General features: G+C 41.2%; 6 protein-coding genes and 1 pseudogene across 6 annotated transcripts; all 7 read left to right on the forward strand.

Moving 5' to 3' along the window:
- The first annotated feature begins 4,125 nt into the window (after positions 1-4,125).
- On the forward strand, positions 4,126-6,716 carry LOC130489357 (olfactory receptor 14A16-like). The gene is made up of 2 exons (XM_056863054.1): positions 4,126-5,024; positions 6,677-6,716. Exons 1-2 carry the CDS (start codon positions 4,126-4,128, stop codon positions 6,714-6,716), a joined length of 939 nt encoding a protein of 312 aa, XP_056719032.1.
- A 3,741-nt stretch (positions 6,717-10,457) lies between these two features.
- LOC130490629 (olfactory receptor 14A16-like) lies at positions 10,458-11,432 on the forward strand. The gene has a single exon (XM_056864443.1). The coding sequence runs from the start codon at positions 10,473-10,475 to the stop codon at positions 11,430-11,432; it is 960 nt and encodes a 319-aa protein (XP_056720421.1). The 5' UTR covers positions 10,458-10,472.
- A 2,946-nt stretch (positions 11,433-14,378) lies between these two features.
- Positions 14,379-27,344, forward strand: LOC130490630 (vomeronasal type-2 receptor 26-like). Its single transcript, XM_056864444.1, has 6 exons — positions 14,379-14,530; positions 15,593-15,884; positions 18,901-19,773; positions 21,419-21,646; positions 23,645-23,771; positions 26,443-27,344. The coding sequence occupies exons 1-6, from the start codon at positions 14,379-14,381 to the stop codon at positions 27,342-27,344; spliced, it is 2,574 nt and encodes an 857-aa protein (XP_056720422.1).
- A 1,878-nt stretch (positions 27,345-29,222) lies between these two features.
- LOC130490631 (olfactory receptor 14A16-like) lies at positions 29,223-30,197 on the forward strand (annotated as a pseudogene).
- A 7,724-nt stretch (positions 30,198-37,921) lies between these two features.
- Positions 37,922-61,250, forward strand: LOC130490633 (vomeronasal type-2 receptor 26-like). The gene is made up of 7 exons (XM_056864446.1): positions 37,922-38,073; positions 39,144-39,435; positions 41,808-42,680; positions 44,316-44,543; positions 46,541-46,667; positions 49,346-50,000; positions 61,004-61,250. The coding sequence occupies exons 1-7, from the start codon at positions 37,922-37,924 to the stop codon at positions 61,248-61,250; spliced, it is 2,574 nt and encodes an 857-aa protein (XP_056720424.1).
- A 7,454-nt stretch (positions 61,251-68,704) lies between these two features.
- LOC130490634 (vomeronasal type-2 receptor 26-like) lies at positions 68,705-79,261 on the forward strand. The gene is made up of 7 exons (XM_056864447.1): positions 68,705-68,835; positions 69,386-69,442; positions 69,842-70,133; positions 70,665-71,537; positions 73,033-73,260; positions 76,997-77,123; positions 78,360-79,261. The coding sequence occupies exons 1-7, from the start codon at positions 68,705-68,707 to the stop codon at positions 79,259-79,261; spliced, it is 2,610 nt and encodes an 869-aa protein (XP_056720425.1).
- Positions 79,262-84,071: 4,810 nt separating this feature from the next.
- Positions 84,072-94,111, forward strand: LOC130490635 (vomeronasal type-2 receptor 26-like). Its single transcript, XM_056864449.1, has 6 exons — positions 84,072-84,214; positions 86,478-86,769; positions 87,976-88,788; positions 89,984-90,211; positions 91,141-91,267; positions 93,201-94,111. The coding sequence occupies exons 1-6, from the start codon at positions 84,072-84,074 to the stop codon at positions 94,109-94,111; spliced, it is 2,514 nt and encodes an 837-aa protein (XP_056720427.1).
- Positions 94,112-125,545: the final 31,434 nt, after the last annotated feature.

Genomic DNA, 125,545 nt, shown 5'->3' on the forward strand with positions numbered 1-125,545 from the left:
CCAACTCCACTTGGATGGAAGAAGAAGAGTTGGTTTTTATATCCCAGTTTTCTCTACTTTTAAGGAGTGTCAAACCAGCTTACAATCTCCAATAGACTTGCTCAAAAATGCAATATCTGCAAAGTACAAAGCGCAATAAAACAAGGTATGCCTGTACTTATGTACATATATTAACAATGCTTCCTCTGTGTGTGTGTGTACCAATGCTTTTGGGTTCCTTTGTTTCTCTTTACTGAAGACCTACAACATTACATAATAAGATTTTTAACTCTTTTTAATATTTTGCACACTGCCTCTCGGATATCCTTGTTCCTGAGGCTATAAATGATTGGATTCAGGGCTGGAGGTAAAACAGCATATAAAACTGCAGAGAGCAGGTCAACAGAGGGAGAGGAAAGTGCTTTGGGCCTCATATATGAAAACACACCTGTAAAAATAAATAAGGAAAAGACTGTCAAGTGGGGGGTGCAGGTAGAGAAGGCTTTGGCTCTGCCCTGGACTGATGGAATCTTCAGCACTGCTGAGAAGATATAGCCATAGGAAACAAAGATGAACACAAAGCAGAAGGAATCCACAATGAGTCCAAGAACGAGGATCAGAACTCGATTAGCTTCTGTATCTGTGCAAGAGATCTTTTATAGCTGAGGGATATCACAGAAAAACTGCTCGATAATATTGGACCCACAGAAGCTTAACCGAAATGTAATACCAGTTTCTATTATTGCATGTATCACACTGCTGATCCAGGAAGCGGCTGCCAGGTGAGAGCAGACATCCCAGTTCATGATTAACATATACTTTTTCTTTTAACCAAGGGGTCCCACACAGCCTCTAATGATTTTAGGGAACCAGGTTTGTTACAAGATGTTATTAGGGATGCAACTGTAAAGGCTTTAGGTTTACTGTTGTGAGGTAAGTTTTGTGGTGAGCAAGAAGAACAGGGAGATCACTAGGCAGGAGTTGTATGTAAATAACAAAGAATATTTATTTATTTACAGGTTGTTTTAAAGAACAGATCAGCAGTGCAGGCCACCAGATAGTCAAATGAGAAACTTGGCCAAGGCACATAAATTTAAGCTGGTTATGGCTTCAGAGTGTGGATTAAATTCTCTTTCATGCTTTCAGGTACAAATAGGCTTTAATTGACTATCCACTATGTTGGATGCTTTCAAACACGCCAGATTCCACTAGGGGTGTTCAGTTGGATATGCTGGGGGAAAAAAACATTTGACTGGAGGGGTGGGGAAGCTAAATCAGAAAAAGCCAAAAAAATTCAGCTTTTTTCGGTTTTTCAGGATTTTTCGTAGGTTTCTATTGAGACAAAATACCTACATTGAAGCCTATGGGGAATCTTTGTGGGGTTTGGGAGGGCTGTTTTTTTAAGGTAGAGGCATCAAAATTGCAGCATAGCTGCTGGTAAAACTTCTTAGATTTGGCTCAAGGAGTCCAATTTTATTTGTCCCTATTTTTTCTCCATTTGGCAACCCTATATGGAGGAGGGGTGTGCTAAATACTTTAAAGTTTAAAGGGCAGCCCCTTTAAAGTTTAAAGGGCAGCCCGCCCCCCTTCAGCGGAGCCCGCTGGAGAGGCGCGGCTGTCATTTAAACTCATCTGTGCCTCCCGGCCGGGAGGGGCAGATGAGTTTAAAGGGGACCCCCCCCCCTTCAGCGGAGCCCGCTGAAGGGGGGCGGGCTGCCCTTTAAACTCATCTGAGCCTCCCAGCTGGGAGGCGCAGATGAGTTTAAATGACAGCCCGTCCTCTCCAGCGGAGCCCGCTGAAGGGGGGGCGGGCTGCCCTTTAAACTCATCTGAGCCTCCCAGCTGGGAGGCGCAGATGAGTTTAAATGACAGCCCGCGCCTCTCCAGCGGAGCCCGCTGAAGGGGGGCGGGCTGCCCTTTAAACTGATCTGCGCCTCCCAGCTGGGAGGCTCAGATCAGTTTAAAGGGCCCCCGCGCGCCTTCAGGGAATCCCTGAAGGCGCGCTTCGGCCGAATTTTCCCCCGAACTCCGGATCCCCCCGAATTACCAGGGATCCGAAGCGGGGGAGTTCGGACTTTGGCACGTACCGAACCCACAAGGGTCAAATTCGGCCGAATCCGAACTGTACCGAATTTTTTTTTTTGACAGCCCTAATTCTCAATTCTCTTTATAGAATTGCACAGTGGTTAGAAAGTGAATGTGCATATCTTTGACTTCAGATAGCATTGTGTTGATGAGTGATATGAGTTGAAAGAAAGTTCTATCTCACCTTTGAATACAAATCACATATTGATGCTGGAGTGATTGTGTGGGCCTCTAGTAAGAGCTATAGGTGTACTGAATAAGCATTGGCAGAAGAAGAAGCGTCGGTTTTTAATATGCCGACTTTCTCTACTACTTAAGGGAGAATTAAACCGGCTTACAATTATCTTCCCTTCTCCTCTCCACAACAAACACCCTATGAGCTAGGTGGGGCTGAAAGAACTCTAAGAGAGCTGTGACTAGCCCAAGGTCACCCAGCTGGCTTCATGTGTAGGAGTGGAGAAACCAACCCAGTTCACCAGATTAGTGTCCACCGCTCATGTGGAGGAGTGGGGAATCGAACCCAGTTCCCCAGATTAGAGTCCACCACTCCAAACCACTGCTCTTAACCACTACACCACACTGGCTCTGTGATTTTAAATTCCACCTATGAACATGGACTGTAACACCTTTAGTATTTTGACATACTGCTCCCTTGGTCCTCATTATAAAAGGAACTTTTCTGTCACCATAGGTTTCTGGTAAATAAGTCTCTAGAGAATTAGTCTCCAAACAGCAATGTAGAAAAGGAAGAGGTTCTCCAAACCAGACCACAAAACCAGACTACCAGGTAATTCACTGTAATGCAATTAGAAATATATTTATTTTTGATGATATCCTGAGCAGATAAAATGTCTGTGTGAAATGCAAAGAATACATGTATCAATCACCATGAAAAAGCAGAACTGGACAGTCATTTATACCACAAGTTGGAAGAAAAATAAAGCAAGGTTGGAAAAAAATAACATATTTTCTTGCAAGTTACAGGATTCTTTGTTATTTGTCTGAGCACTATTTTCTATTCTATTCTACTTTGCATTCTGTTTCTCTACATTTTTATTCCTTTTTGTATTCCTGGATTACTATTATATAATAATAATAATAATAACAACAACAACAACAACATTGAGTAATTACGTAATGATATCCTTATGTACTGATATTATGTAATTAAATTATAATTTATGCAATGGCACTATGATGGCTAAGATATAATTTTCCAAAATATATATATAAATATACCAAATATACCAAATATATTAATTTGTGACTGTGGATAGACATAAAGTAGATATAACTGTACATGCTATTTTTAATGTAGCACTAATGCAGTACTACTTCATACCAAGGGTTTTTGTTAGAATTAATGACATGCTTAGAAATCAGTCAATTTCTTTAGAAGTTCTGAGCAGTGCAATTTTACAGTTCTTATATAGTTTTGACTAGGTTTTAGCATTTTTTGCTGCACCAGGCACTATATTAAATGGCGATCATTGGGAGCCGGCGTGGTGTAGTGGTTAAGAGTGGTGGTTTGGAGTGGTGGAGTCTGATCTGGAGAACCGGGTTTGATTCCCCACTCTTCCACACGAGCGGTGGAGGCTAATCTGGTGAACTGGATTTGTTTCCCCACTCCTACACATGAAGCCAGCTGGGTGACCTTGGGCAAGTCACATTCTCCCAGCTTCACCTACCTCACAGGGTGTCTGTTGTGGGGAGGGGAAGGGAAGGTGATTGTAAGCTGGTTTCAGTCTCCCTTAAGTGGTAGAGAAAGTTGGCATATAGAAACCAACTCTTCTTCTTAATAGTTCAGGAGACTGTATTTATGGTTTTAGATATTTTATGGATATTTTTGGTTTTAATGTTGTTACCTGCCCTGAACCCAGCCTTGGCTGGGGAGGGCAAGTTGGAAATTTTAAAAATCAATAAATAAAGATTAATCTCTGTCTTTTGATGGCAGACTATTGGTGGATCTAAGAATTCACCTGGTAGACCTGTGTCCCATGATTCATCCCATGTTTTCCTTCTTCCAACAGTGGTGGTTATCTACGATGCATTTAAACCAAAATGTCCAACCTAACTGCTGTCAAAGAATTCCTTCTCCTTGAGTTTTCTGAAATTCGAGAGTTTCAGATTTCCCATGGCATCATTTTTCTTGTCTTTTATTTAGCAGCCCTGGTGGGGAACCTTCTCATCATCAAGCTCATTGCTTTTGAATGCTACCTCCACAAGCCCATGTATTTCTTTCTGTTGAATTTAGCCCTTGCAGACATTGGCTCAGTGTCTGTTACAATTCCAAAGTCCATGGCCAATTCTTTCTTCAACACCAGACTGATTTCCTATTCTGAATGTGTCAGTCAAGTGTTTTTCCTCATCTTCTTCATGGCAACAGACCTTGCTTTCCTCACCGTTATGGCATATGACCGCTATGTTGCTATTTGCAATCCATTACATTATGAAACTCTCATGAACAAAGACTCCTGCATCCAAATGGCAGCTATCTCTTGGACTGCTGCCCTTCTGTATGCCACTTTACACACCTTTGGCACTTTTTCAACATCCTTCTGTTCCAAAGTCATTAATCAATTTTTCTGTGAAATCCCACAATTGCTCAAAATCTCTTGCTCTGACCAGTACCAGATTGAAGTTGGTGTCCTTGGCTTCAGTGGGTGCTTGGCCTTTGGGAGCTTCATCTTTATCATCTCCTCTTACATGCAGATCTTCAGAGCCGTGCGGAGAATCCCCTCTGCACAAGGGAGGAAAAAGACATTCTCCACTTGTATACCCCACTTCCTTGTCGTCTTCCTGTTCATTTTAACAACAGCTTTTGCTTACCTCAAGCCAATCTCAAACTCAGCCACAGATCTGGACCTGGCTGCTGCTGCCATCTATTCTGTAGTTCCTCCACTGATGAATCCAATCATCTACAGCATGCGGAACAAAGAAATCAAAATGGCAATGAGGAAACACTTTTGCTTCCTAAAATCTGTCTTTTGTCACATGTGAGAAGTTGGCTATGGTTGACATCTTTGTTAAATAAAATGTGCATGGGTCTTTGTGTTAACTAAATATTCTATACTGAAAGAAAGCTGGAATCTGAGATCTGCATCAGTTAACAGATGGGTATAATTTCATTTAAGTTGCATACTTTATTTTTAAGTTTGGTTTATTGCTCATTAGGAGCCCTGTGGCACAGAGTGGTAAGCTGCAGTACTGCAGTCAAAAGCTATGCTCACGACCTGAGTTCGATCCCGACGGAAGTCGGTTTCAGGTAGCCGATGCAAGGTTGACTCAGCCTTCCATCCTTCTGAGGTTGGTCAAATGAGTACCCAGGTTGCTGGGGGTAAAGGGAAGATGACTGTGGAAGGTACTGGCAACCATCCCGCAAACAAAGTCTGCCTTGGAAACGTCGGGATGTGATGTCAATCCATGGGTCAGGAATGACCCGGTGCTTGCACAGGGGACCTTTACCTTTTTATTGCTCATTAACAAAGCCATAAGAAAATAAACAAATGCGCATAATCTTATAAAATACCTAAAATTAATAAATACGTAAAATACATATAATACTTTATTTTGCTAACCATGGGGATGGGCAAAAGCTACAGAGGTTACTGAAGTCCTTTGAACACTAAGTGGGGGGACCATGGTGACCAGGATGGCATAGCTCAGAAGCCTCCTCAGAGGCTTCCCGGCCACCACAGGGGGGGGGGAGCTTTTTTTCCAATATAAAAATCAGACAAAGTCTTCCCCCCCCATAAGGGATAGTGGGCCTGTGCCACCCACCAAAAAATGTGGTGCAAGACTGCTGGCATTCCCGGGAGGCATTCCCAGGGTGAAAGGGATTTGGAAGCTGCCTAAAGACAGCTCTATCCCTCTGAATGCCCCAGGAACGCCTCCTGGGAGGCCAGTGTGGGGACTTGCACTGGAAGAATGCTGGCAGGGGGGCATGCTGGTGTCCGAGGGCTGCGCTGCTGCTGCGGTCCAGGAGTGCCAGCATAAATGTCCCCATACTGGCGTCTGTGCCAGTTTTCAGCAAGTGGAACAGATGCCAGTGTAGGGGTCACGCCACCTTGTAAGGCGATTTGGGCCTCAACCTCAGGAATGGGCTGTAATTCAGAAACTTCTTGGGCTCCTGCTGTGTTATCTTTTAATAACTAAAAACTTTCAGGCAGGGCACATGGCCTAAAATTCATGTCAGGTTTTATAAACAATTACCAGAATTACTAAAAAATTAGTAGTTTCCTGAGAAAAGAGAAGGAGGCAGAGAAGTTGATTGCTTTATTTCAGAATGGTGAAAAGTATACTTCCTGCAGCAGTAACATCCCACCCTATCTTATTGTATCAAGGTTCTTTTTCACCAGAATTTGATAGTGCTTTTTTGTGAAATTAGGGGAAATGTCTGACCTGAACCGTGTATCCTCCCTCAGGTTTGACTGTGTGTTTTTTAATGCTTGATTTGACAGAACAAAGAAACCTACATTAATTTTTCACACTGGAATAGATTAAAGAGCAGCGTTGTTTAGGGGGGAAAACTGTATCTTCCAGTAACATGGGGTAGAGGGAATTCTATCCATGTCGTTTCAAAATGGCTTCCAATGGATTTATTATAGTCATCTGAATTACATGTATCTTGTAACTCTTTGTCTTGGCTGTAAGTAATAAAAGTAATTTTACAGTGACCTAATTATTTTAAACTTCATATTCTAAGTTAAAATAGCACAAAGATTCAGGGTTGTCCCTAGAGAAACAATTACATCTAATTTTTAAAATGAGTTCATAAATGTCTGGTAAAACTGTCAGGTAATTATACTTCATTATAATTCACAGTGGGTAGCCGTGTTAGTCTGCGTGCAGTAGTAGAAAAGAGCAAGAGTCCAGTAGCACCTTAAAGACTAACACACATATTTTCTGGCAGGGTATGAGCTGAAGAAGTGAGCTGTGGCTCACGAAAGCTCCTACCCTGCCAGAAAATATGTGTGTTAGTCTTTAAGGTGCTACTGGACTCTTGCTCTTTTCTAACACTTCATTATAGTAATTGGGAAATACTAAAATGCTCTACATGCCTTATTTCCTCCTTGATTTCTCCACACCCCTCCACAAGGGGGTGGTTACAGTTGACATTTGAAAATTAGACTCCCTAGGGCATGAGAAGATCACTTTAGGTCACTGGTATTAGGACATCTAATTGGAGTTCTGAAAACGGTATGACCATAGAATAATAGAGCTGGAAGAGACCTCCAGAGTCCTCTAGTCCAACTCCCTGCACAATGCAGGAAATTCACAACTACCCCCCCTTAAACGAGTCTCAATGAAAGGATATTTTCTGTTGAGTTTTTTTATTGCCCTGAGAAATTAATTAAAGCAGCCTGTAGCTAGCACTGTTTTGTCTTTGTTTCACTGTTCCAAAATGAAAATGCACTCCTGGAAAAAAAGTATGACTTCAAAGAATGCACCTTTATGATTAAACAAAAAATCAGGCCTTCAACTCCCATTAAAGCAGAGGAATAAGACGTGATTTGGCCTTCAGTCAATTATGGCCATAACAGCAACCCAGTCCAGCCACTCTTCTACAATAAACCACATAAATTCAATATATACAGGACTGCTAAGGCCAACTCTTTCTTTTGACATGCCTGGAATCTTGGCCTAGTTTCAGATCCAAGTTTAAAAGTGTTGGTACTGCCCACCTTACATGCTAGATATTATACTTGTTTGTATTCCAAGCGGGATCTGGCCCAGTTTTGTAGGGCCTGCAAGACAGAGATGTTCCACCAGGCACATGGTTGAGGACTTTTGGCTTCTCTATTAAGTCCAATGGTCACCGGGCAGACCCCCCCTTCTATATGCTCTCCTCGGTTCCTCTCCCCATTTACTTGCAGAGGGTCTGTTAATCTCAGGAGTCAGCTCTGATGGGACCATCGGGAGCCATCTTATTATTTGTATTTTATGGATTTTAATTTATTCTAATCCATAAAGATGGACCCCCTGTCCCAAATTTCAGAGCTCATGCAAGGAGTCCCTTGCAGCTACCCTGAAAATTTGGTAACTCTACCTTGAAAATGCTTCCCCAGAGCTCCTCAAAAAAAATAAAAAAATCCATAGGGAAAAACCTGGGGAAAGCCAAAGCCAAAAAAAGCCGAATACATATTCGGCTTTTTTTGGCGATCGACTATCTGGCTTAGGTTTAATATTTGGCCAAAATTAAACCCCAAAGTAGCCAAAAAGGCATTTTTCATTTTTATTTTTGGTTTGGCAAACCCGATATGCACAGTCCAATGGATTCAGGTGTTGTTTCTAAATGCTTGGTCAGCAAAATGTGGAGGGGAATGGAACCAATAATTGGGGTGTGTGAGTTTCCTCAGTCAATGCCCAAACAGAAATACAATTAAAAGAGAAACATAAAAGGAAAACCAAATTTTGGACACTGCAGGTTTATTCTTTTACCAAATGTAGATTCACCTAGCAACATGCCTGTACCTAGATTATTGTCACAGCTTGGGTTTTGCTCCAAAGAGCAATTCAGTGTTCGTGTATGGGTAAGAATTGATCATGAAATTCTCCTGTTACATAAGAACATAAAAGTGTACATGGTGAGCAAAAATGGCAGCCTTTTGGGGGACATATTATGGCTTTTATAAGGTTCTGAGGAACCTGCAGTTCTTTGAGTTTGGTCCAGTTATAGGTTAAATGGAAAAAGTCATGTCTGTATGCTTTATTTCTTGTCAGAATCAACAGGAAGTGCTAATCACAAAAACTGAAATCTATTCTCATTATTGATGAGCAGCTAGCCACAGAAAATGAAAACAAGGACTTGGCTGCAATTCAGATAACATTGTGAAAAAAGATCTACACCAAAAGAAATGTTTTTGAGATAATGTCTTAGATAAGGATCCCAGGTGTACTGAACCCAGCTACGGAAGAGTGATTGGACACAGAGGCATAAGGTATGCCCAGAATGAACAGGTCCAAATTATCCATCTTGTAAAAGAAAGAGGTGTCGATCAACAACTTGCTCCTGATTGTATGTAAGAAAGCACTGGATCCATAGGGAGGTGAGCAGAAGGTTATTTGGATGTGAATAGTCACTCTCCAAGCACTTAAAGGTAGCCCTTTGTCTCTCCTCCCACTCTGCAGTCATTCCTTCCTTAGGCTTCCCTTCTAAAGCTACCACAGCAGCTTCTCTCCTTGTGCTCTATTGTATGGAGGAGAAGGAGGCAGATCGACACATGCACCATTGTGCTTGATATGAGAATTACAGCACCAGCACCCTTTTCCATCCACCTAACCTCTTCCTCTTACATATGTGCAGAAGATTCATCTTCTTATGCAGATTTACAAACTTCTCTCAGGAACGTGGCTTGGTGAGTGCGTCTGCAATCATTTCTTCCATAGGACAGTACTGTAACTCAACAAGCTCTCCTACTTCCATGTCTCCCAATATGTGGTGCTTCACATCTATGTGTTTAGTTCTTGAGTTGATCTTCTCCATCTGTCCAAGTTTTTGCATCCTTGGTTGTTTTCAAAGAATTGTAAGGGTTTGAGTTCATCTGCCCCAAAGTCTTGAATTAGTTGCTGTATCTGCTTAAATTGTATGCACACTTCCCCCTCTTGTTTTAGACCATCTTGGGGTTTGTCCATCTGCTCACCCAGCTGCAGCCGGATATTCATTTTTTGGCACCATTGGGCATCTTTGCCCTTATTTATTAGATTGTATTGGGATATTTTAACTATAGTTTTAATGTTTTTATTCTGTTTTTATCGTATGTGGTGTTCTTGAGAGCTGCCCTGAGCCTGGCCTTTGACTGGGGTGGGCAGGGTAGATAGATAGATAGATAGATAGATAGATAGATAGATAGATAGATAGATAGATAGATAGATAGATAGATAGATAGATATTCAGCTTCAGTTGATGACACAGCTATAGAGTCTTGCTTCCTACTTCTTCAGCTGATGGCTCCTCTGCCATAGAAGAATACTTTAGTTTCAGAACTGCAGTCCCATTCAGGTATTTCACAAGTCTTTTGACTGCATTCCAGTCCCTTTTGCTCATCGATTCTATCTTTCTGCATAACATGCCCATAGCTGCTATGGTGTCAGGATGTGTTACTGTGCTTATGTACAATTGTTTTCCAATTGCTTCTCTGTATTGCTTGTTGTCTGGCAGGAGTTCCCTCTTTCCTTGATGTTTTAGATAGTTTCGATAGTTAGATAGCAGTACAACATACATATCAAGAAAACTCAAGTATATGCTGTACATGGATGGTACGTATGTTCACTGTCACTTGCGAACAGGTAAAACCCTCAGCTCTGTGCTCTGCTCTGCTCAATTAAATGTTTCTTCTTCAGTCAGAATTTCAATATTTATCCTTCTGTTTACTTCCAGAACTGGCATCCATTTTAATAGTTTAAAAATGGCTAATGAAACATCCATCTCAGAATTCCTGCTCCTTGAATTCTCAACAATACGGGAACAGCAGATCCTGCACTTCTTTTTATTCCTGGCATTGTACCTCGCAATAGTCACAGGGAATCTTCTCATAATCTCTGCAGTGGCTTTTGACCCCCACCTGCACACCCCCATGTATTTCTTTCTCATGAACTTGGCCATACAGGACCTTGGCTCCGTTTCAGCCATTATCCCCAAATCCATGGTCAATTCCCTCACGGATACCAGAGACATTTCTTATTCTGGATGTGTAGTTCAAGTTTTCTTTTTTGTGTTCTTTGTAGGAGCTGATTTTTTTCTCCTCACCCTCATGGCATATGACCGGTACATTGCCATTTGCAATCCCTTACAGTACGAAGTGGTGATGAACAAGCAAGCCTGTACCCAAATGGTTGCCAGTGTATGGATCACTGGCTTTCTTTATAGTGTACTGCACACTGGGGGCACCTTTGCTGCAACTTTCTGCTCCAATATTGTCAATCAGTTCTATTGTGAAATCCCACAGTTGCTTAAGATCTCCTGCTCTGACTCATATCTAACTGAAGTTGGAGCTCTTGCAGTCAGCGCAGTTGTGGAGTTTGGTTGCTTTGTCTTCATAATTGTAACGTATGTGCTGATTTTTTCTACAGTGCTGAGAATGCCCTCCGTCCAGGGAAGGCAAAAGGCCTTCTCCACTTGCCTCCCACATCTCATAGTTTTCTCCACATTTGTAGTCACGGGGTGGTTCGCTTACCTGAGGCCCCCCTCTCAAACACCATCTGACCTGGATTTGGCATTAACTGTGATCTATACGTTTGTTCCGCCCATGATGAATCCCATTATTTACAGCATGAGGAACAAGGATATCAAGGTTGCCCTGTCAAAACTGTTTGTTCCGTTGTGCTCAACTGAGAAAACCTTGTCTAGCTTTTGTGCCTATGTCTGAATGTTGTGTGCCTGTTAAATTACTCTCTTCTATATGGGAAAAAATATTTCAGTTGGGCCTACAGCTGTGGTAGACGTGAAATCTGGTTCCCTTACACTAGACATCAGTAAACATCCAACTATCAGGACATTTTAGACCATTTAGCCCCTATGCCTTCTTTCTGCCTAACTGCATCCTCATAAATGTTTCCCAGAGAAGTCAGTGGTAACTTTTGAATTTTGTAGGGAATGGGAAAGGCTGTAGTATATGACAACTTATATATTTTTAAAAGTGAGTATTTGTTTTGTTTTGTTGTTTTGTTTGAAGCCAGTGTGATGTAGTGATTCAAATCCCCACTTTCACAAAGCTTACTGGGTGATCTTGGGTCAGTCACTCTTGCTTATGTCCAAACTAGACTGTACATGTGACCTTGGGGATGCCTGCCATTTTGAAGCAATCAGTTTGCCACTAGGAACCCCTTTAAACTACACTACAGTAGGGCAAGTCTGTCGGCATCACCATGGTATGAGGTAAGGTTGCCAACACTGGTTTGGAATTCCTGGAGATTTGGGGGGGGGACCAGGGAGGGTAGAGCTTGAGGAAAGGAGAGAGCTCAGCAGCGATGTGATAGCATACATCTCCCACTCTGAAGCTACCATTTTCTCCAGGGGAACTGCTCTCTGTAATCTTGAGATCAGTTGGAATTCCAGGAGAACTCCAGCCTTTACCTAGAGGTTGGCAAACCTAGCATGGGAAGGATCGGCCCTGTGCTATTTTTCCAACATGAAACCATGCTGGGGGGGCATACATGTAACATGGGAATGCCTATATCATTTGGTTGGCCCAAAGCTAAACCTGCAACAAAGGGTTGATATGAACTTTAACTGTGGGAGGGAAGAATGATTTTATCCACCCTGAGCTCCTTGGACAAAGGGCAGAACAAAAATGTACTAAAATAAATAAATAAAATAAGCCACCTTATAGCCTCTCATAAACAGAGTTTGGCAAGGAACCTAAGGGGGGTAATATATAGCAACTTACTCTAATTTTCAGCTTCAGCCCATCTCACCTAAATGGGATGTTAGTTTGCTTGCTAGGAGGCAATCTCTAGAAGGATGCTGATGTCCTCCCCCCCCCCCTAGGCTGACAATGGCCCCAAATCATCCAGAGAGCTCCATGACAGTGTGGGTATTTGAACTAGGGAAGCCAACCTCCAGGTACTAGCTGGAGATCTCCTACTATTACAACTGATCTCCAGCCAACAGAGGACAGTTCACCTGGAGAAAATGGCCACTTTGGCAACTGGATTCTATGTCTTTGAAGTCCCTCCCCTCCCCAATCCCCACTCTCCTCAGGCTCTGCCCCAAAAATATCCAAGTATTTCCCAACTCGGAGCTGGCAACCCTAATTGAACCCAGATCTCATAGGTCCTAGTTTAACACTCTTACCATTATGCTTGCTGTACCCAGGCTAGCCTGATCTTGTCAGATCCCAGAAGCTAAGCAGGGTTGGCCCTGGTTAGTACTTGGATGGGAGACCACCAAGGAATCCCAGGGTGGCTATGCAGGGGAATAATTCACAGTGGGTAGCTGTGTTAGTCTGTCTGCAGTAGTAGAAAAGGGCAAGAGTCCAGTAGCACCTTAAAGACTAACAAAAATATTTTCTGGTAGGGTATGAGCTTTCGTGAGCCACAGCTCACTTCTTCAGATACATCTGTATCTGAAGATGTGAGCTGTGGCTCACTAAAGCTCATACCCTACCAGAAAATATTTTTGTTAGTCTTTAAGGTGCTACTGGACTCTTGCCCTTTTCTACTTATGCAGGGGAAGGCACTGGAAAACCACCTCTGTCAGTCTCTTGCCTTGAAAACCCTACTGGGGCTGCCATAGGTCAGCTGCGACTTGATGGCACTTTACACACACACACACACACATACTATATTGCCTCCTGGCTGGGCATTACTTTTCAAATCCCCTTTCAGTGTGCCCCACCTTCCACGATCTCCTCTCAGCTCCATGCCCAGTGGCCCCTTCCTATGCTGCAGTTATAGGCAGCCTCTTAGACATTCATTCATTGTATGTGGGGTGAGAATGTAATGTAGGGGTGAGAGTGTAATGTTATGTAATCTTTGAGGAGCTTACGGGTGACTGATGTGCGCTGGGGACAAACTCTGCTAAATATCCACAGTCACACAACTTCCTGACCTACCTGGCCGACAATTTCCTTTTTCAAATGGTAAAGGAAGCTATGAGGGACTTGTCCATACTGAGGGTTGCCAGCTCCAGGTTGGGAAATAATTTAATTGCCATAGCCCTAAGCAGAGTTGTAGAATAGTTGGGCCATTGGTCTAGTCCAGTGGGGCACTTCTCCTGTTAATTTTATGATGCTGATCATTTCCTTTGTGTTCTTATTTTTTTTTCATTTCTGAGATCTTTCACCAGAAACAGAGACCAACATGTTGTTTTCATTCCTTCTGCTCCACACGCTGCCACAGTATTCACAGTCCACTGGGGAATTAATTGTGAACCCTGTCATTACATCATCCCCATGATAATTTGTTCCTCTTGTCAATTTGATGATAGATGGATTTCAGAGGACGTTAGAAGTGTGCAATTAATAAACAAATTTCAAAAATGATGTATGGATAAAAGACCTCAGAACCATTCAGCTGTGACCTGAAGGTCCGTGCATAGGCAGGGGTTGTGATGGAATAGCTTTTGGTGGCTTTCCTCTTTCGATTTTACAGACAATAATTCATGCTAGTTTATTGGAAGAGTCAAGGTTTTCCGAAATTGCAGAGTATTATCTGAGACAGTTGTTAACTATGGTGGTCATAACAGCTAAAGATGAGCTAGATAGATCAGCAAGTGATTCTGGGTCATGACTGTAAGATTTTCCTTCCAGATGGCAATCTTATCTTTACTGATGTTGGTGCTGATTCCAACTGAATGCAAGGCTCAGACGAACATGTGTAGCATGAGTCATCCATTCCATATTCCATATGAATATTATCAGGAGGGCGATCTCATCGTTGGTGGAATGACTTCTCAGCTTTTCGTTTATTTTGAGGCCTTATCTTTTGCTGAACATCCCAAGACAAAGCTGACTGGGGAACCTTTGTAAGGAATCATTATAAGCAGTGCAAATGGATCATACCCCACTTTATCTTTATATTGATTGAACCCATAATTCTTTATTTTCACACAGTTTTCTTTTCTTTTTAAAAATTTTTTAATTTATTTATTTCACACAATTTTCTGTTTTCTTACTTCATACATTTTCTTGTTTTGGGGGGTGTCAATTAATCGGTATTATCTGTATATGCAATGCATAAATAGCACCAGTGTTATGTATAAATGCCATTTTTTGCCATCAAGTCATATTTGACTTATGGTGCTCCCTGGAAGGGTTTTCAAAGCAAGAGAAATTCAGAAGTGGATTACCATTTCCTGCCTCTGTGTCACAACCCATCCAAATACTTGCCAGGTTCCACTCTGCTTAGCTTCTGAGATCTGACAAGATCAGGCTAGCCTAGACTATTTGTATAATGAATGAATCTGACAAAGGATAGCAAAAGCTGGAATTACAAAACAATTGAGGGGGGAGAATCAACAACTATAAAAAGAAGAGAAAGGGAATTTTTTCTGCTTCTTAAAATGCATGCGGACAACTTCATGTTTCAATGTTAAACATTTTAGCTGTCATATCATACTATTTAATACCTTGTGATTGACCTTAATTTGTTCTTATGTTAGTTATGTTTTTTGCTAGTATTCCACATTGCACCATGGATTTTCCTCCTTCCTTTCCAGTTCATCTTTCTCCTCTCAAGTAGTTTTTTTACCCCAAATTCAAAGTAAAATTAAGAGGTTTTTTTGTTTTTGTTTTTTATTTTCCTTTAAGCCATTTCAGTTTCTCTCACTTTAGTCAATCACTGGTATCCTTTTATTTGCTGATATTTATATGCTTTGATGTAACAGGTAGATGGATAAGAGCTGTCTAGTCCAGGAGTCTCTCCCTTATATCATCCTCTTACATCACTGGCCTATTGATAATATGGTGGTCATGAATCTGATCTCACCTTTTTAATGCAAACTTGTGTTGTGAATCTGATGCTGTTATCTTTTCAGTGCAAACTTAGAAGGTGTTTAAGAGATTTTGAGGTGTAACTCTTGTTTTAGTGCAACGCTGAAAAACTATCAGCATGTCCTTGCCTTGGCATTTGCTGTGAAGGAGGTCAATGACAACTCCAAGATCTTACCCAATATCAGCCTCGGGTTCCACATCTATGACAGCTACTCCAATGCCAAGTTGACCTATCAGAACATCTTGAATTTCCTCTGCCCCTCGAAAAAGATGATCCCCAACTACAGTAGTAACAACAAGAGGAATTTGATGGCTGTCATTGGGGGACTTGATTCCGAAACCTCTCTCCACATCGCCAACATTATCAACATATACAAAATTCCACAGGTAGGATGTATAGTGTGTGTAAAGATTTCACAGTCTTGACACTTATACTTTCCCCTTACATTTACCATTTAGCCTCTAGAGACATTTTCAAAGGAAATACTCAAAACAAAAGTATGTAGCAATACCATTAAATATTACTTTATTAATAATCAGTACCAGAAACCTAAACACAGGCAACATTTCTGAGATGCTTCAGTCTTGTGATAAACCCAGTATGGTGTAGTTTAGGGTTGGACTCGGAGTGTATTCACCAGTACAAATATCTGCTCATCCACATAGCCCAAAGGGTTAAGTCAGTTGCTTTATTTCAGCATAATCTACATCTCAGAATTCTCACTCTTGGTCTCTCTCTGTCTCTGTCTGCCTGCTTCATAGTGTCCTTCACATACTCTATCAGAGTAGGTTATTTTAAGATACCTCCCTTGCAAGAATCTAGATGGTAAGGCCCGAATTCTTGGTGAGTACAAAATAGAGAAAGGGAGATCCATGCCCCCTACCCTGTACTCTTTGGAGGACAAGATGGATAAAAATGGTTAAGTAGGTGTACAAAACGTATTCTCTACATTTGTTTCTTGTTTCAAGAGTGTTTGGATTACTCAACAGGAATGAAACAATGCAGCCTTTATTGCATATTCAGTTTTTCACTCATTTGCTAAAGCAACCCCTGAACAACAATAAAAATCACTGTAATAAAGTGTAATGTGTCACACAAAAATGTCCAAAGTGATGCTATGGAAAAGAGCCTTCTTTAATAACACAAGCAAGCTGATCAAGTGAGTCTCACCAGTCAATGAGTTCCACCTGTCTCCCCGTTGTTTAGCTATAATTATTATTTATTCATTTCATTTATCCCACTGTCACAACAGTGGTGACCCAAATCATTCTCCTCTCCAACATTTTATCATCACAACCACCCTGTGCGGTAGGTAAGGTTGAGAATGTTTGACTGGCCCAGGAGTCACCCCATGAGCTTTCACAACACAATGGGGATTCAAACCTGGGTCTTCCTGATCCTAATCTGAAATTCTTAACAACTATACTGGCTTTTGTGAAGCTTGTGGAGAATCTACTGATTCCCTTCTGAATTAATTTCTTTGTAAAATTACTGGTGCTCCTAACTGTATTACTGGGGTATCACTGCATGCTAAACTGGGCCTTAGCTCCCTTGAAGGTCGGATTTGGGCTGCGAACTTTAGATTCTGGGTTAAGATTTATTTCTCCATGGAGTTGAAAGGATATTTACATCTTCTTCAAGCTGATTCTTACCAAACCCTGTGGAGTAAACAAGGCAAATGTCGTATCCAGTCTTTAGATACCTCTCTTTCTGACCTAAAAAAGCATGGGTCATCGGCAGCTCTTTCTTCCATCTTGAGCTGCTTGCAAAAACTGGATTCTGGAAGTACTACAATAAGAGCATGTAGAGCAGGAGTGGGGAACCTTTTTTCCGCCAAGGGCCACTTGGATATTTATAACATCATTCGCAGGCCATACAAAATTATCAACTTAAAAATTAGCCGACCAAGCCCCAAGAAGGCAGCTGCCCTAGATGACACCCCCCCCAGGCAAAGGCAAGCAGGCAGGCATCCAACCAGTGGCGCACTCACCCACCTGGTGACACAGGCTGGTCTGTTGCACCAGCTGGGCGTAGCTGTCCAGCCGCACGCTGGAGTTGTTCCTGCTCTGCATGGTTGGGGCCGGATTCTACAGCCGGCTCCTGCTACCTCCGCCTGCAGGGGTGAAAAGAAGACACATTGGCTAAGAACTCCCCCCCCCCCACGAGCAGCTCCATTACTAACGACTCTTCTGCAAGGGGGGAAAAAAGGTTCTTTTTCTCTGCAAAACAAACTCACATCTGCCATGAATAGAGGCTATTCCTGACCGTGGGAGGGGGCGGATCACCAGTCTTAGATCCTTCTGAGCGAGAGATCTGCCAGGACCCACAAAGGTCCAGACCAAATGATTTTGCGGGCCTTAAACGGCCCCCGGGCCTTATGTTCCCCGACCCTGATGTAGAGTGTGCTCACCTCTATACCAAGGTATTTGCCACAATCCCTCCCAATGTATTTTGATTTTATGATAATCCCGCAATACAGACAATTATTTATGTTGGCTAGACTGAATGCCATCCCATCAGGGGAGTTGATAGGTGGTTTAAATAGGGTACCATTCTGAGAGAGTATATCAATGTGGTTCTGGCCAAATAGATACTCTTCAGCATTCCTTGTTTAGCTGTGACTTGTTCAGCGAGGCTAGAGACAGACGGATAATGACTTTTATTCAGGAATCTGTCTCTAAACTGGATAATCTGAGGGTTCTTTTAGCTGGGGCAGAATTCAATATTACATTGGCAGTCGCCAAATTTCTTTTCCAGTCAATTAAGATTTTTAAAGATACTAATTTCCTTATGGACAATTTAAATAGTTCCTTTTTCTTCCTTTTTATTTGGATTTCAGTGTGACATTGGTCAGGGCCAAATTGGCCATGTGAACAATATCATTAATGCATAATAAACTGCTTTTGTGGATGAGAGGGGGAAGCTGCGGTAGAACAATAGCCAGGCCTGGGTGAGTCATGCACATCATTTGATAGCAAGTTGACCAATGGCTGCTGCCAGACTAATAAATACTTCTCACAAAAACCAAAATAACCCTGGGAAAGGTACCTTCCCACCCCACTGACAGAAATCAATGTTTGAATGTTGTTGTAGATGCTTTACAACAGCCACCAAGAGCATCATTCAAAAAATTACAGGTGCTTCTTTTATCACTGAAGGCAGTCATCCCCCAAGTTATTTTTTTTAATTAAGCTTTCAGATTTTTCTGCAAACCTGGGGCTTTTTTCAGTTTTGTAGAGAGATCTGTCTGGTCTGTGCACAGACCCAATCTTCAGATTTAAGTAACCACAGAATTTGACATGCTGATAAATTATAAATGTAATCTATAAATTATAGATTCACATGCACATATACCTAAATATTTCATGGTCAGTTGTAACAGCTTGTTTGATTTTTGCTTAGGTTACCTACAGTTTCTATGGCCCATTGACAGATGAAACAAACCAGATTCCTTCCATCTACAAGATGGTCCCCAATGAAACCAACCAATTCAAGGGGATTCTCCAACTACTTCTTCATTTCCAGTGGACATGGGTTGGGATTGTTGCACTGAGTAGTAATAAAGGAGAAATGTTTGTGCAGATCTTGACATCCTTGCTGTCCCAGAATGGTATCTGTCCTGCCTTCATCCATTGGCTACCAACCTTGACTTCTCCTGAAGACATGAATGACATTTTCTACATGAAAAGGCCCAAAGAGTATTTGGCCCTTTTTCTAACCAAGATGGAAGTCAATATATTTACCATAAAGGCAGATACATATGCAATGTTTGTTTTGAAATGGTTTCTATATTTGGCACAAATGGAAGTTATGCCAGAAATAATCATGAGCAAGGTATGGATTTTGACAGCAGAGTGGGATTTCTCCTTTCAAACATTGGACAGGCTTTTGGATATTAAAGTTTTCCATGGTGCTTTGTCCTTTAATGTGAAGACCAATGAAATAGTCGGGTTCCAAAATTTCATTCACTTTGTAAGTTCCAATTGGCCAGAAGAAGATGACTTTATCAGGGTCTTCTGGGGGTCAGCATTTAACTGTCTGTTGTCAGATTCCAAACTGGATGGAGACATGGGCAGATGCACTGGGCAGGAGAAGCTTGAGAACCTTCTGGCTCCCTTTTTTGAGATGACCATGACTGCCCAGAGCTACAGCATCTACAACTCTGTCCTTGCTGTAGCACAAGCTTTGCATACCATGTACTCAGTGAAGCAAAAAGACATGTTAACATTAGTGGAAGTAGAGATAAAGGAGTCCTTCAGCCTACAACCTTGGCAGGTAATATTTTACATGTATAGCAATGTAGCAGTGATATGTAGCTGGTTAATAAAGAAACAAATCTAACCCTACTTATGCTCATGTTGACACATTTAACCTCTGACCCTTGGTAGCAATTGGAAAAGTTCAACCCCATTTGATATTGTCCATTTTGGCTTTGACCCAGGCAGTGGGAAGGACTTAAAGTGCAACTGATATGTGATTCGCAGGAACATCATCCAACAAGTGGAATTAATCTGTTTTTCTACCACACAGGATCAACCACTGTGGTGTTTTTGGTCACAGTGTTCCCAATTTCTCAGCAACTTGTTGCACAAGATTTGTGGTTCAGGGACGGATTTATGATTTTATATAAGTGTGGCTCTTGCTTGTGTGAGTCACTTCATTATCTAGGTTCATGCCTTTTAGGCAGGATGAATTTTTCTTTGTGGCCACTGGCAATCAGGGATGCAATGTGGGAAAGAGACAGTGGAAGAAGCTCTGATTGTATTTTTGGTTTTATCTATAAGAACCAGCAACATGCCTGTCATTCAAGACAGAGTGGCAAACTTTTTGCTTGCAAGTTTTTGGCATCTTGGCAGGACAGTAAATACTTCGCGGGGGGGGGGAGATAAAGAGGCTGTAGCTATACTTGTCACCCCTCGAGTCTTTATTCTCCCTAGGAGCTCAAATGACTAAACTGACACTAATGACTTTAGTCATATCATGAGAAGGCAAGACTGACTGGAAAAGACAATAATGCTGGGGAAAACCTTGAAGGGGGTAGGAAAAGAGGAAAACCCAAAATGAGATGGATTGACTCCATCAAAGAAACCATGGGCTTCAGTTTGCAAGACCTGAGCAAGGGTGTTAATGATAGAACATTTAAAGGTAAAGGTAAAGGTCCCCTGTGCAAGCACCGGGTCATTACTGACCCATGGGGTGATGCCACATCCTGACATTTTCTAGGCAGACTTTGTGTACGGGGTGGTTTGCCAGTGCCTTCCCTGAAAGAAGAAAAAGAAGAAGAGTTGGTTTTTATTTGCCAATTTTCTCTACCACTTAAGGAAGAATCAAACCGGCTTACAATCACCTTCCCTTCCCCTCCCCACAACAGACACCTTGTGAGGTAGATGGGGCTGACAGAGTTCAGAGATCTGTGATTAGCCCAAGGTCACCCAGCTGGCTTCATGTGGAGGAGTGGGGAAACCAACCAGTTTCACCATTAGAGTCCACCACTCATATGGCGGAGTGGGGAATCAAACCTGGTTCTCCAGATTAGAGTCTACTGCTCTTAACCACACTACCATGCTGCATCACCATACGTTTGAGGTGACTTGACAGCACATAACACACACAGAGACAACATGTCAAGCAGTGCAGGGGACACAGGCAAAGGGTTCATCTGTACAAAATGAGCAAGAAACAGCCAGATTTTTAGACTTTGCCTTCTCCGTAACTGACAGCTCATTTGCTTCAGACTTCAGACACAGAGGCAAAAGTTGAGGCTTCTTTCTACACCTTTTCTATTTTTAGTGCTTTGCCATAGCCTGGAAAGAAAAGGCACACTGTCTCAAGGATCAGTGCTTGAACTTTGTGAAGGATCAAAAATACATCATTCAACCCTTCTGTCATCTAAATTTTTCATTTGCCTCTTCCCATACAGGTTCATCCTTTTTTGAGGAGCATCTCATTTAACAACACTGCTGGGGACTTCATTCAGTTTAATGAGAGAGGTGAACTAGAAACAAGATTTGACATTATCAACTGGGTCACTTTCCCCAACCAAAGTTTTCAAAGAGTGAAAGTAGGAGGGATGGATCCTCAGGCTTCACCAGGCACAGAGTTCACCATTAATGTGGAACTCATCAAATGGCACAGGGCATTTAATCAGGTAGGAGGAAATTTCAGATGTTTCTTTTTTGTGGGGTGGGGGGACTAAATGGAAAGCACTTACCCCTTTATAATCTCTGCCACGCTGCTGGGTAAAGTTCCATTGCATAGTATTATGGCTTGAGATCTCTCAAGATTTCCTCCACTTGTCCAGAATCCCTGGCATTTCCTCTTTTAGGAATCACTGAAAGCAAACCAGGCTGTCTCCTGTACCTACCCAAGTGGCCTTTAACAAATGGGGGATGGAGCCAGGTTTAGCTCTTTTGATCACCTTTTCTTCCTTCCAGTTTAAAAACAAATCTCCCTTCCCACTTTTTTCACTGAGCTCAGGCTGGTGGTTAATTAGGGCCTTCGTGATTGAGCTACCCTGCTACTTTCAGTGAAACTGGCAACTCATGAACTCCTAGCAGCGCTGAATGATACAACTTGATAGACTGCTTAAATTAGCTCTCAGACTTGCCTTGAGCTTGGTGCTTAGTCTATATTTCAAGGATCTAGTAGTTTTATGACTGGATAAATGTATGCTCCAGTCAAGCCAAAGAGGTAAAAATTTTAGACATCCTAAATGACTGTGCCCTCGAACAGTTAGTCAAAGACAAAACCAGAGGGGAGGCGGTCCTGGACTTAATACTCTGTGGTGCTGCCAGCGACTTAGTGCAGGATGTGGATGTAGCTGAGCCAGTTGGCAATGGTGAGCACAATGGTGTCAAATTTAATTTATATGTAAGTGGGGAAGTAACAGGGGAATCTCACACAATTAGCATTGACTTCAAAAGAGGGAACTTCTCTAAAATGAGAAACCTAGTAAATGGGAAGTTGAAAAGAACAGTTTGGAGGGTTAAATCTCTGGAAAAGGCTTGGGGGTTACTGAAGTCTGCATTACTAGAGGTTCAGCTAGATTGTATACCACAGGTCAGGAAAGGTGGTAAAAAGTCCAAAAGGTCACCACCATGGCTAGCAGGTAAGGTGAAGGAAACAATTAGAGAGAGAAAAGGTCTCTCGGAAGGTTTGGTACCATCTACCATAGAATCCCTTTTGGACAACTTAGCTGAGATAGCACTGTAAGGCACCTTGGTGAAACTCAGCCAGGCATTCTAGCATCCAGAGCCCAGCAACATAGTGCATGAGCTACAGGACCAGTTTTATTAGTAATTTCAGGGGGTGATATGGATGCTTGTAGACTAACAATGTCTACATTGCAAACTCCACCCAAGTTTCAGGAATCATCTAACCTGGCTTTAGATCATGAGAGGTGAGATGAATTTAGCCACAGGCTCTGTAAAACCCTGGATTACAAACTTCCTGCTCAGTCTGCACATCTTAACAATCAGCAGACAGATCAGGCCCAGACAGAGCTAACTTGCTTGCCCATCCCTACTCTCCCTATCACCTTTGACATCTTATGGGACTCCTCTGAGAATTGACCATTGTCTGTTTTTGAACTAGCCCCTTGCCCCATGGATTGGACTCTGGTACCCACACAGTGAGTTGGACAATGATTTTAAGTGTTCCAATTTTTCAAGGTGGATAAATTTAGAAAATGGTAATAGAGGGTTAGTAATGTGACCCTTCGGGCCTTTGAGGATCTGCATCTCTGTCCCATACGATTTCATATTTATGGGAAAGTGCTGGGAGAGGTTGCTTGGAAATGTGAAATATCTCATCAATATGCTGATGACAAAAATATATCTGACTTTTCCATTTACCGGTAATTCCAGAATAGTGTATGTGTATACCTTAAATCAATGGTTAGGGATGGTGAAGGGCTGGATGTGAGCAAACAAACTGGAACTTAATTCAGACAAGATAGCAGTATTGTTGACTGAATGTAGAGCTGAAACTACAATTGAATTTAAATCCTGGTGCACTCCATTCACAATGTATGAGATTCTGATCACATCCCTACATTCTGTCATTTCCAGTCAACATTCTTTTGATTACATGTGACAGAGCAAATCAGAGATAAATGCAGTAAATATGTTACCATCTCCTTATAAAGGTTCAGCCGCTTTCTGTGTGTAACGACAACTGCCATCCAGGTTACAGTAGAAGAAAGAAGGAGGAGGCTGCGTTCTGTTGCTATGATTGTACCCCGTGCCCAGAAAGAAAGATTTCAGACAAGAAGGGTAGGATATACAACAATGCAATACAATACCTTTATTGGCATCTTCAGATAATAAAACATGCCAAACAGCTGGCAAAAAGAGGTTAAAATCATTCTTATTTTTCATTAATAGTGATAGTTTATCGACTAAAATTAGAGTTTTGTAAGCTCTCTTGAACTGGGTGATTTTTGGAGATTCTCTCTGTGTGAGGGCTGTAGCTAAAAAGGAGGTTACTAAAGCAGTGAGGTTCCTGTCCTAATCGGCTAAAGGGAGGCGAGTCAGATCCCTTTTTGGTCTTATACGCTGAGGATCTGGCAGATGGCTGAGCATTAAATGGGGGTAGGATATACACACACACAAAGAAGGAAAGTGGGGGACATTTAAGATATTTAAGAGCCAGTGTGGTGTAGTGGTTGGCATTGTACAGGAATGGGACTTAATTTTCATTCCTGTTAAGGATCATTTGGTCCTCTTTAAGAAGAATACTTGTATTCTTCAGCACTGCGGTGCCCAAAATCAATCCAGCCCATGTGGTCTCTGTCTTTTATCCTGTGTGTTGGGTCAAAACTCTGTAATCCCATTGCAGAGACCTTTTCAGGAGTGGCATAGTGGTTAAGAGTGGCAGACTCTTATCTCGAGATCCGGGTTTGATTTCCTGCTCCTGTACATGAGTGGCAGACTCCAATCTGGATTCGATTCCTGACATGCAGCCTGCTGGGTGACCTTGGGCTAGTCACAGTACTCTCAGAACTCTCATCTTCACGTATCTCACAACTTGTCTGTTGTGGGGAGAGGAAGGGAAGGTGATTGTAAGCCACTTTGACAATCCTTTTAGTGGAGAAAAGCAGGGTATAAAAAACAACTCTTCTGGCACTTTCACACAGCCCAAATAATGCACTTTCAATCCACTTTCAGTGCACCTTAACATTGTTTGGAAGTGGATTTTGCTAGTTCACACAGTAAAATCCACCTTCAAAGTGCATTGAAAGTGGATTGAAAGTGCATTATTTGGCCTGTGTGTAAGTGCCCTTCTTCTTCTTCTAAATAAGATGGGCTTGAACCACCCAGCTATTTTTCTCAGTTTTGCCCCAGTTCCTCTCCTTATATGACCTCTTCCCCTCATGGCTTTTGTCTGTGCAAATCCCATGATTCCCAGCACAGACTTTTTGATGTTGTCTTTTTCATCAGCAGAAAAGCTGGCTGGATTCCACACTATGCCAGGCTATAAAACATTTTAAGAGAGCATAAAATATACTTGACTGCTTGATCACACTTTTTTCATGTAACATTTTTCTTATAACATTTTTCAAAATGTTACATGATTAATGAAGAAATTGGGTTTTAAGGGAAAACATATAAGGCACTCACATGGACACATGAAGCTGCCTTATATTGAATCAGACCTTTGGTCCATCAAAGCCAGTATTGCCTTTGCAGACTGGCAGCAGCTTTCCAGGGTCTCAGGCAGAGGTCTGCCTGGTCCCATATTAACTGGAGATGGTGGGGATTGAACCTGGGACCTTCTGCATGCCAAGCAGATGCTCTAGCACTGAGCCACAGTCCCTCCCCATTTTGGAACATTAGAATAGGATAGGATCAGTGTTTCTATTGTTTAAAAAAGTCTGGGACTCATATATAAGATTGCTCTAATTTCCACCAATTCCCCCCTCAGGACTTGGGGAGCCTCCCATAAAGGTGCTGGTACTTCGTACTAATGGGGACCACCACCCACACACACAAAGCCCTGGATAGACTAGAATAAACTAGCCAGTACTGAACCAGTGCACATAGTACAGCGGAGTTTGTGACTTAAGAATATTCAGCTATGGTCTAAAGCATACAGAGGTAAAGATCTAACCCTCTCTCCATTAGTCTAAAATACTGTATCACAATGCATTCTACTGTCAACATAAATATGACAGCACATAAGTTCCCTACACAAGTGTATAACTGCACTCCAATAAGACGACAGATTTTAATCACAGTCCCATTCTCAATGGGCAGCCCATTCCTGAGCCTTTCGACGGCCAGGGACTGTGTGGCTGAGGCGCCACTGCGGAGCCTCCAAAGAGGCTGCCCAAAAGCTTTAAAAAGCCTTTTTTAATTCTAAAACTCAAAAATGGGGCATTTTCCCCAATGAGAACCGTGAGGCTGGGGCTTTGGAAGCTAACTAATGTCAGCTCCGCCCCCGGGAACTCTCCTCCCCCACACTGGTGCTGCATTGTCTCTTCTGGGATTTAGGTCCCAGAAACACTGTGCCTCTGTGGGAGCAGCGTACAGCTCCGCAGCACCCAGGCACCCAGCGTGCCTCTTATCATGGAATAAGAGGCACTTATGCTGGTGGCGGAGTCATGCCACCATAGCAGTTTTGGCCCTCCACCTCAGAAATGGGCTCAAAGCATAAACCATGAGTAATATGGTTGGGCCATTAATGGAGCTATTAAACCAAAGAGCTGGATAAAGGGAGCATTTGGGTGTCTCCTTGAGTCCACTAAGGACACTAAACTTCTCCAAGCAGCTCCAATAAAGATCAGTAAAGTTTCTCAGTGAATTTGATTTCTCTACTATCATAGGTAGTCTTTAAATGTTTTGAGGATAGGCATTTTTCTTGTACTCGATACAGGATAAGACCTATGTGATGACAAATGCAATATGTATGAGATGATGTAGCTGAGTCTTTTCTTTTTATCAGACATGGATGACTGTGTCGAATGCCCAGAAGATGAGTACCCAAACAAGGACCACAATCGATGTATTCCTAAGTTTCTAAACTTCTTATCCTATAATGAGCCTTTGGGGATCACTGTAGTTCTTCTGGTTCTCTTTTGTTCTCTGATCACAGCCCTGGTACTTGGAATCTTCGTTAAACACCGGAACACCCCCATTGTCAAAGCAAACAATCGGGATCTAACCTACTGTCTACTTTTCTCCCTCCTGATTTCCTTCCTTTGCTCCTTGCTGTTCATTGGCCGGCCTCAGACAGTGACTTGCCTTCTCCGCCAAACATCTTTTGGCATCATCTTCTCAGTGGCTGTTTCTTCTCTGTTGGCAAAAACTGTCACTGTGGTTCTAGCTTTCATGGCCACTAAACCAGGAAGCCAGATGAGGAAATGGGTGGGGAACCAACTGGCATGCTCAATTGTTCTTTCTTGCTCCACTGTTCAAGTGGTGATATGTATTCTTTGGCTCTACATAGCTCCTCCATTCCCTGGACTGGATTCAAAGTCCATGACTGAAGAAATTGTACTGGAATGTGATGAAGGGTCTGTTGCCATGTTTTACTGTGTTTTGGGCTACATGGGATTCTTGGCTGTTGTCACCTTTGCTGTGGCTTTTTTTGCTCGCAAGTTGCCCAACACATTTAATGAAACCAAGTTCATCACTTTCAGCATGTTGGTGTTTTGCAGTGTTTGGTTATCCTTTGTACCAACTTACCTAAGTACGAAAGGCAAACATATGGTAGCTGTGGAGATCTTCTCTATCTTAGCTTCCAGTGCTGGATTACTTGGTTGTATCTTTTCCCCCAAGCTCTTTATAATTATTCTGAGACCTGAGTTGAACAGCAAGGATCAGCTACTAATGAGAAATAAGTAGAAACTGAAGCATTTGGAATTCCCACAGTTATGTCTGGAATGATGAAAGGGAACTGAAAGTTAATGTAAAAAAGGAATAAAACATATTCAGATATTCTCCTGATCCCATTCCAACTCAAGTGTTGTTGTTTTTACATTGCATTTTACACTGGGCAAATAATTAGGAAAATATATTTTAGCTGTGGAGATCTTCTCTATCTTAGCTTCCAGTGCTGGATTATTTGTTTGTATCTTTCCCCCCAAACTCTATATAATTATTCTGAGACCCAAGTTGAACATCAAGGAGCATCTACTAATGAGAAATAAGTAGAAATGGAAGCATTTGGAATTCCCACAGGTACGTCGGGAATGAAGAAAGGGAACTGAAAGTTAATATAAGAAAGGAATAAAACATATTCAGATACCGGTATTCTCATAATTCCATTCCAACTCAAGTATTGTTGTTTTATTTTATTTTTACATTTCATGTTAAACTGGGCAAATAATTATTTTATTGTATCGTTAGCAGTTCTACACTGCTTTACTGCCAACCCTGTAGTTACTGTACTTGTGATATTTAACAGTAGTTTGAGTAATGAATAAGGACTCTTTCCTTCTGTTTAAAAGAATATACAACATATTAATCAATCAGGAATATAAAACTGCATCATCATTAAAGATAATATGGGAAGGGGAGCTACAAGTGAATTTGCTGCTACCACAGCAGCTTCTCTCCTTGTGCTCTATTGTATGGAGGAGAAGGAGGCAGATCGACACATGCACCATTGTGCTTGATATGAGAATGATAGCGCCAGCACCCTTTTCCATCCACCTAACCTCTTCCTCTTACATATGTGCAGAAAATTCATCTTCTTATGCAGATTTTCAAACTTCTCTCAGGAACGTGGCTTGGTGAGTGCGTCTGCAATCATTTCTTCCATAGGACAGTACTGTAACTCAACAAGCTCTCCTACTTGCATGTCTCTCAATATGTGGTGCTTCACATCTATGTGTTTAGTTCTTGAGTTGATCTTCTCCATCTGTCCAAGTTTTTGCATCCTTGGTTGTTTTCAAAGAATTGTAAGGGTTTGGGTTCATCTGTCCCAAAGTCTTGAATTAGTTGCTGTATCTGCTTAAATTGTATGCACACTTCCCCCTCTTGTTTTAGACCATCTTGGGGTTTGTCCATCTGCTCACCCAGCTGCAGCCAGATATACATTTTTTGGCACCATTGGGCATCTTTGCCCTTATTTATTAGATTGTATTGGGATATTTTAACTATAGTTTTAATATTTTTATTCTGTTTTTATCGTATGTGGTGTTCTTGAGAGTTGCCCTGAGCCTGGCCTTTGACTGGGGTGGGTAGGGTAGACAGACAGACAGACAGACAGATAGATATTCAGCTTCAGTTGATGACACAGCTATAGATTCTTGCTTCCTACTTCTTCAGCTGATGACTCCTCTGCCATAGAAGAATACTTTAGTTTCAGAACTGCAGTCCCATTCAGGTATTTCACAAGTCTTTTGACTGCATTCCAGTCCCTTTTGCTCACCGATTCTATCTTTCTGCATAACATGCCCATAGCTGCTGTGGTGTCAGGATGTGTTACTGTGCTTATGTACAATAATTTTCCAATTGCTTCTCTGTATTGCTTGTTGTCTGGCAGGAGTTCCCTCTTTCCTTGATGTGTTAGATAGTTTCAATAGTTAGATAGCAGTACAACATACATATCAAGAAAGCACAAGTGTATGCTATACATGGATGATACCTATGTTCACTGTCACTTGCGAACAGGGTAAAACCCTCAGCTCTGTGCTCTGCTCTGCTCAATTAAATGTTTCTTCTTCAGTCAAAATTTCAATATTTGTCCTTCTGTTTACTTCCAGAACTGGCATCCATTTTAGTAGTTAAAAAATGGCTAATGAAACATCCATCTCAGAGTTCCTGCTCCTTGAATTCTCAACAATACGGGAACAGCAGATCCTGCACTTATTTTTATTCCTGGCATTGTACCTCGCAACAGTCACAGGGAATCTTCTCATCATCTATGTGGTGGCTTTTGACCCCCACCTGCACACCCCCATGTATTTCTTTCTCATGAACTTGGCCATACAGGACCTTGGCTCCGTTTCAGCCATTATCCCCAAATCCATGGTCAATTCCTTCACGGATACCAGAGACATTTCTTATTCTGGATGTGTAGTTCAAGTTTTCTGTTTTTGTGTTCTTTGTAGGAGCTGATTTTTTCTCCTCACCCTCATGGCATATGACCGGTACGTTGCCATTTGCAATCCCTTACAATACAAAGTGGTGATGAACAAGCAAGCCTGTACCCAAATGGTTGCCAGTGTATGGATCACTGGCTTTCTTTATAGTGTACTGCACACTGGGGGCACCTTTGCTGCGACTTTCTGTTCCAATATTGTCAATCAGTTCTATTGTGAAATCCCACAGTTGCTTAAGATCTCCTGCTCTGACTCATATCTAACTGAAGTTGGAGCTCTTGCAGTCAGCGCAGTTGTGGAGTTTGGTTGCTTTGTCTTCATAATTGTAACGTACGTGCTGATTTTTTCTACAGTGCTGAGAATGCCCTCCATCCAGGGAAGGCAAAAGGCCTTCTCCACTTGCCTCCCACATCTCATGGTTTTCTCTACATTTGTAGTCACAGGGTGGTTCACTTACCTGAGGCCTCCCTCTCAAACACCGTCTGACCTGGATTTGGCATTAACTGTAATCTATATGTTTGTTCCGTCCATGATGAATCCCATTATTTACAGCATGAGGAACAAGGATATCAAGTTTGCTCTGTCAAAACTGTGTGCTCAGTTGTGCTCAACTGAGAAAACCTTGCCTAGTTTTTGTGTCTATGTCTGAATGTTGTGTGCCTGTTAAATTACTCTCTTCTATATGGGAAATTTTTTTTTCAGTTGGGCCTACAGCTGTGGTAGACGTGAAATCTGGTTCCCTTACACTAGACACCAGTAAACATCCAAGTATCAGGATATTTTAGACCATTTAACCCCTATGCCTTCTTTCTGCCTAACTGCATCCTCATAAATGTTTCCCAGAGAAGTCAGTGGTAACTTTTGAATTTTGTAGGGAATAAGAAAGGCTGTAGTATATGACAACTTATATATTTTTAAAAGTATTTGTTTTGTTTTGTTTGAAGCCAGTATGATGTAGAGATTCAAATTCCCACTTTCACAAAGCTTACTGGGTGATCTTGGGTCAGTCACTCTCGCTTACGGCCAAACTAGACTGTACATGCGACCTTGGGGATGCCTGCCATTTTGAAGCAATGTTTGCCACCAGGAACCCCTTTAAACTACACTATGGTAGGGCAAGTCTGTCGGCATCACCATGGTATGAGGTAAGGTTGCCAACATTGGTTTGGAATTCCTGGAGATTTGGGGTGGGGGGCCGGGGAGGGTAGAGTTTGAGGAAAGGAGAGAGCTCAGCAGTGATGTGATAGCGTACATCCCCCACTCTGAAGATACCATTTTCTCCAGAGGAACTGCTCTCTGTAATCTTGAGATCAGTTGGAATTCCAGGAGAACGCCAGCCCCTACCTAGAGGTTGGAAACCCTAGCATGGGAAGGAGGGGCTCTGTGCCTGTAACATGGAAATGCCTGTATCATTTGGTTGGCCTAAAGCTAAACCTGCAACAGAGGGTTGATATGAACCTTAACTGGAGGAGGGAAGAATGATTTTATCCACCCTGAGCTCCTTGGACAAAGGGCAGAACAAAAATGTACTAAAATAAATAAATAAAATAAGCCACCTTGTAGCCTCTCATAAACAGAGTTTGGCAAGGAACTTAAGGGGGGTAATATATAGCAACTTACTCTAATTTTCAGCTCCAGCCCATCTCACCTAAATGGGATGTTTGCTTGCTTGCTAGGAGGCAATCTTTAGAAGGATGCTGATGTCCTCCCCCACCCCCACCTAGGCTGACAATGGCCCCAAATTATCCTGAGAGCTTCATGACAGTGTGGGTATTTGAACTAGGGAAGCCAACCTCCAGGTACTAGCTGGAGATCTCCTACTATTACAACTGATCTCCAGCTGACAGAGGTTGGTTCACTGGGAGAAAATGGCCACTTTGGCAACTGGAATCTATGTCTTTGAAGTCCCTCCCCTCCCCAATCCCCACCCTCTTCAGGCTCTGCCCCAAAAATATCCAGGTATTTCCCAACTCGGAGCTGGCAACCCTAATTGAACCCAGATCTCATAGGTCCTAGTTTAACACTCTTACCATTATGCTTGCTGTACCCATGCTAGCCTGATCTTGTCAGATCCCGGAAGCTAAACAGGGTTGGTCCTGGTTAGTACTTGGGTGGGAGACCACCAAGGAATCCAAAGGTGGCTATGCAGGAGAAGGCACTGGCAAACCACCTCTGTTAATCTCTTGCCTTGAAAACCCTACTGGGGCTGCCAAAGATCAGCTGCGATTTGATGGCACTTTACACACACACACACATACTATATTGCCTCCTGGCTGGGCATTACTTTTCAAATCCCCTTTCAGTGTGCCCCACCTTCCACGATCTTCTCTCAGCTCCATTCCCAGTGGCCCCTTCCTATGCTGCAGTTATAGGCAGCCTCTTAGACATTCATTCGTTGTATGAGGGTTAGAATGTAATGTAGGGGTGAGAGTGTAATGTAATTTAATCTTTGAGGAGCTTACGGGTGACTGATGTGCACTGGGGGACAAACTCTGCTAAGTATCCACAGTCACACAACTTCCTGACCTACCTGGCCGACAATTTCCTTTTTCAAATGGTAAAGGAAGCTATGAGGGACTTGTCCATACTGAGGGTTGCCAGCTCCAGGTTGGGAAATAATTTAGTTGGAGTCTTTGGGGCGGCCACCTGTCCGCGCCCGATCCGCAGCCAACTGCAGTTCTTTATCCCTTGCGGCTTGAGCCTCGGCTTCCGCCTTAGCCGCTTCAGCAGCTTCCCTATCCGCGAGAGCTTTTGCGCTTTCAAGTCTCAGAGCGGTAAAAGTTCCGTTTCCAGGAGCGTGAGTAGGGGGTCGGGAAATAATTTAGTTGGAAGGAGTGGACTGTGCAATGTCGCTTAATGCTAGCACAGGCCTTGGATCAACTAGGGAGGGCAGTAGAGAGTTAGTTAGTATAGGGGTAGATAGGACCTTTTTTCCTTTTAACCACTCCCACTGCTGTCCCTTTGTTACCCAGAATGCTACTCTTAGGGGTTTCCTCTTCCTTCCAGTTCCTTTCTTCTCTCTCCCTTTTGTCCACCATGAGGCCTGGACATGTGCTCTACAATCTCTCTCCATCTTAGCTTAGTTAGTTTGTTAGAAGCCTTTACTCTGTCTTTCCTGTCCAGTATGGAGTTCACCTACAATAAAGAACTTCTATGTATTTTCTAAAGTTATAAGCCTGAGTGTGAACTTATTCCTCACGCAGCCAAACTATAGACTTCTGCTGTGCACAGACTCAGCTCTGCTTTCAGCTTATGTAGCCCAGACAAAAAAGTTAATCTGCTAGCTGAGTGGATAACAAAAAGGAGTGCTGCTGAAGTAGGAGGAAAATTTCCTAAGTACAATAAGGCTTAGAACAGTTTAGAAAGGCAGAAACGAGCAATGGCTACGTCTGTAGATAAGATGCACCAACTCATGATGCTGAAACCAGGAAGCTATGCTATATGGCGAATGCACTTGGAGATTGCGTTCCGGAAAGATGGGCTAATGGATGTGATTACCAAAGCACCCCCTGCTCCTGATGCTGAAGGACGAGATGCATGGCTTTAAAAGGATGCAGATGCCCAAAGCCTCATTTCCAGGTCTGTGCCTGATACTTATCTAATGCTTTTGGTGGGAGTAACAACTGCAAAAGAAATGTGGGAAAATCTAAAGGCTATGCACCAGCGTTCAGGGTGGCCAATCCTTCTTGCCTTAAAACGCAAGCTACTCACACTTCGTTACCAAGAAGGACAGGACTTTGATTTGCATGTGAATCAGCTCACTAGTCTCTTGAATGAGCTTCAGGATGCAGGAGAAACTATCTCAGAGAGAGATCGTTACATTTACCTGTTTATCAGTTTGCCAGAAAGTTTTGGCCCCATCATTAATGCTCTGGAAGGAAAAGATGGATTAACATATCAGGATGCCCTCACAAGGGTGCAGACAGAACTGGCTAGACGTGCCATACTTAAGGATGATGATAAAATAGAGAATGCATATAAAGTTACCTCCAGAAGGGGAGGTGCATGCAAATTTTCTGGACGGTCTGAGAATAAGAGAACCAGTCAGTTTGCCAAGACAACCAGACCAAAATGGGAGGAGGGAAATGATCCCCAAACACAGCCCCCTAGGCAAGACAAAGTGAAGCGATGCTTCCTCTGTGGGAAGGCAGGACACTTTAGGAATGCCTGTCCTCAAGGTGAAAGAGGGAACCAATTTTACAGAGGCCACAATAACTCCCAACGTAATTATAAAGTTGTTCAGACTAATGGCAAGACCACTTTCATACTTGATTCAGGGGCTACCTGTCACAAAGCCAACTCCAAGGACTTCTTTACTGAACTGAAGCAAGTTCCGTCTGAGAAAGTCTGTCTGGGAAATGATCAAGAGATGATTTCTTGCCACAAGGGTGATGGTGTAATGCACTGTAAACTGCCCCAGGGTCAGACCAAAGAATTTCTGTTGAAAGATGTGCTTTTTCTGGGAGATTTCAATGCTAATCTTATATCTATCCCAAAACTTGCTGAAGAAGGATATGAAATGAGAATCAAACATGCACAATGTATGATTTATCTAGATGGTGAATTGTGTGCAGTAACAACTATACATGATGGACTTTATAACTTGGAAGAGCCCACAGAAAAGGTTAACTGCACAAGGGTATGCACCTCCAAGGACTGTGTCCATCTGTGGCACCGGAGATTTGCACATCGCGATTATAATGTGATCCTAGAGCTGGAGAAGCAAGGTTTGGCCACTGGCATTGATCTCAAAAGCTGCAATGTTTCTAATGACTGTGTCTGTTGTATTCAATCAAAGGCTACCAGGCCGTGTTTTCCCAAACAAAGTGAGAGGAAGACCAGAAAACCTCTAGAGCTAATTCACAGTGACATCTGTGGACCCTTACCCACGCAGACTATAGGTCATTTCAGATATTTTCTGACTTTCATTGATGATTATTCACATTATTCAGTAACCTATCTGCTTAGTCAAAAATCACAGGTGCTGGACAAGCTGAAGGAATACACTGCAATGGTGAGCAACAAGTTTGGGCGACAACCCCAGATCCTGCGAACAGGCAACGGTACAGAATACACAGCTACAGCTACCCAGCAGTACCTGAGGGAACGGGGCATTGAGCACCAAACAAGTGTTGTTTACACTCCCCAGCAAAATGGAGTTGCCGAAAGGAAGAATAGAACTCTTCCTGATGCGGTAAGATGTATGCTGCATGACGCACACCTCCCCAACCACTTCTGGGGAGAGGTTGTAATGCCTCCACATACATTCAGAATAGGTTACCTACAAAGGCCACACATGCCACACCGTATGAACTCTGGCATGGGTGAAAGCCTAGTGTACAGCACCTTAGAGTGTTTGGCTGCAAGGCTTACGCTTACATCCCGAAGGAGAAAAGGACAAAACTAGATGACAGAGCTTCAGAAGGAATTATGGTAGGCTACTCTGCCAAATGTAAAGGCTACAGAATTATGGACCCACATACACACAAGATCTGCATCAGCACGGCTGTCTATTTCGATGAGCGTGAGAAACCTCCACATCCAGAGGGGGACTATGTTGAAGCAAACAGCCAGCTACGGTATCCCAATGCGAGCTGCCTGAAGGAAGAGAAACCAGATCCAGAGATGATCTTGGTCGATCAAACGAAGTCTAGCACTCCATTCATGATGCCTGACGCAGAGAAGCAAGCCTGCAAAAAGACTGCCCTACCTCGCAAGGTCAGTGCAAGTGAACGAACCAAAAACATGGAAGGAACTAGGCAAGATGCCTGCAGATGAAGCAGAGAAATGGAAACAGGCAGCACAAGAGGAGCTGGAGGCTCTATACAAAAACAAGACATGGACACTTACAGAACCACCTCCTGACAAGAACATTGTGGGATGCAAATGGGTTTTTAAGATAAAACAAGAGGCAGAGGGAGAAATCCAGCATTATAAAGCAAGACTGGTGGCAAAAGGATACTCTCAAACATTTGGAGAAGATTTTGATGAAACATTTGCTCCTGTAGCCAAGCACACAGCCATAAGGATACTTCTGAGTGTAGCAGCCAGCAAGGGTATGCAAGTCGAGCATCTAGATGTGAAGACTGCCTTCTTACATGGAGAGCTGGAAGAATACATCTATATGGAACAACCCCCTGGATTCCTGGAACCAGGTAAAGAGGGACTTGTGTGCAAACTGCAAAGAGTCTCTATGGGGTCAAACAGGCTGCTCGTGCATGGAATGAGAAACTTAACCACATGCTTACACAACAAGGATTCAAGCAAAGTGAAGCTGAGCCCTGCCTTTACACCAGAGTCAGAGATGGAAGATGGACCTACATCCTAACTTATGACCTAATACTGGCATATGAGAATCCAGAGGACTGTGAAAAGGTGGTACAGGATCTCAATCATCAAGTAGAGGTAAAGCAACTGGGCCATGTGACACACTACCTCGGGATCCAGATAGAGAGATTAGATGATGGAAGTTATCTCCTGAACCAAAGACAAAAGATACAAGAGCTTCTGAGATAATTGGGCATGGAAGGCACCAAACCTGCACCCACGCCTATGGAAGAAAGTTACATAAAGCAAAGAGATGACACAGAACCTTTGCCAAAAACCAACAAGTATTGTGAAACTATTGGAAAGCTGCTATACATTAGCACAGTTACTAGGCCCGACATATCACAGGCAGTGTGTAGGTTATGCAGAAACACTCAGTCACCCACTAGAAAGGATTGGAATGCAGTTAAGAGACTTAAAGTACTTGATGGGGACTGCACACCTCAAACTCAAACTACCCACTGTAGGAAATCCCAGGATGGTGGGATATGTAGATGCAGACTGGGCCGGAGATGTCACTGACAGAGAGTCCACCAGTGGACATATATTCTTTTATGGAGAGGGGGCCATAAGTTGGTCAAGCAAAAAGCAGGACACTGTTGCACTCTCATCCACTGAAGCGGAGTATATCTCAGCTGCCCAAGGCTGTCAGGAATTAGAATGGCTGTACCAACTTCTGCAAGATCTTGGAATAGAAGAGCCAAAGTCTATACAACTCATGGAAGACAATCAGAGCTGCATCAAACTTTCTGAAACAGAGAAGGTGAATGCCCGCACCAAACACATCGATGTGAAGTATCACCATGTGAGAAAACTGCAAGCAAAGAAGTTAATTGAATTGGTTTATTGCCCATCAGAGGAAATGATCACAGATGCACTAACCAAGCCACTTCCTAGAATTCGGTTCCAGTATCTGCGAGAAAAGATGAACCTTGTGCCCTAGCACATGCTCCATTGAGAGGGGGTGTTGGAAGGAATGGACTGTGCAATGTCGCTTAATGCTAGCACAGGCCTTGGATCAACTAGGGAGGGCAGTAGAGAGTTAGTTAGTATAGGGGTAGATAGGACCTTTTTTCCTTTTAACCACTCCCACTGCTGTCCCTTTGTTACCCAGAATGCTACTCTTAGGGGTTTCCTCTTCCTTCCAGTTCCTTTCTTCTCTCTCCCTTTTGTCCACCATGAGGCCTGGACATGTGCTCTACAATCTCTCTCCATCTTAGCTTAGTTAGTTAGTTAGAAGCCTTTACTCTGTCTTTCCTGTCCAGTATGGAGTTCACCTACAATAAAGAACTTCTATGTATTTTCTAAAGTTATAAGCCTGAGTGTGAACATATTCCTCAAGCAGCCAAACTATAGACTTCTGCTGTGCACAGACTCAGCTCTGCTTTCAAGTTGCCATACCCCTAAGCAGAGTTGTAGAATAGATGGGCCATTGGCCTAATCCAGTGGGGCACTTCTCCTGTTAATTTTATGATGCTGATCATTTCCTTTGTTTTCTTTTTTTCTTCATCTCTGAGATCTTTCGCCAGAAACAGAGACCAACATGTTGTTTTAATTCCTTCTGCTCCACACGCTGCCACAGTATTCACAGTCCACTGGGGAATTAATTGTGAACCCTGTCATTACATCATCCCCATGATCATTTGTTCCTCTTGTCAATTTGATGATACATAGATTTCAGAGGACGTTAGAAGTGTGCAATTAATAAACAAATTTCAAAAATGATGTATGGATAAAAGACCTCAAAACCATTCAGCTGTGACCTGAAGGTCCGTGCATAGGCAGGGGTTGTGATGGAATTGCTTTTGGTGGTTTTCCTCTTTTGGACAATAATTCATGCTAGTTTATTGGAAGAGTCAAGGTTTTCCGAAATTGCAGAGTATTATCTGAGACAGTTGTTAACTATGTGGTCATAACAGCTAAAGATGAGCTAGATAGATCAACAAGTGATTCTGGGTCATGATTGTAAGATTTTCCTTCCAGATGGCAATCTTATCTTTGCTGATGTTGGTGCTGATTCCAACTGAATGCAAGGCTCAGACGAACATGTGTAGCATGAGTCATCCACTCCATATTCCATATGAATATTATCAGGAGGGTGACCTCATCATTGGTGGAATGACTTCTCAGCTTTTCATTTATTTTGAGGCCTTATCTTTTGCTGAACATCCCAAGACAAAACTGACTGGGGAACCTTTGTAAGGAATCGTTATAAGCAGTGCAAATGGATCATACCCCACTTTATCTTTATATTGATTGAACCCATAATTCTTTATTTTCACACAATTTTCTTTCTTTTTTAATTTTTTTAAAAAATTTATTTATTTCACACAATTTTCTCTTTCCTTTCTTCATACATTTTCTTGTTTTGGGGGGTGTCAATTAATCGGTATTGTCTGTATATGCAATGCATAAATAGCACCAGTGTTATGTATAAATGCCATTTTTTGCCATCAAGTCATATTTGACTTATGGCGCTCCCTGGAAGGGTTTTCAAGGCAAGAGAAATTCAGAAGTGGATTGCCATTGCCTGCCTCTGTGTCACAACCCTAGTATACCTTGGAGGTCTCCCATCCAAATACTTGCCAGGTTCCACTCTGTTTAGCTTCTGAGATCTGACAAGATCAGGCTAGCCTGGGCTTTTTGTATAATGAATGAATCTGACAAAGGATAGCAAAAGCTGGAATTACAAAACAATCGAGGGGGGAGAATCAACAAATATAAAAAGAGAAAGGGAATTTTCTCTGCTTCTTAAAATGCATGCGGACAACTTCATGTTTCAATGTTAAACATTTTAGTTGTCATATCATACTATATAATACCTTGTGATTGACCTTAATTTGCTCTTATGTTGGTTATGTTTTTTGCTAGTATTCCACATTGCACCATGGATTTTCCTCCTTCCTTTCTAGTTCATCTTTCTCCTCTCAAGTAGTTTTTTTTACCCCAAATTCTAAGTAAAATTAAGAGGTTTTTTTTTTCATTTTCCTTTAAGCCATTTCAGTTTCTCTCACTTTAATCAATCACTGGTATCCTTTTATTTTAGATATTTATATGCTTTGATGTAACAGGTAGATGGATAAGAGCTGTCTAGTCCAGGAGTCTCCCTTACATCATCCTCTTACATCACTGGCCTATTGATAATATGGTGGTCATGAATCTGATCTCACCTTTTCAATGCAAACGTGTCGTGCATCTGATGCTGTTATCTTTTCAGTGCAAACTTAGAAGGTGTTTAAGAGATTTTGAGGTGTAACTCTTGTTTTAGTGCAACGCTGAAAAACTATCAGCATGTCCTTGCCTTGGCATTTGCTGTGAAGGAGGTCAATGACAACTCCAAGATCTTACCCAATATCAGCCTCGGGTTCCACATCTATGACAGCTACTCCAATGCCAAGTTGACCTATCAGAACATCTTGAATTTCCTCTGCACCTCGAAAAAGATGATTCCCAACTACAATAGTAACAACAAGAGGAATTTGATGGCTGTCGTTGGGGGACTTGATTCCGAAACCTCTCTCCACATCTCCAACATTATCAACATATACAAAATTCCACAGGTAGGATGTGTAATGTTTGTAAAGATTTCACAGTCTTGACACTTACATTTACCATTTAGTCTCTAGAGACATTTTCAAAGGAAATACTCAAAACAGAAGTATGTAGCAATACCATCAAATATTACTTTATTAATAATCAGTACCACAAACCTAAATACAGGCAACATTTCTGAGATGCTTCAGTCTTATGATAAACCCAGTATGGTGTAGTTTAGGGTTGGAGTAGGAGTGCATTCACCAGTACAAATCTCTGCTCATCCACAAAGCCCACAGGGTTAAGTCAGTTGCTTTATTTCAGCATAACCTACATCTCAGAATTCTCACTCTTGGTCTCTCTCTGTCTGCCTGCCTCATAGTGTTCCTTAACTTATTAGTTTAAAATCAATCATAACGGCATAACATTTCACAACTGAAAGAGTGATATCTCTACTATTATCTTCTAATAAAAGAGGCAATGTCTCCACTTGATCTATATGTTGGAGCAAAGGAAAAAAAATAAAAGATTTCTAGCCTCTGCAAAATAGTTGCATTCAAAAGTCACATGAGACACTACCTGCATTGCAGTCACATACTCTTATCAGAGTAGGTTATTTTAAGATACCTCCCTTGCAAGAATCTAGATGATAAGGCCGCTACCCTGTATTCTTTGGAGGACAAGCTGGATAAAAATGGTTAAGTAGGTGTACAAAACTTATTCTCTACATTTGTTTCTTGTTTCAAGAGTGTTTGGATTACTCAGCAGGAATGAAACAATGCAGCCTTTATTGCATATTCAGTTTTTCACTCATTTGCTAAAGCAACCCCTGAACAACAATAAAAATCACTGTAATAAAGTGTAATGTGTCACACAAAAATGTCCAAAGTGATGCTATGGAAAAGAGCCTTCTTTAATAACACAAGCAAGCTGATCAAGTGAGTCTCACCAGTCAATGAGTTCCACCTGTCTCCCCGTTGTTTAGCTATAATTATTATTTATTCATTTCATTTATCCCACTGTCACAACAATGGTGACCCAAATCATTCTCCTCTCCAACATTTTATCATCACAACCACCCTGTGCAGTAGGTAAGGTTGAGAATGTTTGACTGGCCTAGGAGTCACCCCATGAGCTTTCACAACAAAATGGGGATTCAAACCTGGGTCTCCCTGATCCTAATCTGAAACTCTTAACAACTATACTGGCTTTTGTGAAGCTTGTGGAGAATCTATTGATTCCCTTCTGAATTAATTTCTTTGTAAAATTACTGGTGCTCCTAACTATATTGCTGGAGTATCACTGCATGCTGAACTGGGCCTTAGCTCCCTTGAAGGTCGGATTTGGGCTGCGAACTTTAAATTCTGGGTTAAGATTTATTTCTCCATGGAGTTGAATGGATATTTACACCTTCTTCAAGCTGATTCTTACCAAACCCTGTGGAGTAAACAGGTCAAATGTCATATCCAGTCTTTAGATATCTCTCTTTCTGACCTAAAAAAGCATGGGTCATCGGCAGCTCTTTCTTCCATCTTGAGCTGCTTGCAAAAACTGGATTCTGGAAGTACTACAATAAGAGCATGTAGAGCAGGAGTGGGGAACCTTTTTTCCGCCAAGGGCCACTTGGATATTTATAACATCATTCGCAGGCCATACAAAATTATCAACTTAAAAATTAGCCGACCAAGCCCCAAGCAGGCAGCTGCCCCAAATGACCCCCCCCCGGCAAGGGCAAGCAGGCAGGCATCCAACCGGTAGCGCACTCACCCACCTGGTGACACAGGCTGGTCTGTTGCACCAGCTGGGCGTAGCTGTCCAGCCGCACGCTGGAGTTGCTCCTGCTCTGCATGGTTGGGGCTGGATTCTACAGCCGGCTCCTGCTACCTCCGCCTGCAGGGGTGAAAAGAAGACACATTGGCTAAGAACTCCCCCTCCCGCGAGCAACTCCATTACTAACGACTCTTCTGCAAGGGGGGAAAAAGGTTCTTTTCCTTGGCAAAACAAACTCACATCTACCTTGAATAGAGGCTATTCCTGTCCATGGGAGGGGGTGAATCACCAGTCTTAGATCCTTCTGAGCTTGAGATCTGCCAGGACCCACAAAGGTCCAGACCAAATGATTTCGTGGGCCTTAAACGGCCCCCGGGCCTTATGTTCCCCAACCCTGATGTAGAGTGTGCTCACCTCTATGCCTGAGCTTTTTTCAAACCTGGGGCTTTTTTCAGGTTTGTAAAGAGATCTGTCTAGTCTGTGCAAAGACCCAATCTTCAGATTTAAGTAACCACAGAATTAGACATGTTGATAAATTAAAAATGTAATATATAAATTATAGATTGACATGCACGTTTACCTAAATATTTCTTGGACAGTTGTAACAGTTTGTTTGACTTTTGCTTAGGTTACCTACAGTTTCTTTGTCCCATTGACAGATGAAACAAACCAGATTCCTTCCATCTACCAGATGGTCCCCAATGAAGCCAACCAGTACAAGGGGATTCTCCAACTACTTCTTTATTTCCAGTGGACATGGGTTGGGATTGTTGCACTGCGTAATAATAAAGGAGAAAGGTTTGTGCAGATCTTGACATCCTTGCTGTCCCAGAATGGTATCTGTCCTGCCTTCATCCATTGGCTACCAACCTTGACTTCTTCTGAAGACATGAATGACATTTTCTACATGACAAGGCCCAGAGAGTATTTGGCCCTTTTTCTAACCAAGATGGAAGTCAATATATTTACCATAAATGCAGATACACATGCAATGTTTGTTTTGAAATGGTTTCTATATTTGGCACAAATGGAAGTTATGCCAGAAATAATCATGGGCAAGGTATGGATTTTGACAGCAGAGTGGGATTTCTCCTTTCAAACAGTGGACAAGTTATTGGATATTAAAGTTTTCCATGGTGCTTTGTCCTTTAATGTGAAGACCAATGAAATAGTTGGGTTCCAAAATTTCATTCACTTTGTAAGTTCCAATTGGCCAGAAGAAGATGACTTTATCAGGGTCTTCTGGGAGCCAGCATTTAACTGTCTGTTGTCAGATTCCAAACTGGATGGACACACAGGCAGATGCACTGGGCAGGAGAAGCTTGAGAACCTTCTGGCTCCCTTTTTTGAGATGACCATGACTGCCCAGAGCTACAGCATCTACAACGCTGTCCTTGCTGTAGCACAAGCTTTGCATACCATGTACTCAGTGAAGCAAAAAGACATGTTAACATTAGTGGAAGGAGACATAAAGGAGTCCTTCAGCCTACAACCTTGGCAGGTAATATTTTACATGTATAGCAATGTAGCAGTGATATGTAGCTGGTTAATAAAGAAACAAATCTAACCCTACTTATGCTCATGTTGACACATTTAATGTATTCCATACAAATGATTTAACTTGGTAGCAATTGGAAAAGTTCAACCCCATTTGTTATTGTCCATTTTGGCTTTGACCTGGGCAGTGGGAAGGACTTAAAGTGCAACTGATATATGATTTGCATGAGCATCATCCAACCGGAAGAATGAACCCATGTTTCTACCACACAGGATCAACTACCATATTGTTTTTTTGTCACAGTGTTTCCAATTTCTCAGCAACTTGTTGCACAAGATTTGTGGTTCAGGGACGGCTTTATGATTTTATATAAGTGTGGCTCTTGCTTGTGTGAGTCACCTCATTATCTAGGTTCATGCCTTTTAGGCAGGATGAATTTTTTTTGTGGCCACTGGCAAGCAGGGATGCAATGCGGGAAAGAGACAGTGGAAGAAGCTCTGGTTGTATTTTTGGTTTTATCTATAAGAATCAGCAACATGCCTGTCATTCAGGACAGAGTGGCAAACATTTTGCCTGCAAGTTTTTGGCATCTTGGCAGGACAGTAAATACTTCGGGGGGGGGGAGGAGGAGATAAAGAGGCTGTAGCTATACTTGTCACCCCTCAAGTTTTTATTCTCCCTATGAGTTTAAATGACTAAACTGACACTAATGACTTTAGTCATATCATGAAAAGGCAAGACTCACTGGAAAAGACAATAATGCTGGGGGAAAGTTGAAGGGGGTAGGAAAAGAGGAAAACCCAACATGAGATGGATTGACTCCATCAAAGAAGTATGGGCTTCAGTTTGCAAGACCTGAGCAGGGGTGTTAATGATAGAACATTTTAAGTTAAAGGTAAAGGTCCCCTGTGCAAGTACCAGTTCATTCCTGACCCATGGGGTGATGTCACATCCCGACGTTTGTTTATGGGGTGGTTTGCCAGTGCCTTCCCTGAAAGGAGAAAAAGAAAAATAGTTGGTTTTTATTTGCCAATTTTCTCTACACTTAAGGAAGAATCAATCCAGCTTACAATCACCTTCCCTTCCCCTCCCCACAACAGACACCTTGGGGCTGACAGAGTTCAGAGATCTGTGACTAGCCCAAGGTCACCCAGTTGGCTTCATGTGGAGGAGTGGGGAAACCAACCAGTTTCACCATTAGAGTCCACCACTCATATGGGGGAGTGGGGAATCAAACCCGGTTCTCCAGATTAGAGTCTACTGCTCTTAACCATACTACCATGCTGCATCACCATACGTTTGAGGTGACTTGACAGCACATAACACACACAGAGACAACATGTCATGCAGTTCAGGGGACATAGGCAAAGGGTTCATCTGTACAAAATGAGAAAGAGACAGCCAGATTTTTAGACTTTGCCTTCTCCGTAACTGACAGTTCATTTGCTTCAGACTTCAGACACAGAGGCAAAGGTTGAGGCTTCTTTCTACACCTTTTCTATTTTTAGTGCTTTGCCATAGCCGGGAAAGAAAAAGCACACTGTCTCAAGGATCAGTGCTTGAACTTTGTGAAGGATCAAAAATACATCATTCAACCCTTCTGTCATCTAAATTTTTCATTTGCCTCTTCCCATACAGGTTCACCCTTTTTTGAGGAGCATCTCATTTAACAACACTGCTGGGGACTTCATTCAGTTTAATGAGAGAGGTGAACTAGAAACGGGATTTGACATTATCAACTGGGTCACTTTCCTCAACCAAAGTTTTCAAAGAGTGAAAGTAGGAGGGATGGATCCTCAGGCTTCACCGGGCACAGAGTTCACCATTAATGTGGAACTCATCAAATGGCACAGGGCATTTAATCAGGTAGGAGGAAATTTCAGATGTTTCTTTTTTGTGGGGAGGGGGGACTAAATGGAAAGCACTTACCCCTTTATAATCTCTCCCATGCTGCTGGGTAAAGTTCCATTGCATAGTGTGGCTTGAGATCTCTCAAGATTTCCTCCACTTGTCCAGAATCCCTGGCATTTCCTCTTTTAGGAATCAGTGAAAGCAAACCATCTCTCCAGGCTGCCTCCTGTACCTACCCAAGTGGCCTTTAACAAATGGGGGATGGAGCCAGGTTTAGCTCTTTTGATCACCTTTTCTTCCTTCCAGTTTAAAAACAAATCTCCCTTCCCACTTTTTTCACTGAGCTCAGGCTGGTGGTTAATTAGGGCCTTCGTGATTGAGCTACCCTGCTACTTTCAGTGAAACTGGCAACTCATGAACTCCTAGCAGCGCTGAATGATACAACTTGATAGACTGCTTAAATTAGCTCTCAGACTTGCCTTGAGCTTGGTGCTTAGTCTATATTTCAAGGATCTAGTAGTTTTATGACTGGATAAATGTATGCTCCAGTCAAGCCAAAGAGATAAAATTTTTAGACATCCTAAATGACTGTGCCCTCGAACAGTTAGTCAAAGACAAAACCAGAGGGGAGGCGGTCCTGGACTTAATACTCTGTGGTGCTGCCAGCGACTTAGTGCAGGATGAGGATGTAGCTGAGCCAGTTGGCAGTGGTGAGCACAATGGTGTCAAATTTAATTTATATGTAAGTGGGAAAGTAACAGGGGAATCTCACACAATTAGCATTGACTTCAAAAGAGGGAACTTCTCTAAAATGAGAAACCTAGTAAAGAGGAAGTTGAAAAGAACAGTTTGGAGGGTTAAATCTCTGGAAAAGGCTTGGGGGTTACTGAAGTCTGCATTACTAGAGGTTCAGCTAGATTGTATACCACAGGTCAGGAAAGGTGGTAAAAAGTCCAAAAGGTCACCACCATGGCTAGCAGGTAAGGTGAAGGAAACAATTAGAGAGAGAAAAGGTATCTCGGAAGGTTTGGTACCATCTACCATAGAATCCCTTTTGGACAACTTAGCTGAGATAGCACTGTAAGGCACCTAGGTGAAACTCAGCCAGGCATTCTAGCATCCAGAGCCCAGCAACATAGTGCATGAGCTACAGGACCAGCTTTATTAGTAATTTCAGGGGGTGATATGGATGCATGTAGACTAACAATGTCTACATTGCAAACTCCACCCAAGTTTCCGGAATCATCTAAGCTGGCTTCAGATCATGAGAGGTGAGATCAATTTAGCCACAGGCTCTGTAAAACCCTGGATTACAAACTTCCTGTTCAGTCTGCACATCTTGACAATCAGCAGACAGATCAGGCCCAGACAGAGCTAATGTGCTTGCCCATCCCTACTCTCCCTATCACCTTTGACATCTTATGGGACTCCTCTGAGAATTGACCATTGTCTGTATTTGAACTAGCCACTTGCCCCATGGATTGGACTCTGGTACCCACACAGTGAGTTGGACAATGATTTTAAGTGCTCTAATTTTTCAAGGTGGATAAATTTAGAAGATGGTAATAGAGGGTTAGTGATGTGACCCTTGGGGCCTTTGAGGATCTGCATCTCTGTCCCATACGATTTCATATTTATGGGAAAGTGCTGGGAGAGGTTGCTTGGAAATGTGAAATATCTCATCAATATGCTGATGACAAAAATATATCTGACTTTTCCATTTAATTCCAGAATAATGTATGTGTATACCATAAATCAATGGTTAGGGATGGTGAAGGGCTGGATGTGAGCAAACAAACTGGAACTTAATTCAAACAAGATAGCAGTATTGTTGACTGGATGTAGAGCTGACACTACAATTAAATTTAAATCCTGGTGCACTCCATTCACAATGTATGAGATTCTGATCACATCCCTACATTCTGTCATTTCCAGTCAACATTCTTTTGATTACATGTGACAGAGCAAATCAGAGGAAAATGCAGTGAATATGTTACCATCTCCTTATAAAGGTTCAGCCGCTTTCTGTGTGTAACGACAACTGCCATCCAGGTTACAGTAGAAGAAAGAAGGAGGAGGCTGCGTTCTGTTGCTATGATTGTACCCCATGCCCAGAAAGAAAGATTTCAGACAAGAAGGGTAGGATACACAACAATACAATACAATATTATTATTATCTTGAGATAATAAAACATGCCGAACAGCTGGCAAAAAGAGGTTAAAATCATTCTTATTTTTCATTAATAGTGATAGTTTATCGATTAAAATTAGATTTTTGCAAAGTACTTAAGCTCTCTTGAACTGGGTGATTTTTGGAGATTCTCTCAGTGAGGGCTGTAGCTAAAAAGGAGGTTACTAAAGCAGTGAGGTTCCTGTCCTGATCTGCTAAAAGGAGGCGAGTCATATCCCTTTTTGGTCTTATACGCTGAGGATCTGGCAGATGGCTGAGCATTAAATGGCGGTAGGATATACACAAAGAAGGAAAGTGGGGGACATTTAAGTAAGATATTTAAGAGCCAGCGTGGTGTAGTGGTTGGCATTGTACAGGAATGGGACTTAATTTTCATTCCTGTTAAGGATCATTTGGTCATCTTTAAGAAGAATACTTGTATTCTTCAGCACTGCGGTGCCCAAAATCAATCCAGCCCATGTGGTCTCTGTCTTTTATCCTGTGTGTTGGGTCAAAACTCTGTAATCCCATTGCAGAGACCTTTCCAGGAGTGGCATAGTGGTTAAGAGTGGCAGACTCTTATCTCGAGATCCGGGTTTGATTTCCTGCTCCTGCACATGAGTGGCAGACTCCAATCTGGATTCGATTCCTGACATGCAGCCTGCTGGGTGACCTTGGGCTAGTCACAGTACTCTCAGAACTCTCTCATCCCCACCTATCTCACAAATTGTCTGTTGTGGGGAGAGGAAGGGAAGGTGATTGTAAGCCACTTTGACAATCCTTTTAGTGGATAAAAGCAGGGTATAAAAAACAACTCTTCTGGCACTTTCACACAGCCCAAATAATGCACTTTCAATCCACTTTCAGTGCACCTTAACATTGTTTGGAAGTTGATTTTGCCAGTACACACAGTGAAATCCACCTTCAAAGTGCATTGAAAGTGGATTGAAAGTGCATTATTTAGGCTGTGTGAAAGTGCCCTTCTTCTTCTTCTTCTAAATAAGATGGGCTTGACCCACCCAGCTATTTTTCTCAGTTTTGCCCCTGTTCCTCTCCTTATATGCCCTCTTCCCCGGATGGCTTTTGTCTGTGCAAATCCCATGATTCCCAGCACAGACTTTTTGATGTTGTCTTTTTCATCAGCAGAAAAGCTGTCTGGATTCCACACTATGCCAGGCTATAGAACATTCTAAGAGAACATAAAATATACTTGGCTGCTTGATCGCACTTTTTTCATGTAACATTTTTCATATAACATTTTTCAAAATGTTACATGATTAATGAAGATATTGGGTTTTAAGGGAAAACATATAAGGCACTCATATGGACACATGAAGCTGCCTTATACTGAATCAGACCTTTGGTCCATCAAAGCCAGTATTGCCTTCGCAGACTGGCAGCAGCTTTCCAGGGTCTCAGGCAGAGGTCTGCCTGGTCCCATATTAACTGGAGATGGTGGGGATTGAACCTGGGACCTTCTGCATGCCAAGCAGATGCACAAGCACTGAGCCACAGTCCCTCCCCATTTTGGAACATTAGAATAGGACAGGATCAGTGTTTCTATTGTTTAAAAAAGTCTGGGACTCATATATAAGATTGCTCTAATTTCCACCAATTCCCCCCTCAGGACTTGGGAAGCCTCCCATAAAGGTGCTGGTACTTAGTACTAATGGGGACCACCACCCACACACACAAAGCCCTGGATAGACTAGAATAAACTAGCCAGTACTGAACCAGTGCACATAGTACAGCCGTATTTGTGACTTAAGAATATTCAGCTATGGTCTAAAGCATACAGAGGTAAAGATCCAACCCTCTCTCCATTAGTCTAAAATACTGTATCACAATGCATTCTACTGTCAACATAAATATGACAGCACATAAGTTCCCTACACAAGTGTATAACTGGATTCCAATAAGACAACAGATTTAAATCACAGTCCCATTCTCAATGGGCTGCCCATTCCTGAGCCTTTTGGCGTCCAGGGACTGTGTGGCTGAGGCACCACTGTGGAGCCTCCAAAGAGGCTGCCCAAAAGCTTTAAAAAGCCTTTTTTAATTCTAAAACTCAAAAATGGGGCATTTTCCCCAATGAGAACAGTGAGGCTGGGGCTTTGGAAGCTAACTAATGTCAGCTCCGCCCCCAGGAACTCTCCTCCCCCACACTGGTGCTGCATTGTCTCTTCTGGGATTTAGGTCCCAGAGACACTGTGCCTCTGTGGGAGTGGCGTACAGCTCCGCGGCACCCAGGCACCCAGCGTGCCTCTTATCATGGAATAAGAGACACTTACGCTGGTGGCGGGGTCATGCCACCATAGCAGTTTTGGCCCTCCACCTCAGAAATGGGCTCAGAGCATAAACCATGAGTAATATGGTTGGGCCATTAATGGAGCTATTAAACCAAAAAGCTGGTTAAAGGGAGCATTTGGGTGTCTCCTTGAGTCCATTAAGGACACTAAACTTCTCCAAGCAGCTCCAATAAAGATCAGTAAAGTTTCTCAGTGAATTTGATTTCTCTACTATCATAGGTAGTCTTTAAATGTTTTGAGGATAGGCATTTTTCTTGTACTGGATACAGGATAAGACCTATGTGATGACAAATGCAGTATGTATGAGATGATGTAGCTGAGTCTTTTCTTTTTATCAGACATGGATGACTGTGTTGAATGCCCAGAAGATGAGTACCCAAACAAGGACCACAATCGATGTATTCCTAAGTTTCTAAACTTCTTATCCTATAATGAGCCTTTGGGGATCACTGTAGTTCTTCTGGTTCTCTTTTGTTCTCTGATCACAGCCCTGGTACTTGGAATCTTCGTTAAACACCGGAACACCCCCATTGTCAAAGCAAACAATCGGGATCTAACCTACTGTCTACTTTTCTCCCTCCTGATTTGCTTCCTTTGCTCCTTGCTGTTCATTGGCCGGCCTCAGACAGTGACTTGCCTTCTCCGCCAAACATCTTTTGGCATCATCTTCTCAGTGGCTGTTTCTTCTCTGTTGGCAAAAACTGTCACTGTGGTTCTAGCTTTCATGGCCACTAAACCAGGAAGCCAGATGAGGAAATGGGTGGGGAACCAACTGGCATGCTCAATTGTTCTTTCTTGCGCCACTGTTCAAGTGGTGATATGTATTCTTTGGCTCTACATAGCTCCTCCATTCCCTGGACTGGATTCAAAGTCCATGACTGAAGAAATTGTACTGGAATGTGATGAAGGGTCTGTTGCCATGTTTTACTGTGTTTTGGGCTACATGGGATTCTTGGCTGCTGTCACCTTTGCTGTGGCTTTTTTTGCTCGCAAGTTGCCCAACACATTTAATGAAACCAAGTTCATCACTTTCAGCATGTTGGTGTTTTGCAGTGTTTGGTTATCCTTTGTACCAACTTACCTGAGTACGAAAGGCAAACATATGGTAGCTGTGGAGATCTTCTCTATCTTAGCTTCCAGTGCTGGATTACTTGGCTGTATCTTTTTCCCCAAGCTCTTTATAATTATTCTGAGACCTGAGTTGAACAGCAAGGATCAGCTACTAATGAGAAATAAGTAGAAACTGAAGCATTTGGAATTCTTACAGTTATGTCTGGAATGATGAAAGGGAACTGAAAGTTAATGTAAGAAAGGAATAAAACATATTCAGATATTCTCATGATCCCATTCCAACTCAAGTGTTGTTGTTTTTACATTGCATTTTAAACTGGGCAAATAATTAGGCAAACATATGGTAGCTGTGGAGATCTTCTCTATCTTAGCTTCCAATGCTGGATTATTTGGTTGTATCTTTCCCCCTAAACTCTATATAATTATTCTGAGACCCAAGTTGAACATCAAGGAGCAACTACTAATGAGAAATAAGTAGAAATGGAAGCATTTGGAATTCCCACAGGTTATGTCGGGAATGAAGAAAGGGAACTGAAAGTTAATATAAGAAAGGAATAAAACATATTCAGATATTCTCATGATTCCATTCCAACTCAAGTGTTATTGTTATATTTTATTTTTACATTTCATGTTAAACTGGGCAAATAATTATTTTATTGTATCATTAGCAGTTCTACCCTGCTCTACTGCCAACCCAATAGTTACTGTACTTGTGATATTTAACAGTAATGAATAAGGACTCTTTCCTTCTGTTTAAAAGAATATATGAGATATTAATCAATCAGGAATATAAAACTGCATCATCATTAAAGATAATATGGGAAGGCGAGCTACAAGTGAATTTGAGTGAGGAGGAGTGGAAGGGAATTTTTAAAAGACTCCCTCTTAAATTGATATCTATGAAAATTCAGGAACATGGTATAAAAATGTTGCAGAAATGGTACTTTACCCCACAAAAATTATATTGTATAATTAAGGAAGTTGATAGGAATTGTTGGAGAGGGTGTGAGGATATTGGTACATTTATTAATATGTGGTGGGACTGTCCAATTATACAAAAATTTTGGAAATTGTTTTAAGGAAATTGAGGCAATTACCAAAGAAAAAATAGAACCCTCAATTTTATTTGCTCTTTCGAATCTATTTTTGAATGAAAATGGGAATTGTATACAGAAAACATTAGTAAGTTTTTTTTTTATTATAGCAGCGAGGTTGGTAATTGCTGCAAATTGGAAAATGGCAGAAAATATTACGTTAGACAGGTGGCAACAGAAAATAAAAATGTTTATTATTTTGGAAAAAATACCTCTAATATCAGAGTAATTCTAGGTTGTAAGGGGAAGGAAGAATTCAATAAGGTGTGGGGTAATTTGTTACTTTATTTCGGGAAAACCTCTGACTGTAATATAAGTAATTTAATTAGGTAAACCAATATTTTATGTCTTACTGAGCAGATAATGTAACTGAATGTATTGATGTCCCCATTTGAGTTAGCAAATGAAGTTCATGTCTTCTCTTTTTGGTCTTTTTAGTCTTGTTTCTAGTTTTTTTTCTTGGTCTATGTAATTTATGTATCTTTTTCATGTTTAATTGTGATGTCTGTTTTTCTTTGTATTTTCTAACAATAAAACTCTTTTTAAATAATTTTTATAATTTTTTTATAATTTTTTTTATAATTTTTATAATAAAACATAAACAAAAAAGAAAAAAATAATACATTAATAAAAAAAACAAAAACAGAAGAATACATGTTCAGCGCACCATACAATACATGTTCAACATACTAATACAATATTCAGTTCTCTAAATTCCATCGTGCCCTGAATCCAAATCCCACCCCCCCACCACAGTGCCCTTCACCATTGGACTTCCGATGGAGTGTTATGACATTACCAAATAAAATATCTATAATTATATCATATTTAAAATCTTATTATACTATAGTTCGTTAACTATACTTTTAAAATCCGTTTTTGCCACTTTATCCCAATATGCGGTAGCCTTTAACCATGTAAATTTAAATTCCTCCATATCTTTACCATGAAAAGAAGCTGTAATTTTGGCCATCCGCATATACATCCATAATTTTTCTCTCCACTCTTTAATTGAAGGTTTATTTGTTTGCTTCCATTTTTTTGCAATTATAATTCTTGCTGCTGCAAAACTATATTGACATATGACTCTGTCACCTTTATCTAAATCTTTTTTTGAAATACCCAATAAGCAAAAGGCGGGATCTCTCTTAATTATTGATTTAATCAGATTATTAGTTTCATTCAAAACTAATCTCCAAAACCTCATTTTTTTACAAAACCACCAAACATGCATAAATGTACCTATTTCCATACCACATTTCCAACATAAAGCTTCATCTTCTTTCTTCATTTTACTTAACAATACTGGGGTTATATGCCATCTATAAAACATTTTATACAAGTTCTCTCTTATTTCATTTGAAATGGTAAACTTAAATTCCTTTTTCCATAAATTCTCCCATATTTCCAGATCTATTTTATAACCTAAATCTCTCATCCATTTCAACATCACCGGCTTAATCCTTTCTTGTTCTAAATTTATTTCTATAAGTAATTTATATACCCTCCCTATCAATCCTTTAGTGCCCTTTGAAAGTATAATCTCAAACTCCGATTTAGTTTGATTAAAACCCAACTTATTATCTTTGTTAAAAACATCTCTTAATTTATAATACATGAACCAATCTTTAATCTGAAGTTCTTTTAATTTCAGTACCCATATACCATCTTTATATTCTATCATTTCTCTATAATTATTACCATCCAAATTTAAATGTATACACCTTCTCAAAAATGCTTCTACAGGATTAATCCAGCCGGGAGTTTTGCTTTCAAAAACATCCTTGTATTTATTCCATATTTTTAATAGATTTTTCCTAATAATATGAAAGTTAAATTCTTTATTTACTTTCTCCTTTTCATACCACAAGTAAGCATGCCACCCAAATCTCAATTTAAATCCTTCTAATTCTAATAATTTCTGGTTCTCTAAGAGAATCCAGTGTTTGATCCAGGTGAAACATGCTGCTTGATAATACAATTTCAAATCTGGTAGACCAAATCCTCCCGTTTCCTTCAGTTCAATTAGATTATTATATGTAATCCTGTGTCTTTCTTTACCCCAGAGAAATCTCATAATATCTTTTTTCCAAACATCAAATGTCTGTACACCCTTAACTATTGGGAGGTTTTGAAACAAGAAAAGCATTTTAGGTAATATCATCATTTTAACTACCGAAATTCTTCCCCACAATGATAGTGGCAATTTTTCCCAACTTATCAAGTCCTTTTTTATCTGTTGCCATTGGTTCACATAATTATCTTGAAATAAATCAAGGTTATTATTTGATATCCATATACCTAAATATTTAACTTTATTTTCAATATTAAACCCCGTCTTTTTTATTAATATTTGTTGTTGTGAAAGAGTCATATTCTTAGTTAAAATCTTGGTTTTAGTTTTATTAATTTTAAAACTTGAAAGCTTTCCATAAACCTCCAAAATTTTATTCCATCTGTCAGTTTGTACAATCGGATCAGTCAAAAAACAAACTAAATCATCCGCATATGCTTTAAGTTTATAATGATTTTTACCTATATGTACACCAACTACATCGTCATTTATTCTAAAATTATACAGTAAGAGTTCTAATACTAAAATAAACAGTAAAGGGGAAAGAGGACATCCCTGTCTCGTTCCCCTTTGTATTTCAATATTTGGTGATAATGACCCATTTATAATCAAGTTGGCAGTTTGTTGTGTATATATTCCTTTTATAGCTGTTTTAAAATTCACACCAAAATCCATAAAATCTAATATCTTAAACATAAACTGCCAATTGACATTATCAAAAGTTTTTTCAGCCTTATAACCAAAGAGGAATATAAACAAATAATTAGTGCTCGTAGGGAGAGTGTTAGGAAAGCTAAAGCTCAATATGAACTTAGGCTAGCGAGAGATGCTAAATGCAACAAAAAAGGGTTCTTTTCCTATGTACAGAGTAGGAGTAAGAACAAGGACAAGATACGCCCATTGCATGGACCGGAAAGTGAAATTGTAACAGGAGATGAAGAGAGGGCAGAATTCCTCAATTCCTACTTTTCCTCAGTCTTTTCTCGTGAGGGAAGTGGTGCTCAACATGGCATAAACAGAACATGTGATGAGGGAAGGGATTTGCAGCCTAGAATTGGCATTGGGGTAGTGCACAAACACCTGGTTTCTTTAAATGAAACAAAATCCTCTGGGCCAGATGAATTGCACCCATCTTCTTTAAAAAAGGAAGTAACACCCTTCCAACTCTATGATTCTATGATTCTAAGTGTGATCATTTAGATTCATAACAAATGTCACACATTGACTTTCTTGCCAATGGGGAACCAAAGTGGCTCACATCGTTCTCCCCCATTTCCTCCTCACACCACCAATACTGTGAAGTATAGTGGTCAGTGGTTAGGTGTAGGTGTAGTGGCTAAGATCAGTGGTTTGGAGTAGGGCTGTCGATCTTTTTTTCAGTATTGTTCAGGTTTGGGTTTATTGAACCAGAAAATTTTCAGGAAATCTGGAAAACCCGGATTTTCTGAAAATATTCAGGTCAATAACCTGGGCAGGGGGGCTTAGTTTAGATCCATGCTGCCAGGCTTGGCAGCATGGATCTGTGCCTTAAAGGAAGGCAGGGGATTTCCGAAGCCAGGAAAGCCGAATTAAATCGGCTTTCCCCCGAAGTGGCTAAATCTGGCTTCGAGAATCTCCCACCTTTTTTTGCTTCAGTTAATCCGGAACTGGGGAAAGCCGGATCAATGTTGATTCGGGATTTTCCCAGTTTGGAATTAACCGATTCGACAGCCCTAGTTTGTAGTGGTGGACTCTGATTTAGAGATGGGTACCTGAGGTTGGGTGAAAGGAAGATATATAAAAGTCAATGTAGAAATATTACAAATATAATTTATTAGAAGCACTATGCAAAATTTAAAATTCTTTAAAAGCATTAAAATAGCACAATGGCAAAACTTAGGCTGATATCTATAACCACAAACCCAAATGCGTTTCGGCCTCTAGGGCCTTCTGCGGTGGTTAGTTAAAACCTTTTCTTAAGTCTGCACACACACTGTATATAGAAATACAATGATGTAAACAAATGCAAATACAAACAGTTTAAAACCCAACCAGGTAAGTGAATATGTTGTAAAGTTTATTCTCAATTATTCAAACAACTGGTATATTGGGTTGTTGTTTTGGTACTGGTTAGTATAAGTCTCTTGTATATTTTGTGTGCAGATATCAACCTGGTGAAGCATTCACCTACCTCAGAGGGTGTCTGTTGTAGGGAGGGGAAAGGAAGGTGGTTGTAAGCCAGTTTGATTCTTCCTTAAGTAGTAGATTTGTTTCTTCCTTAAGTAAAAACCAAGTATTCTTCTTCTTCATAAGAGTAACAGGCGTGACCAGCCCAAGTTCACACAGGAAGCTTCCATGGCAAAGGTGAGATTCCAACATGGTGCTTCTCAATCCTATTTAGATGCTATGACCACTACATTTCACTGGCTTTGATAGTTCAGGGAAGTCCATAACTCCTGTTTGTTTATTGGAAGAGAGGATATGTTTTGTCCTCATTCTTTGTGCTTCTTTTCACCACAATGGGGATCCAAAGTGAGTCACATTATTCTCCTCTCCTCCATTTTATCCTCACCGAAACCTCAGAAGTTTCATTAGCCATACACAACTTTTCCCGTACTCAGAGGTCTTGCAGACAATGATTGGCTCCTAAAGATCTGTTCTGTTCATCGCCAAGTTGTCCTCCAGCATGAGGAACAGAAGAGACTCTTGTGCTAGCAGACGGTTCCTTACATCAGAGGAAGGTTCCTTTATGAACAGAATGGATCTGTGGGATACCTCGCCCCTACTTTTTGAGGTTCTTATCCTTGGAGGTAGGTTGTCTGAAAGGTTGTGGCTAGCCAAGATCACCCAGCAAGCTTCCATGGAAGATTAGGGATTCAAACCTTCCTGATCCCAGTCCAGCATTCTAACCACTAGATCACATAGGCTGTGGTAGGTCAGAGACAGGGCAGTTGTTAATCCTCCCACCTTGGTTTTGTCACAGAGGGATATTTTCTACCCTCTGCGCTACCTACCCTTATGTGGCTTCCTGTGAGTAAACTTTTGCCTCAATAGCAAATAGCAGAGTGGACTTAATCTGTGCCAGAATGCTTTGATTCCCTTCAGTTTTAGCATTGCAAGTCCCACTACCATCCTCAAGCTGTTTTCCTGTTTAGAGGTTCCCAGCTTTATTGTTGGATGAGTTATGCCTGCCATAGACAACCTTAGTTTCCATTGCAAATAGCATTGAGGGGCATCTGGAGATAACCTTGGTCAGGATATCCTGATTCCCTTCATTTCTTGGCACTGCAACTTCTGTCATCACTCTGAAATTGGTAGCAAACTTTCAAAAGTTGCAGAACTCCCACTGTCCTCTCTATACACATTTCCTGGTTTACTTGATCTTTCTTTCTTTCTTTCTTTCTTTCTTTCTTTCTTTCTTTCTTTCTTTCTTTCTTTCTTTCTTTCTTTCTTTCTTTCTTTCTTTCTTTCTTTCTTTCTTTCTTTCTTCCTTCCTTCCTTCCTTCCTTCCTTCCTTCCTTCCTTCCTTCCTTCCTTCCTTTCTTCCTCTCTTCCTTTCTTTTGGCTGAGCTACACACAAACATGTTTTTCCTACCCTTTTGTTCAATGTGATGCCACAGGGAACAGAAATCCTTTGGAGAAATCATTGTGAATCCAGCAATTATTTCAGATTCTTATGATTAATCCTCCCCCTTGGCAAGGGGTCACGAGCGCAACCCCTGAATGTGCTTTGAAGACTAAAGACAAATCCTCAGAAGCACTCAGTGCTGGGGTGAAGAGCTGCTTAGAGGTGAGGTCGCAATCACTTAGGTGTTTGAAAAAATTCACTTCAGGCTTTACAAGTTCAGTTCCTTAGAACAGTTAAGGCAGGATGTTGCAATGAAACAGGTTGGAACTAGGCATATTGTAGATAATCATGGGCTGCAGGATTTTGTGGAATTGTAAGCTTTCCAAGATGGCAATTCTCCTGCTGATGCTTCTATTACTGCAATGGCTGTCTCAAATGAAATGCAAACCAGAGAAATATATGTGCATCATGCACGATGCTCTCTATATGTCACATGGTTACTATCTGGCAGGTGACCTCATCATTGGTGGGATGACTTCTCAGTTCTTAGCTTATTTGGAACCCTTGTCGTTTGCAGAAGACCCCAAGAGAAAGCAGATCGAGGAACCTATGTAAGGATTTTTAAAAAAAGAAAGATCCATAGTCCACAGTAGGGCACATTATAGCCAATAAAAGTGGATAGTGGGAACAGTGCCTGAGCTTTGGACAATTGATAATAATTAATATTAAAGGTAATTAATATGGATCATCAGACCTGTGTGAACAAAAGCTATGTAGTAGTAGGAGCCAAGAGGGAAATGAGGAACTGTTAGTTTTACATCTTTCTGTATTCTGCCCTGATTGTCATTACTGTCTTCTGTCCAACTTCTATATTCTGTGACCTCTTTCTCATTTCACACAGTGTCATTGTTTTAATTCCTTCCTTTGGATTTCACCTATCCTCTCATCTTTTTTTTCTCAACTTTAGTTCATTGATTCCAAACAATTCTACAATTGCTGCTTCCTTTGCTTTGTTCAATCACAGAAAATGGTCCGTTTGCAGATATTTGATGGGTTGGATCCAGTACAAAATTTCTGCTTGTGCTGGAGCCCTTGCTCAATTTGAAACACAAGAAAAAGCTCACAGTAGCTGTTCTAAGTCAGGCTTATTGTTTTCATAACTGAGATTTCAATCCATCTCTTGTTGGGTTTTCCTCTTTTCCTGCTGCCCTCAACTTTTCCTAGCATGACTGTCTTTTCCAGCGACTCTTGTCATCTCATGACATGATCAAAATAATTGCTTACAGATAGGGTTATTTCTTTATGCCAGAGTTAAGGTAGTCAGGATCCTTTTAAGTACAAGTAGAATCTTTGATAATTTGATTCAAATTGGCTGTAAAACAAACAAACAAAAAAGCACAGTCTATATATATTGCAGCGTAAATAATATTACAATAATGGGTGTGTGAGCTGTCAAGTCACAGCTGAATTATGGCAACCCTGTAGGTTGTTTAAGGGAAGAGACATTTGGATGTGGTTTGCCATTTACTGCCTCCACATCATGACCCTGGTATTCCATGGAGTTTGCCCATCCAAATTACAATATGACAGGAGATATATATATATAGCTTCAGAGGTGTTCTCGGGCTCAAAGGGGTAAGGAAGCTGCCTAACAGCAGCTCTGCCCCCAAGAACAACCCGGGAATGCCTCCCAGGACACCGGCACAAGGACCTGTGCCAGGAGGATGCCAGTGGGAGGAGGAGCTGGTGTCTGAGGGCTGCACTGCCACGGCAGTCCAGGGGGTGGGTGGCGTAAGTGCCCCAACGCTGGTGTCCATGCAAATTTGGACAGTGCAAGTGACACAGAAGCCGCATAAGGGTCACAGCACCTCCTAAGCCCATTCTGCCCCCAACCTCAGGAATGGGCTGTAAGTTACAATTAGTCACAATTGTCTATTAAAGCAAAGTACGTTACACCTGCAATGCACGATGGTATGTGGGTATGAGAAAATGTGAGAAAATGTTCCATTTTCAGAGTTCTTTTTAAAATATTAATTCATCCTCTCACAAGAAAACAACCCAAAATGTCTAAAGACCAGTGCTTGAAAATGACTTTGTGAAAGCTCAAGATACGTCTTCTTCTTTTTTAAACATTTTCTAAGATGATTATTCCCCTCTTTCCATCTAGATTTATACTTTCTTGAGGAGCATCTCATTTAATAACAGTGTTGGGGACCTCATTCATTTTAATGAAAATGGTGAACTGGCGACTGGATTTGATATCGTCAACTGGATTACTTTTCCAAACCAAACCTTTTTGAGAGTCAAAGTAGGAGAGGCTTCAGTGGGTTCAGAATTAATCATTAATGATGAATTCATCACATGGCACAAGACATTTAATCAGGTGACCATTGCACGACAGTTAACAAGAAAAGTGGCACAGAATCCATGTCACTTTCGCCGTGCAAACTGGCACGGACACCGGCATAGTGCCACTTGTGCCAGCCCCCTCCGGACTGCCGCGGCAGACCACTGCATTGCTATGATTTCTGTTTTTTGAACCCTGTTGATTTCACATCTAACAGCGAATGATAAATAATTAGAATTATAAAAACATATTCTTATTTTGTGGCTAGGTGGTCCCTCTCTCTGTGTGCAATGACAACTGCTACCCAGGCTACAGCATACAAAAGAAGGAAGGAGAGCCATTTTGTTGCTACATCTGTGCTCCGTGCCCAGATGGGAAAATTTCACACAAGAAGGGTAAAATAGCCTGCCATGCTATAAAGTGTATTAAAATATATTAAAAATGTCAAAAAAAGTAATTCCTCATTATGTCATAAGACTGATGTGTGAAAATATCCTCATTTCTTAGTCTCTGGGATCCTACCAAGAACCAGTGTATTGTAGTGGTTAAGAGAGTAGGACTCTAATCTGGAGAACTGGGTTTGATTCCCCAGTCCTCCACATGAATGGCAGAGTCGAATCTGGTGAACCGGGTTGGTTTCTCCACTCCTACCCATAAAGCTAGCTGGGTGACCTTGGGCTGGTCACAGATCTCTCAGAGCTCTCTCAGCCCCAACTACCTCACAGGGTGTCTTTTTTGGGGAGGGGAAGGGAAGGTGATTGTAAGCCGGTTTGATTCTTCCTTAAATGGTAGAGAATGTCGGCATATTAAAAACAACAACTAACTCTTTGTCTTCTTCTGCCATAAACAACATATTCAAGAAGTTCTGAGAGAAATCAGTGAGTCTTCAAAGCAAGCAGAAACAAGCTTCCCCTCTGAATAACATGGAAAGAGAGCTGGTACTATTAAGGCAAATATAAAATGGTGATCCTGTTCCCTCGCCCAACACTTAAGAAAAGGGGGAAAGGGGGAAATATTCTTCATATTTCTGCTATCATGTTTTAGAATGTGTTTACACTAGGTATTATAATATACAGTTATTTTAAAGGAAAGAACGTGCAAAGTATGCATGGCAGATTCCTTAATTTTAATGAAAATAAGAAAATATATACAGAAGAGAAAATGTGATATGGTTCTGATGATGAACTTGAATCTGTTCCTATCATTAGATATGGGAGATTGGATACTCATATTCAGGGCAATCGAAACAAACAAAGGCCGAGACCGATGCCTTCCTAAGGTTCTAAACTTCCTGTATTATGGTGAACAATTGGGAGTCGCTTTAGCATTCTTGGCTTCATCTTGCTCTCTGATCACAGCTTTGGTGCTTGGAATATTCATTAAACACCGGAACACTCCCATCGTCAGAGCCAACAATCGAGATCTCACCTACTGTCTACTCATAGCCCTCTTCTTCTGCTTCCTCTGCACCTTGCTTTTCATTGGCCATCCTCAGAGACTGACCTGCCTTCTCCGTCAAACAACCTTTGGAATCATCTTCTCCATTGCTGTTTCTTCCTTGTTGGCAAAAAACGATCACTGTGGTTCTGGCTTTCATGGCCACTAAGCCAGGAAGCCAGATAAGGAAATGGATGGGGAAAAGACTGGCCTACTCAATTGTTCTTTTCTCCTCCATTATTCAAGCAGGAATTTGTGCTGTATGGATGTTTATAGCTCCTCCCTTTCCAGATCTAGACTCTCACTCTGTGACTAAACAAATCATAGTGGAATGTAATGAAGGATCAATTGTTATGTTTTACTGTGTTCTGGGCTACATGGGATTCTTGGCTGTTGTCACCTTCATTGTGGCTTATTTGCCCGCAGGTTGCCCAATACATTCAATGAAGCCAAGTTCATCACTTTCAGCATGTTGGTGTTTTGCAGTGTTTGGTTATCCTTTGTACCAACTTACCTGAGTACGAAAGGAAAACATATGGTAGTTGTGGAGATCTTCTCCATCTTGTCTTCCAGTGCTGGTTTATTTGGCTGTATCTTTTCCCCTAAGTGCTATATACTTCTTCTCAGGCCTGAGCTGAACTGCAAGGGTCACCTGGTTATAAGAAATACTTAAGTATCTAAGAGTTTAAATGCCTGTAATTGTATATTCCTGCAGCTGATAGGGAAAGTCACAAAGGCCCAAAAAAGTGTGATGCCCTAGACTCCCCACTCCTTCACATCAAAGTCTAAGATAGTTGTCATGTGGTTTATAGTGTCATCATCTTATGAATGTGTGTTGGGAATTGAGCTATACTGATAGTACAGAATATTCTAGTTTTCTGATCCACTACTAAACTACCAGACTGGGTGGACATGATCAATGACCAGTAATAGGTCTAAAACACCTGGTTTTTAAAATGTTGCTAAATCATGTAATTTAGCAATAGATAAAAGTCAATCTCAAATACACACAACTAGTAAACTCTTATTTTATTAAAACAAAAAAAATCATAATCTTGATTTCTTGCCCATCACCATTTCATAATCGAATTACCAGGTTAATAATTCAAATAAAATGTCGACTATATCCTCTTAGGAAAAGAAAACTTTACAATTAAAGCAATAGCGACCAGACATAACCAAGAATGCTCCTCCACCCAAGTTTATGCTAGCTCTCAACACACAATCTGTTTACACATTCAATCTGCTCACAGAAAATAGGGGGGGGGGCAGGCATGAATGTAGGAAGTGCTCATGCAGAGATCCATTATCCTCAAGTATGCTAGAGAGCCAGCATGGTGTAGTGGTTAAGAGCGGTGGACTCTAATCTGGAGAACGGGGTTGTTTCCCCACTCCTACATATGAAGCCAGCTGGATGACCTTGGGCTAGTCTCAGTTCTCTGAACTCTCTCAGCCCCACCTACCTCACAAGGTGTCTGTTGTGGGGAGAGGAAGGGAATGAGATTGTATACTGGTTTGATTCTCCTTAAAAGGTAAAGTCGGCATTTAAAAACCAATTTGTCTTAAAAAAAAAAAAGCATGTTCCCAATTACAGGGATAATGCCTACATGAGTACACTTGCTTTCATGTAAAGGTAGCATGCTCATGAGCTGGTGGCCACTTCTAGGTATATATCAGGGCCAATGTGCTTGAACCTGCCTACTGCTAAGTATGCAACAATTGAACATGCAGTGGGGCATACAGATTGAACATGCAGATTGAGGGTTCCTTTTTCCTGCCCTTAGCTAATTCCTACTTCTTGTGTCAAGTTTCATGAGATCCTAAGACCAAAGTTTGTATAACAGAAGATTTCACTGATAATCCAAGGCAAAGGCTGGGGAGGGCAGGGTATAAATAAAACAAACAAATAAATAATGAAAACTGGAATATAATTCAATGCATAGTTTTATTTTTGTCATCGTCTCATTGCTTGGTTAATGACACAAGGAGTTGTGGAAAAGTTTGAGAAAACTTTGTGATACCGTAGAGCAGGGGTATTGAACCTTCTTGAGTCTGTGGGCTTCTGCCCACCCCATGCCATTTTTCCAACCTGAAACCATGCTGGGGGACATACATGACAGGAATGGCTGTATCATCTAGTTTGGCCCACAGCTAATCCTGCAACAGAGAGTTGATATGAACATAAACTGGAGGAGGGAAGAATGATTTAAGCCACCCTGAGCTCCTTAGACAAAGAGCAGAACAAAAGTGTAGTATAAATAAATAAATAAAATAAGCTACCTTGTAGCCTCTCATAAACAGAATTTGGCAAGACAATTAAGGGGGGGGGTAACATATTGCATCTTATTCTAATTTTTGGCTCCAGCCCTTCTCACCTAAAAGGGATGCTTGCTTGTTTGCTTTCTTGCAGGCAATCTTTAGAAGAATGCTGATGTCCCGTCCACCCCCCCCCCACACACACACACCTAGGCTGTAACTGGCCCAAAATCATCCAGAGAGCCTCATGACAGTGTGGAGATTTGAACTAGGGTTTCCAACCTCCAGGTACCAGCTGGAGATCTCCTGTTATTACAACTAATTTCCAGCCAACAGAGATCAGTTCATCTGGAGAAAATGGCCACTTTGGCAACTAGATATGGCATTGAAGTCCTTCCCCAAACCCCTCACTCCTCAGGCTCCGCCCTAGAAAATCTCTAGGTATTTCTCAACTCGGAGCTGGCAACCATAACTGAACCCAGATCTCATAGGTCCCTGTTTAACACTCTTACCATTATGCTTGTTGTACCTAGACTAGCCTGATTTTGTCAGATCCCGGAAGCTAAGCAGGGTCGGCCCTGGTTAGTACTTGGATGGGAGACCACCAAGGAATCCAAGGGTGGCTATGCAGGGAAAGGCAATGACAAACCACCTCTGTTAGTCTCTTGCCTTGAAAACCCTACTGGGGCTGCCATAGGTCAACTGCGACTTGACAGCACTTTACACACACACACACATACTATATTGCCTCCTGGCTGGCATTACTTGTCAAATCCCCTTTCAGTGTGCCCCATCTTCCACAATCTTCTCTCAGCTCCATCCCCAGTGGCCCCTTCCTGTGCTGCAGTTATATGCAGCCTCTTAGACATTCATTCATTGTATGTGGGGTGAGACTGTAATGTAATGTAATCCTTGAGGAGCTTAACAATGTCTCCAAGCAACATGCCCTTGTAGTTATGGGTGACTTCAATTTCCAAGGTTGGGTGGAAAGAAATATATGTGTGTGTGTGTATAATACAAAAGTTAAAATTATTTAAAAGCATTAAAATAGCACAATGGCATTTCATGAGGTTGATAACTATAACCACATACCAAACAAGTTTCTGCCTATAGGGCCTTCATCAGTGGTTAATTAAAACCTTTGTTAAAACTGCACACATTTACAGAAATAAATTAATAAATACATACACAAACAGTTCAAACCCAACCAGGCATGTGCATAGGTTGTAAAATCTATACTCAATCACTCAAACACCTGGTCAGATAGGTTCTAGTAGTAATACTGGTTAGTATATCTCTTTCATATACTATGTGTGCAGGTATCAACTAGGTTGATACCACTGATATATATATTTTCTTTCCACCCAACCTTGGTTTTTCCACCCAACCCAGCTTCTGTTGTTAGGTTGGGTTTTATTCCTCTCTTCTTTCTTCCATGACTTCAATTTACCTAATATGTGACGGGGGACAAAGTCTGCTAAATATCCACAGTCACTCAACTTCCTGACCTGCCTGACAATTTCCTTTTTCAAATGGTGGAGGAAGCTATGAGGGACTTGGCCATACTTAGGGTTGCCAGCTCCAGGTTGAGAAATACTTTAATTGCCATACCCTTAAACAGAATTTTAGACTAGATGGGCCATTGGTCTAATGGGCCATTGCAGGGCACTTCTCCCATTCATTTGATGATGCTGATCATTTCCTTACTTTACTGATTTTTTTCTGTTCTGAGATCCCTTGCCAGAAGCAGAGACCAATATGTTATTTTAATTCCTTCTGCTCCAAACACTGCCACAGTATTTACAGTCCACTGGGGAATTAATTGATAACCCTGTCATTACATTGTCCCCATGATCAATTGTTCCTCTTGTCAATTTCATGATACATGGATTTCAGAGGAAATTGAAAGTGTGCAATTAATAAGCAAGTTTCAAAAACTATATATATATATATATATAAAAGACCTCAGAACCATTCAGTTGTAACCTGAAAGTCCGTGCATAAGCAGGGTTGTGATGGGCTAGCTTTTGGTAGCCTCCCTCTTTCTGTTTTGCAGACAATAATTCATGCTAGTTTATTGGAACAGTCAAGGTTTTCTGAAATTGCAGAGTATTATCTGAGACAATTGTTAACTGTGGTAGTCTTGACAGCAAAAGATGAGCTAGATAAATCAACGGATGATTCTGGGTCATGATTATAGGATTTTCCTTCCAGATGGCAATCTTATCTTTGTTGATGCTGGTGTTGATTCCAACTGAATGCAAGGGACAGACAAACATGTGCAGCATGAGTCTTCCACTCCATATTCCACATGAATATTATCAGGAGGGTGACCTCATCATTGGTGGAATGACTTCTCAGCTTTCCCTTTATTTTGAGCCCTTATCTTTTGCTGAACATCCCAAGACAAAGCTGACTAGGGAACCTTTGTAAGGACACATTATAACCAGTGCAAATGGATCATACTCCACCACCCCACTTTATCTTTATGTTGATTGAACCCATCATTCTTTATTTTCAAACCATTTTCTGTTTCCTTACCTCATATATTTTCTTGTTTTGGGAGTGTCAATTATTGTCTGTATATGCAATGCTTAAGTGGCATAAATATTAGGTTTAAATGCCATGTTTTGCAGTCAAGTCACATCCGTCTTATGGTGACCTCTGCAAGGGTTTTCAAGGCAAGAGACGTTCAGAAGTGGATTGCCATTGCCTGCCTCCATGTCACAAACCTGGTATACCTTGGAGATCTCCCATCCAAATACTTGCCAGGGTCAACCCTGTTTAGCTTCTGAGATCTGAAGAGATCAGGCTAGCCTGGACTATTTGTATAATGAATGAATCTGACAATGGATAGCAAAAGCTGAAAATCCAAAACAGTGGTGGGGGGGAATCAACAAATATAAATAGAAGAGAAAGCAAATTTTCTCTGCTTCTTAAAATGTATGGGGAAATCCTCTTGTTTCGATGTTAAACATTTTAGCTGCCATTTCACACTATACAATACCTTGTGATTTTCCTTAATTTGCTTTGTGTTAGTTATGTTTTCTGCTAGTATTCCACATTGCTCCATGTGTTTTGCTCTTTCCTTTCTGGGGAGGGGCTGTGGTCATCTGCTTGGAATGCAAAAAATCCCAGGTTCCATTCCTGGCATCTCCAGTTGAAAAGACTAGGTAGGAGGTAATGTGACAGACCTCTGCCTGAGACCCAGTAGAGCTATTGGAAGTCTGAGTAGACAATACTAACTGTGATATTTATATAAATTTGCTTCTCCATTTCCCCTTTTATGTAGTTTGTTCACAATTCCAAATAGCATTAGGAGCTTTTTCTTTTTCCTTTTCCTCTAAGCCATTTCAGTTTCTCTTGCTTTATTCAATCACTGATATCCTTTTGTTTGCTGATACTTATATGCTTTGATGTAACAGGTAGATGGATAAGAGCTGTCTAGTCCAGGAGTCTCCCTTATAACATCCTCTTACCCTGGATTTTTGCAGTTGATGAAAGTTTGATGTGTTCAGGGGTTGAGGGTTTGGTATTGTTTTGCTGTATATTTGCTGTTTAAATTATCTTCCCAGAGATGACAAAAGATACATTGGGCTGGAGACAGACTATTTTTCTGCTGGTGAAACAGGGAGGAGGGAATTCACTTAGGCCACGGGGGGGGGGAGGATTATTCTGGGATCGGGGACTTACATGAACAAAAGACCTGATATTGTGGCTGTGCTAAAGCTCGAGAAAAGGTTTTGCGATTGTCATCTTTAAGAACCAGATTCAGTCCACTATATCCTCTTGCGCTGTCCATTTTTTACTCAACAGCATTTACAACTAATTAATCCTCACCTTCAAGTTAAAAAAAATTCAGCAGACAAGAGTATCAAATTTTTCTTGATGGATAAAACTACAGAAGTCACCGGGCATGCCGCTGAATTTCTTGCAATCATTATAAAGAAAGAGAAAGAGAGAAAGAGAGAGAGAGAGAATATATGATGATATTAGACAAGAAAAGTAACCATAGATTCCTGATCTTCAAATTTTAATCCGTGGAATTCTGGGTCTGTTCTTATTTTGTTTGCTAAAACTTCCATAGCCAAGTTGAACCACAAAGGTGACAATGGACAACCTTGACTTGTGCCTTTTTAATATCAAATTGTGCTGTTAACATACCATTTATAAGTAATCTCGCTTTTTGTGATGAGTAAATAGCATTCACTGCGTTCATGAATTGTGTTCCACAGTCTAAGTATTTCAATATCTGTTTAAGAAAATTCCATGAAACATTGTCAAATGCTTTGTCTGCATCCAAGAATAGCATTACTGCTTTCTTTTTGTGTGTTTTGATGTAGTGAATTGCCGCTAAAACTACTCTGAGATTGTCCTTCAATTGTCTTTTAGGCATAAATCCAGTTTGGTCAGAGTGTACTATTCCTAAATATGTCTCTTCAGTCTTCCGGTGAATATAGTTGCCATTATTTTATAATCCACATTTAATAAGGAAATCGGTCTGTAGGCTTTTGGCATATGTTGTTCTCTTTCATCTTTAGGAATTAATGAGATATGAGTTTCTTTCCATGAATCTGGTATTTTACCTTTATTTTATCTTCAAAAAATTGAAGATGATCTTGAAAGATGGAAAAGACTTTTAATATCTTGGCTTGGACGAATTGCGGTGATTAAAAAGAACATTCTACCAAGGTCAAATTTTCTCTTTTTGAAGTTAACAATTGGAATTCCAAGTCTACTCTTGAAAGGTGGCAAAGAATTATTAATAAATTCATTTGGAATGACAAAAAAACCAAGAATAAGATTTAAGGTGCTTCAAGATGAAAAGAAGAGAGGTGGACTTGCAGTACCCAACCTGAAAATTTACCATCAAGCAGCATCATTAGTTGCAATCACTGAAGGGATAAAAAAAACCAGAAGATCGGTCGATAAGATTGGAGAAATCATGTTTGGATAGAGGATTTCTCCACTGGCTGTGGCCAGAGAAAAACATGCCAATTCCAAAAGACAGGGCTCAAGAAAATCTGACGTTCCAGTTACATAGAAAATGGCAAGAACGGAAATATATCGTACGTCCATCTCCACCAGAGATGAAGTCCCCCACAGAAGCATATTGGGATTGGAAAACTAGGCAGAAATATGGGATTAATTAACAAGGATTTAATTAACAAGCAAGGCAATGTTAAAACTCTCCAAGACTTAACTGATGAAAATTTTAAAATATCATGGTTTCCATACATGCAAATAACTCATGCACTCAAAATGGAATACCTCCAGAAGGGGAAACTAAGGAAGCCAACAGAATTCAAAACATTAATAAATAAAACTCAGGATCACTTATTATCTAAAATCTATAAGATGTTATTGGCATTAGAAACAGCTTCATAACAAATCAAAGTCTGTATGGCTAAATGGATGCAGAACTTTGGTGAAATGTTACCTTTGTAGACCTGGGATAAAATTGGCAACAAGATATAAAATTCATGAGTTCTCAAACATTAAGAGAAAATTGGTACAAGATGTTTTATAGATGGCACTTTGCGCCTAAAGACCTACACAAAAATGTATAAATCAAAACAAGACAACTGTTGGAAATGTTCAGATACTCAAGGCACTTTTTTCACCAATGGTGCAGTTGTAAAAAGGCAAAAAATTCTGGAAAGATATACATGAAGAAATACAAGAAATATTGCCCTTTGATTTTCAACCTAAATATTTTCTATTAGGAATGGCTCCAGTACAAATAGACTCTATAAATAAAGAGCTTGTATGGAATGACAGCTGCAAGAACTTTATATGCACAATACTGGAAAGAAAAAAATGACACCGTCATTAGAACTATGGATAACAAAAATGCATGAATATGCGGATATGGCAAGACTTTCAAATTGGATGAAGGAGAAACCACCAGATGAACACAATCAAAAGTGGCAAGCACTTTACAGAAGATATGCTGTCAAAGAAGCAATAAGACATCCAGCCTGCTCTAGTCACTCCAGATGGTGACTAGTCAATGCATGCTTGAAGATAAGGAGTTCCAGAAAAGATTAGAAAGAGTAATAAGATGTAAATATAAGTTTTTAATTACGATGGAATATTGATTGTTTATGATAAAAAAATTTACAATAGGATTATTGATAAATAGGAATTACAGCAATTAGAATACTGATGATAAAATTTAGATGATATAATATTACTAAACAGATTAAGAATGTAACACTAGACTTTGGTAGATAAGAAATTACGAATACAACGAAATGATGAAAATGATGTGGGCCCATCCCAAATGTCAACCATGTATCATATTTTACAATTATTCCTATTTCCTTTTACCTTCCCAATTTTTAATTAAAAATTTAATAAAATGTTTTTTAAAAGGTGGGGAAAAAAAAGAAAAGTAACCATAGAGATGTATCAGTATATTTCTTATTAAAGGGTCCAGATGGTTTTATTAGTTTGAAATATGAGGAGATCTTTTTAAATGTTAGTTATATACTGATTTTAACTGATTGTCATTTTGTGATGGAACATGATTTCTTTTTTTCTCTTAAGGTGTATAAACCCATTTGGCAATGTGGTTATCATGCCAATAAAGGTTCATGTATGTATGTATGTCTGCACTAAAGAGGGGAATCACACAAGATTGACCTACAATTCTGGTTACACCCCAGCCATTACCATTATGCAAAGTTTTCCCCCAAAACACTTTCCATGAACATGTCTAAAATTACTGCAAAGCATTTGTGGTGAGGGTCCATGAAAAATGCATGGAATTGTACTCCTTGCTGTTTAAGCAAACGCTTGCAAAACCTGAAATTGCTTTTTGCATCCTCTTTGATTTGTTTTGAAAATGTGTACATCACTGGCCTATTGGTAATATGGTGGTCGAGTCATGAATCTTATCTCACCTTTTCAATGCAAACTTGGGTCATGAATCTGATGCCCTTCTCTTTTCAATGCAAACTTAGAAGGTGTTTAAGAGATTTTGAGGCATAACTCTTGTTTTAGAGTAACACTGAAAAACTACCAGCATGTCCTTGCCTTGGCATTTGCTGTGAAGGAGGTCAATGACAACCCCAAGATCTTACCCAATATCAGCCTCGGGTTCCACATCTATGACAGCTACTCCAATGCCAAGTTGACCTACCAGAACATCTTGAACTTCCTCTGCCCCTCGAAAAGGATGATCCCCAACTACAGTAGTAACAACCAGAGGAATCTGATGGCTGTCATTGGGGGACTTGATTCCGAAACATCTCTCCACATTGCCAACATTATTAACCTATACAAAATTCCACAGGTAGGATGTGTTGAGTGTTTGTAAACATTTCACCATCTTGACACTTATACTTTCCGCTTACACTTACCACATAATCTACAGAGACATTTTCCAAAGAAATACTCAAAAGAGAAGCTTCCATGTTTTTTCCCCCCAAAGAGTAGTAATATCATTAAATATTTCTGAGATGCTTCAGTCTTGTGATAGACACAGCCCTGGGAAAGGCACCTTCCCACCCCACTGACAAAAATCAATGTTTCAATATGGTTGTGGATGCCTTGCAACAGCCACCAAAAAAATACATGGGGGTTGACCGTTTTTAGTGATAAAAGTAATAAAGGAAGCTTCTTCAAATCTGGGGTTTTTCTCAGGTTTGTAGAGAGATCTTTCTGGTCTGTTCATGGACCCAATCTCCAGATTTAAGTATCCACAGATAGTGCCACATTGAGAATAGGACATGTGAATAAATATTGAATGTGTTTGAATACTGACATGCACATTTACCTAAATATTTCATGGTCAGTTGTAACAGTTTGTTTGATTTTTGCTTAGGTTACCTACAGTTTCTATGGCCCATTGACAGATGAAACAAACCAGATTCCTTCCATCTACCAGATGGTCCCCAATGAAGCCAACCAGTTCAAGGGGATTCTCCAACTACTTCTTCATTTCCAGTGGACATGGGTTGGGATTGTTGCACTGCGTAGCAATAAAGGAGAAATGTTTGTGCAGATCTTGACATCCTTGCTGTCCCAGAATGGTATCTGTCCTGCCTTCATCCATTGGCTACCAACCTTGACTTCTCCTGAAGACATGAATGACATTTTCTACATGACAAGGCCCAGAGAGTATTTGGCCCTTTTTCTAACCAAGATGGAAGTCAATATATTTATCATAAAGGCAGATACATATGCAATGTCTTCTTTGAAATGGTTTTTATATTTGGCACAAATGGAAGTTATGCCAGAAATAATCATGGGCAAGGTATGGATTTTGACAGCAGAGTGGGATTTCTCCTTTCAAACATTGGACAGGCTTTTGGATATTAAAGTTTTCCATGGTGCTTTGTCCTTTAATGTGAAGACCAATGAAATAGTTGGGTTCCAAAATTTCATTCACTTTGTAAGTTCCAATTGGCCAGAAGAAGATGATTTTATCAGGGTCTTCTGGGGGCCAGCATTTAACTGTTTGTTGTCAGATTCCAAACTGAATGAAGACATGGGCAGATGCACTGGGCAGGAGAAGCCTGAGAGCCTTCCAGCTCCTTTTTTTGAGATGACCATGACTGCCCAGAGCTACAGCATCTACAACTCTGTCCTTGCTGTAGCACAAGCTTTGCTTGCCATGTACTCAGTGAAGCAAAAATACACTTTAACAGTAGTGGAAGGAAACATAAAGGAGTCTTTCAGTCTACAACCTTGGCAGGTAATATTTTACATCTATAGCAATTTAGCAGTGATATGTAGCTTGTTAATAAAGAAAGAAACCTAACCCAATGTGGGCTCATTTTAACACATTTAAGGTAATCCGTACAAGTAATTTAAATTCTGACCTTTGGTAGTAATTGGAAAAGTTCAACCCCATTTGTTATTGTCCATTTTGGCTTTGACCTGGGCAGTGGGAAGGACTTAAAGTGCAACTGATATATGATTTGCATGAGCCTCATCCAACCAGAAGAATGAATCCATGTTTCTACCACACTGGATCAACTACCATGGTGTTTTTGGTCACAGTGTTTCCAATTTCTCTGCAAATTGTTGCACAATATTTGTGGTTCAGGAATGACTTCAATTTTATATAAGTGTGGCTCCTGCTTGTGTGAGTCACTTCATTATCTAGGCTCATGCCTTTTAGGCCAGATGAAATTGTCTTCTAACCCACAGACAAGCAGGGATGCAGTTTGGGAAAGGGACAGTGGAAGAGACTCTGTACTTTCTCTTCCATCCATAAGAATGGCAACATGCCTGTCATTCAGGGTGGAGTGGCAAACATTTTGCTTGCAATTTTTGGGCATGTTGGCAGGACAGTAAATGCATTGGGGGGGTGGGGGAGATAAAGAGGCTGTAGCTATATTTGTCACCCCACAAGTCTTTATTCTCCCTAGAAGCTCAAATGACTAAATGGACACTATCATATGTTGGTCACATCTTGAGAAGGCAAGACTCACTGGAAAAGACAATAATGTTGGGGAAAGTTGTAGGAAAAGAGGAAAACCCACCATGAGATGGATTGACTCCATCAGGGAAGCCATGGGGTTCAGTTTGGAAGAGCTGAGCATGGCTGTTAATGACAGGACATTTTAGAGGTCATTAATTCATAGGGTCACCATAAGATGGAGGCAACTTGATGGCACATAACACACACAGAGAGAGACAACATGCCATGCAGTGAAGGCGATATGGGTGAAGGGTTTGTCTATACAAAATGAGCAAGAGACACTCAGATGTTCAGACTTTTCCTTCTCCTTTATTGACCGTTCATTTGCTTCAGACTTCACACACAGAGGCAAAGACCAAGGCTTCTTTCAGTACCTTTCCCATTTTTAGTGCTTTGCCATAGCCTGTTTTCATCTTGACGGGGAGAAAAAGAACAACCCACCCTGTCTCAAGGACCAGTGCTTGAACATTGTGAAGGCTAGAAATCCATCATTCAGCCCCTTTAGGAGGAACTGTGGCTCAGTGGTAGAGAATCTGCTTGGCATGAAGAAGGTCCCAGGTTCAATCCCCGGCATCTCCAGTTGAAGGGGCTCGGAAAGTTGGTGAAGTGAAAGACCTCTGCCTGAGACCCTGGAGAGCCGCTGCCAGTCTGAGTAGACAATACTGACTTTGATAAACCAAGGGTCTGATTCAGTATAAGGCAGCTTCATGTGTTCGTGTGTTCAGTCATCAACTGCATTTTTCATTTGCTTCTTCCCATCCAGCTTCATCCTTTCCTGAGGAGCATCTCATTTAACAACACTGCTGGGGATCTCATTCGCTTTAATAAGAGAGGTGAATTAGAAACAAGATTTGACATTATCAACTGGGTGACATTCCCAAACCAAAGTTTTCAAAGAGTGAAAGTAGGAGGGATGGATCCTCAGGCTTCACCGGGCACAGAGTTCACCATTAAAGAGGAATTCATCACTTGGCACATGGCATTTAATCAGGTAGGAAGACATTTCAGATATTTCTTTTCTTTTTGAGGGGAGGACTAATTTGGAAAGTACTTGCCCCTTGATAGTCTCTCTCATGCTTCTGGGCAAAATTCCGTTATCTACAGTGCAGTCCTAAGAAGAGTTACTCCAGTCTAAGCCCATTCATTTCAATGGGGTTAGACTAGAGTAATTCTTCTTAGAATTGCACTGATAGTGTTCGGGCTTGAAATCTCTCAAGGGTATCTCCATTTGGCCAGAATCCCTAGCTTTTCATCTTTTAGAAATCAGTGTAAGCAAACCATCACTCCATGCTGTCTCCTGTATCTACCCAAGTGGTCTTTAACAAATGTGGGATGGAGCTCTTTTGAGCCATCTATTCTTCCTTCCTCTTTAAAAACAAACCTCCATCCCCACTTTCTTCATTGAGCTCAGGGTGATGGTTAATTACAGCCTAACTGATTGAGTTACCGTGCTAATTTCCATGGTATTGGCAACTCATGAGCTCAAAGCAGTGCTGAATGATACATTTTGATAGGCAACTTAGATTAGCTCTCAGGCGTTCCTTGAGCTTGGTGCTTAGTCTATATTTCAAGGATCTAGTAGTTTCATACTCACAATTATATCCCATGCTTTTATTTGAACATTTTAAAATCTCCTTAAGCAAAAACATCTTTACAATCTTTATATCCACAACTACAACAAAATCTAGGGTAGGATACTACCAGCTGTTTGCTCATTCTTGCCCAGTTCTCTTCCTTACCGCCTTACTCTAGCCCCATCGCACATGGATTTTGCCCATGGAGTGGAATAGAAACCACAACTAAAGAAAAGATGAGTTAATAATTTGATGCCTGCTCTTCTACATGGACAAAATCTCTGGGCTAGAGGGACTCCAGCACAATCACCTACAGTTTCTGCCAAAGTTAGAGCATTTACCTAAGTTGAAAAGAAAAGCTGATGATAAGCTGGGACTGTAAGGAAGTTAAAATATTGTTCCTGGGCAGGAGATAAAAGGGTTGAAAAGCCCCCCAAAAGTGCAGAGCATACCGTTTCAGCATCCTGATTGATGCTATCCTGATCATACTTCCTTTACACTAGGGATATCCAGAGAAGGTGGCAACAGTACTCCAGTGCTTCTTAACTTTGTATCTCCTAAGATGCTCCAAGATGGCACTTGGAATCCTGTGACTGCTGTACTAAATCTGGCAAAGAAACACAATCTAGCAAAAAGAATATAAATTTAACTGCATCAGTCCAAGCCTTCAATGAAATTGAGCTACAGTCTTCTTCCAAAAGCACGTGGGATTTTAAAACACATTCTAAGTGTCTTGCACTCTGCAAGCAGGCTCAGGCAGGTCTCCTCTTGAGGCCTGGATAGCAAGGCTCAGGGGCATCAACAGGAGCTCACCATAAGCAACTGGAACACAGGCCTATATCTAGGAGACCAGTTGATCAAACAAGGCTGCCTTTCCCATCCTCAGCCTAAATAGGCTGGGAGGTAATCAGGCTCAGCTGCACTGCTGGCAGGCAGTTGAGCTCCTCTGGATGCATTGTGTTTTGTCCAGGATCCTGTGAAGAAGTATTACTCTCTGGGTTCTGTGAAGATGTATTACTCTCACTGCATGGCTCTGGGCTGGGGTCGAGAGCAGAATACTGTCCAGAACAGCTGCTGTCTTATGGCCACTATGAGAAAACCAGGCTAAATCCCTGAGGAGGGATTTCAAAAAATTAATCACACCGCTGAAAATGCTGCGTTGTTTGGGCTCACCCAGTCCAATGCAGATGGTAGGAATACATAAAAGAGGGTGACATGAAAATGTGTGTGTGTTTAAAGTGCCATCAAGTCACAGCTGACTTATAGCAATCTCTGGTGGGGTTTTCAAGGCAAGTGATTCAACAGAGGTGGTTTACAATTGCCTTCCTCTGCAGAGACTTCCTTGGAGGTCTCCCTTCCAAGTACTGACACTGCGTAGCTTTGGAGTTCTCATGAGATTGGGCTATAACATGCTACCTTCCCTCCCTGACATGACAATAGTAAAATAATATCTGATAAGATGTTTCCAAGGCACAAACCTTTTAGGATTTTAAAGGTCAAAAGAAGATGATCAGGGCATTGGACAGAGCTAGCCTCAAATGTCTTCTTCCACCATCTCCTTGTTTTTTGGGAAGCTTGGAGTAATGAACCTGCTGGAGCAGTAACTAGCTTATTGGACTAGGGTCCAATAGGTCATATGGAATCCATCTTTTATGTCACATTGACTCTTGTTCCAGTGCTGAATGTTTCTGAGACTGCTACTAATATTTTTATGGATACTTTTCATCATGTCACCTGAGAATGTGGTAAGAATCCCTTGGGATATTAAAGTTACCACTTCTGTTTTTGATCGTTGTCCAACCTAATTAAAACTGCCAAGATAGGGCTGACAGAATGGATGCTTCAGTGCTTCAATTCTTCACTCCAAGAGTGGTCCATTCCTAAGGTTGCTTTTTAAAAAAAGCTGTGATATGAACTTTACTGGGGGGAAAATACTGTTGATTTCTAGGCTTTGACAATTATCCTTTACCGTTTCTGCACATGGCATTTCTGTCAAAGTAATTCTGTATTTCATAGATTATTTTTATCCTGTTATGACCTTTCCTGGGCAACTGACAACTCTGTGATTCTTCCAAACCTTTCAGGGGGTTTGGAACCATCTACCATGGAATTCCTTTTGGACAACTTAGCTGAGATAGCACTGTAAGACACCTAGATGAAACTTAGCTGGGAATTCTAGCATCCAGAGCACAGCAACATAGTGTGTGAGCCACCGGACCAACTTTATTAGAAATTTCGGGGGGTGAAATGGATGCTTGTGTGCTAACGATGTCATGTGGACTGCAAACTCTACCCAAGTTTCAGGAATCATCTAAACAGGCTTCAGCTCATGACTGGTGAGAACGGTTTAGCCACAGGCTCTGTAAAACCCTGGATTACAAACTTCCTGTTCAGTCTGGACATCTTGACAAACTGCAGACAGACCAGGCCCAGACAGAGCTAACCTGCTTGCCCCTCCCTACTCTCCCTATCACCTTTGACCCTTGCAACCTTATGGGACTGCTCAGAGAACTGACCATTGTCTGTTTTTGAGCTAGCCCATTGCACCATGGATTGGGCTCTGATAACCACACAGTGAGTTGGACAATGATTTTTAGTGCTCTAATTTTTCATGGTGGATACATTTAAAAGATGCTAATAGGGGACTAGTGATGTGACCCTTAGCCTTTGGGGATCTGGAGATTGCTTGGAAATGTGAATATGTCATCAATATTCTAATGATAAAAAATTGTATCTGACTTTTCCATTCCATTTGTTTGTTTGTTTACATTTCTACCCTGCCCACCCAAATCCAAAGGCCAGGCTCATGGTGGCTCACAAAACCAAACACAATAAATAAAAAATAAAAACATTTAGAGTACAATTAATAATTCCAGAATACTGTATGTGTACGTGTGTGTGTATACTATAAATCAATGGTTAGAGATGGTAAAGGCCTGGATATGAGCAAACAAACAGGAACTTAATTCGGACAAGATATAAGTATTGTTGTGCTACCACAATTAAATTTACATGCTGGTGCACTTCATTCAAAATGTATGTTTCTCATCACATCCCTACATTCTGTCATTTCCAGTCAATATTCTATTGATTACACATTAAAGAGCAAAGGAGAGGAAAATTGAGTAAATATATGATCATCTCCTTATAAAGGTTCAGCCGCTTTCTGTGTGTAACGACAACTGCCATCCAGGTTACAGTAGAAGAAAGAAGGAGGAGGAGGCGTTCTGTTGCTACGATTGTGCTCCATGCCCAGAACGAAAGATTTCCGACAAGAAGGGTAGGGTATATATACACACAAAGAAGTAAAGTGATGAATATTTAAGTAAGATATTTAAGAGTCAGTGTGGTGTAGTGGTTAAGAGTGGTGGACTCTAATCTGGAAAACCGGGTTTGATTCCATGCTCCTCCATGTGAGAGGCAGACTTCAATCTGGAGAACCTGATTAGATTCCCCACATGCAGCCTGCTAAGTGACCTTGGGCTAGTCACAGAACTCTCCCATCCCCACCTATCTCACAAGTTGTCTGTTGTGGGGAGAGGAAGGGAAGGTGATTGTAAGCCACTTTGAGACTCCTTTCAGTAGAGAAGAGTGGGGTATAAAAACCAACTCTTCTTCTCAATAAGATGGGCTTGATCCACCCAGCTATTTTACTCAGTCTTGCCCAGTTCCTCTCTTTATATGCCCTCTTTCCTACATGGCTTTTGTCTATGCAGGTTCCATGATTCCCAGCAGAGCCTTTTTGATGTTGTCTTTTTCATCAGCAGAAAAACTGGCTGGATTCCACAGTATGCCAGGCTGTGAAATATCTTTGGCTGAGCCTGATCCCAATTTTTTTCCATAGTTTAAAGTGTTACATGGCTAATGAAAAAATAGGGTTTTAAAGGAAAACATATAAGACACTAATTTTGGAACATTAGAATAGGACAGGACCAGTGCTTCTTTTGTTAAAAAAAAGTCTAGGACTCATACGTTTGCACCAGTTTCCACCAATTCCTCCCTCAGGACTTGGAGAGCCTCCCACAATGGTGCTGGTACTTAGTACCAATGGGGACCACCACACACACACACACCAAAAAAAAAAAAGCCCCGGGTAGAATAAAATAAATTAGTCAGTACTGAACCAGTGCACATAGTACAGCCATATCTGTAACTAAAGAATATTCAACTATGGTTTAAAGCATACAGAAGATCCAAGCCTCTCTCCATCAATCTAAAATGCTATATGACAACCCATACATTCTATTGTCATAACATATATCTGGCAGAGCATAAATTCCCTGCACAAGTCTATAACAGCATTCCGATAAGTCAAAAGATTTAAATCACAGTCGCATTCTCAGCCAACCAAGTATAAACTATGAGTAACATGGCAGTGCCATTAATGGAGCTGGACGAAGGGAGCATATGGTTGTCTCTTTGAGTCTACTGAGAACACTAAACTTCTGCAAGACAAATGTGATGATAAATTGCAGCATGTATGAGATGATGTACCTGAGTCTTTTCTTTTTATCAGACATGGATGATTGTGTCAAATGCCCAGAAGATGAGTACCCAAACAAGCACCATGATCAATGTCTTCCTAAGATTCTAAACTTCTTGTCCTATAACGAACCTTTGGGGATCACTTTAGTTCTTTTGGTTCTCTCTTTATCTCTGATCGCAGCCCTGGTACTTGGAATCTTCATTAAACACCGGAACACCCCCATTGTCAAAGCAAACAATCGGAATCTAACCTACTGTCTACTTTTCTCCCTCCTGATTTGCTTCCTTTGCTCCTTGCTGTTCATTGGCCGACCTCAGACAGTGACTTGCCTTCTCCGCCAAACATCTTTTGGCATCATCTTCTCAGTGGCTGTTTCTTCTCTGTTGGCAAAAACTGTCACTGTGGTTCTAGCTTTCATGGCCACTAAACCAGGAAGCCAGATAAGAAAATGGGTGGGAAACCAACTGGCATGTTCAATTGTTATTTCTTGTTCCACTGTTCAAGTGGTGATATGTATTCTGTGGCTCTACATAGCTCCTCCATTCCCTGGACAGGATACAAAGTCCATGACTGAAGAAATTGTACTGGAATGTGATGAAGGGTCTGCTGCCATGCTTTACTGTGTTTTGGGCTACATGGGATTCTTGGCTGCTGTCACCTTTGCTGTGGCTTTTTTTGCTCGCAAGTTACCCAACACATTTAATGAAACCAAGTTCATCACTTTCAGCATGCTGGTGTTTTGCAGTGTTTGGTTATCCTTTGTACCAACTTACCTGAGTACGAAAGGCAAACATATGGTAGCTGTGGAGATCTTCTCTATCTTAGCTTCCAGTGCTGGATTACTTGGCTGTATTTTTTCCCCCAAGCTCTATATAATTATTCTGAAACCCAAGTTGAATATCAAGGAGCAGCTACTAATGAGAAAGAAGTAGAAACTGAAGCATTTGGAATTCCCACAGGTACATCGGGAATGAAGAAAGGGAACTGAAAGTTAATGTAAGAAAGGAATAAAACATATTCAGATATTCTCTTGATCCCATTCCAACTCAAGTGTTGTTGTTTTTACATTGCATTTTAAACTGGGCAAATAATTATTTTATTGTGTCATTAGCAGTTCTACCCTGATCTACTGCCAACCCTGTAGTTACTGTACTGGTGACATTTAACAGTAGTTTGAGTAATAAATAAGGAGTCCTTCCTTCTGTTTAAAAGTATACACAAGATATTAACCAATCAGGAATATAAAACTGCATCATCATTAAAGGTGATATGGGAAGGGGAGCTACAAGTGAATTTGAGTGAGGAGGAGTGGAAGGAAATTTTTAAAAGACCCACTTTTAAATCAATAGCTATGAAAATTCAGGAACAAGGTATAAACGTATTGCAGAAATAGTATTTTACCCCACAAAAATTACATTGTATAGATAAGGAAGTAGATAGGAATTGTTGGAGAGGGTGTGGGGATATTGGTACATTTATTCATATGTGGTGGGACTGACCAATTATACAAAAAAATTGGAAAGATTTTTTTAAGGAAATTGAGGCAATTACCAAAGAAAAAATAGAACCCACAATGCAGATTACTCTTTTCAATCTATTTTTGAATGAAAATGGGAATTGTATACAGAAAACATTAGTAAGTTTTTTGATTATAGCAGTGAGGTTGGTAATTGCTGCAAATTGGAAAATGGCAGAAAATATTACGTTGGACAGATGGTGACAGAAAATAAAAATGTTTATGATTTTGGAAAAAATACTTCTAATATCAGAGTAATTCAAGGTTGTAAGGTGAAGGAAGAATTCAATAAGGTGTGGGGTAATTTGTTACTTTATTTTGGGAAAACGTCTGACTGTAATATAAGTAATTTATTTAGGCAAACCAATATTTTATGTCTTACTGAGCAGATAATTTAATTGAATGTATTGATGCCCCCATTGGAGTTAGCAAATGAAGTTCATGCATGGCTTCTCTCTTTGGTCTTTTTAGTCTTGTTTCTAGTTTTTTTTTTTTCTTGGTCTATGTAATTTATGTATCATTTTTTCATGTTTAATTGTGATGTTCTGTTTTTCTTTGTATTTTTTAACAATAAAACTCTTTTTAAAAGGAAGTAACACCCTTCCAGCACTATGATTCCATGATTCCAAGTGTGATCATTTAGATTTATAACAAATGTCACACATTGACTTTCTTGCCAATGAGGAACCAAATTGGCTCACATCGTTCTCCCCCATTTCCTCCTCACAACACCAATACTGTGAGGTGTAGTGGTCAGTGGTTAGGTGTAGGTGTAGTGGCTAAGAGCAGTGGTTTGGAGTAGGGCTGTCAATCTTTTTTCGGTATTCGGTATTTGGTTTGGGTTTATTGAACCAGAAAATTTTCAGGAAATCTGGAAAACCCGGATTTTCTGAAAATATTCAGGTCAATAACCTGGACCCGAATAATACCGAAAAAAATTGGCACAGATCCACACTGTCAAGCTGCCAAGATTGGCAGCATGGATCTAAACTCCCTGGGATTCCCGGGGAGGTGGGCAGGGGGGCTAGTTTAGATCTATGCTGCCAGGCTTGGTAGCATGGATCTGTGCCTTAAAGGAAGGCGGGAGATTCCTGAAGCCGGGAAAGCCGAATTAAATCAGCATTCTCCCGAAGTGGCTAAGTTTGGCTTCGAGAATCTCCCACCTTTTTTTGCTTTAGTTAATCCGGAACTGGGGAAATCCGGATCAACGTTGATTCGGGATTGTCCCAGTTTGGGATTAACCGAATCGACAGGCCTAGTTTAGTGTGGTGGACTCTGATCTAGAGAACCAGGTTTGATTCCCCACTCCTCCACATGAGCGGTGGACGTTAATGTGGTGAAGTTGGTTGGTTTCCCCAGTCCTCCACATGAATCCAGCTGGGTAACCTTGGGCCAGTCACAGTCTCTCAGCCCCACCTACCTCACAGGGTGTCTGTTGTGGGGAGGGGAAAGGAAGGTGGCTGTAAGCTGGTTTGATTCTTCCTTAAGTAGTAGAGAAAGTCGGCATATAAAAACCAAGTATTCTTCTTCGTAAGAGTAACAGGTGTTACCTGCCCAAGTTTACACAGGAAGCTTCCATGGCAAAGGTGAGACTCCAATATGGTGCTTCTCAATCCTATTTAGATGCTATGACCACTACATCTCACTGGCTTTGATAGTTCAGGGAAGTCCTTAACTCCTGTTTGTTTATTGGAAGAAAGGCTATGACAGTCTTGCTCAGATCTTGCAAATTGAAGGCTGTGGTTTCCTTTTTTGAGTCAGTCCATCTCTTGTTGGGTCTTCCTCTTTTCCTGCTGCCCTCAACTTTTCCTAGCATGACTGTCTTTTCCAGTGACTCTTGTCGTCTCGTGACGTGACCAAAATATGACTGCCTCAGTTTAGTCATTTTACCTTCTAGGATCAGTTCAGGCTTGATTTGATCTATAACCCATGATTTGTTTTTTTTTGGCAGTCCACGGAACCCGTAACACTCTCCTCCAACACCACATTTCAAAGGAATCTATTTTCTTCCTATCAGTTTTCTTCACTGTCCAGCTTTCACACCCATTCATAGTAATAGGGAATACGGTGGCATGAATTAATCTAGTCTTGGTGGCCAGTGACACATCCTTACACTTCAAAATATTTTCTAGCTCCTTCATGGCTGCCCTTCCCTTCTGATTTCTTGGCTGCAGTCTCCCTTTTGGTTGATGGTGGAGCCAAGGAATAGAAAGTCTTGAACAATTTCAATTTCCTCATTGTCAATCTTAAAGTTGTGTAATTCCTTAAAGTTGTGTATATCTCCTTAGTAAACCTTGTGTAAACTCCTTCTGTAATCTCCTTGTGTAAACCTTAAAGTTGTGTATATCTCCTTAGGAAAAGAAAACTTTGCAGTTGAAGCAATAATGACCAGGCATAACCCAGACTGCTCCTTCATCCAAGTTTATACTAGCTCTCAACACACAATCTGTTATATGCATTCAATCTGCACTGAAAAACATGGTGGAGGGCAGGCAGTAATGTAGGAAGTGCACATGCAGAGATCCATTCTCATCAACAGATATGCTAGAAAAGATGTCAGGGTCAATGTGCTTAAACCTGCCTCCCGCTAAGTATGCAATGATTGAACATGCAGGGGGAGATGTGTTGAGGGTTACTTTTTCCTGCCTTTAACTAACGTGGAACCCTCCATTCCAACTTCTTGTGTCAAGTTTCACGAGATCCTCAGGCCAAAGTTTGGAGAACAGAAGATTTCACTGATATCACCATGAAACCAGGAATATAATCCAATGTACCGTTTTAATTTTTCCATCTTCTAATTGCTTGATGAATGACACCAGGTAATTGTGGAAAAGTTTGAGGAAAATATAGGGATATGATGTCATAGAACAGGGGTATCTAACATCTTTGAATCTGTGGGCACCTTTGAAATTCTGATAATATATATAATAATAACTATTCAAATATTTGGGCAGAAGCTCTTTTTAACAGGATATCTTTTAAAATGAATGTATTGTTTTAAAGTATTTTCTTGTACACATACAGCTTACCATCAGTCACACAGTGAAGATCCTTGTGATGTGGTGATAGCTGCTGCCAGAGCAACGGTTTTTAAAAATCTGCACAGCCAATCAGATTTCTAGTGGCCAATCAGACAACCTGCGGGGCAAAAGCTCCATATGACTCCACCCACTTTCTAAAAAACACTTAAAAGGCACCAGGAAACAACCTGGCAGGTGCCATGGTGCCCACAGGTGCCAAATTGGGGTACTCTGGTTTAAGGACTAACAGGGGGTGGCATAGGTAAGCAAAATTATATTTTGCTTGAAATGACAATATACCATGAACCAGCATTGCCAGTTTAACTTTGTAGCTCCGTTATCAAAAATCTTAATTAATGCAAAACCTTGATTTTATATGTAAGTATTTATGTAGAATTTTATGTTGGTTGAAACCAAGAAGTTCCATCCTCCATCGAAAGACTCTTGATCTTGTAGAAAGAGCCTTCTGCAAGCAGAGGAAAGCTTCTCGTCATGGAAGAGAGAAGTTGGATCCAACTCATTTTGTCAAACATTATCCAAACTACAGTCACAAATATTTTCAAACATGTTCCTATGAAGGTGTTACGAGTACTATTTAACCCAGTCACAATATAAGAAAATCTGTCAGTTAAACCTTTGCTGTCATAAGTATTATGACATAGTGATCCATTTGTCTAATAAAAAGATTCTTTCCTCACAATTTGGGGCAGTAGTACAGACAGACATGTTTTCCCCCATCCTACATTGGTTTTTTCCCCACAAGGTGCCTCATGTTGCACTGTGCCTCGAAGGAAATATTGTGAATGCTGCAATTATCTCAATTCCTTGTGATAACCACATGGATTTGCAGAGGCCATTACTATAATCAATAAGCTCATTCCCAAAGACTACATAAAGACCCCCAAACCATAAAGTTCTGTCGTGAAGATCTGAGGACAGATGTGGCTGTGATGATCTGGCTTTTGGTAGTATCCCTTTCTGTTTTACTTGCCAGGCTTTAAAACAATGCATCAGAAGAGTAAAAAATGATTGAAGTCCTGGTGCTGGGTTGTTGGTGGTAGACAACTAGATGCTAGATAAAAAAAAGAGGGAATTTTACGTTGGATACTAGGACTTGCCTTCAAGATGGCGGTGGTATTTCTGTTGTTGATGATCTTACTTTTACTGCCTCAAATCAAATGTGGGTTGTCTACATTTATGTGCAGTATGAGTGATCCCTCCCAGACTCCACATGAATATTATCAGGAAGGTGATGTCACCATTGGTGGGATGACCTCTCAACTTTTCTCCTATGTTGAATCCTTATTGTTTGAACGGCACCCACAGTCAAATCTGATTGATGAAAATGTGTAAGGAGACATTTTTGATTTCCTAATATTCAACAGGAGAGGTTATAGCCAATAAAAGTGTATCATATTAATATGAATTGTAGAATGCTTATTTAGTGCATATATTTAGTTTGGGAGTCCCCTTGGGCCTTACTACAGAAAGAGACCTGCAATATTGCTAAGAGTGCTTTTATCAGTTGAACTTGCACTGTAGTTTGGTTTCTCTTCTGGAACTGGATGACCAAGCGACAATGATCCATGCTTCAGGAAGGTCCAAGCTGGATTGTTACTATGTTCTATAATAATGTAACACTGCCCATGATGACATCTCTGAACTTCAGTTAGTTTAAAATGAAGCAGCTCATTAACTATCTGTCATGATTTTTTTTAATATTCATAATTCATGTGTTCTGAAGGTTTACAGCATGGGACTTGTGATATTTGATGGATTGTCTTTCCCAATATATGCTGATGCAATGCATCTCCTTGCATATTCTCTAGCTGTATGGAGGAGACAGCAGCTCCTGCTGCCTGTTCCAGACCATTTTCTATGATAGCTCCAAAACTTTGAAGCATGCTGCCAATTTAAATTAGAACTATTCCTTTGCTTAAACTATCAGAACTATTCCTTGACTTAATTTTGTCAATTTTGACCTGTTTGCTTTTCATTGGATTGTTTTCTCTTATTTATTCATTGGCTTATTTCTGCAGTTTTCTTTTTTATTTCCATGTTTTGTAGAAAACTTGTATTTTATTTGAGAGAGGCATATAATAAATATTGTAATTCATAGATAAAGGAATATCAAAACATTTTCTAGGAGGCAGATATTTTTGAGGTCAAGACACCTTTTGATACCTTTTTAATGCCCTAATTGCAAAGATACACAATGATATTGTTAAACTAAACCAGCAGATTCCTTCAAAACCACAGAATGTGTAGATTTGCAAAGCATAGTTGTTTTGCCCATCTTTTGTTCTACCACATTGAGGAAAAAGAAACTTCAATAAAAACAATGCAGACTTGGTACACTCTGTGGGATTATGTATAAGTTGTGGCTTCAGTTGACTGAGTGCACTAAGTGATCATTGACTATCAATTAATCAATCAATCCTGATCATTGACTAAGATGGTCAAGTATAACAGAATGTTTATGGACATTCTACTGTTCAAAATTTATTTTTAAAAAAACTTCAGTTCAAAAGGCCTAGAGGTATGTACAAAAGAGAATAAGCAGGAGTATTAAAAGATTGGTACTGTGTTTAAGATTGCTTATGAAGTCGCTATGTGGAAGCTTTTTAGATGTGTTTGAGTTATGTGAATTGTGGCTGTAAATGGAAAAGTGTGTGAGATAACAAAGTCCTAGGGAACAATGCTCCTCTCCCAAATCTAAACACTTATGTGGACCTCTACCAGTTTGGATGCTGAACATTTTAGCAGGGCTATAGCTGGGGTGGGGGGGTGAGGAGGGCAGCCGCCGCCCCTGTGACATGCAGAGAAGGCAGCAGAACTGCCTCTCCTACAGGAGGAGGGTGCCTCTCTGCATGCCACTGCTCTCTTCGCCATCCCCCGCCCAGTTACGGCCCTGCATTTTCGCTGTGCAGTGTTCTAGCTAGAATTCTTCATTTTTGCCCACTTTTTAAAATTCTTTCTTCCATGACTCTAAAACTCATATCTATGTGGTTTCATGGTTGTTTACTTCTTGACACCACATACATGTTTGGGGTCATTAATGAATTCGAGGTAGAGATACCAACTGTGACTTGAGAAATTCCTGGAGATAGGGGGGAGGGTTGATTTTGGGAGATGGGGAGGTAGCTCAGCAGGGATGTGATGCTATAAAATCCATCCCATGAAGGTGCCCATTCCTCCAGTGGAAATGATCTCTTTATTCTGGAGATGAGTTGTAATTTGGGGGCTATTCCAGGCCCTCCTGGAAGTTTGCTGCCCTGATTTGCCATACCCACTGATTTCAAAGGGAAACAACTTCTCACCCATCCATTCTCACCACACTATCCCAGTGGAGACATAAGCTTAACAATAATAGGTAGAAATGGAAACTGAAAACACAGTGTACCCACAGATGGCACAAGCTGAAAAATAGCTGGCTGCAGCAAACCTAGTTAGCCTGCATTCAAGAGTCAGAAGAAATGTCATTCAGGTCACTAACACCTCTGCAATTAAAGAACAGAGAGCCCTCAGCTAATTTCTCATTTAATTTTATTTTCAAATGCACATCCTGAGACCAGCATAGGCATTTTATGCCCCATATCAAACTTGTTTTAGTGCAACACCAAAGAACTACCAGCATCTTCTCGCCTTGGTGTTTGCTGTGAAGGAGGTCAATGACCACCTCAAGATCTCGCCAAACATCAGCCTCGGGTTCCACATCTATGACAGCTATGTCAATGCAAAGTTGACTTACCTAAACACCTTGAACTTCCTCAGCCTTTCAGAAAGGCTTGTTCCCAACTACAGCTGTGACATCCGAAGGAACCTGATAGCTGTCATTGGAGGACTTAATTCTGAAACCTCTTTTTTCATAAACAATATATTAAGCAACTACAAGATTCCACAGGTAGGATGACTTTGAGGGAAGTAAATATCTCAGAGTATAGACACTGGCTTTTATACTTACAAAACCTTCCCCATTTAAGCAGCTTAATACTTGTAAGACGGAGGAGATGCTGATGGGAAGGGAATGCTGAGGTTTTGGTGACAGTTATGCTGTTTCCCTTATAGCACTCACAGCCTTAGGGCCAAATTTGATGTAAAGAAATCTGCAGTTCAAACCTAGGGATGCCACTACCATTTTAGAACCTGACATGGGAAATTTGGAAATGCTGCAAGGGATTGATCCTGGTTCAGCCTTAAGTAGTGTGAGTGTGTGTATCTATGGAGTTTCACATGAGATTAATGACCTGAGCAGTATTTAATCGGGTAGATAGGGAGAAAAGCAAGAATAAATCCTGTAAAAAGAAAATCAAATAAATAAATAATGTGTGTTCATTTAACAGGTCAACTTATTTCATTGGTATTTCATTGGTTCTCATTTATTACTACTTTTGATTATGACGAACCACATGCCTTTCCCCCATATGTTTAATATATTAATTCATTCAACTTGCCTATGCATTGATATAATTGTAAATTGATACAATTGTAAACTATTCCTTTCCTTTTATCCCTTAGAAGCTCCTTGATCAATTGACCTTGAGCAACATATATCTAGTGTTGGAGGGATATAAGGATTGAAACAAATCTTGACACTGACAATGTAGCCTTGGGGTCCCTATCGCTTAATAAAAAAGGCATTATGTCAGTCACAGAGGCATTGGATTTGTATATTAAAAGGGGGGAAATATAGTGCGATCGAAGTTCCTTGTAAAAGCAGCATTCCAAAAGGGCATGGGCTAATGAGTCAATAGAGCCAGAAGAGCAAGGGCAGATCCTGTCTGAGTATGGTATATTCAGAATTCTGCCCTGCATTACCATAGAAGGGTTAGCATTCAATCTAGCCAAGCAAAAAACTCTACAGAGACGAGGAGTTGTCAGATAATATGTATAGGCAGGCAGACCTCGTGGAGGGGGTATTCCGATTGTAAACTATTGTAAATTATTCCTTTCATATATATATTTTTTAATTGGGAAGAGTTAGGCTGTGAAAACTTGCTAGAGACATAAACATGGTGTAACAGTTATAAGAAGCTATTTTTTTCAGATCTCCTACTCCTTTTCTGCAATGATTATAAATTATGAAAACTGGTTTCCATCCATCTACCAGATGATCCCCAAAGAAGACTATCAATACCGAGGGATTGTCCATCTTCTTCTCCATTTCCAGTGGACATGGGTTGGGATCATTGCATTGGATGATGATCAAGGAGACAAATTTGTCCAGATGCTGATGCCTCTGCTGTCCCAGAATGGCATCTGTTCTGCCTTCATTGCTCAGATACACAAATTGGATTCCTCTGATGACGTGTCAAACTTTTTCTTCATGCCAGAGCCCCAAAAGAGATTGATGCTTTTTCTAGCAAAGACTAATGCCAATGTAGTTGTCATAAAGGCAGATACCCTTACAGTGTTATTTTTGAAATGGGTTCTACATAGTGCTGCAGGGGAAAATGTGATAGAGACTACCATGGGTAAGGTGTGGATTATAACAGCTCAGTGGGATTTCTCATCACAGACTTTTTATAGGACTTTTAATGTGAAAACCTTCCATGGGGCTTTATCCTTTGCAGTTAAGTCCAATGAAGTTTTGGGGTTCCAAGATTTCATTTGCAATGTAAATTCCCACTGGCCAGAAGGTGATGGCTTTATCAGGATTTTCTGGCAGCAGGCTTTTAACTGTTTCCAGTCAGATTCCAAAGAAGATGAAGATAATCCATACAGATGCACTGGGGAGGAGAAGGTGGAAAGCCTTCCAGGTCCTCTGTTTGAAATGAGGATGACTGCCCAAAGCTACTGCATTTACAATGCTGTTCATGCTGTAGCACGTGCCCTTGATGCCATGAATTCAGCTAGGCAGAAATACAGGGCAATGGTGAGGAAAGAAGAAAACCTGGAGCCACTTCACCTTCAACCTTGGCAAGTAAGATACTGTATTAATCAGACTCTTTCCAAGGGGCTGCTTTTTTATAAGTACTGACATCAGACTTGCATATGTATAGGGTTATGCTGATTTTGAACAGAAAACAATTTTGAAACCATGCATGAATGTCATAGGGAAAACTCCATGTAAGAAAACAAACATAATATGGTAAGAATTAAAAATTCATTTGGGAGCTGAATTGCAATTTTATGATTTGAAGAAATTTAAAATGATGCCTATGCTTCATTCAACCGATCGGCAGACCAAACTGCTCAAGTGATTGCACAATAAACCTTCATGAATTGTCCGTTTTAATTCACTGGCTGTATCCAATCTGTAGATGACCACAAATGGTCCTGTGTTCCTCCATTCCCACCACCACCTCATCTTTGCAACTCATCTTGTTAAGAGGATATCTCTTGATTCCTTTTTACCGAACAGTTTTTATCCAACAGTTTAGTTTCCTCTTTTTGGGAAGGTGGAGTCTTTTTCCCATCAATTCTGTTTTGATCAAAATAAGAAAATATAAAAAGAGAGGAAGAGCGAAAAGGGAGGTTCTACACACTTTCAGAATTTTATTATGCAAATGCTCAGAGGCAGCCATGGTCTTCCCAGCATTTCTGCCCTTCTGCTAGAGCACTCCGTGGTGTGTAAAATCCCATCTCAAAAACAAAGCAAAACAAAAAACAAACACCAAAAAACAAACCAACAGCCCTGTAAGGGATGAATTTAATAAAAGGCACATAGAACACCATCATGCTGTCTAATAGAAAACTACAAAGAGAAATCTAAGAGAAGTTAAACATTAATTCTTCTTTTGAAAGAGAAAAAAATAGAATAATATGAATCCATGGTTATATCTAAAAAGTGAATTTTACAAAAAGAAATTCCAGTCCCCATAACAATTATATTTGCAACCTGGAAAAAAAAAAACAATTTATCTTTATGAAAATAAATCTCTTAGGCAAAATGAGGAAGTCCAGAAAAGAAAGGCAAAATGTGTGATGGTCTGAAATTCAAGAGTTTATTTGTGTGAATTAGCTTTATGACAATGAGTACTCTGGCATGAATTGATCCTCATGAAAAAATACCTAACATATCTAAAGACTGGTGCTGGAAATCTTTTTCTGAAAGATCAAAACTATTTTTTGCCCTTTGTCTTCTTCTAAGATCTGCCATTTTGTCTCCTATCTAGCTTTACCCTTTTCTCAGAAGTGTCTCATTTAACAACAGTGTTGGGGATTCCATTCATTTTAATGAGAAAGGAGAATTGGAAACAGGATTTGACATTATCAACTGGGTGACTTTCCCAAACCAAAGCTTGCTAAGAGTGAAGGTAGGAAAGATGGATCCACAGGCTTCACTGGACCAACAGTTTACCATTGACGAGGAGCTCATTACCTGGCAAACGGCGTTCAATCAGGTGGGATCAGACTGTAGGAACAGTAATTTTGAAGTATAATTTTGAACTCATTCGTGTATTGACCCTGGATACTCTCACCCATGAGATATCATTTTTGTTACCTTGCACATGTGCGAAAGGCTGGTTAAAATGTAATACATTCTGTTGTCACGTCCTCTAAGTGATCGCACCCAGTAGTAGCCATGGATTGAATCCAGCCACTAGAGGAACAGGACTTTGTTGCTTCCCCTGTTCCGCTGAAGCTTGAAATGCTCCCATAATGCAGCACCAGAGGTCAGGACTAGGAACACCATGAAGGGTCAGTTGGAGGACCAGTGACATCCTCCTTTCCATTTGTGGAAAATCACCACTATATCCAGCCCAATATTTGGAATTCAAATCCTCTTGTATTCATGTATGCCATACTTCTGCTCCTTGTAAATTGTTCTCTACATAGGAAATAATTCTGGTAGTGTCAATATTCAGGCCTGAATTAGCAGCTTCGTCTTTCCAAATTCTTCTTTCTCTGTGTGGTGTTGTGGTTAAGAGTGGTGGACTCTAATCTGGAGTACCGGGTTTGATTTCCCACTCCTACACATGAAGCCAGCTGGGTGACCTTGGGCTAGTCACAGTTCTCTTAGAGCTCTCTCAGCCTCACCTACTTCACAAGGTGTCTATTGTGGGGAGAGAAAGGGAAGGAGATTGTAAACCAGTTTTATTCTTCTTAGAAGGTAGAAAAATCGGCATATAAAAAACGAACTCTTCTTCTTCTTCTGTTATTATTTCCATTCTTTTTAAAAACTTACTTTAATGATATTCTTCACATGGCCAATTTGGCCCTGAACAATGTTACACTGAGTTATTATTTCCATTCAAAACCCTGTGGGTTGTGCATAGAACAGCTAATGAGAAGAAAATAGAATAAATATATATTACTTGTCTATTGACAGGTATTGCCTCTCTCTGTGTGCAATGGCTACTGCCATCCAGGTTACAGCAGAAAGAAGATGGAGGGGGAGCCATTTTGTTGCTATATTTGTGATCCATGTCCAGAAGGGAAGATTTCAGACAAGAAGGGTAGGAAAAAGAATGTGCCATGCCATGAAATCTTTTAAGAGCATGTAACATATCTTTGGCGATGCTTGTTCCACCATTTTTGATTGATATTTAAAGTAGCATGCATGAATGATGGAAGAACATTAACAGGTGGTCAGAAACATGGAGTCATGGAGATGCATTAGTCCATTGGCCATTTATTTCTCACAATCATATCTTGGCATTCCTCCAGGATGACATACAGGTGTGATCTCATCCCAGTTGTCCACATGATAAGAGAGAGATAATGGCTCAAGGCTAGCTACATGGCCAAGTTCTCAAGCTCAGGTCTTTCAAGGCCAATAATGGAACAACTACATCCCATTATGTCCCTAACCTCTACCTCAGTGGTCGTAACAGTCACCATCATAATGGATTCATTTTCTTAAATTTTAACTTGCCAGTTCAGTCATCCATGTGGAGGTTGAGGCCTTCAGGTGGTGGGGATCAGAATGCAAGTGCACCGAGATCCATGTTGCTTGCTGGCTCCGACCTCCATGTGGAGTTCAGAGCTTGCAGGAAGCTTGGATCTGACTCAGGTAAGTAAGGGGGAGGGAGGAGAAGAGGGGGGGCAGAGAGGGAAACTGGTGGCAGGGCCAAAGTGGCCGAATAATGCAGAAAAAATGGCATTATTCGGGATCTGCTTTTTTGGCTCCCTTTACTACCGTCATTTTATAACCTTGAAAAACTTCCCGTAAAAAACCAAAAAAGTATTTTTCAGGGTATTTTTTGGTTTTCCTTTAGCCGAATGCACACCCCAATGATTTGCAATTGCCTTCCCCTGTAGGGTCTTCCTTGATGGTCTCCCTTCCAAGTACCAGACCTTCTTGGCTTTCAAGATCTGATGAGATCGGGCTATGCCATGTCTCCTTCCCTTGATACAATCTTTTGTTAAGAGATATAAAAAACCAAATATGTGCCACTGATTCAGCACTAGCTCAGTAGACTCTGGTAGCTGCACAGAACCTGGCAACTCTATCCAAGGTTCCATTTTCAAGATCTGAAAAAAAATTAGGGAGGTATATCATTTGTCTGATCTTCCCAGGAGTTTTGAGGATGTGTGTGTGTGATAAGTGCCGTCAAGTCGCTTCCAACTCATGGCGACCCTATGAATGAAAGTCCTCCAAAATGTCCTATCTTTGACAGCCTTTTTGAGGATAGATGTCAAAAATTTATATGTAAGATCATTATAGAAGGGGCAATGGAGCAGCATACGCCCAGCCATTTCAGTTTCCTCAGTACATCAAGGGCATAAATGCTCCTGAAGTGGCGTCTCTCATGTAATAAAGCAGATGGAAGAACATTGAGATGGGCCAGAGTGAAAGCTGTCATGTGTTTTGGAATCAATAGATTAGCTAAATAGTTAACCACACAAATTTCTTGTTCCTGAAATGATGGTATTTTGCACCAGAATTTAAATAGGGTTCAATGTTCCAAATTCTTTGATTTCAGACTTAGCTTTGGGATACCCTGAAACTAAAATTACCTTTGGCATACACTGGGAGCCCCCAACAGGGTTGCCTTTGGCTGACCCACATTAAAAGAGGGGAAAATAATACTTCACAAATATTCATTCCTATATTATATAAATATTAGTGATGGCTGAGTTAATGTTTTATACTTAAAAGCTCTATCCCCATTGTTAAAACATTGCTCTGTGTCAGTCCTAAAAATATATCTATAGAGAGAGAAATCAGTTATCAATGGCAACCTCACATCCTTGGTACTGACAGGGACTTTTAAGGGAAAGTCTTTAGATTTTTCAACCATGTAAAGGATTCTATTTGATACATCTTTTTTGCTGTTTGCCATTAAAACCATTTTGTACTGACAATTTTTTTTAAAGCTCTATCAACATAAATAGATATTGATGAAATATTTGAGATGCTGAAATTGAATGCTTTCTCTTTTTCAGATATGGATGACTGTGTCGAATGTCTAGCTAAGGAGTACCCAAACAAGCACCATGATCAATGTCTTCTTAAACTTCTAAACTTCCTGTCTTATGATGAGCCTTTGGGGATCACTTTAGCTGTTCTGGCTGTGTCTTTTTCTCTGCTCACAGCTTTGGTTCTTGGACTCTTCGTCAAACGCCAGAACACTCTGATTTTCAAAGCCAACAATCGGGACCTCACCTACTCTCTCCTCATCTCCCTCTTCTTCTGCTTCCTCTGCTCCTTGCTGTTCATTGGCCAGCCTCAGACTCTGACCTGCCTTCTTCGTCAAACATCTTTCAGCATCGTCTTCTCAGTGGCTGTTTCTTCCTTATTGGCGAAAACCATCACTGTGGTTCTGGCTTTCATGGCCACTAAGCCAGGAAGCCAGATAAGAAAGTGGGTGGGGAAAAGACTGGCATATGCAGTTGTTGTTCTCTGTTCCGCTATTCAAACAGGAATTTGCAGTCTGTGGCTCTATATAGCTCCTCCATTCCCAGATGTGAACACATATTCTATAACTACTGAAATGGTCGCTCAATGTAATGAAGGATCAGTCATTGCATTCTACTGTGTTCTGGGCTACTTGGGATTCTTGGCTAGTGTTACCTTTATGGTGGCTTTTTTTGCTCGCAAGCTGCCTAACACATTCAATGAAGCCAAGTTCATCACTTTCAGCATGTTGGTGTTTTGCAGTGTTTGGGTGTCCTTTGTGCCAACGTATCTGAGTACGAAGGGGAAACATATGGTAGCTGTGGAGATCTTCTCCATCTTGAGTTCCAGTGCTGGTTTATTGGGTTGCATCTTTGCCCCCAAATGTTATATTATTCTTCTGAGGCCTGAGTTGAACAGCAAGGATCACCTATCCATAAAAAAGAAGTCGATATTTTAGAATCTTAAATGCTTATAATTGTATGTTTCTGCCTCAGATCTGCATTAACAACTTTTCATCAATATTCCTGTACTAGGGGTTTCACCCCTGCTCGCTCCACTTGCCAACTCCATATCTCCCATTGCTTGCCACATTTAATGGTAAATATTGAATGTACAGTTAAGTCTCCTGCCAAAAGGCCTCAGCAATACAGGGTGAAGCAAAGGCAAGAGTGGTCATCATTTGTTGGAGAGCTGTAGGCACAATTAGATTTATAATCAGTGTCATAGCTCACCTTTTCCAGATGAGGATGCAAAACAGCTTACAGCAGTCCATCCTCCATTTCCTCCTCATGACACTATATGAGAATGGTACACATGGCAAATACCATGTGTATCAATATAAATGAAAACAGAAAAAATTAATAGTGGAGAACTTTTTTCTTACAATAGAGGGGTTGTGGGCTCACCCTTTTCATTCTTCTTCTTCTTCTTCTACTACTTCTACTACTACTACCACCACGACCACCACCACCACTACTATTACTGGAAAAAAGAAGGTTCTCAGTCACAGAAGTAATATCTACCCGGGTACACTTGCTTCTTGCCTAGGCAGCATGATCATGAGCTGGTGATCACTTGTTGGTAGTTGTCAGGGTCAATGTGCTTAAACCTGCCTCCCGCTAAGTGTGCAATGATTGAACCTGCAGAGAGAGCATGTGTTGAGGGTTAATTTTTCCTGCCCTTGACTAATGTAGAACCCACCATTCCTCCTTCTGGTGACATCTTCTCATTGCTTGATGAATTACATAAGGGAATTGGGGAAACATTTAAGAAAATATGGGGATGTGATTCCATAGACCAGGGGTATCCAACCTTTTTGAATCTGTGGGCACCTTTCAAATTCTGACACTGGTTCATGGGCGCAACCTCGAATGGCTCCTGCAGGAAGCAGAACTAACCACAAAATGTTAGGGAGTGATGTCAGGTGAAACTCTAATAGTAACTCTTAATGCCCTTGCATTCAGATCCCCACCACCTGAGGGCCTCAACCTCCACGCGGAGGTCTGAGCTGGCAAGCAGCACAGATCTGAAAGCCCAGTCGCACAGAAGTGAATGCTCTATGCCACATATTTTTTGGGTTTGGATTTAATAAACCTGAAAATTTTCAAACTCCAGTCACAAATATTTTCCAACATGTTCCTATAAAGCTGTTTCAAGTACTATTTAACCCAGTCACAGTACAAGACAATCTGTCAGTTAAACTTTTGATATGTCATAAGTAATATGTGTTCCCTCAGTGATCCATTTTTCTAATATTCAGATTTTTTCTTCACAATTTTGACCAGTAGCACAGACATGTTTTTCCCCACCCCACATTGTTTTTTTCCAGAAGGTGCCACATGTTGCACTGTGCCTCGGAGAAAATATTGTGAACGCTGCAATTATCTCAATTCCCTGTGATGAATCACCTTGCCAAAGCCACATAGATTTGCAGAGGCCATTACCACAATCAATAAGCTCATTCCCAAAAACTATATAAAGACTCCTAAACCATCAAGTTCTGTCCCAAAGGTCTGTGGACAGATGCAGCTGTGATGATCTGGCTTTCGGTAGTACCCCCTTCTGTTTTAATTGCCAGGCTTTAAAACAATGCATCAGAAGAGTCAAAAATGATTGAAGTCCTGGTGTTGTAATGGGGTTGGTTGTGTTAGACTATCAGGTGATAGATTAAAAACGGGGGATTTTACGTTGGATACTAGGACTTGCCTTCAAGATGGTGGTGGTATTTCCGTTGATGATGATCTTACTTCTACTGCCTCAAATCGATTGTGGGGTGTCTACATTTATGTGCAGTATGAGTGACCCCCCCCAGATTCCACATGAATATTATCAGGCAGGTGAGGTCACCATTGGTGGGATGACCTCTCAGCTTGTTTCCTATGCTGAATCCTTCTTGTTTGAAAGGCACCCCAAGTCCAATCTGATTGATGAAGACATGTAAGGAGACATTTTTATACCCTAATGTTTAACGGGAGAGGGTATAACCAATAAAAGTGGATCATATGAATACTGAATTATAGAATGTCTATTTAGTGCATATATTTAGTTTGGGAGTCCCCTTGGCCTTGCTACAGAAACAGATGAGCGATATTGCTAAGAGTGCTTTTATCACTTGCACTTGGACTGTAGATTGGTTCTCCTTTTGGAATTGGGTGAACAAGCAACAATGATCCGTGCTTCTAGAAGGCCCAAGCGGGATTGCTGCTAGGTGCTATAGGCCTTCTATTCAGAGATGTTTTCCCGTGGTCACCCCATCGACCGCTTCAGGGCTTCCTTTTGATTATGCATGCCTTTTCCGCCCGTCAGAGGTCGCCTGGCTCTCCCCACGCGCTTTCCCCGCATTTTCTGGGTTCTGGCTAAAACGGCATCAGGAAAACATGGGCCAAACACACAGGGAGAGTGAGGTGACCTCTGACAGGCGGAAAAGGCATGCATAATCAAACGGAAGCCCCGAAGCATTCAGTGGGGGTGAACATGGGGAAAGATCCCTTCATAAAAGGCCATAACCATATAACATTGCCCATGAAGACGTCTCTGAAACTTCAGTTAGTTTAAAATGCAGCAGCTCATTAATTATTATTTTTTCATTCATATTACATGTGTTCTGAAGATTTACAGTGTGGGACTTGTGAGATTTGATGGATTGTCTTTCCCAATATATATGCTCATGTGATGCATCTCACATATTCTCTTGCTGTAGGGAGGAGAAAGCAGCCCCTGCTGCCTGTTCCGTACCATTTTCTGTGATCGCTCCAAAACTTTGAAGCATTCTGCCAATTTAAATTAGAATTGTTCCATTGCTTAAGTGAGTCCTTTTTTGCTTTTTTATTGGATTGTTTCCTCTTATTTATTGATTGGCTTATTTCTGTGACTTTCATTTCTGTTTCTATGCTATGTACAAAACTTGTATTTTATTTTGAGAGAGGCAAATAATAAATATTTTAATTAACAGATAAATGAATATAAAAAACATTTTCTAGAATGTAGATATTTTTGAGGTGAGGACACCGTTTGTTCCCTTTTTAAAAAAAATTATCTTCAAAGATACAAAATGATATGTCAAACTGAAGATTCCTTCAAAACCACAGCACATGTAGATTTGCGTAGCATAGTTGTTTTGCCCATTTTTTTGTTCTACCACACCGAGGAAAAAGAAACGTCAATAAAAACGCTGCAGAAGTAGTATGTTCTGCATGATCCTGTAAGAGCTGTGACTTCAGTTGACTGAATGCACTAACTAATCATTGACTATGATGGTCAGGTATAACGGAATGTTTATGGACATTCTACTGTTTGAAGTTTCATCAAACAAACGTCTGTTCAAAAGTGCTAAATGATTGGTACTGTGTTTAAGATTTGCTTATGAATTCCCCGTGTAGAAGCTTTTCATGTGTTGGAGTCATGTGGATTGGGGCTGCAATGGAAAAGTGTGTGATATAATAAAGTCCTAGACAATGATTCCCCTCTCCCAAATCTGAACACTTATGTGGACCTCCATCAGTCTGGAACATTTTAGCAGGGCTGTAGCTGGGGGGCGGGGCGGGGAGAGCAACTGCTGCCCCTGGGGAATGGAGAGAGGGCAGCAGAGCTGCCTCTCTGACAAGAGGAGCAGGCTGGGTAGGAAAGGCAGTTCTGCTGCCCTCTCTGCATGCCACAGGGGTAGAGGCTGCCCTCCTCACCCGCTCCCCAGTTACAGCCCTGCATTTTCACTGTATATTGTTCTAGCTAGGACTATTGTCACTTTCTTCAATTATGCCTTTGCCCTCTGTTTTTTAGTTCTTTCTTCCATGACTCATATCTATGCGGTTTCATGGTTGTTTACCTCTTGACACCACATACATGTTTGGGGTCATTAATGAATTTGAGGTAGAGATACCAACTGTGACTTGAGAAATTCCTGGAGGGGGCAATCCTGGGGAAGGTTGAGTTTGGGGAGGGGAGATAGCTCAGCTGGGATGTGATGCCATAAAGTCTATCCTATGAAGGTGCCATTTCCTCCAGTGGAAACGATCTCTTTAATCTGGAGTTGAGTTGTAATTTGGGGGAAATTCCAGGCTCACCAGGAAGTTTGCAACCCTGATTTGTAGTACCCACTGATTTCAAATGGAAGCACCTTCTCATCTATCCATTCTCACTACACCATCCCAATGGAAACATCAACTTAATGATCATGGATAGAAATGGAAACTAAAAATTCAGTGCAGCCACCGATGTCTCAGGCTGAAAAATAGCTACCTGTAGCAAACCTAGTTAGCCTGCATTCAAGAGACAGAAGAAATGTCATTCAGGTCACTAACACCTCTGCAATTAAAGAACAGAGAGCCCTCAGCTAATTTCTCATTTAATTTTATTTTCAAATGCACATCCTGAGACCAGCATATACATTTTATGCCCCATATCAAACTTGTTTTAGTGCCACACCAAAGAACTACCAGCATCTTCTCGCCTTGGCATTTGCTGTGAAGGAGGTCAATGACCACCTCAAGATCTTGCCAAACATCAGCCTCGGGTTCCACATCCATGACAGCTATGTCAATGCAAAGGTGACTTACCTAAACACCTTGAACTTCCTCAGCCCTTTGGAAAGGCTCATCCCCAACTACAGTTGTGACACCCGGAGGAACCTGATAGCGGTCATTGGAGGACTTCATTCTGATACGACTTTTTTCATAGACAATATATTAAGCAACTACAAGATTCCACAGGTAGGATGACTTTGAGGGAAGTAAATATCTCAGAGTATAGACACTTGCTTTTATACTTACAAAATCTTCCCCATTAAACCACCTTAATGGAGGAGATGCTGATGGGCAGGGAATGCTGAGGTTTGGGTGATAGTTATGCTGTCTGCCTTATAGGTTGTGGCTTTATCATTAGCAACCTTAGGGCCAAACTTGATGTAAAGGCATCTGTAGTTCTGATCCAAGGATGCCACTACCATTTTAAAGCCTGGCATGGGAGACAAACAAACAAATCATGTACATGAAGATGGGAGGCAGATAAAAACTAGGTAGGTGAATATACCTTGGGATAGTCACTGTTCTCTTAGAGCTCTCTCATCCCCACCTACCTCACAGGGTGTCTTTTGTGGGAAGCAGAAGGGAAGGTGATTTTATGCCAGTTTGATTCTTCCTGAAGTGGTAGAGAAAGTTGGCGTTAAAAAACCAACTCTTCTTCTACTTCATCTTCTTCGTATTGATATAATTTTCTATACACGCGTAGCTGATTTCAGTTGTTGGAAACTCTGCTTCTCATTATAAAACTTTATGATTGGGAAGGGCTCGACTGTGGAAAACATGCTAGAAATAAACATTGCTTACCGCTTCGAAGTATCTGTTCGGTTTTTCTTAGGTCTCCTACTCCTTCTCTGCAATGACGATAAATTATGAAAACTGTTTTCCTTCCATCTACCGGACGATACCCAAAGAAGACCATCAGTACCAAGGGATTGTCCATCTACTTCTTCATTTCCAATGGACATGGGTTGGGATCATTGCATTGGATGACGATCAAGGAGACAAATTTGTCCAGATGTTGATGCCTCTGCTGTCCCAGAATGGCATCTGTTCTGCCTTCATTGATCAGATACACAACTTAGATTCCTCTGATGATGTGACAGACTTTTTCTTCTTGCCAAAGCTCCACAAGAGCTTAAAGCTTTTTCTAACAAAAACTAATGTCAGCGTAGTTGTCATAAAGGCAGATACTCGTACAGTGTTATTTTTGAAATGGATCCTACATAATACTGCAGGAGAAATTGCGACAGAGACTACCATGAGTAAGGTGTGGATTATGACAGCCCAGTGGGATTTCTCATCACAGACTTTTTATAGGACTTTCAATGTGAAAACTTTCCATGGGGCTTTATCCTTTGCAGTTAAGTCCAATGAAGTATTGGGGTTCCAAGATTTCATTCGCAATGTAAGTTCCCACTGGCCAGAAGGCGATGGCTTTATCAGGATTTTCTGGCAGCAGGCTTTTAACTGTTTCCTGTCAGATTCCAAAGAAGATGAAGATAATCCATATAGATGCACTGGGGAGGAGAAGGTGGAAAGCCTTCCAGGTCCTCTGTTTGAAATGAGTATGACTGCCCAAAGCTACTGTATTTACAACGCTGTTCATGCTGTAGCACGTGCTCTTGATGCCATGCACCCAGCTAGGCAGAAATACGGGACCATGATGAGGAAAGGAGAAAACCTGAAGCTACTTCATCTTCAACCTTGGCAAGTAAGATATTGTATCCATCACAGTGATGTCCAGAGAGTGAATAAGATATTTTCTGACTTGGTCAATGCCCATCCTTTAACAGGTTAGTAGCAGGGGACCAACAAGGACTTTTAGGGGGCATCCCATTTCCTTTTGCTTCTTTTCCCTCTTTCCCATCCCTTAAATCCCCTACAACCTCTACCCTTCTCTTGCTTCCTTTTTTCCTTCTCATTCAATGGCCAACCTACCTTTATTTGGCTCCATCTTCAATTTTGCCTCCTTCCCTATCCTTTGCAGCCTCTACTCAGGAAAACTACCGTCCAAATGAGAGGTGCCGGTTGCTGGGGCAGACCCAGTTGCAGAGTGAGGGGTACTTGTGAGGGGTGCCTCCTTTTACCCTCTATCCTCTCCCTACATTGTTTCCCATTTCCCTCCTAGGGGTGTGCAGCAAAAAAAGTATATTTTTCCCACTTTCTTGAGTTCCAAATGCTGTTATGGTATTCAGATCCTTTAAGGGGGGTCAATATTGTTGAGCTCTATTTTTCCCTATGGAGCATCTTTCCAGGGGGCTGTTTTATTTCAAAGTTCTGACATCAAACTTGTATATGTACAGTGTAATGCTGATTGTGTGCAGAGAAACAATTTTGGAACAATGCATGTATTTTACAGGGGAAATTCCATGTAAGGAAACAAACGCAGTATCATAAGAATTACAAATTCATTTGGGAGCTGAAATACAATTTTACAATTTGAAGAAATATAAATGAAGTCCATGCTTCATCAACCCATCTGGAGACCAATCTGTGCAAGTGATTGCACAGTAAACCTACATGAATTGTCTGTTTCAGTTCATTGGCTGTATCCAATCTGCAGAAGGCCACAAATGGTCCAATGTTCCTCTATTCCCACAACCACCTAATTTTTGCAGCTCATATTGTTAAGAGGATATATCTTTGTTCCTTTTTACCCAATGTCTCCCACAAATCCAACCATCTGTATTTTTCCCTCTTTTTGGGAATGTGGCGTCTGTTTCAAATCAATTCTGTTTTGATCGAAAGAAGAAAATTCAAAGAGAGGAAGAGCGGAAAGGAAGGTTCTACACACTTTATGAATTTCATTATGCAAATGCTCGGAGGCAGCTATGGTCTCCCCAGCATTTCTGCCCTCCTGCTAGTGCCCCCTGTGGTGTGTAACATCCCCCGTCCAAAAACAAAACAAAACCCTATTAAGGGATGAATTTATTAAAAGGCACACAGAGTACCACCATGCTGTCTAATAGAAAACTACAAAGAGAAATCTAAGAGAAATTAAACAGAAATATTTTTTAAAAAGAGAAAAAAACAGAGAATAAGAGAAATCCATGGTTATATCTAAAAAGTAATTTTTAGAAAAAGAAATTCCACTTCCCCTAACAATTATATTTGCAATTGGAAAAATTAATTCTTCTTTACCAAAAGAAATATCTTGGGCAAAATAAAAAGTCCAGAAAAAAAGGTAACATATGTGATGGTCTGAAATTCAAGAACTTATTTGTGTGAATTAGCTTTGTGACAATGAGTACTCTCATGGCATGAACTGATCCTCATGAAAAGAACTGTAAAATATCTAAAGACTGGTGCTGCAAATCTTTTTCTGAAAGACCAAAACTTTTTTTTTGTTCCCCTTTGTCTTCTTCTAAGATCTGCCATTTTGCCTCCTTCTATCTAGCTTCACCCTTTTCTCAGAAGCGTCTCGTTTAACAACAGTGCTGGGGATTCCATTCATTTTAATGAGAAAGGAGAACTAGAAACAGGATTTGACATTATCAACTGGGTGACTTTCCCAAACCAAAGCTTGCTAAGAGTGAAGGTAGGAAAGATGGATCCACAGGCTTCACTGAACCAACAGTTTACCATTGACGAGGAGCTCATCACCTGGCATATGGCATTTAATCAGGTGGGAACAGTAATTTCGAAGTATGATTTTGAACTCATTCATGTATTGACCCTGGATACTCTCACCCATGCAATATCATTTTTGTTACCTCGCACAATTTTAGAAGTGCTCATACTATATGTGCAAAAGGCTGGTTAAGGTGTAATACATTCTGTTGTCACATCCTCTATGTGATGACACCCAATAGTAGCCATGGGTTGAATCCAGCCACTAGAGGAACAGGACTTTGTTGCCTCCCCTGTCCTGATGAAGCCTGAAATGCTCCCATAATGCAGCACCAGAGGTCAGGACTAGGAATAGTATAAAAGGTAGGTTGGAGGACTGTGGTGAAAGTGGGGAATCAGTTACCCCCTTCCATTTGTGGAAAACTACCACTAGACCCATCCCAATATTTGTAATTTAAATCCTCATGTATCCATGTATGCCGCTCTTCTCCTCATTGCAAGTTTACCTTGGTAATAATTCTGGTAGTGGCAATATTCAGGACAGAATTTGCAGCTTCTTTTATACAAAGTCCTCTTTCTCTGCTTGGTGTTGTGGTTAAGAGTGGTGGACTCTAACCTGGAGTCCCAGGTTTAAGAGTCCCCACTCCTACACACGAAGTTAGCTGGGTGACCTTGGACTAGTCACAGTTCTCTTAGAGATCTCTCAGGCTCACCTACCTCACAAGGTGTCTGTTGTGGGGAGAGTAAGGGAAGGCAATGGCAAGCCAGTTTGATTCTCCTTAAAAGGTAGAGAAAATAGGCATATAAAAACCAACTCTCCTTCTTATCATGTTATTATTTCCATTCAAAACCCTTGGGTTGTACATGGAACAGCCAATGAGAAGAAAATGGAATAACAATATTTTATTTTCTTATTGTCAGGTGCTGCCTATCTCTGTGTGTAATGACTACTGCCATCCAGGTTACAGCAGAACAAAGAAGGAGGGGGAGCCATTTTGTTGCTATGTTTGTGATCTATGTCCAGAAGGGAAGATTTCAGACCAGAAGGGTAGGAAAAAGAATGTGTCATGCCATGAAATCTTTTAAGAACATGTAACGTATCTTTGGCTATGCTTGTTCCACCATTTTTGTTATTTAAAATAAAATGCATGAAAGATGGGAGCACATTAACGTGTGGTCAGAAACACGTAGTGGAGATGCAGTAGTACATTGGACATTTATTTCTCACATGCATATCTTGCCATTCCTCCAAGGAGTTCAGTAGGGCATATAGGGGTGATCTCATCCCAGTTGTCCACACGATGAAAGAGAATGGCCCAAAACTAGCTGCATGGCCAAGAGATCAAAGTGAGGTCCAAGTTCGATAATGGACGCCTATATTCCATTGTGACCCTGACCTGGATGGCCCAGGCTAGCTTGATCTCGTCAGATCTCAGAAGCTAAGCAGGGTCAGCCCTGGTTAGTATTTGGATGGGAGACCACCAAGGAATACCAGGGTTGCGGTGCAGAGGAAGGCACTGGCAAACCACCTCTGTTAGTCTCTTGCCATGAGAACCCCCAAAAAAGGGGCCTGCTGCGACTTGACGGCACTTCACACACACACACATATTCCATTGTATCGCTTAGCTCTACTTCAGAGGTCATTACAGTCGCCATCATAATGGGTTCTTAAAAAAATGAAAATTTTCAGGTTTATTAAATCTGAACCCAAAAAATACGCGGCACAGGGCTGAATACTGAGCTCTGGGGCTTTCAGATCCATGCTGCTTGCCGGCTCGGACCTCCATGTGGAGGTCAGAGCCCACAGGCAGCGTGGATCTGAATGCAGAGCTTGCCAGTTTGGACCTCCATGTGTAGGTAATACATTCTGTATTAGCAGCGGGGATCTGAAGCAGCGGGGATCTGAATGAAAGGGCACCCAGATCCATGTTGCTTGCCAGCTCAGCTCCATGTGGAGTTCAGAGCTTAGTTCTGACTCAGGTAAGTAAGGGGGGGAGAGAGGGGAAAGAGAGAGGGAAAGTGGCAGCAGGGCCAAAGCGGCTTGAATAATGCAGGAAAATTTGGCATTATTCGGGATCCAAAACAGTATTTTTCAGGGTATTTTTTTTTAATCAGCTTTAGCCAAATGCACACCCTTAGTGGTTTGCCATTGCCTCCTCCCACAGAGTCTTCCTTGGTGGTCTCCTTTCCAAGTACCAAACCTGCTTAGCTTCCAATATCTGACCAAATCGGGTTATACCATGCCACCTTCCCTTGGTACAATTTTCCATTAAGAGATATAAAACAGCAAAAATGTGTCACTAATTCAGCACTGTAACTCAGTAGACTCTGGCAGCTGCACGGAACCTGGCAACTCTACTATCCAAGGTTCCATTTCCAAGGACTGAAAAACATAGGGAGGTATATCATTTGTCTGATCTTCCCAGGATTTTTGAGAATAGTTGTCATAAATATACATGTAAGATCATTATAGAAGGGGCAATGGAGCAGTACATGCCCAGCCATTTCAATTTCCTCAGTAAATTAAAGGCATAAATGCTCCTGAAGTGGTATCTCTTGTCTAAGGAAGAACATTGAGATTGGCCAGAGAGAAAGCTATCATATTTTTTGGAATTGGTAGACTAGCTAGATAGTTAACCACACAAATTTCTTGTTCCTGAAGTGATGGTATTTTGCATTAGAATTTAAATAGGGTTGAAGTTCAATGTGCTAAATCCTTTGCTTGATTTCAGACTTAGCTTTGGAATACCCGGAAGCTAGGATTACCATTGCCATACACTTGGAGCAGCCTACAGGTTCGCCTTTGTCTGACCCACATTAAAAGACGGGAAAAATTATACTTCACAAATGTTCATTCGTACAATATAAAACTATCAGCTGGTGGTTGAGTTAATGTTTTACAGCCCATTCTTGAGAATTCGGCTGAAAGTCTAGTGGAGGCAGCATGACCCCCCCGCTAGCGCAAGTGGCCTCTTATTGCAGAATAAGAGGCTGGCGGCAGGGGTAGTTCTGTTGGCGCCTGGCTGCTGCAGAGCTGCAAAACACTCCTCAAACTCTGCAGCCTCTCCAAGGCCTAAATACTGGAAGAGAAGAGTGGCACTGGCATGGGGGGGGGCATTCCTGGGGGTGGAGCTTCCTAAACCCCTCCAGCCTGGGTATGCCCCTTACAGCAACATTACTTTGCCATGTTTTTCTTTGCACAGCATCGCTGTTCTCAGTGTGTTCCGGGGAGGGGAGCCCCATTTTCATTTTTTAACCTTTTTACTTTAATGATCTTGTTCACATGGCAAATTTAGCCCTGAACAATGTCACACTGAGATCAAAATAAAAGGGAAGAAAAAAGGAACTATCTGAATGGCCCATAAGGAAATTAGTATTTTTTTTTAATCTTAATTGATGGGAAAGAAATCTGGCAACTGCCTTTTAACATTTTTAAAGGCTTTATTTTGCCTTTGGGCAGCCGGGAAACTACTTTGGAGGTGCTGCAGCGGCACCTCAGCCACACAGTCCCTGGCCACCGAAAAGCTTGGGAATGGGCTGTTATACTTAAAAGCTCTATCCTCATAAATAGATATCGATGAAATGTTTGAGATGCTGAAATTGAATGCTTTCTCTTTTTCAGATATGGATGACTGTGTCGAATGCCTAGCTAAGGAGTACCCAAACAAGCACCATGATCAATGTCTTCTTAAGGTTCTAAACTTCCTGTCTTATGATGAGCCTTTGGGGATCACTTTAGCTGTTCTGGCTGTGTCTTTTTCTCTGCTCACAGTTTTGGTTCTTGGACTCTTTGTCAAACACCAGAACACTCTGATTGTCAAAGCCAACAATCGGGACCTCACCTACTCTCTCCTCATCTCCCTCTTCTTCTGCTTCCTCTGCTCCTTGCTGTTCATTGGCCAGCCTCAGACTCTGACCTGCCTTCTTCGTCAAACATCTTTCAGCATCGTCTTCTCAGTGGCTGTTTCTTCCTTATTGGCGAAAACCATCACTGTGGTTCTGGCTTTCATGGCCACTAAGCCAGGAAGCCAGATAAGAAAGTGGGTGGGGAAAAGACTGGCATATGCAGTTGTTGTTTTCTGTTCTGCTATTCAAACAGGAATTTGTAGTCTGTGGCTCTATATAGCTCCTCCATTCCCAGATGTGAACACATATTCTATAACTACTGAAATGGTCGCTCAGTGTAATGAAGGATCAGTCATTGCATTCTACTGTGTTCTGGGCTACTTGGGATTCTTGGCTAGTGTCACCTTTATGGTGGCTTTTTTTGCTCGCAAGCTGCCCAACACATTCAATGAAGCCAAGTTCATCACTTTCAGCATGTTGGTGTTTTGCAGTGTTTGGGTGTCCTTTGCACCAACATATCTGAGTACGATGGGGAAACATATGGTAGCTGTGGAGATCTTCTCCATCTTGTCTTCTAGTGCTGGTTTATTGGGTTGCATCTTTGCCCCCAAATGTTATATTCTTCTTCTGAGGCCTGAGTTGAACAGCAAGGACCACCTATCCATAAAAAAGAAGTAGATATTTTAGAATCTCAAATGCCTATAGTTGTATATTTCTGCCTCAGATCTGCATTAACAACTTTTTGTCAACATCCCTGTACAAGGGGTTCCAGCTTTTCCATTGATACAAAAGAGAGCAGGCATCCCCCTTTGGCCACAAAAATGGCTATGGTGGAGATCATGACACTCCCATGAACAAAACCAATGTGTGAACAGGTTTTTTAATACAGAGGAGAACTGCAAAAGGTTTAGTGAAATGGCTGGGTGGATCCAATCCTGAAGGTTATTTCCTATTAACTCACTGGGTGGATGAAGGACTAATGTGGACAATTAAGGAAAAGCAAAACTGTAAGCTGAGTGGAGTGGCAGAATACTTTGGACCAAATGCAGCTGGTTCCACTTGCATCTCCATTATGAAACAAAGTTTGGTTAATCTATCAGCTTGGATTTATATGGAGCTAGATATTACTGGAAATCCTACTCTTTGGAGCACATTCCATCCTGTGATTTAGAAGTCTGGAGAACAACCCTCTGTTATGGAAGGAAGCCATGGGATCCAACTGATATATTAAATATTATTCAAAACCAATCCCTGGTTGGTTGGTTAATTCATTCATTCATTCATTTATTTGTGTGATTTGTAGCCCACCCTCTCCGGCCAAAGCCAGGCTCAGGGTGGGTGACATCATTTAAAATACATCAACAATATTAAAACAATAAAATTAACAATACATTCTAAATTTAAAACAGCAAAATCCTTAATTAAAATAAACCCAAGGAATCTCAAGATAGGTGGCAGGCTACCTGCTCAGTTGATATAATATATAGCCTGGAAAGGAGGGGGGGGTAGAGAGACCTGAAGATCTGATACCCAAAGATGTTCTTACCAAGGAATTATAAGTACTGTTTATGATACAACTATTTATGATACAATGACATCTCTTGGTGAAACCTTTTCCAAGTTGCACATGTTCCCTAAATTGTTCATGAGTTGGATCCAGCCAGCATTTAGGTCTGTCAACCAATTCTCCTTAATACAGCCCTAGTCCTACATGGCTGTGCCAGTTCATGTCGCACAATCTACTTTTTTAGTTGTCAAAAAGAAGCCCTTGTCCCGTTTCACTAAATCAAAAGTTAGCTAGATCCAACCACATGTTTTCTAATAGGAAGATGAAGAACATTTTTACCTTCAACTTCTTTCTTCACAACTAAGGTTACTATGAAGAGGGGAAATGTCTTTTTCCAAAATTCAGTTTTAAAATTACAGCCATCGGTCCTTCTCATTTTCTTTGTTATCTTTTAAGATAGGGGTTTCTTTTTAAATTTCTCTTTGATTTCTCTTTAAAGAGCAATCAACACATCTTTTTGTGACTTCTGCCCTTTTATGTGACACACCACAGGATTTTGCTGTAGCAAGCGGGTTGGAAAGTTTGGAGAAACGCTGCCTGCCCCTGAGCATCTACAGAGTGAAATTCTTAAATGTTGCAGACCTTTCTTTCCTACCCCACCTCTTTTAAAATTTCTCTTTGGTCAAGCCAAAATCGATTAGAAATTGACTCAAAATTTGTAAAAGGGGAAAAAAAAACTGTTGTATTTCAGGGAGAAATTGGCGGGGGGGGGAATTAAGAGAATTTCTCAATGACCCTATCCACAACTTCTGGCAATATAGGTTGAATATCCCTTATCTGGAATGCTTGGGACCAGAAGTGTTCTCTATTTCAGATCCTTCTATATGTTGGGATATTTGCACATACATATTGAGATGTCATTGGCATGGGACCCAAGTCTAAACAAGAAGTTTATTTATGTTTTATATACACTTTATACACACAGCCTGAATGTAGTTTTAAACAATATTTTTAAATAATTTTGTGTACATTGAACCATCAGAAAGCAAAGGTGAGAGATGCTACTGAGAGCCTGTGGGTAATACCAGCATATTGGCTCAAAACCTCCGTTTTCAGGTCATTCCGTTTTTTTGGATGTCTGGTTAACTTGTAATGGTCAACTTGTAATACAACTTGTAATACAAAGAGACTTTTTTCCCCTTCATACAACTTTGTTGTTTCCACATGGTGTCACAAGTTGCACAGTGCCTTAGGGGTAAAAAAAGGTGAACCCTACAATTATCTCAAATCCCTGTGATTAATCCTTCTTCTTGCCAGGGCCCACAAGAATTATCAGACTCCACTTCCACATTCAATGAATACATTTCCAAGACTACATAAAGACCTCAGAACCATAAAATTCTGTCCCAAAGGTCTGTGGACAGATGCAGCCATGATGATCTGGCTTTTGGTAGTTTTCCCTTCTGTTATACCCACTAAGCTTTAAAACATTGTATCAGAAGAGTTAAGAATTATTGAAGTCCTGGTATTGTAACTGGGTTGGTGGTGATAAGCAATTAGAATCTTGATAGAAAAAGGAATTCTGTGTTGTGACAGTAGGACGTGCCTTTAAGAGAGCAATGACATTTCTGTTGTTGATGGTCCTGCTCTTACTGCCTCAACTTGAGAGTGAAGCACATACATTTATGTGTAGCATGAGCGATCCCATCCAGAAGCCACATGAATATTATCAGACAGGTGATGTCACCATCGGTGGGATGACATCTCAGCTTTTTTGCTTTCTTGAAACCTTATTACTTGAAAGGCACCCAAAGTCAAATCTGATTGATGAAAATGTGTAAGGTGACATTTTTTCTTCTATAATGTTCTGAGGGGCAGGTTATAGACAATAAAAGGGCACAATAAAGTGCATTTTAAAAGTCTATTTAATTTGAGGATACCTGCGGACCTGATCCTTCTGCTAGCAATACTGGCCAACAGCATTGATTAATGTGATTTATAACATCTGGGCCCATAACCTATCTTACTGTAGTCCCCAGACTACATGGTTATGTCTACAATACAGGTCCTATGATCCTGGCAGACTGTTTGCCCACCAAAAAGTCCACCAGCAGAAATAAACAGGTTCGATCCAATCCGTAGTCTGTAAATTGGTTCCACTTTTCGGAATCGCCTGACCTAGCTACACCTATCTGTGCTTCTGTAGGAATGCAATGCTGTCCATGAAGAAATCTTGGCAACTTCTATTAGCTCAAAATGTGACCTCTTGTTTATTATTGGTAAGGAATTGTTTCCCTCATATTATATCTGTTCTCAAGGTTTTGCATTGCCTTCCTATCTGTTTCCAAGGTTGATTTATGATGCCACTTTTGACCTATAAAGCCCTTAATGGCATGATGCCCCATATATGCTGGATTGTTTCCCCCAATATATATGTATGTGCCCATTGTGCTCAAAAGTCTGAGAAAATGAATGAAATTGTGTGGTACTACTTGTGTGGTATAAATCCCTTTTTGATTTTTTTCAAGTGCACATCCTTAGCCCAGAGTTACTTTATGCATCATATCAAACTTGTTTTAGTGCAACACCAAAGAACTATCAGCATCTTCTTGCCTTGGTCTTTGCCATAAAGGAGGTCAATGACAACTCCAAGATTTTGCCAAACGTGAGTCTTGGGTTCCATATCTATGATAGCTACGTCAATGCAAAGATGACTTACCAAAACACCTTGAGCTTCCTCTTCACCATGAAAAGGCTCATCCCCAACTACAGGTGTGACATCCAGAGGAATCTTATTGCTGTCATTGGGGGGCCTGATCCTGATTCTTCTCTCCTCATAGCCAATATATTAAGCAACTACAATGTCCCACAGGTGGGATAGTTTTAATTTATACATTTTAAATATTTACATTATCATGGCTCAAAATATTTACTTTATCATACCTCAGAACCTTCACAGAGTGGAAAGAGGAGGGGGCACAGGGGAAAAAAAGCTGGTGAAAGATTTCTGTGAAGATAGGGTTTCAAAATCTCTTTGTCAGGTTAGGGATTTTGACTCTATCTCCAGTTCTTTCAAGGGGAAAACAGCTATTTACTGTGGGTTCCCTAGAGCGGCCAAAGCTGGATGCCTGTTCTCTTGTGTAGTCTTTCTGGTCTATTTGAAGGCTGTGGGGCAGATCTGTGCTTTAAAGGCTCTGAAATTAGGAAACCTGTGGAAAAACGTAACAGCTCTTGTGGGAAAAAGTAGGCTGGCAGTTACTGGTATTCTCTCCATTCAGAAACAATATATAATCTGTATAGAAACTGAATGTCCATATCTTGCTTTTTGTGCATATTTATTTATTTAGAAATAAATATAATTTTCTTTGCATTCATAAGTCATTTGAATCATTATAAATCATGCATATCATTGCTTATCATTATGACTAGGATGGGACTGACTGTGGACAAACAGATTTGAGACATAAGCATGCTTATACGTTGTAATGACCCACTTAATTTTCTTAGGTCACCTACTCCTTCACAGCTGCAGCAATGATGAATGATGAAAACCGCTTCCCTTCCATCTACCAGATGTTTGCCAACCAAATTAATCAGTACACCGGGATTGTCCAGCTACTTCTGCATTTCCAGTGGACATGGGTTGGAATCATTGCATTGGATGACGATCAAGGAGACAAATTTGTCCAGATGCTGATGCCTCTGCTGTCTCAGAATGGCATCTGTCCTGCTTTCATTGATCGGATACCAAACTTGGATTCTTCTGATGACATGACCAATTTTTTCTTCATGTTAAGACCCAAAAAGAACTTAACCCTTTTTCTAACACAAGGCAATGTCAACGTAGTTGTCATCAGTGCAGATACTCATACAGTTTTATTTTTTAAATGGATTCTACATAGTGCTCTAGTGGAACATATGACAGAGACTACCATGGGTAGGGTGTGGATTATGACAGCCCAGTGGGATTTCTCATCGCAGACCTTTTATAGGACTTTCAATATTAAAGACTTCCATGGTGCTTTATCCTTTGCAGTTAAGTCCGACGAAATATTGGGGTTCCAAGATTTCGTTCGCAATGTAAGTTCTCATTGGCCAGAAGGCGATGGCTTTATCAGGATCTTTTGGCAGCAGGCTTTTAACTGTTTCCTGTCAGCTTCCAAAGAAGATGAAGATAATCCATACAGATGCACTGGAGAGGAGAAAGTGGAAAGCCTCCCTGGTATTTTTTTTGAAATGAGCATGACTGCCCAAAGCTACTGTGTCTACAATGCTGTCCATGCCATAGCACAAGCTTTGCATGCATTGCACTCAGCTAGGCATAAATACAGGCAAACGTTGTGGAATGGAAACATTTTGGATCTCCTTAAATGGCAACCTTGGCAGGTAAGATATTGTATCTACTGCAATGATATATAGAAAGTTAAAAAATAAAATGTGATCTGAGTGATCACCATGTCATATATTTTAGATAACTCATTGAATTTAAATAACTTCTGGGAATTTTCCCCTTCCTATTTCTAACTTCTTCTTTCTCCGATCACAATTAAATTCTTAGGCCTTGCACCCATTATCCTAGTAAACCTCCCTTCCCATTTTCAGGAATCCAAGAGAAAGCTTTGATTGAGAAGTAACAAAAAAGATAATTATTTTTTGTTCTAACTTTGCTCCATGTGTTCTGCTTCTGTAAGCCCATTCATGAAGGGAGGGAAAGAAGGGGAGGGGATGTGGCTCAGTTTGTAGAGCATCTGCTTGGCATGCAGAAGGTCCCAGGTTCAATCCCCGGCATCTCTAGTTAAAGGGACTAGGCAAGTAGGTGACGTGAAAGACCTCCGCCTGAGACCCTGGAGAGCCTCTGCCGGTCTGAGCAGACAATACTGACTTGGATGGACCAAGGGTCTGATTCATTATAAGGAAGCTTCATGTGTTCATGTGTTCAAGCATATGTCAATGGGTGTTGCTTCTCTCTGTAATCAATATTGAACCCAGAATTTTAATTATGTATAGAATGGGGATGATTTCTCTGACATTTATCAGGGAGGATTCCTTTGGTGAGAAGTAGAATCTCTGATCGTGTCATCCCAGTTGGCATGAAACACAAGAATTTACAGTTGAAACAATGCTTCAAATTGAAACAATGAATTTTCTTAATTAATACATTCAATACAGATATTAAGGTCATTGCTGTGTAATGGTTAGAGTACTGGACTAGGTCCTACTGGATGTGCAATTGAATTCTTACTCTGCCATGAAGCTGAACAGTTGCTCTTGGGCAGGTCGCACTTAACTGGTCACTCTCTCAGGGTAGATGTGAAGACAATATGGGAAAGGGAGAATCATGTTTGGCACCTTCAGCTCTTTGGAAAAGGGGCAGGATAAAAGTGTACTAAATACATAAATAACACCACAGAAGAAAGTGCAAGATATAAATATATACATCCATATTTTGAAAAAGAAACTTAGTCATGATTGAATAAGTCAAAAAAGATAAACAGCCCATCAGGAGAACATGAAGTTTCATTCGTATAATGCATGTATATAGTATGGTTTATGTGCATCACTTTTGATACTTCCACTTTAATGTATGTAAATTATTCATATGTTATATGTCTAGTGCTAATTTATATTTATTAATTAAACATGTCTATTTGTCAAAATTGTTGAAAATTCAATGAGAAGAAACAAAAACAAAATGATAAAGTATTATTCAAATGCAAGATTTTTTTACAGGTCATCTTTTTTTACAGGTCATAAAAAAGAAGGGGTCATCTTTCATTTGCATACTTGCTATAGTTATGTCCAATCATTTTTAGAGGGTCATCTTACATTCAGGGTCATCTTCCTTTCGAGTAAATATGGTAATGAAGAATTACAGGTTCAATTTGCACAAGGGAGAAGGGAAGTTTAACTAGGGATTGTTGGAGTGAAGAATCAGGTTGAGAAGTTCATGTCAACAACATGTGAAGACAAAACTGGATTGTTCATTAAACTTACACATGTTGCCAACTTCAGCTGAGTACTCATTGGCTGTATCCAACCTACATATAACCACAGATCCACCTCTGCTCTCCCTCCCCCATTTCCCACTGCTACCCATTTGATTTAAAAAGAAAGAAGAGGTTTGGTTTGGGGAGAAAACCAAAGTCCAGACAAAAGGGCAAGATTATGGTCAGAAATACAATAGCATACATGTGTCAATCACCTTTGAGACAAGGATCAATATTCCATTTTACCAGCTCTCTGATTGCATAAACTGATCCTCGGGAAGAAAGAATAATTAAAATATCTAAATACCAATGCTTGAAAAGTTCTTTGGGAAGAAAAAAGAAAAGTTCTGTTTTGTCATCTTTTAATATTTGCCTTTAAACTCTTTAAATCTAGCTTCATCCTTTTCTCAGAAGCGTCTCATTTAATAACAGTGCTGGGAGCGCCATTCATTTTAATGAAAAAGGTGAACTAGAAACAGGATTTGACATTATCAACTGGGTGACTTTCCCAAACCAAAGCTTGCGAAGAGTGAAGATAGGAAGGATGGATCCACTGGCTTCACTGGATCAGCAGTTTACCATTAACGAGGAGCTCATCACCTGGCATATGGCATTTAATCAGGTGGGATTTGGCTGTAGGAACATTAACGTTGAACTAATTTAAGCATTGACCCTTGATAATCTTGCCTATGGCTAAAAGGTGAAATCCCATTGCAGAGTGCTGTGGCCCAAGATTCCTCAAGTATTTCTCTTCTTGCCCACACTTGTTGGTTCTTCTTTTGCTAGTTGTTCAAAAATTGTTCATCCTTAAAATTTCATTTACTCCTATCCTCCTTTCATATGGTGAGTCAGGTACATGAAAATGACATAACAAACGTAGCATATTCCAGCTGCATTACAAAACAGAGTGGAATCCCATCTTCATTTTCCATTATAACTTGCTTATAGTCAAATAGATTTGCATGTGTGTGTGTTTTTTGTGGTTTTTTTGTTACCATGAAATCTCATTTACTGATTTATGGTTGATGGTTGAGTCAGAGACGAGCTGTGGCTCAGTGGCAGAGCATCTGCTTGGAATGCAGAATGTCCCAGGTTCGATCCCTGGTATCTCCACTTGAAGGATCTGACAGTAGGTGAGGTGAACAACCTCTGCCTGAAACCCTGTAGAGCCACTACCAGTCTGGGTAGACAGTATCAACTCTGATGGACCAAGGGGCTAATTCAGCATAAGGCAGCTTAATATGTTCCTGCGATACTCAGCCTACAGTTCAGGAGTAGAAGGAATAGCAGCAGCAGAATAATATTTATTACATATGGGCAAAAGCCATTAAAATACATTAGAAGTGAGGGCTAACAAGAGATCAACAATAAACCAGATGAGATGAAAATTAATAAGGAACAAAATAAAGGTGTCCTGGCTCAAAGAAGCAGATCAGTTTTCAAGAAGCCTGTTAAGAGAGCCAGTGTGGTGTAATCATTGAGAGTGTTGAAACAGTATTTGGAATACCTAGGTTCAGGTTCCCATTTGTGCAATGGATGCTCGTGGAGGGACCTTGGGCCAGTGACACTATATTACCCTAACCTATCTCACAGAGTTGTTGTGAGGATCAAATGGAGAAGAGGAGAATGATGCGAGGGGCTTTGATTCCTCACTGGGGAATTATTATTTTTTTTAAAAAAAAAAAACAAATTAGCCCCTGAGCATGACTTTAGTTCAATATTTCATAGCAGCCAATGCAAGTAATGAAGCCATGTGAGTGACATGTGGGTCTACATCAGCTAGAAGAAAAAGAATTTTCTCCACTGCTGGTTCCAATCATGGCTGGCTAAGATGGTTGCAAGAAATTTAGATCTAGGCTCCTGAAAGGAGGGAATGGCAAAGCATACAAAGGAATGTCCTCCTCTTCTGGGGCTCCACAGAGACACAGATGCTGAACGGCTGCTGGCATAGTTTGGAAGTGAATGGCTGTGAAAGCTATTCTAAACTTATGGAAGGTGATATTAGAAAGGTAAAAGGCTCTGTTGTGATCCCTTTTGATCAAACTGTAGGGAAAATGTGGAGTTGGATCCAGAAAGCCTTTTGAACAGGGCATCAAGATTAAAAACCCAGTCACGAAAATTTGGAATCATCTGGGGTAACACCCTGGGAATTAGCTGGCAAACAGTAGTGATAAACAAGTTGAAGGTTTGTAGTATAAAGGGGAATAAGTGAAAAACTCTCTGTGTCTGATCTACTACTGGATGCAATCCCATAGTTGGAATCAAAATAATCATCTATCAATAGGATTGCCAACCTCCAGGTACTTTCTGGAGATGTCCTGGGATTAAAACTGATCTCCAGGTGATAGAGATCGGTTCACCTGGAGAAAATGCTGTTTGGAAGGTGGACTCTATGGCATTATATCCCATTGAAGTCCCTCCCCTACCCAAACCTCACCCTCCTCAGGCTCCACCCCCAAAATCTCTAGGTATTTCCCAACCCAGAACTGGGAACCCCAGCTATCAATGAGTTCCAGAACTTTACTTATTCCAGAATATTCTTTACAGAGTGATAGTTGTAGGTGATACAGAACTGAATATTGACCATACAACTCCCGTCCTTTTTCTCTATTATGATGTCACCATTTCCATTCAATAGTTTTTGGGTTATGGAAGCGAGGGTGGATGAGAAGAAAATGGAATAAATATATTTCTCTTTATACTAGTAGGTGCGGCCTCTCTCTGTGTGTAATGGCTACTGTCATCCAGGTTACAGCAGAAAGAAAATGGAGGAGAAGCCATTTTGTTGCTTTGTTTGTGATCCATGTCCAGAAGGGAAGATTTCAAACAAGAAGGGTAGGAGAAAGAATGTGTCAATCTATGAAACCATTAAGAACATATCTTATATCTTTGTTTGTCCTTGTTTCACCATTTTTGTTACTTTTAAAATGGATAATGGGAGAAAAATATGAGAAAACTGCAAATAAGCGCATGTCTCCAGATGTCTCCAAAGGCAAGTTTCAGCAAAGTCAAAATGCATGATATAGTGGACTATAGGGTTAAGAAGAAGAAAAAACGGTAAATTTCAAGTTTGGATTTATTTGGCCCAATTTTTTTGGGGTAAACCCGGAATAAGCTGAATACCCATGCTGGGGGGCATTTTTGGAGGTAGAGTCACCAAATTTGCAGTGTGGCTGAAAGGAACTCTCCATAGATGGACACTGAAGTTTGGTGAACTTTGGGACAGGGGCCCGCAAAGGGATCGCCCCCATCCTCCAGGCATTTGCGAGCTGAGCTGTCCATTGGTTTTCGGGTTCAGAAGTTCAGCATTGCCAAGGACTGCTGGAAAGAGCCAATTGCCATGCTGGTGGCACCTCAAAGTCTGGAGGCTGCCTTCGTTTCTGGGGCACATAGCAAGATCCCCATGCAAATCAGCCTGCAAACAGAGAAAAAAGGCTTAAATGCAAGAAAAATATGGCACAGAAAACTGATGTTGGTGGCAAATGACATACTGTTAACTAGGGCTGTCAATTCGGTTCGGCCCAAACCAAAAAACAGCCGAATTTCCCCTGAATCGTCGGTTTTTAGTTCGGGACGAACCGAACTCAAAAATGGCGGGAAAACAGGGGAGCCCAATTCAGCGAGTTCGGGAGTTCATGAATAAATTCAGCAAATTCGGGGTGTCAGTAAGCAGCATTCTCCTCCCCTGGCCAATCAGTGGCCAAGCTGGGTCTTCTTCTGGCCAATCAGTCAGGATTGAGTACTGGAGGAATCAGCTGCTGCGCGGCCCCGCCGGGGAGAGAGAGAGAGAGAGAGAAATCCTTCTGGGGGGTGCTTGTGCACATTTGCTCCTTTCCGTGGCTGCAAGGGGTGCATTTTTGGGGGTAGAAACCCCAAGCTTTCAGCGGAGCTTCAGATGAGCCTTCTTAAGAGACCCCCCAAGTTTTGTAAACATTGGGTCAGGGGGTCCCGAGATATGGGCTCCACCCCTTTTCCCTCCACCCCTTTTCCATTTCCGTGGCTGCATGGGGTGCTTTTTGGGGGTGCAGCCCCCAAACTTTCAGCATAGCTTCAGACGAGCCTTCTTAAGGGACCCCCCAAGTTTTGTAAAGATGGGTTCAGTGGGGGCAGAAATATGGGATCCCCCTTTTCTCTTTCCGTGGCTGCAGGGGGTGCATTTTTGGGGGTGCAGCCCCCAAACATTCAGCATAGCTTCAGACGAGCCTTCTTAAGAGACCCTACAAGTTTTGTAAACATTGGGTCAGGGGGTCCCGAGATATGGGCTTTCCCCCTTTCCCTATTGGGATGAATGGATCACCCGATCCTGTATGCATCTCCAGAGCGGCAAATCCAAGGCAAACCTCCCGTGCTTAAATAGAATCATATTGGATTACCCAGTCCTCCCAGCCCCTCCTGATGGAACAGAAGGCAGCCACAGTAAGACCCCTTTGGGGGCTTTAATCTATAATTTTTCTCCTGTGTGTGTGTGTGGGGAGGGAGCAGTTTCTGTGGGTGGGGGGGAAGCCAAAGGGGGCTTTTGCCTGTTCTGCCTGGGGTGTGTGTGCCCCCTTGAGTCTCTCTCCCTGGTTTGAGGGGGGGCTTCAGTTGTGTGTCCTCAGGTTTTCCCTCATTCATAAGATCGGTTAGGTCTATTTTGATGCTTGCTCAAAACTGGTTTTCAAATGGTGACTTAAAGAATGCATTTGCCTGGTCCCGAGTCCCATGCAAAAGGAGAAATTCCACCCCTCCTGCTCATTATGCATAGCTAGCTGACTCTGTCCCTTTCCATGGTTTGCAAACTCCCAGGTGTTGCTTTGCATGGTTGCAAAGGTGTTGCTTTGCAGTTGTGTTGCTTTGCAGTGTTGCTTTGCAGTTGTGTTGCTTTGCAAACTTGTTAGCACCTGTCCCCCCTTGCTCTCAGCTGGGAGCTGGGAGCTTTGTGCGTGGGCGGCAAGCTCTGCTCAGAGATGCACATTAAGGGTGGGGGGACCCTTTCGGGGCCCATATCTCAGCCCCCCCTGACCCAATCTTTACAAAACTTGGGGGGTCTTGCAAGAAGGGTCTTTTGAAGCTCTGCTGAAAGTTTGGAACCTCTACCCCCCAAAATGCCCCCCCTGGAGCTGCAGAAAGGCGTGGTTGTGTTTTTAATGGCTTTGGGTCCCCATTGGGAAGAATGGTGGGATATAAATAAAATAAAATAAGAGCAACAATAACAACAAAGACGACGACAGTGATGATGATGATGATGATTTGTGCCTTTGAAAGAACTACATGGTTTATTACTGTATCCAAATCAATGTTCTAACCAGAGGAAATTCACATGTGGTCATATAAATAGAGTTGTGGAAGTATAATAGCTCTCTGGACATTTATGGATTATCAACATGAATTGCAACAGGAAAGAGGCATTTCTCCACATGTACTAATTCACTACATGATCATGATATTACAGTTCTCCAGTTATTCCAGGTGTATTAATCATCCCATCTTTGGAAAGTAGACATAACTTTGGGAAAGGGTTACTCTGTCAAGAAAGGAACCCGTCATTCTCTCACAGGAGAAAAATGAAATAAGTCCTTTTTGTAGCTTGTAAGAGCTCGGTCCTATTGAGAGCTTTGAAATAAACTAAGCTAATCTAATTAAAAACAACAACAAAGAGAGCAACCTAAGCAGCCTCACTCAGAAGTGCATCCTATGTGATTTATTAGGGCTTACTAACAATAAAATGTTCTTATGATTGCCGCCAAAATGTCGGAGCCAGCAAAATTATAATTACTCAGGAAATTTATAAAACTCATTTACCAATTTATTTAAATTAATAAAAACATTTATCAAGTCATAGAGGGGCCTGGGCTTACAATAGGAATGCACTGGAAACAGCCATCAGGGTTGCCTTGGACTCACACAATAAAAAGGAGAGTGGGGGGAAGGAATATGCCACCGTTTTTTTTGGGGGGGGTCCCTATATTTTATTATTGCCATTACCTGAAGACCACTTGGATAGGAGACCACCAATGACATTCTGGATTGCTGTGCAGAGGCAGGCAATGGCAAACCACCTCTGTTTGCCTTGAAAAAACCTATGGGGTTGCCATAAGTCAGCTGCAATTTGACAGCCCATTTTATGAGTATGGACTGGTGGCTGAGTTAATGTTTTATGTTTAAAGCTCTGTTCTCATAGACAGTCATTAGTAAAATGTTTGAGGCTCTTAAACTGAATATTTTCTTTTTTCAGACATGGATGACTGTTTCAAATGCCCCAACAATGAGTATCCAAGCGAGTACCATGATAAATGTCTTCTTAAGATTCTGAACTTCCTGTCCTATGATGAGCCTTTGGGGATCAGTTTAGCATTTCTAGCGCTGGCTTTTTTTCTGATCACAGCTTTTGTGCTTGGACTCTTCATTAAACACCGGAACACTCCAATAGTCAAAGCCAACAATCGGACTCTCACCTGTTGTCTACTCATCTCCCTGCTCTTCTGTTTCCTCTGCCCACTAATATTTATTGGCCAGCCTCAGACACATACCTGCCAGCTACGCCAAGTATCTTTTGCAGTTATTTTCTCAGTGGCTGTTTCGTCCTTGTTGGCAAAAACCATCACTGTGGTTGTCGCTTTCATAGCCACTAAGCCAGGAGCCAAAATAAGGCAATGGGTGGGGAAAAAACTAGCAAACTCATTTGTTGTTCTCTGTTCCACTATTCAAGCAGTAATGTGTATTCTGTGGCTCTATATAGACCCCCCATTTCCACATCTAGACACCCAATCTATGCCTAGAGAAACTGTAGTGGAATGTAATGAAGGTGCCAGCATTATGTTTTATTGTGTTCTGGGATACATGGGATTCTTGGCTAGTGTCACCTTTATTGTGGCCTTTTTTGCTCGCAAGCTGCCCAACACATTCAATGAAGCCAAGTTCATCACTTTTAGTATGTTGGTGTTTTGCAGTGTTTGGGTGTCCTTTGTGCCAACGTATCTGAGTACGAAGGGGAAACATACAGTAGCCGTGGAGATTTTCTCCATCTTGTCTTCCAGTGCTGGTTTATTGGGTTGCATCTTTGCCCCCAAATGTTATATTATTCTTCTGAGGCCTGAGTTGAACAGCAAGGGCCACCTGTTAATAAGGAACAAGTAGGTTTATAAGAATTTGCAATGCCTATATTTGTATATTACTGCAGCAGAACTGAAAGGAAACATATAATGGCAACATTCTGATTCCCAACCCTTTTTTCCCATTCCACATCAAAATCAAACATGGTTTTAATGTATTTTATAGTGTTCATCATGTTGGGAGAGAGATAATTTATACAAGGATAGGAAGAGATGCAATTCATGCAGATAATGTAAAAGTTCTTAATTTTCTGATAGTAAATTATCTATATATCTAATAGTGAAGTCAGCAAACCTTTGGAAACTTAAATTCAGTTACTACAACTGTAAACAGGCAAGGCAAATCTTTCTACAAACCTGAAAAGGGTCCCAGGTTTGCAGAAAAATCTGAAATCTTAAAAAAAACAAAAAACAGCATACACACAAAAACACATTGGGGAATTTAAATAAGCTGAAAACGATAAAAGGAGTGCCTGTAGCATTAAGCAATGGATTCTCTCATGACCGTTGCTAGATAACCACAGATTCCAGGCTTGGTTCTACCTGTAAAAGGGAGGAGCAGGGGGCAGGGCCCTTTCCAGGCTTATTTTGGCCTTTGAGGGAGGCCTTGCTGGGGCCAGGCATGACTAGGGTTGCCAACTCCTGGTTGGGAAATTCCTAGAGATTTTGTGGTACAGTCTGAAAAGGGCAGGGTTTGGGAAGAGATGAGGTCTCAGCTGAATATATTGCCTTACCGTGCATTCCTGAGCCACTCCGGTGGCCAGAACAAAAGGCCTCTGTAGGCCGGCGAAGGGCTGCGCTGGTGCAAGGGCCCACAGTGCCAGGCTGGGATGCTGGCAAAGGCCGCCATGGCATCCCAGGTGGCATTCCCGGAACATCACAGCACTGGTCTGGGGGCGGAACCACCATTAGGCTTCCTCCTAAGGCGTTATGGCTTGGAAATGCCCCTTTTTTGTTGAGACACGCCACTTTTAGGTGGCGTATCTCCTGTGCAACCCTATGTGGGTTGCATGGATTTTTGGCGCTGGGCGGAGGTAGGGCCAAAACCTCCTTAGGAGGCAGCACCGCTGCATTGCCTCCTAAGCCCGGAGCAAGCATTCCCTTCAGGAATGCATGGTTGGAATCCACCGTACAAAAGCAGTCATCTTTTCCAGGGGGACAGATCTCTGTGTCTCACCTGAAGGTTGGCAATCCTAGTTCAGGAAGCATCCTCTGGTTGACTTGATATCACCTGACAATGAATGATGTCTGTATTATTTAAACCAACCTATTATGTGGCTTTCAAATGTTATTATATGTAGATGTGTCGATGACTCTATGTATTAATCTTGACTGGTCTATGACTAAAAAAAGTTAAGGTTATCCTTGAACTGGAGACAAATTATAAAGTTCCAAGCTTTATTTTCTGACGAGTTACACCTGACAGAGACAACCCTAGTTTCCAATACAGAAAGCAGGGGTGGGGAGGAGTTTTCGAGAGATTACATGGCTCAGGAAGTTCCAGTTCCCTTCATCTTTGGCACTGCAACTGGCATTACTGTTCTAAAGCTGGTGGCCAATATTGAGACTTCTCACTTTATTTTCTGATGAGATATGCTAGCCACAGAAGTACGTAGTTTCACTTGCAAACAGTGTGTATATTGGGGAGGGCTTCTGCAGATCACTTTGGCCATGATGCTCTGATTCCTTTCCTTTTTGATCTTTCATCTCCTACAATCATCCTGAAGCCAGAGGTTAATGTTGAAGCTCCTAGCTTTGTTTTCAGATAAGTTATGTTTGCCAAAGATAACCTTAGCTTCCATTGCAAATAGTTGATATGGGGCGTATCTGGAGATAAGCTGTGTCAGGTAGGGCTGCCAATTCGGTTCGGTCCGAACAGAAAATCAACCGAATTCTCCTCGATTTGGCGCTTTTCTGTTTGGACGGATCTGAATTCAAAACTGGCGGGCAACGGGGGGGCCGAGTTCGGGAGTTCGCGAATAAATCTGGCAAATTCGGCCATCAGTAAGCAGGCGCGGGGTGCCCTTTAAACTGATCTGCACCTCCCGGCCGGGAGGCACAGATCAGTTTAAAGGGCAGCCCGCCCCCTTTCAGGGGAGCCTGCTGAAGAGGCGCGGGGTGCCCTTTAAACTGATCTGCGCCTCCCGGCCGGGAGGCGCAGATCAGTTTAAAGGGCAGCCCGCCCCCTTTCAGGGGAGCCGGCTGAAGAGGCGCGGGGTGCCCTTTAAACTGATCTGCGCCTCCCGGCCGGGAGACACAGATCAGTTTAAAGGGCAGCCCTCCCCCCTTCAGGGGAGCCCGCTAAAGAGGCGCGGGGTGCCCTTTAAACTGATCTGTGCCTCCCGGCTGGGAGGCACAGATCAGTTTAAAGGGCACCCCACCCCCTTTCAGGGGAGCCAGCTGAAGAGGCGCGGGGTGCCCTTTAAACTGATCTGTGCCTCCCAGCCAGGAGGCGCACATCAGTTTAAAGGGCAGCCCGCCCCCTTTCAGGGGAGCCGGCTGAAGAGGCGCGGGGTGCCCTTTAACTGATTTGCGCCTCCTGGCCGGGAGGCACTGATTAGTTTAAAGGGCAGCCCGCCCCCCTTCAGGGGAGCCCGCTGAAAGGTGCGGGCTGCCCTTTAAACTGACATGCGCCTCCCAGCTGGGAGGCTCAGATCAGTTTAAAGGGCCCCCGTGCGCCTTCAGGGAATCCCTCTGAAGGCGCGCGGGGGCCAAATTTTCCCCCGAACTCCGGATCCCCCCGAATTTCCGGGGATCCGAAGCGGGGGAGTTCGGACTTCGGCACGGCCCGAATAAAAACAAGCCGAATTTTGCCGAATCCGAACTGTACCGATTTTTTTTTTTGACAGCCCTAGTGCCAGGAAGAACCTATTTCCCTTCATACTGGCCACTGCATCTAGCACCATCATTCTGAAGCTAGTTGCCATTTTGAATATAATTGAAACTAGGGACCGGTATCTGGATAAATGTGGAGTTTGTATCACAGGTTCAACTGTAGATGCATTTAATGTGATGATGTCACTTCCGGTAAGCACCGGAAGTGACCTCAATGTGTTGCCTGGGTCTCAGTTTGCTGCTTGTATGCCCACCCCTTGCTGGCTGGCTGAATTATGCCAGGGAGGAATCCCAGAGTGGGTGATCACTGCCCTTGTGGGAGTCTTGCAACCCTAGCCCTAGCTCAGGCTGCTTTCTTCAAAGACTCAGAATCTTTCTTTTATTCAGACTTACTGCTTGCCACCTTCTTTCTAACTGCCAGCTTTTCCCAACATTCGCTCAGCTCCCACTGGCTATCTCTTGGAAGGCAGAACTGGACCTGTCCATTCATCCCCAGAACAGGATTCCCACTGACCAGCCTCCCCCACATACATTTAAGGAACACTTAAAGCAGGCGAGAAAAGAGGGATGTGCAAACCGTGAAACAAAAGGAAATAAACCCTTCTGAAGTCAGTGGGATTAACTTCTGCTTAACTTTTCTCCTTCACCAGAGGGAGAGGGACCCTTACAAATCCATGCATATGGGGGGAAAGAGGGGAGGGACGAAATACTGCTTAAAGGAGAAGAGTTGGAGAACTCTGAAGTCCTCAGAACTTCAGGAGAAAAACATGTTGGTCTATATTTCTGCCAGGGATTTTTTTTCCATCTGATGTGCCATCCTTCAAGGTAATAATTGAGAATCCTGCAATTATCTCAAACTGGTTATCCTTGCTCAGGACCTCATGGATTTTCAGTGTCCATTACTATAACCAACAATTATGGTTTAAAAGGATAAACAGGTCCATTCAATAATGCTGTGAAGGATAGGCAAGGATTCTATAGGGTAGTTTTTGGTATTACAGGTTGGGTTTGTAATCTGTCCATCAAAGGAGTCAAGTTTAATTAAAAGGAGGGCATTGTAATTAAACTGTTGATAGATAATAATGAGTAAGATAAAACTGGCAATTGTTCTATGATTTTATTTCAAGATAGCAATGCTATTTTCCATGCTGATGTTTTTATCATTGCTACTGCTTCCAGTTGAATACAAGGCACATACACTGATGTGTGGCATGAGTGAACCCTTCCAAATTCCACATGTGTATTACCAAACAGGTGACTTCATCATTGGTGGGATGGTTTCACAGCTCTTCCCTTATTTTGACTCCTTTTCCTTTACAGAAAACCCAAAGAACCAGCTAATTGATTCAAATGTGTAAGTGGTTTTTTTTTTAAAAAAAATCTATAACACAATAGGACAAGGAAACTCTTTAACTGAAGCACAACTTTGTTTTTTTAACAGAACCATCTGCTCAGTTTCTAAACTTATTCCAGGAGGCATATATATTCCTGTTTGTGAGGGCAAAGCCAGATTTATATTTCTTTTTAGGGTAGTCACTATAGTTAAAGGGGAAAAAGAGAGAGAAATAAACCTAAAACACAGAACAGAGAGTTTTATAGGAAATACCATGTTTGTAATCAGATAAACCTGGCTAAATTTTCTGTAATTAATAAAGGCTTCACTCTTTGTCTGATTGACTGTAAGAGCTGTTGGTTGACGTGAACTCCTCCCAATTATCAGCTCAGTTATGGAGATTTTATACAATCTGTATGAATATTTGAACCATACAAGAAAGCCTGTCAGTATAATAAGCCTTGGGGAAGACAAGGCTAAGGGTCAAGTAGCAGTGAGTTGGATGTATCTACCTTTTCAGTTGCTGAGAAAAGGAAAGCACTCTGTTCGGATAGTGGGACCTACATGGACAAGAGTCATTTGTAACTGGCCCATAACAGAAGTAGTTTTGGAGGACCTTGAGTGAAAGAGCTGGCTGGATCCAACCCAGTGTAAAATAATTAGTCTGCAAATCATAAATGTTCACCTCACTTCTTCCGGCTACCCTT

The sequence above is a fragment of the Euleptes europaea genome, chromosome 18, assembly GCF_029931775.1.
Source record: "Euleptes europaea isolate rEulEur1 chromosome 18, rEulEur1.hap1, whole genome shotgun sequence".
Lineage (NCBI taxonomy): Eukaryota > Metazoa > Chordata > Lepidosauria > Squamata > Sphaerodactylidae > Euleptes > Euleptes europaea.

Coding starts and splice junctions, on each gene's coding strand:
- LOC130489357 (XM_056863054.1), top strand. CDS start 4,126: ATGTCCAACCTAACTGCTGTCAAAGAATTCCTTCTCCTTGAGTTTTCT. Junction 5,025..6,676: donor ATCAAAATGGCAATGAGGAA/ACACTTTTGCTT, acceptor ATTATAGTCATC/TGAATTACATGTATCTTGTA.
- LOC130490629 (XM_056864443.1), top strand. CDS start 10,473: ATGGCTAATGAAACATCCATCTCAGAATTCCTGCTCCTTGAATTCTCA.
- LOC130490630 (XM_056864444.1), top strand. CDS start 14,379: ATGTGTAGCATGAGTCATCCATTCCATATTCCATATGAATATTATCAG. Junction 14,531..15,592: donor AAGCTGACTGGGGAACCTTT/GTAAGGAATCAT, acceptor CTCTTGTTTTAG/TGCAACGCTGAAAAACTATC. Junction 23,772..26,442: donor AAAGATTTCAGACAAGAAGG/GTAGGATATACA, acceptor TCTTTTTATCAG/ACATGGATGACTGTGTCGAA.
- LOC130490633 (XM_056864446.1), top strand. CDS start 37,922: ATGTGTAGCATGAGTCATCCACTCCATATTCCATATGAATATTATCAG. Junction 38,074..39,143: donor AAACTGACTGGGGAACCTTT/GTAAGGAATCGT, acceptor CTCTTGTTTTAG/TGCAACGCTGAAAAACTATC. Junction 46,668..49,345: donor AAAGATTTCAGACAAGAAGG/GTAGGATACACA, acceptor TCTTTTTATCAG/ACATGGATGACTGTGTTGAA.
- LOC130490634 (XM_056864447.1), top strand. CDS start 68,705: ATGGCAAGACTTTCAAATTGGATGAAGGAGAAACCACCAGATGAACAC. Junction 68,836..69,385: donor TGCTCTAGTCACTCCAGATG/GTGACTAGTCAA, acceptor TTTTCTCTTAAG/GTGTATAAACCCATTTGGCA. Junction 71,538..73,032: donor TCAGTCTACAACCTTGGCAG/GTAATATTTTAC, acceptor CTTCCCATCCAG/CTTCATCCTTTCCTGAGGAG.
- LOC130490635 (XM_056864449.1), top strand. CDS start 84,072: ATGAGTGATCCCTCCCAGACTCCACATGAATATTATCAGGAAGGTGAT. Junction 90,212..91,140: donor GGCAAACGGCGTTCAATCAG/GTGGGATCAGAC, acceptor GTCTATTGACAG/GTATTGCCTCTCTCTGTGTG. Junction 91,268..93,200: donor GAAGATTTCAGACAAGAAGG/GTAGGAAAAAGA, acceptor TCTCTTTTTCAG/ATATGGATGACTGTGTCGAA.